The following is a 144,179-nucleotide window of genomic DNA, read 5'->3' as shown; positions in this document are numbered from 1 at the left end:
AACATATAATTATACAAGTGCACATTAAGCAGTCCACTCAATACACAGAGCAATGTTTTTGTGAGCGCTGTTAAGCAATATTTAGCCCTGGGTTCATGTTATGCTACCTATTCCTACTTTGAGGAGATATGAATCATAGTCATTCTGTTGGAGCTGACACCTGCAGCTGATGGCCAGTTATTCAGAGATTATCGTGCTGTCAGAGATAACTGTGCTGTCAGAGATAAATGATGGATGAATGTGTTGTGGGGAAGCGACCTAGTAAGCCGTTTGAAAGTCATCAATGTACAGAATGAGACCTTTGCAAGAATATAAATTGTCGCTGTCAGATCCAAAGTCAGTTTTTTTAGGTGATTTTGTAGCATTTGAACAACCTGGCTGCCCTTCGCATTGTGGAACATTTCATGATGAATGGACCAATACAAATGTTCCAAGAAAGACTCGTTATGTTGACTTACATCAAGAGTTAGGAACGTCCTTCTCTTTAAAAATGTCCCCTTTGGGAGGTACAAGATTTTTTTCCAACTGTGACAAATTGTTGATGTCATCTTTGATACTGACATCATTTTATACCCTTAACATTTTAGGTACCTCACATAATTTAGAAATTGATGTTTCCATCAAGGTTTCCCTAGTTTGTTCTGAAATAGATAAAAGCTTAACTAAATGCATGATATAATGCCTTATAGTTACATTAAAACTGGTCTGACTGTAATGAAAAGTCTTTAAAATGAAGTTTTTGGAAAAAGAACCACTTTTCTTTAGGGAACCATATTTATAAATGGGCTGTGTGAATGTGAAGAACACTTTTAAAGTTCAAAGACTGACACAGACTTTTATAAACACTTATTCCAATGTTGTCATAAAGGTTGGCATAGTACATTAAGTGATGCTGACTTTTTCTGATATTAGGTTGTGTCATGATTCTGGAGTGAAATGACATAGACCTAACTCAGTGTTTGTCACAGTGACATTATGCTGATGTGACATACATTCTTAAAAAGTAAGAATGTAAAAGATAATTTACATTGTATTATATATCGTATAATAATGGAGAATGTGTTGTATTATGGTTCTATATAGAACTATGTACACTCAAAGAAGCATTTGCATGCTTAAAGCGTTCTTTGCATGGTGAAATGGTTCTTCAGACTGATGGAGAATGTGTTGTATATAGTTCTGTATAGAAGCATTTTGAAAAAGGTTCCATATAGCACCAAAAATGTTTCTTCTATTGTTCCAAGCTTGAGATCATAACAAGAGCAGAACCCTTTTTGGTGCTCTATAGAATGCTTTTAAAAAATCTATATAGAACAAAGGACAACACATTCTCCATTAATCTAAAAAACCATTTCACCATGCAAAGAACGCTTTAAGCATGCAAATCACCGCTTTCGGAAGAAAACCTCGTATCTGTTTTTGTCGTTTTTCAGTTTTTGACATAATTCGAAAATACCTGTAGCCTTTTACATTGTGTGTAAATTTCATGATGAATGGACCAAACGAAACGACCAAAACTACTTGGAAAGAAGTCTGGTTCCATTGACTTACATTAAAAGTAAAGTAGGTTTTTTCCTTCTCCTGTAAAGTTACCATTTTGGAGATGTGAGGTTTTCTTCCGACAACAGCGAAATGCTTCTTTGAGTGTTCACGGTCTATTTAGAGCTATTGTGTGTCACGTCATCATTATGTTACTGTGATATACAATAAGCTACAAAGTCAGTTGTTATATTGTGCTATGGCATTTCACCCAAAAATGAGCCAAATGTCAGAAAAAAATAATGTCATGTGACTTAGGTGTAATATCTACTTGAGATCAAAGTTGACAAAAGCAGCCTTTATGACAGAAGGCACCTTTTGGAATATGTCTTTATAAGACGTTAATGTCGGTTCATTCCAGGTGTCATAACAAGTTTATATGGGTGTAATGTAGCTTTATGAAGCAAAGTGTTAACACTTTTTTCCTAAATCTGTACATCCAAGCAATGAACAATTTAAGAACTTTTGTATTTATAGTAGTAAGATGCTTACATTTGTATGTTAAAGCTGGAAGAGCCTAAAATAGTCCACACATTCTATAGATTCTACTCTAGAACCATTTAGGTATCTACCCTGCGCCTGTCCCCCAGGCCCCAGTGACAGCCGTGAGAGCTGGCGTGCCTCTCGTGGCTGTAATCGTCATCCTTCCCTCTCTGGCGGCTGACATCCTCCTTCCTCCATCACTCATGGCCCTTGGCGGTGTTCAGCTTTCGGGCCCCACCTTCCCGCCAGCCCTCGCAGCTGTCATCGGGGCCCAGGAGACGGGTGCAGGTTACAGTGTCTTTATTTTTATACACTGTCAGAAAAAAGTACTGTGGAGGTACAAACAATGTGAATGTACCCTTAAAGTTACAGCAATGGTTTTAAAGTTGTCATGTTGGCTCCCCAGTCTAGGGAGACTCCATGTGGCCTCTCCCTGGCTCCGCCCAGTTGCACACCTGCAAGTGATCCAAAACTCATTTACTGCCTTTCAAACACTCTGTTTGGTTCAGTTGTTTGCGAAGTCTTTGTGTTCCATTCCTGAGCCTTGTTACTTTGTTGTTTTTTCCTCTGTTTTGGCCCTCACCTTGTCTTCCTGGTTTTGTGATCATAGATCTGCTTCAAATGTTGCCTGCTCTGTGGACTGCCCCAAATAAAGCCACTTTGCATGTGCATCCGACTTGTATGCCTCCTACATTACAAAGGTCAAATTGTGTACTAGGGTTGGGGCGATGTCTACCTAACTGGCATATAATGATGTCTACTGGGAAACATTGCAATGGACGATGACATGGGGGAGGGTGTCATTCACATATGAGCCCATTTACAGACCATCCTCGCCTACTGACCCAGTCTTCCCTTACTTTTCCTCCTTCCTTCCTCTGTATCTTACCTGTATCTCTACCTTATTTTTCATGTGACCAGTGCGTTTCACAATTATGGCTGAAATATTCAGTTGAAGAACAGAATTGAAATCAAAGAATGTGCTCTTACTTTTTAAGTTCTTGTTTTGTCAAATAAAATGTCTTTGAGGCATTTCTGGGACAACAGTCATTTGCAGCTGTCAGTAGGGGTGAGTAAAGATGAAATTACGGCAAGAACAGCAATGCTACAAGCGTAAATAGTGCAGAGCTTCAGCAGACTGAGACTGTGGCTTGTTAGCATTGAAATATGTGTCTATTAAATGCACTCAGATGATAAACTGCCACTTGAACATCACTGTTTACTCCTAACAGAATTGCATAAACTTTTTACACTTCATATTCTCTTTATAACTGGATATATTCTGCTTTCACTAGCAGGCTGGACAGGTAGCAGAAAGCTAACCAGCTACCAGGCTAATGCTGCAATAATTAAAGATAAAAAGTTACTTAAAAATAAAGACATACATTGTGAAGAATGTTACATACCTGTTATGAGCTAAAAGTGTTCGTGTTTAAACTAGAGCTGACATAAAAATCCCACATGTGGCATCAAGATGCTGGCTCAACTTCATGATGTCTGTCAGCCATGGATGATGGACGATGGCATGATCTATCAGCCCAAACCCTACTGTGTACCATAAATCCATTTTTCTCCAGGGAAAGTACGTTGTTGTACCCTTTCATGACGTAATATTTTACAACAGAACAGAAACATACTAAGCCCAATATGCCTGTGTTATATTCTCAGATTATTTTTTAAAAGTGTGTATCCAGTTTGCGTCACTGTGTAGGAATCTCATTTGTATACGATCTCACAGTAGAGACTGTGTTTACTGTGGGGTGAAGAACACAGAGCTGATTTTCTTCTCCATCCATCGCTGCACAGGTTAGTCTGTCGGTCTGCTCGCCCAAGCAGACATTTGGATCAGATTAATGGATGGGCCAATACTCTTTATTCAACTTTCATTGCTTTGGACTCAGCGACCTCAGCTTGGATCGGGCCTAGACAGCAGCGAAATAGCTTGTTCAATCATCTTGATGTGATAACATTGTCAAGATACAGTGTTGTGAAGGTGAAGAGGACTTCTTTATTCTTTATTTCACCAGTTATCATGTTTCTGTTCCCCGGTGTGGGTTGGATTATGAGCTGATATGTGGATGTGGCAATAAAATGCAATGCAGGGTAGGATTGTTTTGTGTTGTGTTTATATATATATATATAAAGTTGTTTGAAACTTATGCTGACTTCCTGTAGGAGATCATTATGGCTGGAATAGCATGTGATGGAATAAGATGGTAAGCATTTATACTGCATAGTCTGTGTTTTGGAGGAGTCATTTATCTTCATATTTCCCTCCATCTCCAGATGAGTACACCGCTGATGAATTTCATGCCATTAAACAGCTAACACTGCAGAGATACATAGAAGACTGTATACTGTATGAGAGAGAGAGAGTGCATTTGGATGTATTTGCGTGTGTGTGTGTGTGTGTGTGTGTGTGTGTTAAAGTTTAATGAGTACTGTTGAATTTGTTGTCGGTGCAATGCTGCACAGCAGTATGCTCACAACTTTTTTTTTATTCATTACCTCATTCAGAATAACACAGCTTTAACTGTTTTTATAGTTTACATAAGCTAGTTTTAAAGGGGTGAATGTGCCTTTTTTTCAAAGGAAAAATAAAACATATCCAGGTATGTTTTTGCCTGACATTCTGCAAATATTTCTAGACATTTTCCAATTAACCACAGCCCCTCTGCCAATCACAGAATCTCTTTAGCTGGTGTTACACTACACAAATTTACCCTAATTTTACTTAGATTTTTTTGACCCATCTCTGGGTGTAATCTAGTAATCTAGTGTAATCTACTAGTAGTAATTTATGGCGGTCAGCAGCTCCCACCAGTACCCAAAGAAAACCGAGAGCTTGAACTCAGCAAATAAAGAAAGGAAAATGCCAAACATATAGTAGTGAAGCTTTTTAATGAACTGAGTTTAAGCCATGCTCATAATCAAATGCATGTACAGTACTGTGCAAAATTCAGAGACCACATTTGATTTTTTTAATTTCCAATCAAATGGCGATTATGTGCAAATTAGTCATTTTCAGTCTCAGGAATAGAAAGCAGACAACATGTATTTAACTCAGAATTACACAGAAGCCTCAACAACTGTATATAATTACCAGTTTTTTAAGTGTTCATTGTTCACCTTTTACTTTTATTACAGCTTCCAGTCTTTTTAGGAGACTTGCTTTCAGTGTTCCATTGAAATCTGCAGGGATATTTTTCCACACCTCCAAAGTTCAGTCTTAGAAGTTGGTTGAATTTTCTGTTTCTTAATCCAAATTGTATATCTATAAATTGTTCATTAGTGCTTAGTTCTAACTGTGTCAATTGTTGAGTCACATTAATTAACACATTAAAGAACTACTTATTACTATCATCAAAATACTGTGCTGGTTACCATTAGTACCATTAGTTAATGATTAATTGAGACATTATGTAACCATACAAGGTACTTAATCAAATCTAAAATAATGTTAGTTCCTACTTCTATTATTAGTTACTGATTAATTGCATTACTTAACTTGTAAGTACCATTAATAGATGGTAAACTTATTGTAAAGTGTTACCAGTTAACAGATGAGTATAAATAAATTAATAAATACATTAAATAGGTTGGTGCAATAGTTATGTTTTGCAGTGTAAAAACAAAGATGAAAGCTTTTAGTACTGTTTATCTGATGGGGTCAGTTTTGGTGGTCTACCAGGTCTTGCACAGTAGTCTTTTTTCAAAGTCTTCTGTTGCGACTCTAAAAATCATATATTGTAACCAAGGCTTAAGCATCACCTCCTTCCTTCAAGCAAAAGGAAAACTCAGAACAAACCTGCAGTGAGAACGGCGGTGGCAGTAAATTATTAGTAAAATATAAGACCAAGAGATTTAAAAAAAGTTGTTACCGAAGAAACACATGCTATCCTGATCATCTGGAGGGTGATGGTGGTTTTTTTCATTCCTATAGCTGTAAAAGATTTTAAAGAGGAAGACCAAACTCAAAACTATCAACATGATGAAGTTACCAGGCAGTGCTATACTGGCTCTAAGGCTTGCTAAACTTCTGGGTTACTGTATTTACCAAAAAAATATTTTTCTATGAAGTCTAACAATAAATGATGTTACAGAACAATGTTGATCCGTTAGCTTTTCTGAGATGCTGACAGTTAAAAAATATAAATCAGGTGGATTAAATGGGACCATGCATTGTTAAAAACATGTAAAGATAAATGTTACTACACATGTACACGTCCTTCTCAGCATCTAACATTGCTCTGAGTAGCTCCAGTGTTAGCTTTAGTGTTAGCTCATCCAAAGACTCACACCTCCTTATTCGACAAGAAAAGCTGCTGCTTTAATGTCCAGTGTCCCTGGTCAGAATCCATTTTTATTTTAAATGGGCCTGCATTCACATTTTGTTTGTTCTTAAACATGTGTGTCTCCAGTGAACATCTTGTAGTCTTTTTTTTTTTGAATGTGCTTCACGCCACATACATTTTTAGTTTGTCAGCGCAAGTGCTGAGGATGCTTCCAGGTAGCCTGAAGTGAGAGTTTGACAGACATAGCAACAGTAACTAAAGCAGGTGCGACCTGTCAGGATTCTCCAGTTTTACAATTATAGAAGCAAGAAATTAATTTACAGGTTTTTTTTTATTATATTCATTCTTTTTTCTGGAATTGGAAAACACCTCCAAATGTTTGCAGGACATCACGCAACCAACATGCAAGAGCTCCGCATCCTGAGAGATTACCGACATTTGCATGTGTGTTGTGTGTGCAAGCATGCTGTAACGTGTGTGTATGTATGTGCGAATACATGCTCTGCGTGTGTGAGGGTGTTCGAGTGCATGCGTGTGTGTGAGTTGACAAAGCTGGCTGGTGGTGCCGAGGCGTGACTTGTCCTCTATTTAACACCCTGCAGGATTACTGACACGAGGGATGGTGATGTGCAGATGAAAGGAAGTGGTGATAAGCAGCAGAAAGAGAGAGAGGAAAGGGAGAGGAAAGGGAGAGGGGGGAGGAGAGGAGAGGAGGATGGTGAGAGAGCGCGAGAGAGAGAGAGAGAAACACTAAGAGAAGTGGTTTTGCCACGGAATGAAATTTCAGAGCAGCGGTGAGAAAAGAGCACTCAGGAAAAAAACGAAGACTTTCTAAATGGCACGCCACTATATTGAAAACATGACATTTCAGCGGAGCTCAGCTCAATCTAGAGGGCAGGGAAGGTGGACACTGCTGGCTGTAGTCAGATGTGTGAAGATATTGTGGTTCTCACAAATACATTCATGGATTTTTTTTTGCATGTACAAGCATAGAGTAGTCTCAAAAATATTGCTCTTTGAGTGTGTGTTTGTACCATATAGTCCTTCATATTCCATATTACATATTCATTCCACGTTCTCGTACGTTACATAGGTCCTGGTTTAAAAAGCAAAAAAACTACATATTTTACATTTTTAAGGATTGTACATTTGCAACTCATTTAGAAACTATTTAAATGTTTGTTTACTTACTTTGTAGTCCAAAATTTTAAGTATTACACATTCTGTATGTTTTATTTGTTTGTGTACTCCATAGTCCAACATGTTCCATATTATGCTGTATTCTCCATACGCATGCATATATAAATATGCCTACATCAAGTTCAATTTATGGGAAAAACTTCAAAATTTAATTTTTGCATGCACAGTGATGTAGTCAATGCAGTATCTCATACATTCTTGTTCTTTGTGCATTTGTTTGTGTCACATAGTCCATCATATTCCACATTACATATTCATTCCACATTCTCATACCTTACATAATTCCTGGATTAAAAAAAAAATACATCTTTTATTTTTGTATTTTTAAAATCCAATAAAAATACATTTTAAGGATTGTACATACTGCAAATACATTTAGAGACTCTTTGAATGTTTGTTTATTTACTTTATGCTCTATATGTCCATGATATTTTTGTAAACATATTTAGGCCTACATCAACACAAGTTTTATACAAAAAAAAGAATTCTTGGGAAAATTTTACATTTTATTTTTGCATGCATATTGATGTAGTCGATGCAGTATCTCATAAATTCTTGCTCTTTGTGCGTTTGTTTGTTCACATTGTAGTTCCTCATATTCCATATTCACCTTAAATACATGCAAGTTTATTGAAAAAAAAAAACACAATTCTTATGGACTTGCATACATATTGGTGTAGTAACATAATAAATGAATGAACATAATACATTTATTTTTTTAGTATTTGTGTGTTTACCTTGTAGTCATATTCCATATCATATTCCATTGCATGCATATTAGTAGCCTCCTAAATTCTTGTTTATACCAATTTTGTAGGCTCTTTGATTATTTGTTTATCTGTTTACCGTGTAGTCCCTCATATCCCATATTCTCATTTAATATATCCAAGTTTGCATAAAATATATATTTTTTATTGCTTTAATATTTGCATACATGTTGGTTTAGTAATGCTAAATATTCATGGATATAACACATATTTAGAGGCTCTTAGAATATGTGTCTGGTTATGTTGTAGTGCATCATATTCCATATTACACAATTTCATATTTTATTTGTGCATGCATTGTGTAGTAAACTCTATTTTTATATTACCATTTCCATTTTCTCTTTCAACACATAGTGCATGGTCTCATCAGCATTTCAATAGCTTCCATCTTGCACACATCTCCATGGCCATGTGGCCTTGCCTTTATCTGGCCTCCTGGGAGCCGTCAGCGAGGAATACAGGTATGGGGGGGGGGGACAAATGAGGAGTGTGTGCAAACTGGACGCACACTTTAATGTGACCGGAATCACGGCTGACACTGTCTGATTACTCACCTTATTGTGCTGGACAGTTCAGAGCCAGCACGGTTCTTGGGGATTGCTAGAGGAAGTTTCACGTTAAACGCTGATCAGAGGTCAGTTTTGGGTTTCTTTTGTGTGAGAGTGAAGATGGAGGTTTGGATAAGTGGAGCTAACTGTAGGTCAGCGTAAATAAAAAGAAAACTCCTTCCAAGAGCATTGTCAGCAGCTCCAGAGCCGTGGCTGCCGTGTCCTCGCCTAAGCCGGTGTGTCCCAGAAAGGAGCCCTGATCTGCTCTTTGTTCTGTTCCCGGCCTCCCCATTCATTCAGTCAGAGATGCATCGCAGCGAGCAGACAAAGGGCAAGGAGGGCACGACTCTCGCTACAGACAGGGTGGGGAAAAGCAGACGCACAAAAGCTGCTTCCTCAATGAGCCTGTCCAGGAATTCTCCAGCTTCTGCGAATACAGCAATTCCTCTCCGTCTCAACACAATCTTTAAAACTTTTACTGTTTCTTTGATGTGAAGTGCCTCGTGGACCTGGCTAACTCACAAAGTCCTTTCAGCAGACTGAAGATCCTCCACAAAGGGGAGCTATTAGCACTCAGCTTTTGTGTGCACCACTGAAAGGAAGGAACCTACACCAGCAGGATCACTCTCATAACTCTGTAGCTCTAGTGAAAATAGCTTTGTGTGTTTGTGTGATTTGTGCTGTTACAGGAAAATGGTCAGACTTTGGCCTCGTCCACATGTGTCCAGATATTTTTAAAAGCATTTATTTGTTTTGTTAGAAAGTCTCTCGAGGTCACAAAATGACTCATAAGGGCTCACATGAGCATGCCAGCCCTTCAGAGCAGTACTTTATAATAACTCATAAAAATTGATGTCAAATGCCTCGAGAAGAACATTGTGAGCATTCATATTGTGCAAAATAAATCGCATTATAAAGCTGAAGCAGAGATCTTCTAAAAAAGTGTCAGTAGTATGTTAAACACAGTAGACTTTTACTTGTATGTCATCATAACTAATTTTGATGTTTCACACAGGTTCAACATCTGATTTTTGCCAGAAAATAAAAGCTTAGAAAGTAAAAGAAAGCCTCTCATGATACCATGTGGTTGTCTTCGTTGCCATGGATATGTCTCTGCAATGTCCACACAGTCCAGATCAGACGGAGGAGCGTTATTTTTCAGTTCATTTGAATTAAGAAGTTAGTTGGAAATCAGGCCACATATCTTTAGAATCACTGAGGTGCTTTTAAAATTTGCAGTTAAAATGACAACAAATTTAAAAGAACTGAATGCAGTACAGTCTGATGTGTCTGTACTATGTGAACTACGGAAAAGTAAAGCTGGGTTCAGTTGTAAACATGCTATCACCCCTAAATCACCCCCAAACCCCCGAGTACATAGAAACAAACCAATGGTCAGTGAGTCAGTGATTTACATGCACTTAATAATCTGGTAACTGAAGAAAATCAGATGTTGTCAGTAATCTGATCAAAGCATTTACATGCACTTGAGTAATCAGATAATGGGGAAACTCCAGATCTACATGAGTCAGGCAATAAAGCCAGTAAACTTACAGAAGACGATGTGACATAAACTCAAACTAATATGCCGCAACTTTTTTTTTACTTTAGTTACTTCACCCAAAAAAATGAACAAACATCATTGAGAAGCTGAAGAACATTTAAAACCTTCATTTCATCAAGCATGTAGTTGGTTCCAGCGTCGCTCCACAAGTATTTTGCTGCCACCTCAGTGCAATGCTGCTTGCTTATTTCTGGTACCGTGGTCTGTTTCACACACGCACAGACTGAGAAATCTGAAAGAAATCAGAGTAAGAGTTTACATGCAGTGAGAAATCTGATTACTGAGCTAAAATCCAGCTCTCTTTATACAATTTCTATTCAAATAACTGCAAAAATCTGATTATGATCAGATTATTGAGTGCATGTAAACACACTTACTGATATTTCAGAGTTCTGCATGCTCATAAATGAAAACAGTAACAACCATGTGCAAGTTACTAGTGAAGTTTTGTTTTCTTGTCCACAGGAAAATTCTGAAAGTTAAGTTTTCAGATATCTCCACCCTAGCATTTTCGAAAATCTATATTTCCAGTGTCCGAAAATGCCATTTTCATTAGAACAGATGGCCAAAATTCTGAGAAAAAACTGTTTTTAAAAAATATGGCTATGAATGGACCTGGCCTTTTTCTCTCTATTCATCTCATAAATTAAAGACAGCCATTAGCGTCTACTGTATTGAGGTAGCAGTCGTTTTAAGTTCAAACCTTTGCTGGCAATATCAGATTGAGGAACCAAACAGCATTATTAAATATATGTAAAACACACCATTAATACCAGAAAAATGCTTTATTTTGATATCCAATGTTAGCGTTTAAGCCCCCAGGCCTAGTTCTCAGCTTGAGATGCAGACTTGCTGAAGCGGTTCATGTAAACTGAGTGAATTGCTGTGTAGTCTGTCAGCTCACACTGGTGAAAAGCCTGCTCTCATTGTAAAGCTGAGCCATGTGCTTCACCAAGGCTTTACCCCATCTCTGCTTTTTACAGCATGCCCCCGGCGCTTGCTATCAAGCCAGAAACAAGCTTCCCAGCTCATACACACAGAGACGTAAACCTCTAGGACATCTTAATCTCCCCAGAAATACGCCCTGACACCCAGCTCTGAGGCTCTACCTGCATGGCATTAATAAATCAGCCAGCCTGCCTGCCGGTCTGTCCCTTTGCTCGAGATACGGCATCATTCTCAACACTGCCACAGACGGGGCTTTATCCTCAACGGGCTGAGGCATTGCAGGAGAGCCTGTCCTGGGGCGGCCACCACAGCTAATGTGAAAAGAATGACTGCAAGCGGCAGTAAAAGTGCCACAACATGCCTAAGACAATGCATCACGCCATCTATTTCATGGAACAGGGAGAGGAAGGTGAGAGTCTTGCCCTTTCCTGATGACGGTGAAAGTCATGGGGTCCAGGAAAGGCCATGACAGCACAAATTTTCTTTGTCCCACTATGGTGGGGTGTGCATTACAGGTTATCTGGTGTGGCATCGGCCAGCACACAGTGTCACCAGAGACGTGCGTGGAAGGGCAGATGGAGGAGGATAACGGAGGGAGGGATGTGGTATCTTGAAAGAAAAGAAGAGAGGTAGAAAGAGGAGTGAAATATCAGACGAGCAGGGAGATCCTTTCATCGGTCATCGCAGCTGGGCAGAGCAAGAAGGTGAATCCTGCTGAAATGTGGTCTAAATCAGTGGTTCCCAAACCTGGTCCTGGAGGATCCCTATACTGCGTATTTCAGTTTTTGCCCTGCTGTAATGCAACTCAGGAAAGACTTGTTAATCAGCTCTGATGAGTTCAAACAGGTGTGTTAAAGCATGGGAAACGTCAAAATATGCAGGGGGTGCTCCAGAACCAGGGTTGGATACCACTTGTCTGAATCACTGGCTCCTTCTTAAAAACAATGAGGCAGATTTACTAATGTTTTGTGCAGTGTCAATTCTGTTTTGGAGTTAAAAAGTAGCTGTTGTGGTTTACTAAATAGGAGCAGCAAGCCTATAGCGGCCATAATAAGACCAAAGGGGTGGTCACTGCTTGCATATGCATTTAAAGGAGTTTCTCAAAGTGCAAAATACTGGAAGGAGATTATGATTATGAATCATCTATTCTTATTTAGTTAGACTGATAGTAAATACTGACTATGCACTTTTAAACGCTAGTGAAAAGTTTGTGTTATTTTTGGCATTAATTATATTGTTTTGATGGGAAAAAACACTTGTAAACACCTGCCATGCCACATGATCCTTAATGCAATGAAGGAAACAATCTAAAATCAAATTGTTTTAGAAAAAACTTGTTTAAACCCCCTGAACCCTAGAATTACTTCAGTTAAAATTAAATAAATCCATATTAAATATGACATATTAGTCAGTAATCATCAATGACTTCCGTAAAATGGTGAGAAACTAAAGTGTACTTCCCTAAAAGAATGACTTTGAGTTCCCTTAAGAAACGTTGAATGTATTTTTTAATAAGATGTGCTACTATGAGGGATCTTTTAAAAGTTGAAATAACCACCATATAACATAACGTACCGATTTGATAACAATTAAAGCCAAGAGCCATTTAGGCTTCTAAGATTTAACCCCTTATCACTGCTACTCATGCTGAATAGCTTTGTGGTGCATATTTATGGTCTAGCACTGTCTGGGAGTTCCACAGTGCACCACCAACAGTGTCTACTTTCACCGAAGTTATGTGGCCAATGCCACAGTTGACTCATCTGTTGCTGGCCCTTAGGATTCCGATGTAGCTGATGAAGGGACCAAGGTCAGGCCTCTGGTCCCTCAGGGCAACATTTCCCTGCATTCCTCTCTCCCTCTGGCCAACCATTTTACAACCTTTCTCATGTCCAGTGGTCTTCATGCTGCCTAGGTCCATGCTCCAGAGCAGGTGATGCTTGCTATTTGATTATTTCACACCTCAAACTCTATAAAAGTTTTATTGAAAGATGCCTTGCTTGATCATATTACAATAATTTGACTCTTCCCTTGTTAAACACAGCTGACACATCGATGACGCATCTCCCCTAAACCTGTCAAAGATCCTCCACTCTATTGATAGGACCCCTAAAAAAGGAGCTCTCCTTTGAGTAGGGGTCAGCGGTGTCATAGGACGGTTTAAAGAAACAGTGAAAAGCAGTTATGGGCAGTAACCACTCAGTCTTCTCCTGTTCCCCCCAATAAAGTCCCCTTTCAGCACTTCTGTCTTTGGACCAAGGACCCCCCATTCACTAAGCCCCCATTGTTGCAAGCTGCTCAAGAGGAAATTATTTATTTGTCTTTGGATGTTCAGCTCAGCCCTGTTTGTTTTGAAGGAATACGTGAACATCTCTACCTCATAGATGAAGAAAGATGCACGTTTTGCCCACAGCTTTGTAGCCGTTACACCCGTAAATCATTTTGAGCAATGGTTGGAAAAGCTGTTAGTGGTTTGAACCTCCATTCTCGCTTACAATCGAAAGGAAATAAATAAAGCATCTTTCATAAGATTGAAAAAATGATCTTTCTTGTTCTCAGTGGCACAATTCCACACTGCAGTCATTAATCTGCAATATTTATGGGTCTCCATGCAAAGGTTCCACAAAAGTCTTGCTTTAATAAATGTGTAGGTAATATTAACACTTACAACACTTATTGGGGCTTAACTAAGGTCCTGTTCTTTGTACACTAAAGCCCAACTTAAACATGTCTAAATGGTTTACTCAAAATAGATTACAGTTTATTCATTATGACCTGTACAGTTAGATAACTGCAGGTCTGTTATGTGAAAATCACTGTTGCATCATTAGTTGAAATGATACACAATAAGCAATAGACACTTTGTTAAGAACGTGACATGCAAGTTATTGAGTATGAAGTAATATTCTAAATTCACATCTTGGTAATGCATAATTGGCACCATTTTGTTCCTGTAGATTATTAGCTTTTAGTGTTTTGCTATTAATTAATAACAGTTTAGGGCAGTGGTCACCATCCCTCCTCCTGGAGATCTGCTTTCCAGCAGAGTTTGGTACCAACCTTCACCTAACATGTTGCCTAATTTAGTGCTAATACATCTGATCCAGCCAATCAAGAACTTCTGAAAATGTTAATTAGCTGGAGCAGGTGTGGCAGTCCACAGGAAGGTAGATCTCCAGGACCAGGTTTGGTGACCACTGGTTTCAGTATTATTTCAAGATGTGTTCCATATTCTAAAGTACAGTTTTTTAAGTCATCAAAAGAGGCTGGAAAGCACTAAACATGTTTTTCAAACAAGAATCCATTGATTCATGCACAACAAAGTCTAAACCAAATGTTTATTGTGTATTACTATCTTCTAACCGCACTGTTTTTTGTGAATGCAGCACATCCCACTGAGTACCTGTTGCAAAGTAAGGACTTGCTTTACCCTGCAGCTGACCATTACTTTATTTATCTCTTTAAGATAATATCTGACCTGCAGCCTGTTTGGTCAGATTCTGAAAGAGAGTATGCCAGCTGGCTTATATCAAATTCTAAACCCATTCTCAAAAAAAACTGAAAAAATTTGTTGTCATTAAGAACATTAATTGTATTGCATTTATGTAGCTTTTTTATAAAATGGACAAAAAATAATGAGTCATTATTAAAATGCTTTATGTTGAGCCAAAGAGGATTCCATTCCACTGAAACTGAAATAACATTGAAAAATTACAATTTTGTCTCATCAACAGTTACATTTCTGTTCTTGTATACTGACTCTGTGGAATGGAAATGTGTGACATAACTGAATTAAGGAAATACAAGTTCTTTTTGAGTGTGCCTTTGCCAGTTAGCAAGCTTTTTAAGAGCAGCTAAACCAATTAGCCAGAAATGAACAGAATATAATTCTGAGCTGTGACAGGCTTTACACACTGACTGGAACAAAACAATATTCAGGTTAATCTGTGAAATATTGAAAAATATTTCACTGAACCTGATATGACATCTGTAATGCAAAAGGCTACTGCTTATTTTTTAGTGTTAAGAATTGTCAGCAGTAAAGCACACGATATAATATTTGGGGCTTATTTACTGTGTTTGGTGCTTCTTTGCTGTGATAATCTGTAACATTTGCCTTGTGCTTGTGACTGAATTACAACCATAATGTTGTTTGAAGTCACCCACTCCTTCTTGAGTGATATTGCTTCATCATTATTAATAATGCAACTATTAGTGATTTTCATTTATACAACGGTTAGTTCCGGCCACGCAAGCTGAGTGTTCTAACCGTGCTGTTATTTCGCCATAACGTCACAGTTTTTTTTTACAAACACTGTATCACTCCGCTAAGACGCCATTGCTAAGCAACGACTTTGACAGCTGTAGGAGACGCTCAAGCCATTTGAACATTTTTACTTCTTAGTTTGGGCACAAACAGAAAATGGATACTTTTGAGATCACCTTTGACCAACAGCCGATTTGGTCAGACTCTGAGGATGAGACTAAATTCCCAAACTGTCATCACCACTGAGCAAGCTTTTCAGTTGGCAGCTGTGACAGAAGAACAGCTAAACAACCTGGAATTAGCCAGACATAAACAAAATACCATTCGCCAAACATGTAGTCTCATATTCAGAGTCTGACCAAATCGGACTGAGCTATAAAACTGCCAATATAAAAAACAAAAAAGCTGCTCAGTGGTGATGATAGTTTGGGAATTTAATGTAAGTCATCAAAAGAGGCTGGAAAGCACTAAACAAGTTTTTCAAACAAGAATTCATTGATTCATGCACAACAAGGTCTAAACCAAATGTTTATTGTGTATTACTATCTTCTAACCTTACTGTTTTTTGTGAATGCAGCACATTCCACTGAGTACCTGTTGCAAAGTAGGGACTTGCTTTACTCTGCAGCCAACCATTACTTTATTTATCTCTTTAAGATAATATCTGACCTGCAGCCTATTTGGTCAGATTCTGAAAGAGAGTATGCCAGCTGGCTTACATCAAATTCTAAACCCGTTCTCAAAAAAACTGAAAAATTTGTTGTCATTAAGAACATTAATTGTTCTTATTAATTGCGGAGCTCGTTACTCTGACGTAGCAACGGGCTGCTTGTTAAGGAGCTATAATTTGGCAGAAGGGATTGCAAACATTAAAACATACTATATGCCACGTTCACAGCCCAATTTATCAATTTCTTACTTTATTTATTTAACTGTTGTATAAAAGCAATAGAGCACTTGAGGTCGTGTGTTATCGCGTGTGCCTGCGACCAAGTCACAGCTGTGATGTTATTTCATGATAACACACTCCATCTTGTGTTCTATTGCTTAAATAACAGCGCTCCAGTAATGTACGGATACATCATAATTAATAAAGCTTAATGCATAATGAATAAACTATAAATGAGTCTAATTTGGACTTCACTGAACAAAGACCTTCATAAAGCCCCAGTAAGTGTTTCTTCAATTAATGTGTTAGGAATGTTTCCATGGCCAAGATGTGGCTCAACTGTGGAAGAAGAGCCTGAGGAACCCTAGGCTAGCAAAGTCATGGGGTCACGGTAAAGTCCTAATCTTCTGTCACCGTCGGCAGAAATTTACAAGCCTTTTATACACATGTCCATAGAGGCTGCAGACCTGTGTGTGGTCCAGGCCATCATTATGTCTGCTTTCCACTGGCTTTGCCATTAAGGGTGGACCTGCAACATCTCATTCCCATATCCCATATTTGACTTTCTCTGGCATTTATTTCGCTTCTTTTAGTTTGTAAATCAATATCTCCATGTTAAAAAAGCTCATTGGTCTAAACCTTAATTGCAATTTATATCTGCAAAGGACTAAATATGTTAATGTGTGCAGCCAGGAAAAAGCTTTTTCGCTTCTGTCTGCGGGTCCCTTCCCATTTTTTTCAGACCGATCCCTGTCTTTGTTTTATAAATTATGTATCAGCCCTAATAGGCTGTTTGTCCTTTCTTTTTCCGCTCGCTGAAGCTGCAGACCTATTTTGCTGAGGGCTCTTTTTTGTCTGCACGCTTTTTAAACACAGCCCAAGTGTTAATTGCTCTGCACCAAAAGCTGTGCTGAGGTTATAAGAGAGAGAGGCCGAGAGATATAGAGATAGACGTGATGGCTTCTGTAGCCCACAAGTGGCCAAATGACCTTCCCCAAGTTAACCCGTCCAAGCCTGGCTCCCTCCTGCATAATGGATGACTGGAAGGGAGAGAGAGCACTGGTGAAGTGCCAATATTACCTGGGAATTCATTTTTAATGAGGTAAACAGGTCTGTGCGGGTCACAGGGTGCCTTGGAGACGGGGGCGTGTCCCCCTAGCCTTCCGCTCTCTTATTGTAGCCTCCTCAGCTCTGACACTTCACTACACCGCAGGCACTTATAATTAGATCTCTCCAGCTCTGACAGAAAGTGTCTTACTACCCGTCGAGGCCTTGTCCTTTTCTTCAAATGGACTGCCACCAATTACAGGGGGGGAAAGTACTGCCTGCTAAGACAGTGCACCCAACAACCTTTCTCTTAGTTCCCAAGGCTGATGATGCCTGTGGATGGATCTCGTTATGGTTAGTAAATGTGGAGGAAAGTGGACCTTCCACATCCACTTTTGCAATTATTGTGCTACTGTAGCTACGTCGCAAAAGTATAGTTCCGTAATAGCCTGTTGCTTTGTGATGAAGTCCTTTTTTCCTCCACCACTTTTAAAGAAGCCATTAGGAGCTATGCTTGAAATCATGGCTTGCTGTTTCAGAAATTTGCACATAGCCTCTGTGTAAAAGCACCATAAGCCTGAACGCTAGCTGGAAATAAACCTGGTGCCCACTAGCAAGCATCTGGTTCCAGGCTAGAGAAATTGGCTGACGGGGGAGGATGCGCACGTCGCTGTCATTTGGGAAATCAGAACTGCGGGATGCATTTTCCTCCGAATGTCAGCGGCGCAGGGAAAAAGCCTGACGAAGCGAGGCGCACGCCTCTCCCAGCGCAATTCCCCATGAAGCACAGAGACAGAGCGAAAGAGAGAGTGTGAGAGAAAGGTGAGAGGAGGAACAGATGGAAAGGGCTGTTATGTGTTCTTATGAACCCTGTCTACCTCCCTATGAAGAGACAGACACACATATATATCACCACTGCACAGTTCTTACAGATGGTCCGAAGTATTTGCTGTAGTGTGGTTTAATGGTGAGAATAGGCTTCTATTAGATTAGAATAGATCTACTTTGTCCACTACAGTTAAAAATTTGACATCTTCTAATATGCGTAAAAAAATGAATTGTGATTAATTGCAGTTTGAGTTTTTTTCAGTTAAAAACAGTGCATGTTGTGGGACAAAAAGGCTTCATCAGACCGTATTTATTGCCTGCAATAACTCAATAGGATTGTTTTCATGATGTAAATGCAGAGTTTACACAAACCCAAAAACGAAAATCATGTACAACCAACATCAGTGAGAGCAACGCATGTTATATATGCACATATGTTGATTGGAACACGCAGCTACTGTTGCTCTCACTGATGTAGGTGATAATCACATGATTTTCATTTTCAGGTTTTTGTGAACTTGTATCTCCATTTTTGTAATTTTTTGTTTTTTTGATATGATTTAAAAATACATTGTGTGAAAATTTCAAGATGAATAGACTGAAAAAACTTCCATTAACTTCCACTAAAAGTTAAGAATTTGAACTGTTAAGTTTCCATTTTGGAGATACATCATAGATACAAGCAATAGTTCCAACTCCTTTGTGACTTTAGGGTCTCCTTTTGGATTCTTGTGGCTTTCGGAGGGTTACTTTTGCTAGGTTGCTACTTGGTTTTCTTGCGAGCACTGTACATATTTGAAAGAGAGGGCTACAATTGTGAAACCAATCGTCCAACAGCTTGATTTCAGCCTGGAATACTACAGATAGTTTGAAGGCTGAAACTAGAAAAATACATTTACAGCATTACAAAATTAGTGACATTAATAATTTATCATTGCTAATTCAATACTGTGTCTCTACAATGCAACACTGTATCTCTACACTATTTTTACAGAATGTGAAATTGTGTTTGCTTGTGTACGTTGTGTTAAAAGTTCATGAGGAATGGAGCAATAGAAATGCTCAAAAATTACTTGAAAAAAACTGGTTCCTCTAACTTTCATAGAAAGTTAAGAATGTTTTTCCTTCTCCTGTAAAGTTACCAATTTGTAGATACATGTTTTTTTTGTGACAGCTAAAAATATATAATATATATATATATATATATATATATATATATATATATATATATATATACATACAAAAAGACTGTAATAAACATAGAATAAAAACATACACATTGATCTATTTACTTATCCCTCGATTTACTTATCCATAGATGTATTATTCTGTAGTAACCATTGGGAGGTTAGACAAGCTTTACAGAATGCCTGTAAATCACATTTAACCTGGAGATAACTTTGCATTTACAGTTCAAATGCTACAGCTCTGAGCTCAACCATGCCTACAGCACGTCTGCCACCATGCTTACAGTGTGTCACCATGCTAATCATAGGAACTGGAAGTATTTCCTCTGCCAAAAGAGACTGTATCTCACAGACACGAGCAAAGCTCTGCTCTTCTCTCCTGCCGTTTGTCACAGTGAAGGAAAAATAAGTCTGAATATACACTGCTTATATAGTTTTGTGCCCTGTGGTAGAGGAAGCGGTGTGAATTCGATCAGCAGTCTGAGTTTAATATGAAATGCAACGCTCCTCTTCCTCCCCCCACAACGAGTCCCAGATTAAACTCCCATGTCGAGCGAGCGTATCATCACTGATTCATGACTTATTGAGCCCAGTTTGATCAGGCTTGATTTCCCTCATCACAGAAAGGATTCCCAATTCTTCCCTTGGGGAAAAAAAGCCCACCACCCTCACTGGTGCCTCCCCTACATACAAACCCCCTAACTGTCTGCACAACCCCCACCCAGGGAGCAAAAGGCTCTGGGGTCAGATTTTCTCTTGATGAGAGTCGTCATCCCCAGAGCTGGTGCAGGCTCTTTGAAGAGCATCTCCAGCAGATCTGGAAGATGATATGGAGAAAATATGTTGGATTCTAATGGCACTTGTGATGATTGTAACATGCCTTACAACTAAATAAGCATATATTGGAGAACACTTGATGTGACAGGATTCAAGATTGTCTCAGAGATTGTTAACCAATCATTTGTTGGATCATGTGTGTCTGATTTGATACCTCAAAACCTCATAATCCTATCTAAAGTATCTGAGATCAGTTAGGGTGCTCATTGTACACAAATTAAGGACTCAGCTAAGGGGGTTAGAGCTGTGTGCAAAAGTTAGGGCACCCTGATCAAACTGTTTAGTTGATCTTCTAAATGAAATTATGAATATTGAAAAAAATAAAACATAAAATGTGGTCTGCGCAAAAGTTATAGCAGTTTAGTCTTTTAAATATGTTAAACTTAGCAAATAAATAGAAATTGTGCACCTGTAATGTACATAAAACATCATATTTAAATTCAGCTTATTTCACTTTTATTTTAAGGAAATTGGCAAAGCATAATTTGACTAGGGGTATTTCAACTTCTGCACACCTCTGTATATCCATGCCAAACTTCATAACTCTTTTTTGGGGGGGATTCAATTTTATTTATAGTGTTTCAAATCAGCAAATGGACCAACGACAAAATGACCAATAGAAATAGAGGAGAAAGGAAATGCATATGACTCACAAAAAGCATGCAAGTCAACATTTATAACAGTATTTTTATTCTGTTGTCAACACTGCAGTCTTTGTACAGGTGTGAATTGTTTTCACAGCAGGGGGTTCTCACCCCTCCTCTTTCACCCCTCATTGCTCATTAGCAGCTCAACACAGAGTCACAACATTTCATACACAGAGATCCAACAGCGTCCTAGTTAATCTGATAACAGAGTTACGGAAAAATGTTGAATTCTTTCCTTCTATAAAGTTGCGACAATATCATAGTATTACAAACATCAACGTTACGATAGCGATAGCGAGTGTTTTAGAAGTAAAAGCTGTTAAGTCTATCCTTTTTGTTGTGCACATTCACACAACGTTGTTTAAATCTACATTGTTTAAGTGCTCTGTACCCATTCTGTGAATACACATTGCTGCTGTAGGGATAAAACCTCCTATCTCCAATTTTTCAGTTTTTCGGTTTTTGACATAATTTCAAAATGCCTGTTTCCCTTTACATTGTATGTAAATTTCATGATGAATGGACCAATAGAAACAGCCCAAAATGACTTGAAAAAATGTTTGGTTTCATGTTTTTCCTTCTTCTGTAAATGTACCATTTTGGAGACACAAGGTTTTGTTCTGATAGCAGTGACATAATGTTTTTATATCAAAACTTCATAACTCTTTTTTCCTGAACCTTTGAAAAAGCGAGCAGTCCTTTACATTGTCTGAACATTTTATGATGACGAACCAATAGAAATAGGCCCAAATTACTTTGCTGATGCACCCATGTATACAAACCTTGTATACATGATCTAACCTGGGGTCATTGTGGGTTTTGGATCTTTCAATATCAACGTTTTGAATTAATGGTATTTATTCATCTCATTTTCTTACTGCTTGCATTCCGTATGGTTCATTTGCAAAAGCACCAGTTCCTCCTTCATGCACATGTACTTTTGAAGTACACAGCTCTTGTTTACTCTAAATGCCGGGTGCAGTGCTGGCTGATAATTGAAGCCAGCATGGTTTTGGGTTCCGTTCTACCTGCAGCGTGTGCTTGTGGGGGTGGCCTGGATGTGCGTGTGTGGGGACCGGTGGGGATGGTGGCGGGGTTGGTGAATATCCAAACCCTCTGATTAAAAGCTGGGCGCTTACAGAAGCACCATATCATGCTCACTGAGGTGGCAGTACAGAAAGAGTTGTGGGGGGTGGGGGGTGAATTAAGCTTTAAAATGGCTGCTGCTACCCCAAATAAAATGACCTTTTTGGGGGCCTTTTTTCACTCTGCCCTGTTGGAAGTGGGATTATGTGTTGATTATGCTGATCGGCGTACAAATCCCCTCAGCAGCGGTGTCATCCCCGTCATCAAACACGGAGAGCAGCCGCTTCAGCTCCTTTCTCTTTACAGCCTGGGCTTATTCTCATCTAGAGATGTGTGTAAACGTTAATGTAGCCCTCGGTTTCCTCTTCTAACTATTGGCTGCCTCACGTCTCTTTCTCTCTCTCTCTCTCTCTCTCTTTCTCCACTGTCTCTCTCTTTCTCCACTCTCTCTCTCTCTCTCTCTCTCTCTTTCTCCACTGTCTCTCTCTCTCTCTCTCGCTCTCTCTCTCTCTCTCTGTTCTCTCTTTGACTTTTTCTCTCTTTAGTGTTTTTCTCACTCTATTCCCTCACTGTCTGTCTCTCCCATTTACTCTCTCTTTTTCAGTGTGACTCTTTCTTTCTTTTCAGTGTCTGTCTGTCTCTCTCTTCTCTCTCCCCCCTCATTCACTTTCACCCCACACTCTTTCTCTACTTTTCTCTTTTTCTTGCTCTCCCTTTCTTTTATTCTCTCTGACTCACTCTCTCTTTCAACTACTCTCTCACCATCTTCCCTTCTCCCTCTCTCTCTCTCTCTCCCCCTAACTCTTTTTCTTTTATCCCTTTCTTCTACCTCTTTTCTCTCATCCCTTCATTTTCTCTCTCCCTCTCTCTCTCATTCATTTATTTTCTTTCTCACTCCTTCTCTCTCCCTCTTTCTCTCTCTCCTTTCTCCCTTTCGTCTACCCTCTACTTTTCCTCTCATTCATTTTCCCTCACTCCTTCTCTTTCTCTCTTCCCCTTTCTCTCTTTCTCTCCTTTCTCTCTTTCTTCTACTCTCTCTCTCCTTCTCTCTCCCTCTTTCTTTCTGTTTCCTTTCTCCCTTTCTTCTTTTCTCCTTCTCTCTCTCATTCATTCATTTTCTCTCACTCCTTCTCTCTTTCTCTCTCATTCCTTCATTTTCTCTCTCTCCCTCTCTGTCTTTCATTTATTCATTTTCTCTCTCTACCTCTTTCTCTCCTTCTTCTACTCTCTACTCTTCCTCTCCATTTTCTCTCACTCCTTCTCTTTCTCTCTGTTTTTTCTACTCTCTCATACTCCTCTCCCTCCCTCTTTCTCCTTTATCCCTTTCTTCTACTCTCTCTCATTCATTTTCTCTTTCTGCCACATATTCACTCTCTCACGCTCTCTCAGACACACACACAGAGACACACACTGACACTCTGACACTCTCTCTCTCTCTCTCTCTCTCTCTCTCTTTCTCGTGCAGCTCAGCCTCGAGGCATCCCATTTCAGTTCTTCAGCTTCCAGTCAGAGAGAGAGAGAAAGAGAGAGAGAGAGACAGACAGAAAAAGCGAGAGAGGGGAGGGGAGGAAAAGAGGAGGAGGAGGGGGGTATATATAAGAATGGTAGGTGGGAGTGGAGTGGGGTCTGACCGCAAAGTGTCTACTGTTTAAGAGAAAGGGACTCACCCTCCCTCTCTCTCTCTTTCACGCACTCGCTCCCTCTCTCCGGCTGCAGCACCAGCAGGCTCCGTGCCTACATGGAACACTACTGCTGAGAGGAGAGAGAGAGAGAGAAAAAAAATGACACAGCTGGCATCTCTCTGAGGGAAACAAACAAACAAACAAACAAACAAGAACTATCACACAAAGAAAAGAAGCAGACCGTCGAGAGAGAACTTGCAGAAGTTTGTGAACCCTTCACATTTTTGATCCCAGAGAAAGACAGAGAGAGAGACTCACTCAGTAAAGGTAAGCGCACAGGACTCAGCCATCTACATCTACCAATCAGAGTTAGTGTGCTGTGTTACATTCACTTCATTCTGTCTTATTTTGCTGCTGGATTGTTTTAGCAGTTCTGAGCTGCTGATTCTGTCTTTAACTCAGTTTCTTCACTGAGAGCTTGAATTGAGTTAATGTTGTTGGGCTCTTTCATTAAAGACCCTGTGTTGGATTTGGACTGCAGTGTTGTGGAAAGTAGACTTTGCTAATAGGCTGTGCTAAGTGATGGGATGATGGGAGTGACTCTCTCTCTCTCTCTCTCTCTCTCTCTCTCTCTCTCCTCTGTTTCTATCCATCTTTTTTCTTCTCTCTTCTTGCTGCTTCTAACCTTCTTTTCATTTTTCTCTTTCCTTCTCTTCTCCCTCTTTCTCTTGTCTATCTCTCTATTCCATTTTCCCTCTTTCTTTATCTCTCTACACCTCTCTGCTTCCTCTTTCTCTCCGTTTCCCTTCTTTTCTCTCTTTCACACTTTCTCTTTTTTCTCATTTCCTACTCTTTTGCTTGCTTTCTATCCCTTTTTCCCTTCTCTCTCTCTCTCTCTTTCTCTCTCTCTCCACGTTTTCTGTCCCTCTTTTTCTTCTCTTTCCTTTCTCCTTCCATCCCTCTTTCTTTCTCTTCTCCCTCTGTATCTTGTCTATCTCTCTATTGCTTTCCCTCTTTTTCTCCTTCTTTCTTTCTCTCTCTCTCAGTCTTCCTCCCATGTCTTTCCTGTTTCTCTCTCTCTCTCTTCTCTCTCTCTCATTCCTCACTTTCTTTCTCTCTCTTTCTCCTTTTCTCCCTCCCCCAACGCTCACTCTTTCTCTCTTTCTCTCTCTCCCATTCCTCACTTTCCTTCTCTCTTTCTCCGTTCACCCACCTCTCTCTCTCTCTCTCTCTCTCTCTCTCTCTCTCTCTCTCTCGCCGGCTTTCTCACAGTGAGAGACTTCTTCTAAGGCTGCTCCTGATGCTCTTCATTACGGTTTATGAGTGAAGCCGCTAGCATTTTTTTTTTGCTGGCAAGAGCAGCTCCTAAACAGGGAGAAGTGTGGCTTCAGCAGCTTTTTCCAGTGTGGTCTGTTAGCTCTGGCTTAGCGGGTTTGCATTACCTGCTGTAGCATCCACACCTGGCTCTGCAAGGGCTGATCGAGTAACGTCCAGGCTGGGTCAGGAGCAGCTGGTTTGCATTAGCACCGTTCTTTAGTCTTCCTCCAGCTCCTGTAGGCTGTCAGCTGCCAGCTTCTTTCCTCTGTCACCTCATGGGTTAGGAAACAGGACATCATCGTGGGTGATATCCGTCTGTCCGTGTGTGAGTGAGTTAGTGTGGGTATCAGATGGAGATTTTGATGAGGAGGAGGTGTCTCTAACAGAGACCCTGGGCAGAGCTCTGGGCTGTAAGCTGGATGGAGGGTCCTCATAAAGTGAAGGGTTGTCAATGAATAACATGATAAACTTTGTGCACAAAGTGTTTTCACACTGTACATACATATATATTTAATAATTTTCTTCATTTTAACTGCAGGCATATTGTTCAGTTACTGACCTTAAGAGTTATCTAGTAACCACCTATCCATGCTCCACCCATAAGTGTATTGCATAGCCACTGTTGTGAGGTTGGACAAGCTTTAAAGATTATTTAAAGAATATTATCATAAGATTGAATGGGAAAAAATCCCATGCAACGTAATGATATACTGTAGCATAACTTATATGAAATATCACACTCTTAGGATAGACCCAATGTAGTTTTTTTGGTCTTGTAATTGTTAATGTTAGTATGTCATTGCTGACCTGCCTTGTTTTGATTAGTCTCATGGGGCTAGACATAAACTCATAACCAAAACACACATCTGGGGACAACTTGTTAAACTTGTGCTGTTGGATTGTGGCGAAATCCACTCCAAACAACGGTCTGCAGCTCTAAAACCTACCCACAAATTCCTCTAGCTGGCACTGCCTTAACAACTGGAGTACAATTCATTACTCAAAAAAAGTTAGCTAGTGAAACGATAGATGATGTCTATCTACATGCTTGATTGGAGTTTTGGGGGGATTCTTTTAACCATGCTAACTTACAATCATGGGCTAACGATAGGCTTGTTGTCCATTGGACAATTCTGACGAGCACACTGTTGCCCCCTACCTTGAGCTCCACCTTCATGAAGCATTGGATTGATTTAGAAATTTCACACTCAGTTTGTTCCCACCCTAGTAAGTCTACATTCCCACCCATATTTAGCCTAATGTTATCATGGTTTTCCATAGATGTTCTTATTTAACCTAATCATGTTTGATTCAATACAAAAGCATTGTCCAGCTTGGTAGTGTAGAGATATAAACTGGAAATTCAACATTATGTAGTGATTCTATGTGAATAGAAATATCACTAAAAAATATTTTTATATTGAATGAGAATTTTTGCAAATTTTCTGTAAAGCTCACAGCAGTTGCTATGAAAGAACACATTTGTGGGTGGAGCTTGGATAAGTCTTTATTTGTAAATCTTAACCCTATACAAATCTAGGCTTGTTATTAGCAATTATCTTAAGGTTTATGAATCAGTAACTGCTATGAATTATCCATAAACTGCTATTAATTAACAGCTACTATTGATAATATGTGATGTATATAGTTATGACAATGGAAAGGAAAATTTAGACCAATTGACGAATCCTTGGACTTTGAGCAGATAATTATTTGTCAGTTTTAACGACATGTTATGTGTGCTGTACCAGTAATGACAGATTTCATCCTCTGTGTGATATATTTGCCAACTTTCTGCAACAGTTGCGGTGAAAGAAGATATTAGTGGGCGGAGCTTGGATATGTCCACACATTTTCTTTATTCATTTTACCCTCTTAAAAATCTAGGATTATAAGTTTATCCAATAACCCACTGATAAGTCCTTAGAGTTTAAGCAGTTAATCATTTGGTTTTTAATGTTCATTTTAAAGATATGTTATAAAGTGTGCTGTACCGATAATGACGAATGTAAAATCTGTTTTATATAGTTATACATCCACTTTTATTTCTCTGTTGTTACTGGCTGTTCAGTCCCCAGTGCAACTCTAATTATCAAGGGGCACATTATGGCTGCCAACCACCAAGTGGCGTTGCCCAGGCACAGAGTGTAAATGTTTTATGATCGGTGCGCAGGGTATTCACTGACAGTGCCACTCAGAATAAAGATGAGTGAGAAAGCCGCCTTTGTTTGAACAGCTGTTAGCGTTAGCCGCTCCTGGCTTGGTAATACGCTTGGAGCAGCTGTTTGGAGCGGAGTGGGCTTCACTGCTGCTGTGGAGATTCCACTCATTTCAGAGCACGTATATCTGTCAAGAAGCTCCTGCGGAGCACCTGGTACATGGAGGGGAAAGAGGAGGATACATTTCTTTTCCTTCAGTGCTTCATACCGCACTCCTCCATGTGTGTCTCTCCCTCTCTCCCTCTCTATTCCTTTCTCTGTCCTCATTATGTCTTAGACTCCCGCACACACTCACACATTACTTTCTATAGGGATTTAGTCTATCCGTGTGCATGTATATCTGTATCTATAGGGATAATATATAGTACTGTGCAAAAACAAGAGACCACCCTTCATTTATTTGTGCAGTTATGCACGTTATTCATTTTTCAGGAGTTTTTTCTGAAGAGATTCAAAATAATATTTGTATAAGGAAAAGGAAGATAACTGACAAAACAGGATTTTCCAAAACTGATCCCAAAGACAGGATTTTCCCCTGCTTTCCCCTGTAGATTTCGTGGTGAAAGCAAGGATTGGTAGCTGTAATAAAGGCAGATTGCGGACACACTAAATATTAAGAAAATAAGAATATATTTAGCTGTTGAGGGTTCTGTGTAATTTCCCGTTAAATATATATTTTCTGCTTTTTTCCTGACTCTGAAAAATGTCTGTTTTGACTGGAAATTAAATAGATGAAGGGTGGTCTCTAACTTTTACACAGTACTGAATATATATTACTGTCTATAGGATACAGTTGGCCTGTGTGTTGCTGTAGCTAAATGACTCTAATCCAACTTCAGTCTGAAGAACAATCTGAATACAATTTCCCATAAAATAATTTGCCATACTTTTTGCTGATAGACCACAATAACCTAGCTATGCTCAGATTCACACATTCACTGTTCACTATGGACCTTTTGCTATATAGTGAACTAACTGGGGATTGATCATATAATGACCACAATATTCATGGCAGCTGAACAGCTGAAACACTATGTAGTGTATTATTTCTCCAAGAGGGAGCAAAAATGAAGAAAACAGAATGATAAAAATCACTTGAATGTTAAGCAAAAATGACGTAAACAAGATCTCTAGAAAAGTAATAAATTCCAGGCCTGTCTGCATTGCTAGCACTGGCCGTTAAGTTCTAGACAGTGTGATGGCGTAGGCACTGACAGACAGGCAGCAGGTCATTAATACGCTCTATAAAAGAAGCTCCTCTTTCTCTTCCAAAAATGGCCATGGAGGCATTCCAAATGGTTCATATGAATCAGGGAACAAAGATTTCCTCAATACACTCCAATGTGTAAAAGTCCCACACAGCTCCAGACTGTTTTAATGTCTGTCTGAGGCTAAAGTAAGAAGTCTAGGAAAAGCGACCAGGCTCATAGCAGGTGTCTCCGTTGGTGGCGTCCAAGAGATGAGCACATGTGGCTGATTCTGCAGCGACGGAGGGCCAGCAGCAGCGACCTCTTGAACCGGAATGTCCACTATTACATGAGCAGGCACAAAGCTGGCCAATTGAGCAGAGCAGACAGTTTAGACTGGGAAATGGTCTAAAGAAGAACCATAAAGCATACTACTGTAGTGCGGGGTTCAAGGATTTGAATGGATGGCACCCTCCAACATGACCCAGGCCACACTTTTGGGCCTCTGCTGTAAAAGGAAAAACAGATGTCCATACATCACAGCCAACACATTCCTGCTGCCGGATGGAAGCAATAAAGTTAATTTTGGACTGTAGGTTTTGATTGAAGCATATTTCTTATCTCTACTAACAAAAAAGGGTGTTTTATGATGCCCTTGAACAACTCCCAAATTATCAGTCTATAAATGAGCCTAATTAGCATAAACATGCGAGACATGTTGTAAGTGGAGCTTAGAAAAGCTTACCAAGATCATAAAGCAGCATGTGTTTCCTGTCACTTCTTCAGTATGGATTTCAATGTTCTTCAGGAAGTCTCTATTGACCTATTAGCTTGGTACTTCTGCCACAGAATATGGTTTTCATCAGTGCATGCTATTCAGTATTCAGGATTTAGCTCCCCACTGTGGAGCTGTTCACTCATGCTGCAGATAGAAGGAGCAGAACCAGGACCAAGGACAGAGAAAACCCTACAGCGAGAAAATTTACAGCCATAACTCTAGACAGACTGTGAAACATATAGCAATATCTTCAACTAGGTACTTCCCCACTGTTTTCAGACTGGGCCTGCACATTTTCAAGGCCAATGTGTCTTCGAGGCCTGTGCATCTTCAAGGCCTCTCTCTAGCTGCTATGCCTGCTGCCGTTGTTAAGGGAAAATCTCCCAACAGCTGCTTCGAAGACACTACCACTAATTTTTACATTGTTTTCAGAGACAGAATTTATCCAAAACTGGCTCCCAAAACTTTGATTGATTGAATGGAATATGTAATGAGCCACATTTTTTAGTGCAATCTTCCTTCAGATGTATAGGTTTGAGGGCAGGCATAGCATTTTGTGTTTTTACATGTACACACCAAATAAAGTGGTATGTCAGATTTGTACAAAACAAAATGTATCATATTTGGACTTGAAACCTTGCACAAAAGTGGAGAGTGGGGCACGACCTAATACGTTTTGGTTTTTGCCTAATAATAAAGTTTTTTTTTTTATTATTATTCTTTATATTATTTTTTGTATTCAAATGAAATCGTAAACTTTGTTTCAAGCAGGGTGAGGGGCTAGGTGAGGGGCTAGTGAGGGGCTAGTTTTACCAGTAACTAATATATATATATATATATATATATATATATATATATATATATATATATATATATATATATGTGTGTGTGTGTGTGCATGTGTGTATGTGTGTGTGTGTGTGTGTGTGTGTAGAGGAAAGTCATCTCACTGCTCTGTTTGAGAGGCTTAGTTGTAACGCTAACATGTTAAAACTAACCCCACCGTGGGAGGGCTGTATTTTAGCCTGGTTAGCTCCCGCTGCCAGTTTGTAAACATGCTTCAAAAAGATGCTGTATTACAGAGCTGATTAAAACAATACAGGTGTGTATTATGTCACTTGTACTCATAACTCAGTAATTGGAAAACACCTATCATGAAAAACGGTCCAACAAGAATCCCTAGAGTGAATCTCAACAAACATTTGTCAGAATATTTGCAGATGACACAGCTAAGAGAATGAGAGAAGATGACTAAAAGCATGGTATACTTGAATTTTATCTACATAAAATAGCCATTTTACATTTTAGCCTGTGTTAGGTTGTGCCCCACTCTCCCCTACTTCCATCCCTGAGAGGTGTATTATCAGTATCTCCTGAACAGTTGCTCCACTTTGTAAGCAAACAAGAAGTAATGTGGCTGTATCTGTCTACCCTCCAGTGGGAGAGCAATCAATAGTTTGTCATTTTGGTGAGGGAAGACTCCTGGAGTTATGTGTTGAAGGGAGAATTGCTTCGTGCTGTTCAAGAGGTTTCGACCAGTTTGTATTTCGAGCTTTCACTTAGTCTCTGTACAATCAACCTTATGCCTACTGGAGAAAACATCATGCAAAATTTAGAAGACATATTTCAGGAATCCACACTGTTACACATAAATGTTCCTTAATGGTTCTTGCCTTAGACAGATTGCTCTAGAAAAAAAAACTTTAAGTGGTATTGAACCTTAATATTATGCAGAGGTTCATTAACTTTACAAAGCTCAAGCTCATACATCTCATTTAAGAATGAAATCATCCATTAAGATGTTCTTTAGGAAGCCAAGAGTGGTGCAAAGAACTTCTTTTGGCACCTTTATGTTTAAGACTGTACCTGGCTTAGAAATCTTATCTGTCTACTCAAGACCCATTTGGATGGTTTTCTTCCTGGGGTTCATTACTCTCCAAGACAACCGCCACAGGCCCTCACTGCCAGTATCCTCACAAAGAAAACCTGGAGAATGCTCATTGCACCAGGTTGTAAAAAGAAGCTAAAGGGAATGAGGGGTTGTGTGGTTATGACTGTGTGTGGAAAAAGGGGGTAAGTAGTGCTATAAAGAAAACATATGAGGCCTCTATTCTGCCTGCTCCAAAGGTTAGGCTAATAAAGGGCAGGTCATTGTTGCTAACAGTGTAAAACCAGACTTTGGCTCTTCCTCAACTGTCCCATGTGGGAAGACTGCTCATGGACCTCAAGTCAGGAAAGGTTAGCCTTAATTTCAGGGTCATGGCTAGTGCCTCCTGGATCTGTTTCACCATTAACCCTCAGAGGTTGCAGTTTTTGCCAGTGGTAATAAAAGCAAGGTGGAATTTCTTTAAATTAAAGTCATAGCTCATTGAAACAAACTGAAAAAAGGATACATTTTTGGCACTTCATCATTTCTTGATGTTGAGAAAAATAGAAAAAAAGAAGTGCAGAAGTGCAGACTTAAAGCTGTCAATACAGAATGTAAATAGAATGCCAATGCAATGCATTGTGTAACAAATGACTTAATAATATATGCATGTATGTAATTATATTTGAATAGTGTAATAAATGTAATAACTCAACTTTTCAAATGAAGGAATGTTTTTTCACACCTCTAAAGTTCAGTCTTAGCAGTTGGTTGCAATTTCTGCTTGTCACAATCCAAGTAGCCTTAAACATAGGCAATGATGTTAAAGTCTGAACTCTAGGGTGGACAGTTCATTGTTCTGAGGACATCAGTAGCTTCTTTGTTTGATTTGCTAATGTTCTTCCTCCTTACGCAAGTGGATTGTCATTTATCAAATTTCCTAAAAAATATCTCCTAAAACTTGTTTTTAATGCTGTTTTGACTGAAAGTTAAATAAATGAAGGCTGATCTTGGTACTGTACATTCAGTCACTTCCATATTTGCTGGAATGATATGACTTACAGCAGCATTTTTCTGCTGTGAGCCACATGCCTTCGGATGATATTGCAAAGTGTTGGTGGACACAACCATTAATGTCAAAATGGAATCTGTGCAAAACTCAAGGTGCCTGGAATTGACTTGGGAAAAAAATCTGGATTAACTCTTGTAGAGGAAACTAGTTATTTGACCTCAGGTGCACTTCTTTGCTATCTCAGGCCTAACAGTGACATGCCCAAAACTTTCCATTTCCCCTTAATCAGTGTGATAGCACTTACCCTTGGCAATGTCAATCCAGCCCTGCTCTATTTAGTCTGGATGCTGCTATTGTAAAGCGCAGCAAGGCAGTGAACTGCTGGACCTCTCAGAGCAGTGTGAACGCAGCTATCTCTGCCCATCCACCCCCTTATCACACTCACACACACAAACCCTCCTATCAATGCCATCTGAGCCCCCAGCATCATTAAAGCTCTATAAATGGGGTTAGGTTGACATGAAACCCAGCCTTTCCATGCCAAAAAACAGCCTCCACTGACTGACTTTCAATTATCAGTCCACATGTAATCGTATGCTTTTCCTGTGCAGAGGGAAAATACAGCCTTTGGGGCTTGCAAGTATGAAAATAGTGGAATGTTTTTACTTTGTATCTTGGGCATGTATTTCTGGCAAATTAGATTAAAAAGACTTCTTAGCTGCTGGAATGAGATTCAAGCCCTGGAACTACAAAAATGTAATTGCATTTTAAATAATTACTTTTTAATGGAAGTATAGTTTAAATGATTTAATACATCTGTTTACTTAAGTTCCGGTTACTCTTAATTTTTCCCTTGCACCTCACTGCCTTTCCAGGCACAGCCTTCAAGTCATGTACCGCTTTCTGTGGCATTTAAAGGCTCTTTGAGTGAGTGAGTGAGTGAGTGAGTGTGTGTGCATGCGCATGATTGTCATCGCCAGAGATTTTCATTTGCCTGGATCTTGGTCACTGGAGCCAGGCCAAGCTTCAAATGACTGCCTTTTGAAGTGCACACTGGCCAAGCAAAATAAAGAGCCAAGGAGGAATTGCCAGTCGCTCTGAAAAGACTTGTTTGGAGCCAGTGAACTGTTACAGCATCAAGCCATAAGCTAAGGCTTGGCATCCAATAATATCCTAGCCCTCTCCCATTTCTACCTGGACTCCTCTCTGTACTCCTGTTTCACTCTCACAGACATCATAATTGACCTATCGATTGCAAGGTCAGACAGTCTTTACAGAATGTTGGCAAACACTCCTGATTAAAGAAGAAACTGGAGTGCACAACTAAAATGTTGTCAGAATGACTAAAAAGGTTAATTGTGATTAGTCACATCAGGCTTAATGATTTCTTGGAACTAAAAAATTACATGTCTATAAATTTAGTTCATTTTTTTCAATAGCATTATGCTTGTATTTAAGCTGTGCAGGTATTACAGTACTGTTCTTGCTTCATTTGTTTTAGTTTTGAATGGAAACAAAAGGGTTACATTCGTAAAATGTTGAGCAGAAAATAGGCCAATCCAGAAATGCATTTATCCATGACATCTAGGTAGTTATAGCAAAGTGAGCTCATCTATTGGTCTGGATTTGGAGCTAAAGAGGCCCTATTTTAACTATCAGCATAATAAAGAAGTGCCAAAGGACTCCAATCATGTCCATGTCACTGACTGTGAATAAGAGTGGCAGCTTAATCAATGGGTTGTTAGAAATGGAAAACAGCAGCAACTCTATATCAGGCCTGTCTAGTGAAGGAGTCACTGTGAAACTGCTACAAAGTGAAATATATGCAAATATGTCTATCACAAGCTTCACGTAAAACATGGAGTGTCTTTTAAAAGCTTTAAATGCCTGTGTGTTTACTACCAAACTATGTTCATGTGAATTGCTGTCAGCACCAACAAACTACTAGAATCCTATAGGAAGGCTAATAGAAATTAGCCTTATCGTAGAGATGGCTCGAATTGAAGGCCTAGCTCTAATAGACAAGGTTTGCCACTGGTCATAGCTATATGAGTAGGTGAAACACACTTCATTAGAATGTATTCATTACTTTCAGTACTTTAATAACATTATTTTATTTTGTGGATGCAGAGTTCACATAAAACTGAACATGAAAATCACATGACTTCTGTAGAGTGAATGGACTTTCCTTTTATCATCAATGTCCAGTGATATTAATAGTCCAATCAATCAGTGTACATATCATACATAACATATATACAGTCAATGATTCCAAGTCCACAATTGTATTCTCTCATTCATACAGTTCATTCTTATTAGAGTGGAGGCTCTCAAGGGGAACTAGAGCTTTCCACTTTGCTGCTGCTTTTGTTAGTTTGCTGCTCATTGATTTATTCATAGGTCTTCTGCAAGCACTGTCCAGTGTAGCCTGCTGAAGGTGCTGAAGGTATCACTTTAAAAGCCATTTCAAAGCTGTATTTAACTGACAGGGCTACAATCATAGGTTGTATCAGAGTAACATACAGCATGTGAGTAGCTGGGCTTCAGCCTGGACTACTATGTATGGCTCAAATTTAAAGGGTTAATTTAGGAAATGTGTTAACAGTACTTCAAAACTTAGTGATGTTAACAATTGTTTGCATGTTATTAACATTATTTCCATTAGTGATGCCTGACGTAGTCAAAACATCTACATTTAGAGTATGTCATTAACCCTTTCCAGGCTTTTTACATACTAAGGATTATTACTTTGTAACTACAGGTACTTTAATGCAAACTGTTTGAGCTATGCTTAATTTATAGAAGTGTGTAATAAACTTTGGGCTGACCGGTGGGCACTGGCCATTAAGGGGTTGATTTCAAATAGTATGCATGAATGTGGAAGATCACATTGATCGAATAGATTTGTTGTATTTTTTGTGTTTCCAAGCTAACATGGATGCAAATCATGATTGTTTCCAACCAGCCTAGTTCATATTATCTACAACAGCATAATCCCTTTTAGTAAAATAGCACTTCAAACTGGAAACTCAACATTTTTTAGCAAATCAACATATCAACATATTTTGCCAACGTTCTGTACAGCTTCTTCAACCTCACAGCAATTGCTATGAAAAAGTGCTTTAGTAGGTGAAGCATAGATATGTCAACTCTTTCATAATGGTAAAAGAAAACCAGTGGGGGAAAAAAGATGCCAACTGGACCATGGCAGCTCTATGCTCGTCACTCAGGGAGGCGATAACTTCAAAATCCATTTATAAACCACAATTCGACCAAGCACTTGCTTGCTGTGCCATCGATCCAAACACACACAGCCAGACGGACGGCCTTATAAGCTGTCCTGGAAATCCATCTCTTTGTTTGATGATTAGAAATCTCAATCATATTGATAGCCTCAGCAACACTATCTGTGATCGTGACCTTGGAGGGTGGCAGATCAATAAAGAATGGTTTCAACAGGAGTGATATAAGTAGGCCTGTAATTTTTAAAGGGCATTTCATTATGACTTGTCTGTTTTTGACACATTTTAGAGCTGTGACCAAACAAGACACTTCAGTTTGTCCTCCAGAAATTCACGCAATCCAGCGACTGGAATGAGAAGGTTATTCCTATTCCTATTTTTCCAAGTCTTGATATTGTTGGCACTATCTGAGTGGGGATTTCTATGCATAGTCCATTCTGGAAAGCTACTCTGATATCTTTAATATAATAAAATCCATGTAACTTTGTTATCAGATTAACTAGGACACTGTTGGCTTTCTGTGTGGAGCTGCTAGTGAGCAATGAGGGTTGAAAAGAGAGAGGCGAGAACCCCCTGCTGTGAAAACAATTTTCACCTCTTCAAAAGATGGCTGCACCAAGATAAAACATTTTCTTGAGGAAAGAACTGCCACAATAAAAAAAAATAGCATAATCTTTTATAAATCTTGACTTACTTGCTCACCTACAAAGACGAAAAATCCCATTCTCAGTTATGTAAGCCAAACACATCTCCATTGAAATATATTCCACTACTGTTATTAAAGAAAAAAATATTGAAAGACCCCTAAAATTTTATGGCTATTCTGAAAAAAGCGTTAAAAATAAGAGGTTCTTTGGAGTGGTGCCATAGAACAACTACTTCTGGTTCCCTAAAGAACCTTCAAAGCTTTTTAAAGAAGCATTTTTTATGAGTGTGTAGATCCTTTTTACAGTTTAAAGAACCTCTGCAAAATGTAAAGGTCATATACTAATTCATGCTTTTCCTAGAACTGCACATTCAAGTCAAGAACCATTCAGGAACCTTTCTTGCCTTTCCTGAGATTACAGTAACTATCAGAGCATTTGTATGGCACCTCTGAAGGTGAATAGAGTCTCCAGACAATAGCAGTTCACTCAGCACTGCACGCGACCCACATTAAGTCCGTGTCCCAGAGAAGGCAGGAGCCTTTCTGTCATGGGTGACCTACAAAACTAAGCAAGCTTGAAGATTTCATACAAATGAACTGAGAGAGGGAGAGAGGGAGAGTGTGTTCCTTATAACTGAATGCTCACAATATTTGGTAACACTTTACCAAAGGCAGTGCTCATAAGGCTACACAGCATCTATATAAGTCTTTTAAGAGAACTGATACAAGCATCAGTTGTCATAACACTGGCCAAGGTGAAATGACATCAAATTGACAAAAGCAGCATTTAAGACAACTAATGTTTGGAATAAGCCTTTATTAAAGTTTAAGTAGGTTTGTCAGTTGTAAGAAAAGCTTATAAATGTGTCATGTATCCTTATGAATGTTGAACCTCGGTGAAGTGCAATATTTTATACAATAGAATAATCCTTCTCATTACAGATTGGGGTTTTTGTTGAGGGTCATTGTGTAAAGCTGTAAATGCCTCTGGTTATACATCTATGGCTCAAACTTTGGCATCAATACTGTTCAGGATATTGTTTTCTATGCTATACAGCTCTCCAAGATCACTTGGAATCAGATCACTTTTATCATTCAGTGCATGCAATATATTCTGTGCATCTGTGTACCTCCAGAATGTTTTTGAACATTTTATATAGGTACAGAAAAGATTGCATTTCAGTGTGATGTCAGTCTCAATATTTCAGTAGCCAGTAGCTCTTATCTGAGGTATGTAATCACCTGAGAGAACAAAGCCCTACCATCAATCATCAGCCTTAGAGAACAGATTCAAAAATTGCACTGCACAAAACAGGACCAAAATCTCGTCTCTGAAATATGAGCGTTGGTAAAGCAATCATTGAGGAAATACTATATATTTATGAATATATCCATTCCCGGAGGATCTAGGCTTATAATGATAGCAGTTATGGTAAAAAATACTGTGTTTTTATGAAATAGCATCTTTTTTCATAAAGTCATCCTCTATTTGAGAGCTGCATTGTGCTATCTGGACTAACAGTGGAGACATGATGTACATTTTATGAAGCCAGATAGCAGTTAGCCTGGGTATAGTGTGAGAATGGGTGCTGTGGTCAGTGAGGGTTTATGATAAAACTCCATTTCAGGGACAACCAAAGGGCCAGCTGGACCTGAAGTGCATTTACTCGTCCAAAATTGCACCAGACTTTCATTTCCCATCAGTTATGTGCTCTGAGTCTGATGTAGTTTCCATCTGCCCATTTCACAAGCTGGTAGGGCAATTCCAATCTAATTTATAATAGCTACTGGGACACTGATAATATAGTTGTGTGATGCCACTGAGAGTGGTTTTATCTTATTCACGCGTTATTGAACTTTACCAAAAAATTACTTTGCGATCTTGCTTTTAGCAAATCCCATTTAAAGTTTCCAGCTTTATTCTTTAAAGTCATAAAATGCGCCTACATGTGAAGCTGCAGACAGTAAACTGTTGGCATGTTGATTTCAGCAGCACAATTTATCACCTTGTTTATGGCAAGACCAGTTTTCTCTTGCTAATTCAACAAACTGCAAGTTAAGCAAATAATGTTTTTTTTTTATTACACATTAAGGTGGCCAGCAGAGCTCAGGTCTAATTAACTTTGATGCTTTAGCGTGGAGTTAACGACTTATTAAAGTTTGCATTTGGTCTCCGTGTGAGGTAGCCTCTCCTGCCATTCAGCTGCTGTCATCAACACTCAGGAACAACACACAGCATTGGACTCATTTAGCTCACTTGTGCTAAATATAAGTGCCAGCAGGTTCACTCCTCAAGTGAGTTTGCCCATGCATTAGACACATGGCAGCCAACTGCCTCAGTTAAGAGTAGTAGCAGAGGTTCATTAGAAAGCAGGCCATGCATTTTTGTGGGTCCATCTGAAAGTGCTAGCAACCTGGACCTGGTTCTGCCTTGATGAAGATCCAAAAAAGGAGGACATCTTTGCTTCTCAGAGTTGCAAAAAAAAAAGCATTAGTGCTTTCCAGATTTTCATTCATAACCGCCGGACTGTTTTCCATATCCTAAACTAACTCCTTTCTGGCTCAGTGAAATGACTTTTCATAGATTTTTTATGGTTCCTCGCTACTGTTTCGCTTTTGTGGTATTCATCCCTCAAGACAGGTCAGCTTTGGCCAGTGGTTTCAGGCAGTGGTGGCAAACGTTCACAAAGAGCGTCTGGGTCCTTCAAAGTGTTTTTTTCTAGTGGTGACAAGCCAGGCTTCAAAGTGAAAAAGCCAGCTATCCACCCAGAACTAAAACCCTCGTAGCGACTCAAAGCAATTTTCTGGCTATTTTGTTGATTTAATCCCTGGCTTGAGGGGTGGGGGTCGTCCCTGACACCCTTGAGGCTCCAGATCGCGAGGCTCCCATCAGCAAGATGCTTTAGCGCTCCATCACGGGGGGGGTGGTGGTGCTCATCCTTATCTGTCTAATCAGGGATGGGCGGCTGCAGTCGTGGGATCCCGCTCAGTCCGCCTCATCTGTCAGGACTGCTAATCACATGTCAAGACGGGTCTCTGTTCACCGCATTACCTCTCACAGGATATTACCTGCTGGATACTTCACTAACTGTGGATATAACAGACTGTCGGCCTTCTGCTCTCTCATAGTTACCCGAGGAGATAAATCTTCTGTTTAGGCTATCATTGCTTTTATTATTAAGGAGAAGTCTTGACAGGGAGATATTTTTGTCAAACATATCCTGTTGCCTATACTTTAGTAGCAAAGCAGCGCTATATACTATATACAGCAGTAGAATGCCTTATTAATAGGGGTTAAAATTCTCGACTTCACAACGATTCAGGTTCTTCAGGAACATCATTAAGTCCCACAATTTCATTATGATTTGCTTTGTCTTGATTATTTTGGTAAAATTTAGAACTCAATACACAAATATGAATCAAAGAGCTATACAGTCAGTAGTGAAGTATAGATAATAAAAAAGCCCAATGCTAAAAAATGAACATTAATTGATTACAATAAGTGGTTATAGTATAGTCTAACATTCCAAAACCAATTTATTTGAATCACAATCTTCAGATTTATGTCACAATGCAGAAGAGATAGTAATTCCACATAGTGTGAAGAGAGCCTATAGGTCAAGATGTGGTATGAGCGCAGGTGCAGTGCATTTATGCGACCGTTCACATTGCACCTGCAATTAACATTTAACCAAAAAGACTGCAAACTGTGCCCAGAACGTCCTACTAAAAGGCTCAGCAAAACAGTAGAGTCAGAAGCAAGCTTGACATCAAATAGAACGTGATTAGTGAGAATAGAATGGTTCCCGCTAAAACTTCACACACTCCCGCAAAGAAAACAGAATTTAGGAAACAATAACATGGGCTTTGTGCTTATATTGTGGCTGAATTTGCTCTGTTGTTATGTTGTTCTATTGGTAAATATTCTTTCAGCGCATGTTAAAGTCTTGTGCCTCCATCTAGTCACTATGACTGCTCTTATTTTTAAACAAAGCCTCCTAATAACATTTGTCTCCAAAGATATTTACAAAAATCCACAAAAAAACAGCTGTCGCTCGTTGCTCAAACGTTAATAAACTGAGCACAATATGTAATCAGCTGCACTTCTTACATCTCCATTCATACTTCACCCATGTTCTGTGTTGCTCTACCTCAAATATGCATGAGAGAGAAACAGATTCTGTGTTTTTCACTTGTGCACCAGGTTTGCAGACAGAACGCATCCAATTTGCACTGAAACTGGTGCAAAAGGCTTAGTGAATCAGGGCCATAATGTGTGAATGATGTAGGCCAGGGGAGGTCATATTTTTTATAGCTCAGAAATTACGTACGTGCTTAGAAAATGCAAGCCGTCTTATATTTGACTCAAGTGCTAGGAATGTAATTGCCAAACGATGTGTTAGTCACAACATGAGAGCACTGCAAAATGATGTGTTAGCCATTTTAGAAGGTGGTTAAAACCATGTTGAATGGATTTTATTTGGTGCTCTTTGTTTTGAAGCCTTTGAGAATTTCTGTGTGGAAAATTAGATCTCCATAGCTCTGTTGTTGGCAAGATCTTACCCCGCCATGTGGATATAGCATGAAAGTTCAAGTTCCTACAAGACTTTTGCAGAAGGACACCTCTGGTGCCCTTAACACACATATTCCTAAGGATAGCATAACTTTCAAAGCTGGCTCCATTACATTTAAAGCCATTTCCAACAGACTATTACCCTTAAAAGAAAGAACACGTCTCCTGAGCCTTGCAAAAATACATGATTATTTCTTTCGTTTCACAAGGAAAGCATTATGTTTCCAAGTGGGACTACATTGTCATCTGGAGAGCAGTCAGAGAATGCAAATTTTTGAGAGGAGCATGAACCCTGACCAGCCATGCTATGGAGGGCAGTGCAGATGTCTCCCCTATACCAGTATTAATCTGTCAACTTGGGTTATAGGCTGCCATGTCAGAGGAGGGTGTAGGCTCCCCAGATGCAGGTGTTGCCTGCTTTGTGATCATGGCAAGCTGTCACAAGAAACACTGTCAAGATATACGTACTCAACCACAAGGTCACAGATTCCTATTCCATTTTAATTGCTTGAGGCATTCCTTGGGGAAATGTAGGAGAGAGAACGCCTAAATTTGCCCTCTGAGAATCTGTCTCCCCTGCCGAGAGTTGCATGGCTGAAAAGGCATATGGTACACTTATGTTGTACGGAGCTGTTCTCTTCTTACATCCAGTTGTGTAAGTTTAATTGCTTTTTCTGTAATGTTCTGACACTGTACTGCCAAGCGGGGTCCCTGATTAGCTGTGTTTTTTCCCCAAGTTTGATCCACATAAACTGACAAGAACAAATAATGTCAAAAGTTCTCCAATTCTTGCACGCCTGTACAGTTCAGTAACAGTATATTTACCCTACCGTCATGAAATATGAAGCATGTTGTGTACACTTGTCTCTTTTCTGTATTACATTTTAGGTTTAAGGTTCAATCCCAAACTTCAGGAACATAAATTCTCCGTGCCTGCCCTTGTATTAACCAAGGATTAGTGAGAGTGTGTCATCATGGGAATGCGAGGCCTGCTCCTGGCCTGTGTGGCTTTGGCCACAGTACTGGATCTCTCTAAGGCTGGCCTGGTCAAGAAAGTAATCAGGCACAGAAGAGAATCCCTAATGCCACCCAAACCAGAGAATATATCCCTGCCTAATCCAGACCAACCAGTGGTCTTTAACCATGTCTACAACATCAATGTCCCCTCTGGATCCTTGTGCTCAGTGGACCTAGATTCACCTGGAGGATCTGAAATGAAGCCCCGATCTGCCCCATCTGAGCAGCACATGGAGCACACCGTCGATGGGGAAAATCAGATTGTTTTCACTCACCGGATCAACATCCCCAAACAGGCCTGTGGATGTGATAATCACCTGCCAGATCTGAAGGATCTCCTGAATAGGCTGGAAATGCTGGAGGCTGAGGTGTCTAGCCTGAGGGAGCAATGCACAAGTGGGGCTGGCTGCTGTGGGGCTCAGGTTACAGGTGAGTTCAAATGTGAAGTAAGCTTTGCAGTTTTGCTAGCACACCTTTTGATCCTCAAAGAGGACTCAAGGTATTATCCTTCAGTCTTTGATCTTGTCTTCACATGGTAAATCTCCTTGTCATTGGCTTTTGTTCAAAAGCTTGTACAGTAAGATTCATTTGTACAGTTTGATGTTGTGATTTTATGACCTGCTGGTTGCCCTGTGTTTTTTCAGGTGAGGTCACTACCAAGCCTTACTGCAGTGGTCGTGGCAACTACAGCACTGAGACTTGTAGCTGTGTGTGTGATCCTGGCTGGAAGGGGTCAAACTGCTCTGAGCCTGAATGCCCCAATTTCTGCCAGGACCAAGGCCGCTGTGTGGACGGCAAGTGCGTCTGTTTTGAGGGCTTTGCGGGAGAAGACTGTGGAATTGAGCTGTGCCCCGTTGACTGTGGCGAACATGGCGAGTGCATTGATGGGGCTTGCATCTGTGAAGAAGGTTTCATGGGTGAGGACTGCGCCATGACAAGCTGCCTGAACAACTGCCTAGGTAGGGGACGCTGTGTGGACAGTGAGTGTGTGTGCGATGAACCCTGGACAGGCTTTGACTGCTCAGAGCTTATCTGCCCCAATGACTGCTTCGACCGTGGCCGTTGTGTCAATGGGACCTGCTACTGCGATGAGGGTTTCAGTGGGGAGGACTGTGGTGAGATTACCTGCCCAGGCAACTGTAACAACAAAGGCATTTGTGTTAATGGTCAGTGTGTCTGCAATTTTGGCTACAGTGGAGAAGACTGCTCCAAGCTGACATGTCTCAATGACTGCAGTCAGAGAGGCCACTGCTTCAATGGCAAATGCATCTGTGATCCTGGCTTCCAAGGTGAAGACTGTAGCATCCTCTCCTGCCCTGACAATTGCAACGATAGAGGTCAATGTGTGAATGGAGAGTGCATATGTGATGCCGGGTACCAAGGCGACGACTGCTCTGAGCTTTCCTGTCCCAACGACTGCCATAACCGTGGACGCTGTGTTGACGGAAAGTGTGTTTGCAAGCAGGGCTTTGCAGGTGAAGACTGCAGTATTAAGACCTGTCCTAATGATTGCCATGACCATGGTGAATGTGTGGATGGCAAGTGTGTCTGCCATGCTGGTTTCACAGGAAAAGACTGCAGTGAGCTGACTTGTCCTAATGACTGTCATAACCGGGGTCACTGTGTGAATGGTCAGTGTGTGTGCAATAAAGGTTTCACTGGGGAGGACTGCAGTATTAAGACCTGTCCTAATGACTGCCATGGCCATGGTGAATGCGTGGATGGCAAATGTGTCTGCCACGTCGGCTTCACAGGCAAAGACTGCAGTGAGCTGACTTGTCCTAATGACTGTCACAACCGAGGTCGCTGTGTGAATGGTCAGTGTGTGTGCAACAAAGGCTTTACCGGAGAGGACTGCAGTGAAAAGACGTGCCCTAACAACTGCCTGGACCGCGGCTTCTGTGATGATGGAAATTGTGTCTGTTTTGAGGGCTACACCGGAGTGGACTGCTCAGAACTGACCTGCCCAGGAAACTGCAATGATCAAGGTCACTGTCTCAATGGCATGTGTGTCTGTGAGTTGGGTTTCACTGGAGAAGACTGCTCTGAAAGTAAGTCAGTTCTTGATGGTATTTGGTACAAATACAGTGTCACATTGTTGAATGCTATATTAAGGTAAATGGTATGATCTCACTTCTGCCTACAGTCTCCCCACCAAGGGATCTAACTGTGACTGAAGTCACCCCACAAACAGTGGATGTATCTTGGGTCAACGAGGTGCAGGTGACTGAGTATCTAATCACCTACACGCCTACTGCAGCTGGTGGTCTGGAATTAGATATGCGAGTACCTGGTGAAAAACGATCTGCAACCATAAGGGAGCTGGAGCCAGGAGTGGAGTACTTGATCAGTGTCTATGCTGTATTGAACAACAAGATGAGTGTTCCTGTCAGTGCCAGAGTGGCAACACGTGAGTCATAATCAGCCATCTTCTTTGAAAAGATTAGAAATGGTTATACAATGAGCTCCTGTGTGATGTAACTGTCTAAGCATTGCTTTCTCCGGGTGGGTAGGATGGCCCTCTCTCTTCCCCTTTCACTCAGTGAAATGCAAGTAAACTTCTTGCCTGGTAGATGAAGTAATAAAAGTGGCAGTTAACATTCTCCTCCAAGAACACTGTTGTCCAATGACGTTATGTTGGTGGCAGTTCAGAAATATGTGGTAGCTGGCTTCATGTGAGGAGGAAGCACGTTAGCCTTCACCCACTCAGCTTGGTAACATTGTGTGATGGGAGGAAAGCTAGCTAGTAGATGGGAATTGACCATGACTAAATTGGGACAATTGGGCAATTGTACTATTTTTAAACAGTGGTAACAAATACTACCTTTTGTAACATTTGACCATCTTGTTAGATCTTCCTGAGCCTGAAGGCCTGAAGTTCAAATCTGTGAGAGAGACTTCTGTAGAGGTTCAGTGGGATCCTCTGAATGTCCCCTTTGATGGCTGGAACCTCATCTTCAGAAACACAGTGAGTGCAATACATATCAATGTAAAAAAGTGGTTATGCTCTGTATCCAAAGCCAAGCATTAGCCTGAAATTTGCTGCGGTAGGAATAGCACGTAATATGAAAGGACCCTTCTGAAACTGTAGGGAAACTGTATAAGTATCCTGTGGAAAATAGTTGAGTGGTGCCAATATGCAAAAGCCGCTGTCTGAAAGTCTGGGGTCTGGGGGTTTGTTACACAAAACCTCCTAAGAAGCTTCTGGCGACAACTCTGGTGACCATGTGCAACAGGACTGTTACTGTTTTCACAATGCTTTATTTTCTTTTTCAAGGGCTTAGGCAAACTCTAAAAAATAGCCCCTGTCAGGCCATGCAAACCATGTCTCCCCATACCCCATTCTTTCAAATGCAACTTGGCAGCTTCATTCATACATCAAGTTTGAGGTTGCCCATGCCAAACAAACCCTTCACTTTGAAATGAAGCACTCACATCCAAGTGGATGCAATTGAAAGTCCTAAGTGTTTACTCTCCGGGATCTCTCTAATTTCTCTGTATTTCATGGAGTTGCTGAGTCCACACAGTCGGGAATCATTTTCCTATTTGTGGTTTCTTTTAGCTGTAAAATAACCAAACCAAGATTTTAGATCTGCAGCCACAAAGATACATTGTTCTTCTATTATTTTCGGAACAATTGAAATGCAAATTATAGAGGTCCATATGCCAAAGACAGTGAACATTATCTTTGTTTATAATTTGAAATGCAGTTTAAAACTCACAAATGCAATGATTTAAAAAAAACACATAACACAACATAACAAATGACTGATTTTATGTTGGTGGTCTGTTGTTGTGAAATGCCAGAAAGAGGAGAATGGAGAGATTTTGAATTCACTTTCCCCACCCGAGACCACCTTTGAGCAGTCTGGCCTGGGCCCTGGCCAAGAGTATGAGGTTAAACTTGAGGTGCTGAAGAACAATACTCGTGGACCGCCAGCCAGTCGGAACGTGGTTACAAGTAAGCAGCTGTCAACTATTATTAATTGATTTTCATTATTGATTGGGATGGCAGATTTGTATATTTGGGATCTGTAGACATTGTAAAATGCATTTGATCAAATTCTGGGATTTGATTTAAGGAATATGTAAGCTTGAGGCCCTTCAGTACGTCAAACTAATTGGACATGCTGCTGATACAAGTCAAGCCAAGTACTATAAAGCATTCTCACCCCAGACTCACATTTTATTCTTTCTGTCTTCTTTGTATGCTCTCTTGATATACTTTTGTCTAGATTTTCTGGATGTCCCCATAAATACTTTATACAAACTATAATTTTCTTCACTTCTTTTGTGTTTCTTGAATTCAATTTGAAAAATTGAGCTTTAAATTTGAACTATCAGGTGCTTTCAAGTGATGCAAGCTAAGAAGGTTGGATCCTATCACGGGGATCCAAGTCTAAATCACAGCAATGCCCTAACCATCTATGGCCCTGGTCTATTTGTGTGGAAAGAATAGCTTAAACCCTTAAATTCCAGGCTTATTACATCCTAAGGCTTATTATTCAGTAACTACAGGCCTACAGTGCAAACTGACTGAGTTATTACTAAGTCATAGAAGTGAGTAATGAAAATGTGGATACCCTGGTGGGTCCTGTCCATTTAAGGCATCAAGCTTTCTCTCCATGATGCTTACATAGTTAAAGTGTTTCCCTGCAGTTGATTTTATTTAGTGCTCTTCACAAAGACAACAGCTTCCTGAGCTTAGATATGGCGCAAACATATTAACAGAGTTGCTCAACTTTTACTCTGGCTGCATGTGTGCCATTTCTCTGTGTTTGTGGCTCAGTAAAGCTTTCAATAAAGAAAGAAATACTGCTTGTCACATGCTTCTCAGTAAGTGCCACACAGTTTCATGAACTGGTCGCTCGAGATAAACCAAACCATATGTGGGAAAGCTATTAGCGTTGTGACATTGTGGCATCTTTCAATCCACCCCTTTCTTTCTTGTGATTTATGGCCAGCTCGTAAAATACCAGGTGTTGCGTAGATGTGTTACCTTTTAATTTTGCTGTTACAGACCAGGGAACCATTTGTAGTGTATAATTTCAGCCTAAACTTTCAGTTGCAGGGAAACACTTCAAAGCCTAAATGTGGAAAAGAAAAAGATAATCAAGAGTTTGCAAGAACACAATTAATTAAATACAAAAACAGTGGAGCATAATTAACGATATCAGCTGCTAATACATAAAATCCAATCCCAATGAGTCTCAGGGGTTTTGGAAAAGACTTCCGGCATGCTTGTTGCTCCACTTCTGAGATATATGCCAGTCATGAGCTGCTTGGGGAGGGGGCACTAATTGCTGAAAGTGAGCTGTGCTCTCCTTGCTCAAGAAGCGCTCATCCCTCGAGACTTCTGCAGTTTTGCACACCCACAAATCTGCTTCGAGCTAAAATGCTGATTTTCTGTTTTATCTACTACTCACAGAAAGATGACCTCTCACCACAGCATCTCATGTGACCCACTGCTTTCCCCCCAGGAGCTTCCTCTAACTCCCTAGGAATACATGATCTAAGGAAATTACAAATAATCCAATTCAATGACTTCATATACACACAGAATTTTTCCCAAGAGCATCATCCCAAAGTGATTTTTTCCCCTCAGAAGCAGCTGATTTAGCATTTGCAACACAAACCTTTGATGGTTTGATTCATGGAACTATTTACCAAGTGAAATAATCCGTTTAGCTGTGCATTGCGCTTATGGATTTGCCTTTTTGCACTTGCTTGACTATCACTTCCCAACCATTTTCTTGCATTCTACTCCATGCAGTGATCGATGCTCCTAGCCAGGTGGAAGTGAGAGATGTAACGGAGAGTACTGCCCTGATTACCTGGTTCCAGCCCATAGCTCAGATTGATGGAGTGACTGTGTCCTATGCCCCGGTCACTGACTCCTCAGACACCAACACAGTGGCTCTATCAGCACTAGACACCCAGTACCACCTGGCTCGCCTTTACCCAGACACTGAGTACAGAGTGTCTCTGATGGCCCGCAGAGGGGAGATGACCAGCGTGCCAGTGTATGAATCCTTTACCACAGGTTAGAGACTCAACTCTCAACTCAAATTTATTTACATGTGAAATCAATAAACAAAATAACTAAAGAATTTAAGCAAAAAAAATGAACAATAGAAAAAATATATAAGTAATCTTGGGTACAATTACTGTATAAGTGCACTTTGTAGGTATATAATTACTGACTGTAGCCTTTTTATTGCTTCAAAATTTATCAGGCACACTATACCAGGGGTTACATTGAGATTTTGGAGGTGGGGGTGCCTAATTTTTTTGTTTGTGAGCAATGTGGGGACGAACTTATCAATTTATGTTTTATTATATGGAGGTTTCCTGAAAATGTCCTTAAAACAAACAGCCTACCTTTTTCTGCCTTAGTGGCTTAATAAAGTCAATTAATTTGTCAGTTTTGGCAACAAAATTACATCAAAATATGATCAGATTATTTTATGACAAAGATAAAAGTCAGACTAAAATCTTTAAACTAGTACAATTGTTCCAAACAATGATGCCACCCATCTATCAGCAAGGACTCTTCCTGTTCTTGGAGCAGCTGCCTCCACAGACTACAAACACAATTAGCTAGCTGGCCCAGTGCAAACATGTACCTCTGAGCCCATTTAGTCGGCACAACAGTAGGCAAAACATCACAGTAGCGCATTAGTTGGAATAGGTGTGGATGAACAAATGTTTGATTTAGCTTTCTCAGTCATGAAAGTTGTATCTGGCTATGCAAACTCAGTTCGATACTTTGGTGACAGAATGCTTTGGAATTACTTCAAATTTAACAGGATAAATAACAGCGATATATTTAGGCTAAATAAATTTATTTAGCTAATTAATACATCATGAAACAAGAGGAAAAACTCAATATGTACCAATATGATTGTGACAATCAGTAGAACAATATGAGGAGGGTGTTCCACAGGGTTGGGAGGGGGGTCGGGGAGGTGTTTAGAGGTTATATACACACAGTTTATCACATTGAATAGTTAAATGGACTTCACAAGGATTATGAAATGGTGCTGGAGCTCCATCCAAGGCCAATTTAACCCTTCCGCTTTACCCCACCCAGCAATGGAAACACCATTGAACCACAATGGACCACCGTAAGATGAGTAACCCTACTGTCCCCAATTCACCCTTACTAGTGCCACACACATTAACATGCAATTACCATGTTGGTGTCAGTGCTATGCTGAGAATGGTCCAGCACTCTAATAATATCTGGGATTGCTGTGGTCCCTTTCAATTGATGGATGGTGTAGAGGGGGTTTGAAAAACTGTGTAGCAATATATGGGCTACAGTCAGTAATTGTAAACCTATAAAATGTACCTATATGGTGGTTCTGATACAATTGCTTAGTGTAGGTACAAGCCAGGCCTAATACCTTATAAACCAGCAAGAGTGTACCTACATAGAGGTACATTAGCCTAGATTAGAGAAGGCTTTCAATTGGTCGGCAACTTTGTGGGTCCATTACTAATGAACCATTACTAATGTATGACTCAGCTAATTATTTAAGATGAGCTACCTTGTCCTGGTATGCTTGGCTCTGCATAGTTACCACATATGGCCATGAGAAGGTGTACAACTAGTCAAAGTTGATATGTTCCAGACTTGGATGCTCCCAAGAACCTGCGGGCGATCGAGCAGACCGACGAGACCATCACTCTGGAGTGGAAAAACAGTCAATCTAATGTCCCCAGTTACCGCATCAAATATGGCCCACTGTCTGGAGGAGAGCATGGAGAGCTTACTTTCCCAACTGGCCCACAGGACATCACTCAAGCCAAGATCACTGGTAAGGGTTGCATTTTGGTTGGAGATGGTCAGATCTATCATGCAGTTTCTGATAATAGAAAATGTCAGTGTTTTTAACAGGGTATCGAATTTTGATTTTTAGAAGGTGTAAGTGTTGCTTGCTAAGCATAGCCACTTTAGATTAGCTTATCGCTTTTGGTGATACTCTTACCTTCCAACTGCATTTCAACACAGAGCTATTTTACTTTTAATGGATTAGGAGCCACTAAAATGCTATTATGTAAATAACTACAAAAAGCCCGATGTATCTTTGCTGCCAAGTGCTAATTGTGGCACTTTTTCCCCATTTTAGTGTTTAATTCAATGCACTCATTTCCAATGGATCTCTTTATTTCTGTCATGGAACATTTGCTTGACCACAAAACCCTACTTTATGTGAAAATGACCAGAAGGACTTAGCAATCAACTCTTAAATTAAATAACACTGGCACTTGTTTCAATGTGAAAATCCTAGTCAAACAAGGAAAGTAGGGATGTTTTTTCCATCCCAGCAACACTGCTATTATACACAGTGCTTTGAGGCAGTCTCATTCTCTAATGCCATGTGTTACTGCAAGGAGGGATTAGCCAGGCTGGGGGGGAAAAATATATTCAAAACGCGTAATAGATTCTTTGTCTGGTCTGCTCCTTTGTCCTTGGGAGGCCCGTTCCCTACATAAGGCAGTGAGTCTATTCTAATAATCGAGTGTGTTACACGCACACACACACCTCACTACTCATCTCTTTCACACAGTTATTATCTGTAATTGCCGTCACGCTTGTGAGTTTATTGATAGTAAGAGTTTCCTCTGAATTAGGTGTAATTTCATGCTGGAAGACTCCTGTGCAGTGACCTCTGTAGGAGCCAATAGAGGCATTAAGAGGAGTAAATGCTGGGATTTGGGCTGTGGGCCCTTATCAGCTGAGGCTATGCTGATCTAAGTGTCTCTTGTAAGACAGTAAATATTGCTTTTGGCCTGCGGTGAGAGCCTTTTTGATACGGCTACTGAAGAGGACGTAATTGAAATGGTGCGTGGCTGAAATATAAAACTGACTGATGGCAATAATTAAAACAATAGACTTAAAAGGAGAAGCCACACAGACGGTCCGAAAACATTGTAAATAAACATTGTGGAATTCCGCAAGACACTTTTTAATCCTAAGTACATCTGTTTTCCCTCCTGTTGTTGTGTTTTGTATTTGAATTCTTAAACTGTAACCGATTTCATCTGGCCTTAAAGTCATAGCCACTGCGGAATCAGATGTACGTTATTTTCTTTAGCAAATCTCAGCCACAAAAACAATGTGTAAGTTAAACATGTAGGTATGTCCTGTTTGGAAACCGTTGGATCCTTTGGTGTAAGTGGTTAGAGTCAATAATTCTTTTAAATGTCCTTTTAAAGCGAGGAAAGTGTACATTTTTGCTAGAGCCAAAGCTTGAGGGCCGCAGTCGCTGGACAGTTTCATAGGTAGGACTTTCTGTGGACAGCCTTCAGAGTGCAGTTTAATTAGAAATGGTGGAAGCTATCAGAACCTGTGGGAAGTCAATCAGATCATTCATTTACAAAGTCTGTAGACATCCTTGTGGAACTCTGGCTCCACATCTTATTCTGAGACACCTAACTCTAGCTATATAGCTGTAGAGTACTGAATCTGTTGGGCTCCGTGAGATTTACTTTATACTGTAGATATCAACAACATAACTTTTAAAAAAGAACGTTCTTCAAATGTTCTTTAGTAAAGACAATGATTTTATATAGAGCCATGAGCACTCAAAGAACCTTGCACATGCTCAAGGGTTCTTCACATGGTGAAACAGTTCTTCAGATTGATGGAGAATGTATTGTATATGGTTTAATGTAGATTTATTTTGAAAATGGTTCTATATAACATCAAAAAATATTTATTTAATTGTTACCATGTCAAGATCGGAACAATAGAAGAACCCTTTTCGATGCTATATTTCTAAAAAGGTTCTATACACATTCTCCATCAATCTGAAGAACTGTTTCACCATGCAAAGAACCCCTTGAGCAAGTAAATCGTTCTTTGAATGTTCATGCCTCTATATAGAACCACTGTCTTTACTAAAGAACTTTTGAAGAACCATTTTTAGCATCCAAATAATCTGCTCTTGCTTCAATGATCTCAATGATTTCACTTTAGTGATTGGACTATCGAATCTGCAGAGTTCTTTGAGAATTACTGTAAACTGTACTTGTTTTCTGCAGGACTCAGGCCTGGAATAGAGTATGGAATGGGAGTGACCGCAATCAGGGATGAGAGGGAAAGCTTGCCCACCACAACCAATGCTGTGACCGGTAAGATACTAACATATATGATCTGTATACATTAATGTCATTACTATAATATGAAAACCTTGGAAAAAACAATTTTCTAGTAAAAAGACTTTCTAGTTCATTTTCTAAGGAAAAAAAAACTCTCTCAACATATGTTAATGTAAGAAACGTAAGAAAGGGATTTACTTTTTAAAATCTCTGTTGGTCCATTCATCGTGAAATGTTCACACCATGTAAAGGCCAACATACCTGTTGACCAGTCTTCAGTAGAAATCAATTCAGGCTTAAAAACAGAGGTTCTTGGAAAAAAACTTTAATCATACTATCCTCTTAGACCTTGATGCTCCTAAGGATCTGGAGGTGGCCGAGACTTCAGAAACCACCCTGATGTTGATCTGGAGAAGACCCGTGGCCAAGATAGACATCTACAGGCTGGTGTTCGTGTCTGCTGACGGCCACAGGGCGGAGTTGGAGGTTCCAGGCAGTGCCAGCACCTACACCCTGAGGAACCTGAGCCCAGGCATGCTGTACACCATCACCCTTACCTCTGAACGAGGAAGAAAGAAGAGTGCACCAGCCAGTCTTTCAGCATCCACAGGTCAGTCTTTCATCCCAGTGACCACTGTTCCACCGGTGCATCAGTAAGTAGTGCTCAGAGCTTCTCCTTAAGTACCGCTAGCTTCACGTTCTTGCCTTCTTAAATATAAAGGGAAATATTTGTTTCAGACTTTGGGAATTCAGTCGATTTTGTATAGATCGAGGTTTCAGCTCTTTCCTAACCTCTTGGCCAGAAAGAGCGATTTATCTGCTGTATAACTTCATTCATCCAGCCACCAGGCATTGCAGTGAACATAAGGAATCAATTTTTTAAAAGTTTTCTCCCCAATATTGTCAATATTTCTTTTGGCGTGTGAGGATAGAGTGTACAAAGCTCTGTAAATTTAATTTTAGGTTCTCTCTGCTACCCTCTTGGCCAGGGAAATCTTTTCATCCATATAGTCCTGCTGCCAAGCACAGAAGCCAAGCTGTGGAATGAATTGAATTCATTGTTAGCTCCAAACTATACATCCTCAGTCCCCTTTCAGTTCCACATTTACAACATGTGGATTTATTTTACTCCTTAAAGCAATGTGGGAAAGACAAATAAGGATGATTATGACATTTTTGGTGGTACTTAAAGTGCTGCTTGAGCATCCAAACCAAATATTTAAAGACAAAAAATGTCCCTTGTTACATAACTGGGTAGTCTTGTAAGGCAAGGGGGAAAGTAATATGACATGAGGGAGACAGTGGAAAAGAATACATTAACTCCTTAAAAACTGGTGGTGCGAAAAATATATACCATGCCACACAGAAACACAAACACGCACATACAAAGCTTATTCATGTGATAATTGTCCAAATGAGGCCACTCCCCTCTGGTTTTGTGTGATTTGACCAGGATGAACGGAGGGGCGGGGTAATAGAAAGGCCCCATGCTGAGGTGCCTGTTAAAACAGTGCCTCTGGAATCAGCAGCGCTATAATCCCACGAATTCATTTCTGCAGCCATTATCGCCTCCAGACACAGAGTACAAACATGGAGCATACATTCTCCACAGGCCCATAATGGGATGAGGGTGGGTGGGGGCAGGGAGACCACTTGGTCTGGGGCCTTTATCCTGATGGACAATCATTGGGTGCCTTGGTGAAAGGATTACAAGGATCGCAGCTCAAGTGTCTGGGGACCCATCATTTGAGGTCATTGAGGGACAGTATGCATTCAGCAGCACCCAAGATCAGTCATATGTGTGTATCAGTGCTGTCAGGACAAAACCTTGTATCTCCATTTATGTCTTTTTATTTTATTTGCATTTTACAGAATTTGAAAATTCCAGCTGCCCTTTACGTTGTGTTATAATCTCATTATGAATATGAACAACAGAAGTAAATTTAGTTTCATTAATTGCCATTTAAAGTCAAAGGTTTTTTCACTTTGTAGATACAAGCTTTTGTCCCAGTAGTGACAATATATACTCATATGTGCATGTGTGTATATATATATAATTATATATATATATATATATATATATATATATATATTATATATATGCATACTACCATTCAAAAGTTTAAAACCACTGTTTTCAATAATATTAAACAAATTTGTTGCAGATAGATATAAAATTATTCTAACATGATGCTAACATTCTATACACTCTTAGCAAAAATGTAACAAACAATAGTGGAATCTTTTTTGATTGTCCTATATAGAAGCTTTTGTTTAAGAATCCACACAAAAGCTTCTCTATTATAGAGGGCAGTCATTTACCAGGCAAAGAACCATTTTATTCCAATAGTTTACCAGTTCTCATAGTTCCATATATAATTTTGCTTCACTAAAGAACCCTTTTTTAGATTGTAGGGTACAAGTTGTAGGAAACTGCAAAAGTACCATTCCATAATGAAAAGCAGTGACCAAATCAGATCAAATGGCCATTTGCAGATTGACAGTTCTTTTATGTCAAGAAATTAGTATAAATAGATAATTAGTTATTGTGAATAAACCAGTGGTTTACATTTTGGTGTCTAGTTTATAACATTTCAGTCTACACTGTAAAGGCTATTATTAAATAGCAATTTTTAATATGACAAGTGATTCCAAACTTTTGAATGTAAAATATACATACATACATACATACATACATGTATATATATACACATACATATATTATATATATATATTATATATATATATATATATATATATATATATATATATATATATATATATATATATATATATATATAAAATTCTTACACATTGTAACTGATAGAAAAGTACAAACAAAAGTGGACATGCAAGGTTTTTGGACAAAAGTGTTGATATGTATATATATGGATATATATTGCAGCTGTTATAGCAAAACCTCATAACTATTTTATTTATATTTTTTGCTTGTTTCACACAATTCAAGAAATGCTAGAATTTGCAATAATTTAATGACAAATGCACTAATAGACAGTGTCCAATATTACAATATATTACAATATAAGAATAATAAAATTTAAGCCTTTTTTCCTTCTCCAGTAAAGTTACTGTTTATTAGATATGGGTTTCGTTATGGCAGCAATGATATATTATTAATGGAGGAAACTTACCAATAACTTCCACTTATTTCAATGATGAAGACTGATGAGAGTCAGATTTTACAATGATTAACCCTTTAAACCCCTTAACCCACCAACATCAAACACTAAAAATGAGAATAAATGCTTATGCCTTTGCATTATAGTGGGATGCATGCGTATGAATATGCTAATAGTAAATGTGCTTGCAAGCATGCATGAAGAAAAGACAGCCTTTGTGACAAAGTCCTTAAAGGAATATTCCAGTGGGTTTTCAGTTTAACCTCTATCTGCCAGATCTGTATCATGCAGTCCATTACCACAGACAATAAGTTAAATCTGTACCTAGATAAGAACAGAAAACATGTTCATTGTAAATACACCTACAACAGAAGCCAATGGGCGGCAGCTGAAGCAACTGGCTGAAGCAGCTGCCTATTGGTTTCTCTTGTAAGTGTGTTTTGGTTGAAAAACTGAGGAGTATTCATTTAAGGTGACTCTGGCTTGTCATAAAAAGGCACCATCTCATCATTCATCAATCCAAATGAAGTGAATTCCAGACCTAAGGCACACAGAATTGAATCCTGATTTAGATTAACAAAAAGACCAAGAATGTGACGATTTAATTAATTGAAAGTTTTGAATCTCACTTACAATGTCACCTTTCATAAGCAAATTTGTCAGCTGATGCCTGTGAAGGTCATTCACTCCATCCCCATTGTCTTTCATTCCATTTTGCCCACCATGCTTGCGCCCACTTGAATGTGCATTGAGAGGATAATGGAAGCCTGTGGTGCATCTCCAGGCTATCTGCACCTCTCTCCTCATGAATGCTGACGGAGCACAATGATATTCAATTACGGGTTACGCTGCACTGCATGGCCGCCGCGCACGTTTTGAAGTGTTCGGCGTACTTCTGCTCACAGCAGACTACGCAGAACCTTCAGAAATTAATGGCTCCTCTCCGAGCCATTAATACCAGAGCTGCCTCAGCAAGCTGTTACTCAGGTGCATGGACGCTGCTAATGGGCTAAGACCAAAGGATGACTCTGCAGATGAGCCTGTTTATCACTACCGACTTTACAATGTCATGCAGCACCATTTCATTGCATGGGCAGATGTTCGTTCTGCATGGAACAGATGGAACTGAACTGGAGATCAACAGACACAGATGTTTATTACTCTTTACTCACAGAGGAGACACGCTTTCCTCAGATCATTTAAAATGGTTTTCATTGGCTGCTATTACTGCTGAGGTTTCTAAGAAATGAATGGGGTTTATAGAATTGCCATATTGCAGCTGTCATGGAAAAAAACTCCAACATAACTACTTTTCAGGATAACTTTTCCACACTGATGAAGTAATACATTGAATCTACTTAATTTAAGTGTGCATGTCATTATTTCTATATTCATAACAAGTATTATATTAGCATAATTTATGATAAAAATGTCAATTCAAAGACAAAAGTTTGCAGGATTATGTTAAGTGGGGTGTTGGGGGTGTGTAGTACCCCCAGATTTCAGGACTGTTTAACTGGTACTGCTAAAAGTAAAGATAAAAGTAAATAATACCTTCAAATGTGTCCATAAAAAAGCTGTGTGTTTGTTTTAGGAGTTTGCATTTTTATGTTTTGTCTTATTTACACAATTTGCAAAAATGTGGGATGTGCCTAGTCAAATTACATGTTTTGTTGATTTTCTAAGCGAAAATAAGTTAACACATCCAATAGAACTGCACATTTTAATGCACAATTACTGTTTATTTGTGAATTTAAACACATTGTGGAAAAAAAAACATAAAATGTAATACTTGCAAACGTTATATTTTATGTGTTTTTTCCAATATATTAATCTCAGCAACACAAAACATTGTGCACTAAAATTCGCATAAAAATGTCTGTGGGTGTGTTTAAACTTTTGCATACAGCTGTATATTTTCAAAATCTGCAGTAGCAATGCAATATTCAAGTTAAGGTTGCATTTTCATTACAGTGAGCCGAATCACTTCCCTTGCCAACTGTTAGATGCTTTGGCTTTTGACTAAAACACAAGCAACTTTACATGTCCGGAGTAAAAGTGTATGTAGAGTTGTAAGCTAGTTCTAAACCTATGACTGCATATCTGCTTATATTTCAGACCCCCAACTAAAAACACCATCCGGCACCCCTGAAAGTACAGTATGTTCTCTTATTTAGCTAGAAATAATGAGCACATTTGCATCAGGTAAATTAGGTGCATTACTTTCTTCAGTGCACTGCTTTAACACCATGGTTTATTCTTTTAGCTCATAGATCTAAATTATCCTGGGGCCATAGAATAAAGGGTCAAATATGAATTGGGTGCAATGAGAATGAAAAACCTCCCCATGTCTTAGTAGGTTTCCTCTGGGTGCTCCGGTTTCCTCCCACAGTCCAAAGACATGCAGTCAAGCCAATTGGACATGCTAAATTGCCCCTAGGTGTGAATGTGTGTGTGAGTGTATATGCCTGTGTGTTTACCCTGCGATGGACTGGCGACCTGTCCAGAGTGTTTCCTGCCTTCCGCCCCATGACTGCTGGGATTGGCTCCAGCACCCCCCATGAGCCAGAAGAATAAGCGGCTTAGAAAAATGTGTGTGTGTGTGTGTGTGTGTGTGTGTGTGAGAAAATGAAAAATAAATTGAGAAATGGGATTTTGTGAATTTTCTGTTTGTTTTATATACACATTAACTTTCCTTCACTTCTGCTGAACTTGTTCTTGAATGTACCTACTGCTTTATGAATACAGCACTGCAGTACAGAGCGCTATACTTGAGCTGAAGAAAGAAGACTATCCCGAACTTCTCTGCTGCCTCCACGCATCAAGCTTTACGAGATGTGTTCATTCACATGTACCAGTGCTCCACTGCCTGTCTGCTTAATTTCTTCTGTTTATCATCCAGACGACAAAAAGCCGCTGGTTGGCAACGTCACCATCTTTGAGGTGTCCTGGGACAGCTTCAATGTTTCCTGGGAGCTGGAGAGAGGGGAGTTTGAGGGCTTTGTGATCGAGGTGGCCGACCCTGATGGCCTCTCTGAAGGCCAGAACCACACTCTGTCAGGCCAAGAGTTCAGCTTGGCCGTTACTGACCTTTCTCCCAGCACTTTCTACAGGGTCACTCTGTATGGACTGTACAAGGGAGAGCTCTTAGAGCCAGTCTTTGCTGAGGCCATCACAGGTACCACCGTTCGCTTGGTGCCGGAGCATCTCGTCTCCTTTCAGCACCTCTTCTTTGTATCTTCACCATTATTAACAGTAACACGTTCTCAAGAAGGGATTCGAATTCAGTACTAATGCCTTTTCACTCTGTGTAACACACTGGATGCTGAGTGATGACTAACATCTAACATTTATAGTGGCTTATCTACCGGCATGTACTAATAAGAGCACTCTTAACATTTTTATCTCTAATTCAAATCTATTCAAATCACTTATCAAATGTAGCCATAAACCATGATAGGCTGTGCATTAAAATGGTTTTACTACAGTTGAGGGGTTTCCTATATATATATATATATATATATATATATATATATATATATATATATATATATATATAAAATAATATACAAAGGTTTCCAATGAGTCTCTTTGTTTACAGTGGTTAAGGGGTCTTGTTAGTCATGGCATAAAGAGGTAAAACTCAGATTTTATATCCAGAACTATCAGTTTTATAAATAGGATTTTTTTCTTTTTCACAATTATAGGAATGCTTTCAGCCTAATGTGTTTGATGTACACGTAATTACCTAAAACCACAAGCAACCTTTTCACGTCAGCTTTTGTGGATCCTGCACGTTTAAAGGTTTTAGTCCACTCTCTCCTGCTCAATGGCAAGTTAGAGCATGCTCACATTGACAGCACACCTGCAGCAGAGCATAATGAAGCCTTGCGCATTCTGGTCTGCCTAATCACAGACAAAGCCTGCAGGTGCACAGGCCGACCTCCCTCTATGATCACAGCCTTATTTAAGCTCATCAGCCAAAGAAAAGTCAAGCTAATAATAGCCTTTTATTTTTAATGGGCCATAGCATACAACAAGCATTGTAAGCATGCCAGTGCACAGTGTTTTTTTCATTTGAGTATCAACATCATTATGACAAACACAAAACACTACTTTCCAAGGATAGAAGATTATTATGACACATGTTCTCAACAACATAGTTGTGATGGCTCCACAGCCCACCACATTATGCTTTTGACGCTGGTTATTAGCTCCAAGCAGAAGTTTTGGCTTTGCTTAGTTACTCAGCAAATAAAGATGCCGACTGGGCAGGAGCGGCCTGCCAGGGAAGTGATCCCAAGGAGTTTTTGTCATTACTTCTGAAAGCTCTCGTCAGTATGCAGACCCGGTTTTCTAACTCTGCAACAGCCTTCATTCTCCGGCCTCACTTTCACACATTTTCTTGGCATTTATCAAGCAGTGGCTGCAGGGGCCACAGTCGTGTCGGACTTGCGAGTGTGCATGCTAATAGGTGAAATGAATACGGCAAACAGATTAGACTGAAATTAGTCTAACGACAGAACTTAAACACAAGTTTTTAACTCATTCTTGTATACGGGCAGGAAGTTCTTTTGGAAAGCAATTGGTAGAAGTTCAAAATGGAAATATCGCTGAGGTCTTACTCAAGTACCCTATATGGTCTGAGAAATACATTCTTGAAAATAAAGGTGCCAAAAGAGATCTTTGGAGTGTCATCATGTAAGAACACTTTTGGTTCCATAAATGACCTTTCCATGGACAGTTCTAAGGAACCGTTTTCGTAAATGAGATGTGTGAGTGTGAGGAACCTTTTAGCATTGTGTAAAGATTCTATAGCAATTAAAGGAGAATCGTTTTAATCGTTGAGATGTAAACAAAGTTATTTAGCGTGGTCTGATGGGAAATGGTGCATTGTGGAGACACCTGCCCACTTCAAGTTCTGCACAAATGGTAATGACAGGAAGCAGGGATTGCAGAGTGTACATCACAAATATAGACATTTTATTTACTATCCAAATGATTTTATATGTAACGTTGATAATAGTAAAGTATTTAAATCTAATAAAAAAGTTTCCCTTTGGTGCTATTTTGTTGCATAGTGCCCTGCATGTACCTCTCCACCCTATATATACTTCTCTACCATGTGTCTCTGCCCTGAATGTATTTTATAAATACATTTTCAGACCAAAAACAGGCCCAAAAACTGCTATAAAACAATGTTTTGGGCGTTGGGCAACTTATTCATAACTATTTTGTTTGTTTAACTTTCTTTGAGGTAGCTTTCAGAGGCGATAAATGTGTTGGACATCTGGTTCCTATCACAACCAGTGTGACCAACACTGATTTCTGTAGAATCAAACCACTTTGGAGGACATTGTTTACATCTTTACAATATAATTTTGAAACATCTGCAGAATTTTCCATTGACATTTTTCATTTGAAGCACATGTCCAGACCAAGAACCATTTATCAACCCATTTTTTAGAGGATACTTTAGCTGCCCTGTGCTTAGCTCAATTATATCAACTGTACTGGCAGGCAACAACCTGGAAGGCTATTGAGCCATTGCTTGCAGTATCATGACCACCAGCAGACCTCCTTTCTGCAGGTTAGCTGGCGCCTCGTTCCTCCTCCATGAACAGACGGCTCTTTGTCCGGGCTGAGAGACTTAGCAGAGACCAGCTTGATGAAAGTGATCTGTGGTTACCACATGTTAGCACTCTTTAAATCACCCACACAAGACCTCCCTCCCCCCAACAGTCCTACTGACAGTTCTCTCAAGCTAGCGCTCCATGCTAATGAAGAGTGACAGCTCCACAGGATTTGTCCTCGCTGCGTTTCATTTCCAACCACTTCTTCTCCTCGCAACAAATAGCTTGTGATTCTCACGTCATCCCGAGCTTGAGAGGAAGAAGAGGTTCAGTCCGGTCAAGTGTTCGGAGGCCCCCTCTTTGCTGCAATGTTCAGAAGAGTTACAGCAACTGCTGAATAAGGAGGTTCAATTTAGGACAGCAATGGTTTTGCTAAGTGCTGTGTTGGCTCAGTTGGATGCAACTTTGTTTGTTTCATTCTGTCTACATTCTACATTTGATCTTCTTGGTACTCTTACCATCCACCAGAAGAATCCTCCCTTAATGATGCAAGTAAACATTGACATACTACTCCAGTGCTTTCAAGCACTTGCCTATATGCCTACTCAGTGCCTACTTAGTCCCGCTGTTTGAATCTAACCATTATGTGTTGGGTCTAATGGCCGTCTTCTTGACTCTACAGCATTTCTCGGTAATGACTAGGGGGATTTTAAAGCCACCATCATTAGATTAAGTGGTTTTAAGGGTAGGGGTGGTATAACAGTGAAATGCAGAGAAAAGTTAATGTTTCAGGTTGCTTCACTGTTAGTTGCTGTACTCTATTTGACTGGCATAAAGAGGATTAGGCAGCTAGGCTTCTCTTGCTGATGATAGTCATGCTAGTAATCCCCACCAACAATACATGATGAATTATGGATCACTTCAAAGAATATTTTGTTACACTCACTTTTTCTATGTCTATCCATGTGCAGAAGAAAGCTTACATTAAGCTGGAAAAGGTTGCTACATAGATCATATTTCATGATGCTAATGACCGTAGATGACTTGGAAAGTGAGGACAGTCAGACTTTATGTATCTGACCACATTTATGTGGTGGTAATGGCATGATGTTCTGGAAACCAAAGGAATTAGATAGTAAACCCTTCAGTTTTATTTCTTTACCAGCTTTTGTTGGCAATGTTAGACGTCTTTGTTGCTGCAAAATAGTCACTTGTTTGTTCACATCACACTGGAGGATACTTTTACATACTTATTTACCACATTTACCACTGCATTTAAGTTTTTGCTTTTCTCAAAATCCAATATCACATTCTTGAACAGTGGTCTTCTTGTTCAGGCAACACAATTCAATCTCTTGTCCATATAAAGAAGGCCTAAAACCCCCTAAGAGCCCCCATCTGAAGACAGTTAAGATTATTTTTAGCGTGACTTTATAGAATAAAAAGAATGTAAAGAAACACGCTTCAAACTCATCATTAGCTTTCTTACTAACACTCCTAAGGCTTTGGTGTTCTAACTAGAATGGGCAATCTGGATTCTATTAATCATTTCATTATTCCAAGCTTTTGCATGTTCTTCCTGTGCTCTTATCTTCACAAACGTAACAACAGTTAACTCAAAGAAGCATGCAGACTGACCAGGTGTGGTCAAATTTAAATTACTGCTTTTATAACCAGTTGAGAGTATGTTTGGAGCCCACAGAAGGAAGAACACCTGTATTCCTTTATGCATCTAGAGGCTGAACCTGAGGTGAACCATCTCTTCGTCTCCAACACCAAGCCAGATGGTTTTACGCTGGAATGGACAGCTCCAGAAGACACCTTTGAAACATTTGTCATCAAAATCACGGATTCGAATGGATTGGCTGAGTCAAAGCTGATGAGAGTGTCTGGAGACAAGAGAACAGAAGTGGTTTCTGGTCTTGTTGAAGATACAAAGTATGAAATCGAACTCTTTGGGATAATTGCGGGACGGAACTTCCAGCCCATTTTGGGCGTAGCTCGAACAGGTATTTGAATGTGTTTTGTACAAGCAACTCCTGCAAGCCGATGAAGGCAACATCTTGACCTGACCTGTACTTTACCTCCATCTCTTCACAATGTGTTTAATGCTTCTCACAAGATGTTCTTAACTGTTTAGTGGTTTAATTTAGTTTGAATACTAATCTGTTCTTATTCACCAACAGCTGTTGGGTACACTGTTTGTCTTGTATGTCTTATCTGTGTTTCTATCTCTTCTGCTTTTGGTCCTGAGTCATTCTAATGTAGAGGTTTCCATCCTAGGTCAGAGAGTCCTCAGTGCCTTGAAAAGTTTTGCATTTTCCCTGCTTTAATACATTCTCTCCAGCTCAGGAAGGGCTTGTTACTTAGCTGATTAGTTGAATTGTTGGGAGCAGTGAAAACCCTAAAATGCACAAACCAGTGGGTATGCTAGGATCAGGATTAGGAATCTAGTTCAAAGGGGTGGGAATGGATTCAACCAGCCATTTAATAGATTCACTATTTGGTATAGATATCAATTTGATGTTAATCTGAAATTTGATTTGATTGTCTAGAGTTGCACAGTATACTCTAATGCACATGTGTCAGGCTCCAGTCCTTGCAGGCCACAACACTGCAGACTTCAGCACACTGCCTCATTAAACACACCTGATTCAGTTCATCAGCTACTTAGCAAGGCCTTCATGAACTGAATTCAGAGCGTTAAATGAGGGTAAATGCTAATGTCCACAACACTTTGGCCTGGAAGGTCCCCAGTTTGACATGCCTGCTGTAATTGTTTCAACCAGTGGTCTATTAGAAATTCTACCTAAATATACAGATTAACGAACAGTACTGATACTATCCAGATATAGATATCAGGCCGCAGTCTTGTACATATACTAGTAGTATAGTAGATATGCCGTAGCATTTAGTAGATATCATTGCCAAAAATCGCAATCACAGCTTCTGTTTAGATAATAATTTGGTTTGGGATTCCACAGAGTTGCTCAGGATACTCAAATGTTCTAAAATCTCTCCTTCTCTTCCACCCCATTACCTCTCCCTTGTCGTTCACTCTCTCTCTTTCCCTCTGCTCCGTCTGATGTCTTTAACCGGCTGTCTAGTCACGGGTCTTACCCATTGGACGGAGCAAACTGCTCTGTGTTTGTCCTGAATGTGCGTCTGTCTCTGGTCGTCCGGCTCTGTCCAGGGGGCCTCTCTTTCCTCTTGAGTGTGACGCTGGCATGTCTCACCATTGTGCTCCTGTAATGGGGCAAGTTAATCTCCCCGTGTGTGTCACGCAAGATTCCGCGGCCTGGCGTTGACAAATGGCCGCGAGGCCCGTCTTCTTTGTTTGTGTGTTTCTCATCGGTGGTTTTTCACGATATTAGCCTCAATGCTCAGATTTGTGCCATAGCCAGCTGGGATATTTTAAGCAGAGTCGTGTTGTGCTTCAGTTCCACTATCTCTACATCTCTGAAATAGCTTGTCTGTGTCTTGGAATGACTGGAGACTCAGCTTCCTTGAACTGGCTTCAGATCCAGCTGTCCAGCGTATATTCTAATGCTTTGTGTTTTGTCCTGCGTCTTGTGTTGTCTCACTGTGTGTCATCTCCTGGAAGGCTTGGGAACACCAAAGGGCATCCGCTTCTCTGAGGTCACCGACACTTCTGCCACTGTTCACTGGACCGTGCCCCGTGCCCGTGTGGACAGCTACCGGGTCACCTACGTGCCTGTTCAGGGCGGTAAGTGTATAACTGTGTCATAAGCATTGTGTTTGAATACATTTATAGTACAGTAAAGTACAACAAACAAGAAAAAAAGGAAAATTACATCCAAGGAAACTGAAGAAAGGGAATGTTTTTGCTTATTTCTTCTTGCAATATGGCTCTCTATGCAGAATCGTATTTCATAATGCATAAGTGCTTCTGCAGCAGAGGGTTGGTGTAGGCTGAGCATTCTCAGGGGTGCCAGTAGTAGACCTGTAAATGCGGAGATGACAAAAACATTTTTTGTGCAGCTAATGCATTTTAACAACACACTCACTGTAATACATCATGTGCAGCATATAAGTGGTCTTATATTTCTTTTTTATATTTCTTGAATATGACAGGCCCTGGTTTGTATTTCTACTTTGATTTATGAGGTACCGTTTCTTATGTCAAGTCAAGTCACATTTATTTATATAGCACATTTCAAAGACACAGTGCTACTGAGTAAAATATACTAAAACAGGAAAACAGTGGAAGACAAAAGAGAAGAGCACTCATGGTAGGACAGAACAAACCAAGAGAGTACAGATAACAGCATGCATCTCTAAAAGGACTCTAAACGTGCCTAGGAAAATAAATATGTTTTTAAGTGTGGCTCTATTCTGGGTAAGATGTTATAAAAACAGGAGAGTCTTGGGGCAGGAATAGATAAATCCTCATGTGAGACCATGAAACAGCTAAGAGCAACTAGTTAGAAGATCGTAGGGCTCGTGGGGAGGCAGTAGTCAGAGATATAGCTCAGCAGCATGCAGAGCTTTTCTAAACAACTAATAATAAAACTTAATTCAACTCGACTCCCTTTTCTTGGCACCTGTCAGGAACTGAAAGTGGCTGATAGATACCCAAGTAGAGTGAGGCGCAAAAATCAAGAAGATAAAAAAATAAATAGGATGTGTGAGTTTTGTTGTGCTCTTTAGCTGAAATAGGCTGCCTCTCACAACTGTGTTGACTTGCTTCTCAAACTTAAGGGCAGAACAAAAAATGACTTTTTTTTTTCTACATTTGCCAATAATGGTCCAGATATTAGCTATAGTTCTGTCATAATCAGAATTAGTAAAGATAATAATTTCTATTTTGTCTTGGTTTAGTTTAGGAAAAATTGTGACATAGAGCAAACTGCAAAGTTGACCAAAGTTTACTGATTTTCTTGAATCCAAATGCATCCATGCAGCAAAGAGCAACAAGAATTTCCACTATTTTTTTCTTGTTTACTCAACTTCTGTTTATAATTAGTTCTACTGGCTGACAAAGAAACATTTAGTTGACCCAACAAAAGAATGTTTGTTGTCCTGAGACGTACAATTAGTCGAAACTCTGAGTCATACCAACTTTTCTCGTATTTCTTTTGTCATATTGCTCTAGGCCTCTTTTTGGGGCAGTAGTGTTTACCACAACACTACAGCAACCCCTCATAATGTTCAAAACTTCATAATGGATAATTATCAAAAGTCACATGGACTGTTTTTAGTATGTCAATATCTGCACTTAGCACAAGGAGAATAATTAATATGTCCTGCATTAAATGACCCAGTGGTGTTTTTTTTTTTTTAACCAACTATGCAGGGACTGATGTGGTATAGTGGGTAACACTGCTGCCAACCACATGGCAGATTAGGGTTCGGTTCTCTGCAGCACTTTCAGAAATAAAGGTACTAAACTCTCACTGGGGCAGTACCCCTCTCATCACTGGGGTGGTACCCTCAAGGGCACATCTCAGTACCTTTAGTCAGGGAACATAATTGTACCATAATCCATCGAAGTTATATTTTCTAAGTTGTACTGACTCCACACACCCCATCTCGTCTCCAGGCTTTTATTTTATTGTTCTGTTTTAAAATATTAGGTCATGAAAAGGTACAAATATGTACTTTTCACCTGGAAAAAAAACTTATTTAAGGTTCACAATTGGACCTTAAAACCGCTTTTGTACTTTTGAGGGTACATTTACATTGTTTACCTTGAGGAATGAAAAATGTACCTGCACAGAACCTTCATTTCTAACAGTGTGCACTAAAAAAAGTCCTTGAGTGAAATGCCTATCACTACTTTCCCCTACCTCTGTAACGCAATTAAAACTGTACGTGACTCTGGATAAAAAATTCGCTAAAATGTCATTTTTAATATGAAAGGAGGACAGCTGATGTGACTCAAAAGGTTTTACTAATTGTACTTCTTAGGACAACATCTCAACTAAATATTTGTTTTAGTGTAACTGATACCTTGTGAGTTAGTTTGAAGAGCAAAGTTTGGTTCTAGATTTGTTCAATTCCATCACCAGCACAACTGATTTAATAAAATGAAGTGTTGCGTAGCCAAACCAGTTACTGGATGATAACTACAGTTAATACTGGGCTGCCACAAAGCAAGGCCTGGAAATGGTTAAACAAACTTCAATCACTTCTTACTGCATTAATATTATTTGTACTTAGTGAAATCTAATATAATATTGTTTTCTGAACAAATTAAGTTTTCTTACCAAATAAATAACTTCTTAAACTTTTTAAATCTTATTTCTCAAGTGCCTAAAACCTTTGCCCAGCATTGTATAATTAAAAGGAAAAAAAAAATCAAAGCTATGACAGAATACAGAATGTTCTAGATACACACAAACTTTCTAAAAAGTGTTAAAGTTGTCCTCAGATGTTCTGATGTGGCTTCGCTTTATGTGCAAATTTTAGGCAATATATTCGCAAAAATTGTCAGGTCTTTAAACTCCTATTCAGTCACACCGTGTCCTTTTTGGCATCAGCATGACGTGCTCAGGTTTTCAGATCAGAAGGGCACGCAAGCACATCCTCAGCTATGTGGGCCTGTTGGTGGATGTCATCTATCAAAGCCTTCTGTTTCCTCCATCAGCGCCTTCTTCCTCAGTTTGCTCCAGCATGATCCCAAATCAGTTTTCTTAGAGAACGCTGCCCTCTTGTGGCAGTTGGCATAAAGTGCATGAATATAATTGCACTCAGTGGTAAAAACCTGGCTCTCTACCGCCCTCTGCAGGCAGTCCAATGACGATCACGGTTGATGGAGGTGAGTCCCACACAGTGCTGCCCAACTTGACCCCTGGAGTGACCTACCAGGTGACAGTCACAGCAGTAAAGGGACTGGAAGAGAGCGAACCAGGCGCTGATAGAGTTACAACAGGTACAGTTCATATACCTCACACATGCACCTATACACAAACTACACATAGCCTGCAATTCAGATACATTTAGACTTTCTTAAAGAAAGTAAATAAGTAAACATGACTTAAGTAACATAAGTGAAATTCAGGTGAAGCAGAGGAAAATAGCTGTATAAACTATTTCTTTGCTCAGTAACTGTGATAGTAGATATTAGGCAATGCTGAAAATTATTCACTTTAACTTTCCATATTTCCATATACAAAGGAAATATATTACCACATATTTTTCAAAATACATGGCAGTTTTTAATAGCCTCTATTTTCAAATATGTTTGACATATATATATATATATATATATATATATATATATATATATATATATATATATATATATACACACACATTAAAGTTGTCACTATTACATATATTTCAACAAATGTGCATATATTTCAATATATTGACAAATGTGCATATTTAATTATTCAAAAACATCATGGTTCAATATATTTAACACTATTTTAAAATGTTGCAAATATTGCACATATAATTTTAAAACAAGCAAATATGTGTACATATATTTTTCTTTCATATGGGCTTAGAATTCCAGTGATTTTTTTGCATTTCTGCCTGATTCATTAGAGTTACTCATTCATTGAATATCAGAGTGGCTTGGTGCATCATACGGAAACTGACTGATTCAAATATATCTACCACCAGTGAACCTACAAGTGTCTCATGAGTGTTTAAACGTAATGTTGATAATGGTGAAACCTTGGTACAAAAAATAGCTTTTCTGCTCCTTAATACACTTAATACATTTTAAACCAAAACCTTCTATGTATGTTTCCTCTCAGCGCTGGACAAACCTCGGGGTCTGAGAGCAATTAACATCACAGACACTGAGGCGCTGCTGCTCTGGCAGCCTACTGTGGCCACAGTGGACGGATATGTGATCACCTACAGTGCAGACAGTGGTAACGCTACACTACAGTTCAAACCTATCTGGACTTTCCCATGCATTCTAAAACATGAAGGCCAGACTCCAGGCCTGGCAAGGACAGACTCAGAAACCCTGGGATCTGTACCTTGTTATATCATTAGCTGCTAATGTTATCTTTTTGCTTCTGTGGTCACTCTTTTCCATTGGCTTGTGTTACATCAACTCTCTGATGTATTTTTATGTTGTATGGTTGATCTATGACTGTAAAATATCTATTGGTGTGGGTGAATGTAGTGTTTCCTTTGGTAATCAACGCTGCAGTTCATGGCCCTAAGTCTAAACTGATATTCCGTGTCTAGATTAAAAGGAGGGTTAAAATCCTCATGATGAATATGTTTTTTGCAGTGCCTCCAGTGATGGAGAGAGTGTCTGGAAACACTGTGGAGTTTGAGATGAGCTCACTCATCCCTGCCACTGAGTACACTGTCAAAGTCTATGCAGTGAGAGAAGCAGCCAAGAGCGCCGCCACTTCCACGGAGTTCACTACCGGTAACACATGCACATATACTCACACCCTTCACTCACACAAACACCTAAGTACTCATACTGTACGAAAACAGGGGACTTTAAGAATATTGAATAATAAAAGGAATTTCATGTGCTAAATGAGTAAGAATAATCTATTGAGTATGATTTATCTAAGGTACAACAAACAATAAAATGATATCAATTTGCAGGTGAATAGCTGTCTATCCATTTAGGATCCTCAGATATTAATGGTACTTGACTCATTGGTAGCTAAGATATATTGAAAATAAACTAATCATTAGCACCTACATCAGAGCAGCAACATCACTGAATGTGTTTGGGATTCCCCCGGATCATGAAAAGCAGAAAATTAAATCAACTTCTAAGACTGAACTTTGGAGGTGTGGAAAACTATCCTTGCAGATTTCTTTGAAAAACTGAAAGTCTTCTGAAAAGAACGGAAGTTGCAATAAAGGGAAAGTGTGGAGACACTAAATACTGACAAATTAGACTTTCTTTTTAGTGAATTTTGAATTTTGTAATGCCAGTGCTAAGTGTTTGCTCTCTGCTGCAGATGTGGATTCTCCTCAGGATCTGGCAGCCAGTAACATCCAGACAGAGAGTGCCATGCTAACATGGAAGGCACCGCGAGCGGAAATCACCGGCTACATCCTCACCTACGAGTCTGCTGATGGTGCAGTCCGGGTCAGTGGAATACATGAGCAGCCAAATAATCCTATTCAGCTGCTTTTCAATATTCAGGGCTGTCCTTGTACAGATAGGTTACATTTCTGTCTAGAGCAAAGAAGATGGCAGCTAAGATTAAATTGGACTAAATATCTGTTTATTTCTGCTTTTAAGACATCTAATTTAATTCTTTAGCTAATAATATCTATAATGTTGCATTTGGAAATGCCATGCTGTATCTGACCCTCATGTCCTTTCTCAGGAGGTGGTCCTCAGCCCCACATCCACATCCTACAACATGGGCCAGCTAAGCGCCTCCACGGAGTACACCGTCCGTCTGCAGGCCATCTCTGGACCCATGAGGAGTCGCATCATCTCCACCGTCTTCACCACCAGTGCGTTCACATACACATATAACATCGTGTCTACCCCTAGCTAAAAAGGGCAAGACACACCCACTTTGTTAATGATTATGTATTATATATGCCCATGCTAAATGGCTTCCAGTGGGCATTATTGTCTGTTATTCAATTATACAGCAGTCCTGCCCACAGTTACAGTGGTTGAAAAGCGTTCTAGCCATACTGTTATATCTGATAAGGGCATATCACTATACATGTATCATTCCATTGACCATTTGCTGCTAAGTAACAACAATGGGCCACTTTATTTTGAGCAGCTTCATTTGTTTTAGGTGGAAGAAATTGCCAGTATTAAGAACATACACTGTGTCCAAGAGTTTGTAGACACCTGCTCCTCCAATGTTTCTTTTGAAATCAAGGGTATTAATAGAGAGTTTGCCTATGCTTTCTGCAGTAACAGCCTCTACTTTTCTAGGGAAGGCTTTAGACTAGATGTTGGAACATTGCTGTGAGGATTTGAGTTTGAGCAAACATTGATGCTGGACGATTAGTTCTTGGTCACTCCAACTCAACCCAAAGCTACTGAGTGGAGCCCTATAACTCCAGAAAACAGCTGAGGAGTTTCATACCCCTTTAGCTGATGGTTGGCATTGGGCATGGTGACTCATGTGTGGCTGCCCCAGAGCACCCCATTCTATTGGCAGTGCTTTTCTATGGAGATTATACAAGCTGTGTATGTGAATGTGAATTATACAAGCTGTGTAACAAGTTGAATGCCTGCTTCAGCAATGAGTGCACCTTAAAGTAGCTAAATTCACTAATTATAAGGGTAAGGGTGTCTGCATACTTTTGGACACATAAGCCCAGTTTCCCAGATTAAACATAAAGATAGACTAATAAGAATTTTCAATGGCAGTTCTCCACTGACACTAAAATTTAGTCCAAGATTAGGCTTAATCCATGTCCAGGAATCTAGCACATAATGTATATTTATTGCTGCTGCATGAAAGTGATAGTGCTCTATCGCTTACTTCACACTGTGCTGTGGAAGAGTCAAAAACTGCTCCAATGAAAGATATTCATTGCAATATTATATTAAAATATGTTGAACTCTGCAGTATAAATATAATGCACATAAAAAGGCTCCATGGAAAACTGAAAGAAGAGAGTTTGATTTAGTATGTTTGATGTCACAAAAAAGAAGCATTTAAATATATCCATCTCTTGCACTCCACAGCAGTTTAGCCCCACATATTCATGCTGAAGTTATAAGAAGTGTTTCAGTTTGGTCTGCTTTTTAGGTACAATACAGGACAACCAATCAGAAAAAAAAGATCATTTAGTTTGCATACACCACCCTAAAGGCATAGCAACAAAAAAGTCTGTTTTATTCTGAGGGATAAAGAGAGGTTAGAAAATGGTCATGTAAACATGTATTATGACATTAACCCTTACAAATGTCAAGAGTGGGTCTTAGAAGGAGAAGTAAAATCCAAGAAAAAAATTTGATTAACACACAGAACATACAGCTATTCTGGAATACTAAACACACTATTAGTCATCAGTGTTTTGCTCAAGCTTGCTCTCTCTCTCTCTGTGTGATACAGTTGGAGTGCTGTACCGACACCCTAAGGACTGTTCTCAGGCTTTACTGAATGGAGACACAACCTCTGGCCTGTTTACCATCTACCTCCGTGGTGATGAGAGTCAGCCCCTGCAGGTCTACTGTGACATGACCACAGAAGGAGGCGGCTGGCTGGTGAGTAACTACCCTCCACTCATCAAAACTGAATACTCATGATTATACATTTGCATTGTAGCTTAAAGTGTGCCCATGTGATTAATGTAATGTTGGCTCTTCCTGTTCTGACTCTGCTTATTTACCATGAAAATAACTGAACCTTATACACCTATTAGTTACAGCCACACAGTCTGATTAGTTCAAAAGCATTTATCTGTGCTTCTACAGTGACCCTGCAATACATTGGGACATGTGTGCCATACTTAACAAACGTATTCAATTTTATTTATTTTTTGTTTGTTTTTGGCAAAACAAAATATGGCAGGTGAGTTTTATGATTTGTATCGTTTGAGATTGCAACCAATATATCTTTGAACGCTTCTTTGAAGATCACCAACACCATTGAAAGAACAACAGCAGCCTTAGTGCAGTCTTTCTGGGCTTTCTGCCCACCATCAGTTTGATGTTAGGCTGAAAGTTTTCAATATATTCAATCAATTTGTTAAAAAAATATATATAAATAATAAAAAAATAAACATAGTAACAAAATAATTTAAAAGTCAGAGTGCACGACATGAGCAGAAGGTCATAACACGAAAGAGTCAAAAAGGGGTCAGGCTAGAATTGTAAACAAGAAAAACGAGCAAGAAAACAAACCAGGAGGTCAAACACTGGAACAAAAGGCTCGGTAATGCACAGTGAACTGATACAATACTTAAAAAGGAGACTATGGAAACAAACAGGTTATATGGGCACATGAACAGGTGATAACAATCAATAGTCAGGTGAACTTGAGCCTGGATAGGTAGATGGCTGAGAGTCTGTGGTCATGTGATCCCCCAGAGGATTCTGGGAGTTCTACACGGTGTGAGGGGTGGTAGTCTCTGCTGAGCCGGCAGGAGGCGTGACAGAAAAGATCTGAGAAAAGCACATAATATCATTTTACTTATCACTTTATTTCACTAAGTATGTTACACATACTAGGAATTTGCCTTAGTGAGTGCACACGGATATGACATGTAACATACTAAACAGACCAGACAAGCACACAGACTGTAGTATTTAACTAAGAGACAAATCATATAAAAATACAGTAAATAGATATGGATAAGGAAGAGCCAATGTGAGAGGAGCTAAAGAGATGTGTGAATATCTGAACATACACAGGCATGAATATCTACACATATGCAGGTCTAATGAGACATAATATAATAACTATTATATGCAGAATATTAAAGAATGATATGAGCATACAGCTGTGCAAGTAAGCATTATGTCACAGATGAGTTACTGTAATACAGTAAGTACGGTTTGTTGGTTTCAGTTTAAGTTTAAAGTGCGAAGTGTCCACTGTGGTTCAGCAACCAGAGGAAAGTGGGTGCAAGTGTGAATCGCCTTCTCATGCTTCCTCTCTGATGAGCCATGACCCAAAGAAGCAGTTTAATAGAGCTGAAAATACTGTGTTAAAATGTAAAATAAGAGTCTTGATAACACCAGTGAACATGACCTCTGTGACAAATGAATTTTTTTTTAATAAAATACATATTAAATGTAGTATAACATTAATAATATAAAAAGTAAACATCAATCTGTTTTATATACAATCCTAAGTTAAACCTCTTAAAAATATTGTTTATAGCAAAAAAGAAAATCAGAGAATCATAAGGGAAAAGTATTATTTAATCTTAGGCTGTGTAAATGTACATACTGACTTTTGGAGCTGTGCCTAATATTCTAAGCATCTTTTTTAAGCCCTGCAACCTTTGTGACATGGTTTCCCACTCCAAAATGGAGAAAGACCCACACAACAAAAAGACTGGTCATGTCCACCAGATTCAAGATGTCCCCACTTATACATATTACATTTTTGCAGTGTTTAAATGATGGCTTGGGCAGTTTTTAAAAAGCTTAAAATGGACAAATTTTCAATCTTTACTTTTTCTTGACTTCATTGATTTAGATTTTTAAGTGTGAGACCCTGTTTAATAATAATTCTGGGGTACTGTAATGATCCCTCACAGTAAAATGTTACTAAACAACAACAATAACTGCTGTTCCTGGACCTAAAGAAATTACTCATATTTAAAACAACTTTCAGAACTTCTGTACTTTACGTTTTTGTTTACTTTGCAATACTGTTATGTAAAAGCAACAGCACGACGGCAAGGTTGTGCGTTATCATGACTATGTTGATGTTATTAGCGACACACTTTCTCTCTCATGTTCTGTTGCTTATCAACACACACTGGAGGTTTGTGATACTGGGGGTTAATGGTTTATTTTGCTACAGGTGTTCGTCAGAAGGCAGAGCGGCAAAGTGGACTTCTTCCGGAACTGGAAGAACTACACTGCAGGCTTTGGGGACATGAATGATGAGTTCTGGCTCGGTATGAACCGTGTGAACTTTTCTGTGACTTCATAATAAAACTGAAATGCTCTGTCACAGTGATATTAGGGTTAATCTCTCTGCTTGATGTGTTAGTCTCATTGCCTCTCGTTGTGTCCAGGTCTCTCTAACCTGCATAAGATCACCTCTCAGGGCCAGTATGAGTTGCGAGTGGATCTCAGAGATAAGGGCGAGTCGGCATACGCTCAGTATGACAAGTTCTCTGTGTCTGAGCCACGCAGTCGCTATAAGGTGCATGTGGGCGGCTACAGTGGCACTGCAGGTAAAATTCCCTCAGAAACGTGCACCTAAAAATGTTTGGCTCAGTTCTGTTTACATGATGAAATGCAGTTATAGCTGATGAAAAAGCTGGATAGCATTTTATTATTATTATTATATTATTATTATTATTAGTAGTAGTAGTAGTAGTAGTAGTAGTAGTAATAATAACAACAACAACAATAATAATAATAATAATAATAATAATAATAATAATATGTGAATACTATAATTAACTCAATATTCCATGTACTGAAATAGTGATGCATTTAATTTACTTAATTTAAATACGTGCTTCATTTCTACATGAATAAATATATTACATTAAAGGGCTAATATCATAGAAAAATCAGTTTTCTGCTTTAATGTAGTACGTAAAGTGTTAAAGTTGCAAAACATACCATTCAATCCATGCAGCACATATTTGGAAACAGCAAAAAACAGCCTGTTTTGAATTGACTGTTTTTGTGATGTCACACAAACTATCACATTTACATATATCCAGCTATTCAGCAGTTTAGCACTCATTCACACTCAAGTCATATACACTGTTTCAGTCCAAACTGCTTTTTGAATAAGGCACAAGAAGGACAACCAATCAGAACAGAGCTTAGTTCCATATGCCAGTCTTAAAGGCACAGTAACAAAACAGCCTGTTTAGTTCTAAGAAATAAAAAAAAAGATTAGAAAACAGTTATTGAAAGGGGTGAGTTCTTGCAAAATAGAACAAGCACATGCGTGCCACACACACACACACACACTTAAAATGCAGAAGTAGATTGCAGAAGTTCAACTTGAGTTCATAGCAAGGACAGCAGGTTAAGGGTCAGGTCTATGTGACTCCTTTGAGGATTAACGGTGTTGCATTAAAGCATTGTCTGTGCCCTTAGCGTTGAATATGGAGTACAACATGAACCAATAAATTTGGGAACAAGTCACATGCATTCCATGGGAACATTCCATGGAATCATTACTGGAGGGTTGAAATTTTTTACATCAAGTACTTGTTTGCTGATATAGATATGCCTGAGGTCAGCAGCAGGGACTTTCTGAACCAATCACCATTTATGCAATCTCTAATATACATCATGTGTATAAGTGTGTCTTAGGAACTTATCCTTAGACAGCAGCACAAAACCTGGTGTGGGCAACACAAACCATTGTGCTGCTTAACTGACAACTTCAAAGTACCACAAATTAAAGACATCCTTAAATTTTATTGTCGTATCCAGTGTTCAAGATCTTGTTTATCTTAGGTTGGAGATCGATTATTACTTTCCTATAAGTTATGAACAAAATAATACGTTTTTCTTACTACCTAATAATACAAAAATATCTATTTAAAAAACTAAAAATACACAGAAGGTACAATGTAAAGAATTACTGACTGTAAAAAATATCATGCCTTATTGTCATTGCTGTTCATGAACTGTAAGGAATGGCCTATTTTTGTATGCTTAATAATAATCTATTTCCATTATGATAATTATGCCTCGCTGATCCTCTTTCCTAGGTGATTCAATGACCTACCACAACGGCCGTCCTTTCTCAACGTACGACCACGATAACGACATAGCCGTCACCAACTGTGCTCTCTCGTACAAGGGAGCTTTCTGGTATAAGAACTGCCATCGGGTCAACATCATGGGACGATATGGAGACAACAGCCACAGCAAAGTACGACACTTTACATGCTGCATTAACACACTTACTAAAATCTCTGATCTCATAATGATTTGATTCATGATTCTTCAGGATAAAATACAAAGCATCTTTTTAAATTTCATCAAACCAGCTTATTTCGCAATGATTCAGGTTCATTTTTAAAAATACTTTAATACACAAATGTGACTGGAGGAACATTCCATACAGTAGTAAAATATAGATAAAAAAAATAATATACTAAGCTTTTTTTTATGTATTTATGATTTTATGATAGACTGAATATGTTGTTTTCTTAACCAAAAATAGCACATATATATCAAATATTATTTTAATTAATAATAGTCAGTTTTAGTTAAATCACCACCTTAGATGGGTGCATTTTTGCACCTTGGGCTTGCTTTACATGGTAAAACTGTGCAAATTAGTTGCAAGTTGCAGAGTACAAGTTGTGTAAAACATCATTTTCATGCAACCTGACACTCACAATCAAGCAGTTCAAAAGCATTTGTGCCACACATTCAATTATTCCAGTAGATTAGAAGCTAATATTATTTTATATACTGTATCGATGTGGTCAAATGCAGTCATTTGTGATGTGTCATTTAGACTACATTTACATCTTCATATCATGTTCATCATCAAGAGAGGAGAAAATGTAGCTACATAGATCACGATATGCAGTCTAACAAAGCAAAACAAAAGCTGGCATTAATTGTTGTCATGTAAACATTAGCTGGCTAGCAAACTAGCTAGTTAAGCTAACTGATTACCAGTAAATAAGAAACATTAGTTATTTCATGTCATCACCTGGTACATTATTATGCTCTGATTGGCTGTTTAATGAAAATTGTTTTACTGTTGTGGTAACTATTATAGCTGAGTTTCAAAGTTTCAAGTGAGTTGCAGGAGGCTTTACATTACACAACACAAGCAGAGTTTAGTTTCATGTAAGGTTTATATACAGTGGCCCCAAAAGTATTTGGACATTTGTGCCATACTTCAATATGTATTAAGTTAATCATGTTGAGAAAACAACATTTCAAACTATTGGCATTTAAACAGACTTTTCCAAGACTGTTACTTTCTTTTTGGCAAAGTATTCTTTCAAAAGATGACCGGTCTGATTCAGAGCAGTTTCTTTGCAAGTTTGTGATCCAGTGAACACAAGCTGACTGGCACCATTATAAGAAAAACAGCTGCAGGCTTTGATGTTTCCACCTCTGTGCTTTACTGTAGTGCAGTTTGGTTGGAATTCTCTTCCACACTTTCTCAACACAAAGAGTCCACCATCAGTTTGATGTTGTGCTAAAACTACTTACAGTCCCATCAATGAATACAAGTTGAATGACAGCACTGTTTGACGTTTCTCTGAAACTTGTCTAATATTCAGATGCTTCTGAAGGCCTTCGCTAAATGGATCAGGTGTGTTTGATTAGAGGTGGAACTAAGCTGTGCAGGGTGGTAGATCTCCAGGACAAGGATTGAGCACCCCTGCCTAAAGAACTTCAGTTTACCAATGGTTAAATAGTTAAAGCATTCAACTGATTTTTTGGGCCGCTGTATATTCATTACAAATCTCACAATGACAAACAGAGAATTTTTGAACCAAGCCTAAGTTTGTGCTTTGAATGACCTTTTTCTGCAGGGTGTGAACTGGTTCCACTGGAAGGGCCATGAGCACTCCATCGAGTTTGCTGAGATGAAGATCAGACCAGCCAACTTCAGGAACTTTGAGGGCAGGAGAAAGCGGTCGTAAAGCGGCTCTACACACCTCCCCAACCCCCACCCCACCAATCTGCCCTTACTGCATCAGCTCCACCCCTTCAGCTACCAAAGCTCCTACCAGAAACCTCTCTCTCTCTTTCTCTCTCTCTCTCGCTCCCATCTCCACTCCTACACTCACAGTAACCCAGTTTAAAATGTCATCCATAATCCCTCATTTCTGAGCTACAGCTCATCCACGGTGGTGTGTGGCACCAGTATGATGGGTGCCGGCCCGACAGTCAGCGGCAACAGTCAACCACACACTCTTCAGGGCCATGAAAAACATCAGAATCATACGCACCAAAGACTGCCATCCCGAGATCCATGTAAGAAATCCACACACTGGTAGCGAAATCTGGCTTGTTCATTTTCCATCGGACGATAAAATATGATATCTCTTGTTTTGGTACTTCATCTGGTACATTGTTAAAAATAGAAGCGACAAAAAGGAAGTTTGGAGCAATACCACAAGGGAACCACATTTGGTTCCCTAAAGAACCTTTCAATTCATGGTTCTTGAAAGGAATTCTGTAGCTAATCTCTCTATCTGCTGCATCTGTAGTATACAGTTGATTACCAGTGTGATAGTTTCCCTGTACTTGGAAAAGAACTGAAAACCTGTTGACATGCTGACAATAGAAGCATCTGCCCATTGACTTCTATTGAGTATGTTTTGAGTCAATAGGTTTTTTGTTCTTTTCTCAAGTCTAAACTATTGCTATTCTATATACTAGAGATGAGGCAGTTAGAGTTACTAAAAACTCTGGAATGTTCTTTTAAAGATCGATCCACTCAAAAGTTTAGTGGTTCTTCAATGGCATCGATCCAAAAATCCCTTTTGCCTCCTTTATATCTAAGACTGTAGCTCATGTTTGGTTCATGTATAAAGGGCAGAATGTCTGTTAGTGGTCTTGTTTCGTGTATTGGTGCCTCTTCGCTGTTGCAAAATGCAGCTCGCATTTCATCTGGCGGTCATCCAGTGAAGAGGCCCAGAGCATTTTTGTCTATATTAGTCTCAGTGTGATGCATCATAACTCTTCGTATCCCCCCTCTTCCCCCACTCCTGCCATTGCAAGTGATCAGTTCTGAGGAACAGTGGCATGTGTAGCACATTGTAAACATTTTTAAACATTACCATGGGTGACATCTCGGCTTGCACAGTGCACAGGACACTGTGCCGCCTCCAACTGTATGCACCTTTCCTAGTGTTTTTAGCCTAGCAAGCTGTTTTATCTTTTAATCCACAGGCCGTTGATGTCAGAAACTCAATTTAAGATGAGTAAAAGCAAGTAAAAAACAAGTGCAATGATGTTAATACTGGCAAAAAGTGAAATTTACTGTTAAAAGAATACTGAGTTCTAAAATGTAGTAGTAGGAATAGCGTTAGCCTAAAAGATTTTAGCTGTCGCTAGTAAGAATTCATAGATTTTCAATGAATCAATGGATTGAATTTTGGTGGGTGCTAGTTTAAAATTAAGTTTAGCAAGTAATAATTCAGTTTTCAGAAGTAAACAATGAAATTTTCAAGGAAATTGAAATTATAATTTTAACTTTGAATTCTTATTAGAAAATTCATTGAAAATACTACAAAAAGGTAAACTTTTAGACGGAAAAGTTACAAATTTCTCTTAATATAAAACATCTTTTCTATTCTTAAACAAAAAAACTATTTATACTGGTAAGAATTACATTTCAACATGTCATTAGAATTTCAGCATGGCAAATTTAAATTTTTACATAAAACATATTTATGTGGGTAAAAATTGTTTCTCACATTAAAATGAACTGAGAAAGGGCATACATTCTTTCTAGTGAGAGCAGAAATTTTACATGCTAAAATATAACATTGCTAAAACAATTTGAAATTCAGTATTTTACATGCCAAATTTCATTTTTATATGTTCAAAATTGAATAACTTCTTCAAATTGAACTTCTGACATCAACATAACATGAGTTAAAATCTAAAATGGCTTGCCACACCTATGGCATTCTACAGGAAGCCATTAGTGCTAAATGAACCCAAGTTACACTTCACTTTTCATGTGCAGGAGTTCATTCTGCACTGGTGATTGTAGCAGTGTAATGACATTGGAACACACAACCGAAGTGATGAGTTTTATTTTATTTTTGTCAATTGTTTCTTCTGGAAAGTAAAGGCAGGACCTATATCAGTATGTGACTGAGGTAAGCAAGTTCGTGAGTTATGAGTACATATAATGATCGAGAGTCATAAGGTGATATTGTGCGGCAGATGAAAATTTTAAGAAGGCCATTTTCATTTTTTTAAATCTGCATTGTACATTTATATAAAGGTATTGTACACAAAATGAATTAATATACAGAGTGAGTCTTTGTGCAACCTTTCCTGCTATAGACTAAACCACTGACCCTATGGAATACCTGTGTAAATTAAGTCTCTGGTATCTGAATATGTTTTGTTTGTTTGTTTGTTTTTGTTTGTTTGTTTTTTAACTGGGTGAACAACAGGTGTTTCTCTGTAACCCCTATTACAATAAAATGGATTTTGTTTACAAAAATAGTCATTATATTATTCTTTTTGTCTCTTTTTATACCAAAAATGGCCTATTTTCTTACATCAGTGCTATATAGAAATATGGAAAATAGTGTCTATATATTCATTTTTACACCATTCGTTTGTTTAAGTCAAAACATGTTATTGTCTATTGAAATGGTATGACCACCATTTGCATATTCAGTACCAAGTGATTCAATATCAGTGTTTGTCATTTAGAGTTAAGAGATAAAGAGATAGGGCTATACATTTGCATGCAATTTGAATTAACTAAAGGCTATGGCATCTCATCTTTCACTTTCCCACGCATGCCATTCCATATATATATGTATGCCTTTAAGGCTGCTATATGTAAATGAACTCCTTTCTAATTGGCTAACCTGCACTGTGCCTGAAACACTGAAACTTCAGCGTAAACGGGTGGAGCTAGACTGCTGTAGCCTGAATAGGCAGATATGTAAATGCTTTGGCTTTCAACCTCACAAAAACAGTTTTTCTTGCTTGCTCACTACATAACTGAAGATTTCTGTGGCAAAAAAGTTTTGTCTCAGATACAAATAATGTATTCTTAATAAGTATAAATTGAGTAAAATTTTAATTTTTTTTTTGTAAAGCTAATTAGATAAAAGCACAAATTGCAGGATATCAATACAGCATTAGTTTACCTGAGCTGGGAAAGTCAATGACCTGAATTGAAAGTATTTTCAGGAGAGGAAACCTCCGGCCAACCTGCTTTGTCTCGCTCTGACGTCTGCTCATAAACTGTCCTGCAGGCAGAGGGGCTGAGGCTAATGGGCACAACCCGCTGCTTTGTTTTATCTGGCAACAGAGTGCTGACACAGACGCAGTAACTGTGTGTTTATAGAAGCTTTGGGAGTGGCCTGCTGGTGGAAAGAAGGAGGAGGAGCATGAAGGATATTGAGCTGTTTTGCTTCTGACCGGGAAGGAAGTCTGACTTCAAATGCAACATGAACCTTTTCTTCACTCCATGGAAGAATCTGAGGAATTACTGGCAAAATCTCATACTTCAGCGCTCCTCTTAGGTTTGGTATGTGTTGTTAAATTCTAACAGCTTAGCAATGCTAAAGTCTCTGAGGTCTAGGCTGCTGAAGTACTTCCTGTTGGGTTCAGCTGCTGGGTTGATATCACTTTTAATTTTCCTCCTTTGGAATAGTAGCACGTCAGGGTTGCCTTCTAGGAGCTTAGCACCTCTAAAAGATGAGCTCTACAAGGTCATTTCACCATCCACATATAGATACATACTCAACCAGCCCAAACTGTGTGAAAGAAGAAATCCTTTTGTGGTGTTTATGATACCAGTGACAGGAGAAGACAGCGAATCCAGGTCAGCCATCAGGAAGACCTGGGGTCAAGACAATTTACTTCCGAATGTGGACATTACCAGGTTGTTTTTCATTGGACAGCCAAGTGAACCCAATCCAAATCTCGAGAAACATCTTCAAAAGGAGAGTAATGCCTATGGAGACATCATCCAAATGGACTTTCTGGATACTTACCGCAATCTTACCGTCAAGACTATGATGATCATGAACTGGCTGGCTACTTACTGCCCTTCCGCCCAATATGCCATGAAGGTTGACGCTGACATTTTCATCAACGTCCCTTATCTCGTGCACTACCTCCAAAGCCAGGCTTCCCAGCAGGACTATATCACAGGGTCAGTCATTAACGATGGTCGCCCTCGCAGGAATCCACACAGCAAGTGGTACCTGTCTGAGGAAGTATATCCAGAGAGCTCATTCCCACCCTATGTGTCCGGAGCTGGTTATGTGTTTTCTATTGATCTGGCTAAGAAAATATCATGGGCCTCCAGATTTGTGCGCCCCATTGACATGGAGGATGTTTATGTGGGTTTGTGCCTCCATTACTTAAATGTCCACCCAGTGTTCTCTCGGACACTTTTGCCTTACAAGAACTTGTTTGAGATCCGTCGCCTGGAGTACGACAGATGCACCTTTGCACAGAGAATCATCATCACAGGTTTTACACCGAGCCAGCTGCTGAACATCTGGCATGACTTTCAGAGTGCTGGTTTGTCATGTTGATGCTTTGGATGGGAAAAGGAGACTAGAACACTGCAAACTTCTACAATGTTGTAGTTCAGGCCAACTGACCACTGAATGTTTCACCAGATTAATAATGTGTTAATAATAATTAATAATAATAATGCCTTTGTGCCTTATTAAAAGAAGAATAAATGTCCATATTGAAATGGTTTGTTTTTAGGCATCGGGAATATGTCTACCTTAATTTTTTCTAGCTTGCTACAGTATACAGTATGCAGTATGCATATGCACTTTAGGTGCCCATAGTCAAATGGTGTGTTTAGTTGATCAACTAAGTGAAAATAGTTAATACATCCTCTACAGAGAACAGATATATATATATATATATATATATATATATATATATATATATATATATATATATATATATATACACATTGATAGATAGACATATATAGATATATATGTATAAATTGTGGCAAGTGTGAAAGTTATGGCACATTTCGTATTTTAATGCTTTATTTTTTCCCAATATCTTTAACTCAGCAAAAAAATAGAAATTGTGCACTAAATTTGTGGAAAAATGTAATACTTAAGTGTGTTCTCTGTAGAGGATTTGTTCACATATATATATATATATACATACATACATACATACATACATACATACATACATACATGTATATATATAGCATTTTCTGAACAAAAGTTATATACTCTGAAAAATGCTGGGTTAAATTAACAACTCAGTGGCTAAGTTACTGAACCTGGGTCAGATGTATGGATTAGTAAGGAAGTATTTAGTAATTTATTGGGTAGTTTTAGGTAACCTGAGATAGCTGGGTTGGCAGCGCAGACCTGAAAGGCAACATGCACTTACCATAAAATCTCAAAGTTGGCTTCCCGCTTCCATGGTTTCCCTCTCGTTTGAAGATGTTGTGGCAGAAGAACAAGCTTTAAAAAGTAAGTGACTTTATTTATTTTTTTTTTTTTTCGGGTTTTGACACTAGGGGGCTAACAAAGTATGTAGAGAACCGGACGAACTACAGTCTGTAATTGTAGAACTATGAAGTGCTATTATATGGTATGTGCAGCTGATTAAATGGACGGCGAGTGTAGAAACAAGGCGCTGTACTTAATAAAGTGGTTAGTCTGTGTGTGTGTGTGTGTGTGTGTGTGTGTGTGTGTGTGTGTGTGTGTGTGTGTGTGTGTCATTATAAAATAACTAATGCTGTGTTTGTATTCACAACAGGTTGGTACTAATATGGAGGAGTTCCTGTCTCAGACAAAAGTCACCAGTCCTGATCTATTATTTTCAGCTGTAGGAGATGATCAGTCTTTTACCAGACAATGGACAAGGTGTGGAGCAGAGCACACTTGTCGGAGCAGCTGGCATTTGTTTTAAAGCCTTTTTTGTATTTGATATAAACTATCCTCAACAGTGTTCTCCAGTTTGGGAGCACAGACTGTTGTGTGTGTGAGCTTCCAGGTCAGGAATCCCTTATGGGATTTATTTGCCACTGAACAGTGATGTCCACCCATGATTAACTTCCAGAATGAGAAGGGAATGTTAGAGGACCCTCACTGTAAAAGATATTGGGGCACTCATTTCATAAGCAATACTGAAATTGTAACTGGGAATCCAGTGCTGACAAATGTTTGTTATTCTTAATCACATTGTTAGTGTTTCCAGTTAAGTTATGAAAAACAGCAACTGTGATAATTTTCTGGTAATAATTCAGTGTAAAATGGATGATAAATAACTGTCATTTTTAATATTAATATGTAAGTATATTTATGTAATGAATTGTATATTGTCATATGGTTTTATACATGCAGTATTTCCCATGTTACACTCAATGGATTTTATGTACAAATTAATATGTTTTATTTATAAATAAATCACTATATTTTTGGTGGTTAAAAGCAATGTTTTGTTTTCAGCATTGCTTTGTTGTGTAATGTAATATTGTGTAATGTAATTAAAGTTATTCAGATTCAGCAACGGACAACAACAACCCAACATTTGAAAGTACACAGCTTTTGGGTTAATTGCTTGATCCAAAATGCTGGATCAGAATAATAACCCAGTATGTTGGTTCAGTTCTACCCAATGCTGTATTTGTCCAATATTGACCCAGCACCGGGTTGTGAAAATAATCCCATGTTGGGTCAATTTCTACCCAACCTTTTGTTTAGGGTGTAGATACATACATATATAATTTCATATAATTTATGATTAAACCAAACTTTGCACTGAATCTTGCTTACAGTACTATAGTTTTGTAAAATGAAAAGTTTTAGCTTACCAGGTGATTACAGATATCCAACAGATGAGGGCGCTGTTTCTCTTTCAAGTGCCACAGTGATAATTAAATAAGCATTACTGGAATGAAGACACATTAAACAAACTGATATTAAACGGTGTGTTGTGCACTGAACGATATGTCACTGTCTGGATACATACAATGCTTTATGCCTGAGAGAGATTACTTGTAGAGTAACCTGCAAAATGCATTTGTTCACTGACAGCCACAGTCAATGTGACATTTCACTGTACTGTAGAACAGCTGAACTCAGTCCCAAAGTCATTTTGTGTAGTCATTTTATAGAGGACCTCAATAATCAAGGCTGTAAAAAGGAAAATGAGACATATGAGGCACTTTTCACGGTGCAGTGTTAGTGAGTACAGTGTTAGAGATGGTGCGGTAACAGAAATAGCGTGGTGAATCATTAGCACTGCAGTCTCTGTCAGTCTGAACAGATGGCAAACACAGTCTGTGAGATGCAGTGAAATTAGGAGAGAGACTGTGTTTGTTATCCTCTTCTCCTGGCTGACACCACCAGTTTTACTGGTTTTTCCTCATTACAGAGGAGTTACAATCCCATAACTATCTGTCTATTTTGTGGACCTGAAAGGTTTTATTTATTTATTTATTTATTTATTTATTTATCTATTGGCTGGTTGATTTCAATAAATTCAAATTCAAATTTTTTAAATTCAAATTCAACCCACTCTTTTTTCTCTCCAGTTATGTTGACTTTATTACTGACAGTTATTATCTACGATTTAGAGGTAGATGTTTAGAACGTAATATTTACTATGTGGTGGTAGTTACTACATAGTAGCTAATATTTAGTGATAGTTATTATATAACTCTAGTGGTAGTTATTATGTAGTAGTTATTATGTAATACTTAATATGTACTCTTACGAGAAGATATTATGTAGTAGTTATTAATTTGCGGTAGTTATTTAACATGATTTTGTTGTAGTTATTAGTATTAAGTATTATTATTAGTCTTATTTAGATATTGTTGAGTAGTAATTGTTATTTAGTGGTAGTTATTATGCAGTAGTTATTAATTTGTGGTAATTGCATAGTACTTATTCTGTGGCTAGTATTGAGATATTATTAAATGGTAGCTGTTAATTATTTATTGATTAGCTATTATATAGTAGTGTTTTATTTAGCAATAAATTAGTGATAGTGTGTAGTAGTTATTATATACTGGTAGTTATTATGTAGTTATCATTTTGTGATGTTATTGTGAAGTGACGATTATTCAGTGATAGTTATTATGTAGTAGTTATTATTTAGTGATAGTTATTTTTCTTTTTAGTATGGAACCCTCTGGTGGCATCCCATATAAGTAAAAACAATGCGTGGCCACACCGTATTAATGTGTGGAAATGAGATCCTAATGTGTGGCCACAACTTGGTAAGGTGTGGGAACAAGATCATGCTGTATTAAGCTGTCATCAAGGCTTAATCATCTCATTCTCATGCCTTACTAAGTCCTGGCCATGCATTAAGATCTCGTTCCCATGCCTTACTAAGTCATGGCCATGACTTAATTATCTTGTTCCCACTCCTTACTAAGTCGTGTCCACGCATTGCTTTTATTTATATGGGATGTCACCATCAGTGCTCTGTAATTAAGTGAATTTTATTATGTAGTAGTTATTATTTAGTGATAATTGATGTGTAGTTATCATTTAGTGATAGTTATGTTATTATTTAGTGATTGTTATTATGTAGAAGTAGTGATAGTTATTATATTATCATGTAGTAGTTATTATTTAATGATAGTTATGTTACTGTTTAGTAATGGTTATTATGTAGCAGTTATTATTTATTTATTTAAATTATTTATTCACACTAACAGAAGTTACACATGTACACAACTCACAACTGCTTAGTTATTATCTAGTAATAGCGATGTTACTCTTTAATGATAGTTATGTAGTAGTTATTATTAAGTAATAGTTATGTTACTATTTAGTTACAGGTGTGATTGTTACCATGTAGTGTTTTTTTTTACCTTTTCCTCTCAGAGGTAGGACTGAACTGAATTAACTCGTGACGTAAGTGCAGTTTGGTTTCCATGACAACCGATCAAACGTGTCTTTCCATCGGCACAGTTTTGCCCTTTCTTTTCCCACCTGTTTTCCAACGAGTCCTGCTTTCTGCTCCAGCACTGGCTGGCCGCTTTGTAAGTATGAACTGCCAGCCAATAATAAAGGAGGAGATTCAATACAACAAGCCAACGCTAAGTCAGGAGGCGGGACACTGCTAGCCAATCCCAGCGCAGGAGGTGAAACGTCCTCGCCAATCAGGTCCTAGAAGGCGGTGCTTACCGTAATACGGGTGGAAAAAAATGAACGCCGCCAGGCACGTTGTCACTCTGAGCGAGAGAGTGGAAAAAGCGCTGGTGTGGGCAGCGCTGATACAGCGATGCTACAGTTCGCCTCCTCCTGCTTCAGAGAAAGAGCGTCTCTCATCTGAACAGCTTCAGCACTTCATCTGGGCCTGTTTCCTTCCTACAGAGCTGACTTATCAGTACAGTGGAGCTGCAGTTCGCTGTAAGTAGACACTCGGTTTGAATTCATTGGCGCTGCCTTTAACTGCGAGTTGTTGAGTTGAATTAAAGCCTAGTTTATTGCACATAAACATATTTGAGTCAAAATGTTTGGCCATTGTCTGTTCACCAGTGTTTTCTATGAGTACATTGTTGCAGTTATGTCTATTAAATTCTCATACTGGCCATCATTTCATATAGGGGTGGGCAATATGGCAAAAATATATCACAATACTTCAAGACATTTTCATGTTAAATGCATTTGCATTGCAATGTTTAGTTTTTCTGAGATTTAATAAGTCAAAACAGCCAGAATAAAACATGTAGTGCCACATGTAAGAATACAATACTACTACTGCTCCTAGTACTACTAATAAAAATAATCATAATAATTATAGTCATCATCATAATCAGCAGGAGCATCACAAACTGCAGGGTGCTAAATCTAATTAAACAAATTTAATTATGCTCTCTTTGCACTGAAACGTAGTTAGTGTCCTTTAAGCACTGACAATAAGCTTAAAAAAGCATATTGTGACAATTTATCACAATAACGCTATAATATTGTCATATTGCCCAGCCCTACTTTCATCTATCCATCCTTGCTGAATGCTTGTTCACATTTTCTTGTCTTTTTTAACACTGAATATGTGAATCAAGAACTCATCCTTACCAAGACTTTTCAACTGTAAAATCCCCAGAGCCCAACTAACATCTAGTGATGAATCCACTCTTACAGGGTTCACTGGAGTCCAGACAGACTTATATAAAGCTCGTAGGTGTTAAACACTGTATTTCACGCTTCTTAAGATGCAGATCAAACTCGTGATGTTAGACCTTCTCTGGGTTTCCCCTCTAGTAAACTGTCAGATCAGACCCTTGGTCGTGGCTTCACTCTGTTCATTTCATTCCACGCTTTATGAGTGCATACTTGTGAGTTGTGTACATGTTTTACTTCTGCTTAGTGTAACAGTAGTGCTTTATGTGTCTCGCTGCTCAGTGTGTGTGTGCTGATCGTTGCGTGTGTGTGTCTGCTTCCCCCTTTTGCTGTCTCAATAGGACTTCACCATCCACCCCTGCTTTGTCTGGGTGTAATGCTTTGACGGACTGTTCCATCATCCACCCTCGAGATGCATATGAATAGCTTACTGAACCAGTGGAGTAAGTAATTATACTTCAGTTCAACACAGTTGGAGGTTGATCACACTCAGATCACAGAAATTGGACCTCATATAAGATCAGACTGGACCTAAAGTGGCAGTTTGCATATGCACATTGTGTTTACATGACATTTTTGCTTGCTATATTCATGTGTAAAAGTACAGTCAGATGCCATTCTGGAATATTTCTAGTAAGAGCACAGTCAGCGTTTGTTCCGTTCTAACCTTGCTGAGAAGTGTCACCTCAGTAAGTTTTCAGCTATGATATCCTGTGTGGTTTGTCACCTGCATCGCATTTAAAGGGCCAGACCAGTCTGTTGTGATGCTGCTGCTGTTAATGATGGAAATGAGCAGGTTTTAATGCAGTTGTCATGGGTGATAGCAGCTACAAGACGAGAAAGGCTAGATGAGACACTCTTAGTGTATCTGTGTCTTAAGATTAAAGCAGCGGTTTCATAACCTACTCTGTTATGGGAGATTCTGTAATGTCTCTGTTTGTCTTTGTATATCTTTTTCAAGAATAATATTCATCTTTTGAATCCATGTTCAATATCCTACACTGAATATTCTGTAGTGAATCTATAAAAAGGAAAAAAGAAAAAAACAAAAACATCCAAAATCTGTTATAACAGTGCTGAAATGGCAGCATACATTTTTGAAATCCATGTATACTTTGCGAAATACTTAAGAATTAAGCCAATTTTTCAGTTTGCAGAAAATACATTTAAAAAAGGTCAAAGTTTACTTGTTTTAGGTCCTCAAATTAGCAGTGCCTCCTGAGAATTTGGGCCTTCTGGCACTCGTCTTATTAAAGTGGCAATACGGTCAAAAAGAAAAACGTAGCATCTGTCGTAAACGTGCCTGCTCACCTCCTACAGTGATGCCACAATAGTCTCGACAGTGAGATTTTTCCAGTGTAAAGACTAAGAAAACCCCCTACTGATGATGCATCGTGAAGGTGGGAGGAGCTTTTGAAAAAATAGAAGTGCTTTAGGGCAAACATGTGGATGGGCTGTAAAACCAATCACGTCTGTATTTATTAACCTGTACATCAGTGGATTTCTTTATTGCCACTGGGGAGGTGGTTATATGGCACATTGGTGTAATGCATGCTGGGTACTGTAGTGAGAAAACATTGCTAGATGAAAACACAAAAATATACAGAATGTTAAGTTGTGTCAAACCACTGAGACTGTGGAAAGCAATGCTGCACTACAGAATATTACATAACATGACAAATGACATGATAAATGCTAGTTGTAGGCAGGAAAGCGAGCAGAGCAGGATATAATAGTGAGTTCACATGATGTAGTTCATTAGACATGGCCGTGCTAAAGCCTATAACCACCCCAATGACCCTCTATACTTACTTAGTCTCTCTCTCTCTTGGTTACTAACTCGCTCTCCCCCTCTTTGGCATAATCAAGAGATTTGAATACGCCCTACTCTTTAGACATCCTTACAAATCTCGAGTTATTATTGTTTTGCTATAATATTTCAGTGTAATTACACAATTACATGATTAATTACATAGTTGCATTATAAATTACCATTACAGTCAATTTACATTCTCTATTTGAGTTTGCACTTCTGACTTTTTTCCATTTGTTTCAATGAGAACAAATTACAAACACATGGCAAAAATCTAAATGATGTCAAAAACAAGACTGTACACAACAACGAAATTCAAATCATAATACTCTGCTACTTAAAAACAAATATAATATTGATTAAAAGCTTAGAATCTGCACTTTAAACTGAATTTCTCCTCTTGTTTCAGTGAGAAATATTTAATAATAAGTTACTCCATGCTTTTTGTCATTGCTGGCAATAACTGTGACTTCTAAGAACTGAATCTTGCCATTGTGTTGTTTTGTGCCTGTTGTTTAATGAAGGTAAATCCCCGCCGTAAGGAATGTTGAACTCGATTGAAATGTGCATACCTCCCTACTTGTAACCTAGAGATGACGTAGTTGGACAGTTTTCACACTGTTTTAGTGTGAGACAGGAAAACACACTCTAGCTCACCCAATTCTTCCCAACATAACACCATACATGCACGTACAGAGTGGGCTCTTACTCTGCAAATAAATTGGGCTCAGAACCAACCATAGCACAGCGCAAGGCCACTTTTCTATCCAAGGACTGACCTTAGAACTGTTAATGTCTCAGTTTTCTCATGGCCACATCATTGCACCTCTCAAGGCTTTGCAAATACTTATCTATTGCATTATCAGGGGTGAGATTCGATAAGCCGCGTTTGTTCAGCATATGTGCTTTCATGTCTTTTCTTTCAGTACTAATAGTACAGATACTGAGTGTACTTCACCTTTTTCAGGTTCATATCAGAGGTTAGTTTAGCAGCATTTGAAAATGTATTGTAGTTCACAGTCCACTGTTTCCTCCACATATAATGTTAGTGTGGTTTATGTACTAAACAGAAGCATAATTCATTTTTACATGACAATTTTCCAAACTCTCTTTATCCCTTACAACTAAGCATGCTGTTTTTGTTACTGTGCGTCTAAGACTGATGTTTGTGATCAATCTCTGTTCTGATTGGCTGCTGTGTATATTGTGTCTCATTTTAAAAAGGAGTCCTGGCAGAAACACTCCTTATAACTTTAAATTGGATTTTAAATGGGAGGTGCTGAACTGCTGTAGGCTGAATAGGTGGGTGTATGAAAATGAGTTTTCGTGACATCACAAAACCAGTTCATTCAAAATGGGCCATTTTTTGCAGCTTAGTTTTCATATACGGACTGTGTGGGCTGGAGAGTGAATGGTGCACTTTGAAACTTTTAACAGTGTTTACATAGTACATCAAATTTTTATTTAACCCCTTAAAATCTCAGGCTTATTACATACTAAGGTTTATTTTTTGGTAACTAAATGCAAACTGGGTATTCTTAGGTTACAGAAGTGTATAATAAAACTTTGGGCCTGCGGGTGGGCCCTGGCCATTTAAGGGGATAAAGAAGTAAAGAAAAATAGGTTTTGAATGATATGGGACCTTTAATAAACATTACTGTGAGTTAGAAAGCTTTGCCAACTTGGCTAATTTACAGATTGGCTATATTAATCAGTTACATGTACTTATATAAAGCTTTAATAGATCTCTCAGTATTCTAAAATGATAGTACTTTTACTTATACTAAGTATATTTGTGGTGAAAGGAATCCACTTTATACTCAGTTCCACTTTAGCTCCTAATTTAGTTCCTAATCCTCTTTGTGAGTTTAAAGATGAATTCTAATTCAAATTTCAAATTCTCTGCATCCTTATGATGTAAATAACGACATTCAGGGTGGTTTGATGTGAAATGCTCCATTCTAGAGAAAACTACCAACTCAGAATTGTTCACATTGGTGGTGAAGAACTAAGAAGCATATAATGCCTAAGCTACAACACAGAAAGGAATAGCATGAAATGATCTTGAAAACATTGTTTCAACCTAGCTTTGAGATAAGATCTTAAAGGCTGAAGAAGACACATGTAGGTTCAGGTTGTTTTGGACAGTAAGTTAAATGTCTGTTTTTGCACTGTAGACCTTGTGAACCCTGGTTCCTACCACCACCACTGTAAATAAGTTTCTCTACAACAGGTGCTAAGTTTCTCTACAATGCCCCATTTCACATCAGACCACTCTGAATGGCTGTTTACATCTCAACCACTAAATTATGGGAAGACTTATCTTTTAATTTTACTCTGTTCTGTTGGCTCAGTTCCTGCACAGCTTTGCTGTTGCTCACACTTCTGAGATACTGTTTTGTTTTAGGTTAAAATAATCCTGAAAATGGAAGAATAGCACCTAACAGACCTCTGACCCTATGCTAATAGATACTGGATGTACTATGAAGTTCCTCCGCGGTTCTGTAGGAAACTTGGAATTCTTGAGCGCTTTCTGACCTGATACTTCTTTCCTCCTACTCAAGTTGTTTTTACTAGACTACTTCTGCTTCTGCTTGAGTCACCATTTCATTACAGTAAGAATACTCTTACTTCAGCAAGCATTTAGACTGCTCTACCTAGCTCTTGCCACCTTCTGCCTGACTGCAGTGTGATTCTCTGGAGTCCTGACAGCAGCAGAAAGCATTAAGCACAAAGTTGATCCATCATGAGGAAAGGCCTTTTGGCTGCTCAGGCTCTGGCTAATAGGATCTGCACCTTCTGCAGTGAGGTTGTGCGAGGAGGACAGAAATGGTCCAGTATGCTGTAAAGGGAAGGCCAAGTTAAGAGTTTTCTACTACAGAAAAGCATGCGTCTACAGATAAGAGCATATTCAGGAAGTGCGTGGTGTGTGTTGACCAAGTCGAAGGGTGCTGCCCACAGGAATTTGGGCTATTCAAACGTGCAGATATCAAAGAGCATCCGATCTGTGATAGTGAAGATTTAAGAGCTTTTAACGGAAGCGGAAATGTCTTAATAACAGAGTGTATCTGCTTGCTCTTTCAAGGACTTCCAGCCCTGATCTAGTGCAGTAAGACCAGAGGAGCAGACAGAGATTGAATAAACTATTGGGTATTTTACCACAGCATGAAAAATGTTAAACACCCATCCTTAATTTCTGTGATGTGATACAGCTCAAAAATTTAAAAGAGTAGACCACACATTGAAAAGATACAATTTAATAAGAAAGTGCTTTTTAATGTCACAACTCTACAAACATGTTAAATGAATCATAGTTAGCAGCTTCTCTTTTTGGTCTGTTACGTTTCCTCAGTGAAGGCTGCTTGACAGCTACACATCCTTTCAGATTTAGTGTCGAGTTGTCTTCTCACAGTGGAAGGATGGACAGAAACACCTGTGGATGTTTTCAGATCTGAAGCAAGAGTGGAGCTTGAGGTTTTCCTCTCTCTCAAAGACAGAAGCTTTAGGTGCTGTTTATCTGATGGAGACAGTTTTGGTGGTCTACCAGGTCTTGCACGGTTGTTAGGAGTTTCATTTATTTTCTCTGCATCTTCAAATAATTTTTTAAACCCATGTTTTGGATGCTGTAGTTTATCATGTCATTATGCCAACTGATTTTCTTATATCTAATCTCCTCAATGTAATCTCTTTAATATCTCCTAAAAATGCTTTGAAGTATTTCTTAACGGTTTCCTAATTTATGTTTTCCAGCCAAGTCTGGAATCTTTCTCGTCTGATGTTGATGCTATGATGCTTGTTTTATTGTCAAAGTGATCTGAAGATTACTCACTTATCAATGTAACCAATAGAGACAGCCCTAACGTCACTGTAATAGTGAATGAGACTTCTTGTGTTTCAGGCTATTGTAATACAAAGCAAGCTTTGTTCCGATGTGAAAGTGAAGAAGTGTGATTTCTCTCCTGCTGCTGCTTTGACTGACTTTCCCAGACAGGTGGGCTCCATTCTTAATGAACACTGAGGTTAAAACCTTAACTTTAGGGTACTGTCACTTGCACAAGCCCCTGAGTCTGCACTGTATACTCAAACACTCCAGGACACAGTGAACACACTTCAAACTGGCACATTTGATTAATGCTGCGAGAAAAAAAGTCAGGGAGAGACAGAAAAACAGAGGAAGAGGAGGGAAGAATGGATGATGACAGAGAGAGGAGTTAAAGTTGGCGCAGGGCTTGTAAGAATGCGATGTAGCCCACTGTGTTGCGTGTTGTCTGCAGAGCAGCAGTGGGAGAGAATGCGAGGGGGAGATTTCTGGGCTCTGTGCCAAAGCTCTCCCAAACAGATCAGATCTGAACCACGCCACATCAACTGATCTTTCCATCCATATTGTTGGTCTGAGGCCCAAACAGGCAGCTCTGAGAAACAAACATGGAACATTCCGCATCGTTGTTTTAGTCCTTTTAAACTGCGAGGGCCTGTTTGGGGGCCCACGCTTAAATTCCTCTCTCTCATAACTACATAGCTTACGAATTAGTTCAACGTACAGATATTTAAGTGTTGAGTATCAGCCGACACCAAACTGATATTGTTTTTCTTTAGAAACTATGTTTTACAAGTGATTTAAATGAGCGTCTAGGTAGGCGATCGTAACTTTTCACTCTGCTCCTCCACAGGAAGAAATACACAGCTAACCACATCACGTCACACAGTGTGAGTGTGTTTTATTTCACCTAGATTTGTTACAGGATTAGTCATTTCTACTGGTATCAGACCAATACTGATACCCATTGATTAGGCCTGACACGATTAAGAAACTTTAGAGTACAAGCCTAAAGTCACCAATTTGACTGATTAGTTGCTGTGGATGTTTAGTAGCTCACAAATGATGACACGTACAGCTCAAACAAACAAACAAACAAACACTACTCATTACTGCCCTGTAAGGTTGTTAACTATGATAATGACAACATGCCACATTGTTGTCATTATCAGTACATCACAATACACTTCTCTTAATCTTGTCTGTACATCTAGAACACTGAACAACTGCATGTACAGTGCTGTGAAAAAGTATTTGCCCTTCACCCAATTTCTTCTATTTTTGCAAATTTGCTGCTTTAGGGCGTATAGGCAGACAGACATAAATGCCTTGGTATTTATGACGTCACAAAAAACAAGGAATTCAAAATTAGCTGTTATTGTTGCTTAGACTGTATGGGTAGGAAGGGAATGGTATGATTTGGAACTTTATAATGTTTTAAAAACCATACTATCATACGATCACACTCTTGTTAAAAAAAAGAAAGAGAATTTCAGTTTTCCATGACATGAACCACTTAAAGGTGCAGTTAGCAATGCTGTAGAACAATGTTTGATATTTGAACTTAAAGGCAAAACAACCCCCCCCTTCAGTGATTCAGAAGCTCATTACCAGTTGCCAGAGTGAGAAGCACTGGGATAGCAAACCTGTTTTTTAGATGTTCGTGGCCATAACAGTCTTAGCAAACGCTGCATGGACAAATACCATGACAAAACATTACAGCAAAACAATGATGCAGCAAGTAATGTAACTTACGTTAAGTAGATTGTGGGTTAGCAAACTGTTGCTACAATTGCTACTATGAAGCTAACCAGTTGCTATCACAAAAATTAGCAAATGGAACAAAACAATACTGACATATCCCCAGAATGTAGCTGCTGCACTATTTAAGGTGGAATGGAAAGAATTCAAAAGGCACCAAAATGTAACTGCTGCACCATTTAAGGTGGAATGGGAAAATGTAAACAAGCTGGCAAATAGGAAGCCAACTTCAGCCTCATCAACTCTTGGAGGTCTCTCCAGTGTTGAAACGCCTCACTGATTTTACCACAGCTCTTCAATTGTGTCTCATCTGGGAACTTCTTTTTCAATCTTGGTTCTTCAGATTTTCTCCTCTTTATGTTTCTCAGCCATCTCTTCCTTATGACAATGCGTGGAGATCAGCACATAGCCCCTCCCCTTCCCCCTGTCCTGTACACATGCACAAACACCCTCTGTTGCTGACTGACTGGAATAGAGTTGTGCCATTGAGTTCAAACCACTTTGTTTGTTTCCCATTTACAGAGCCAGGGCTGTGTATGAACACCAGATTTTTTCCTGACCACACACAGAATGGACAGCTAGTGGACTGTGAGGAGATATTTGCTGAATTTGACAACTGGGTTGAAATCACTTACTGCATCTTTAAAGATGCTGGAGTTGCTGGAGCTTGTCATCTTGCTGTACTGTATCCTACATAGTACTTCTGACTAAGCTGCATACCACATTTCTCTGACTACTACCAGCACAGGATCTGACAGCACACAAATTAGGGTGTAAGGTTGTGGTTGGAGGCCAGTGGACGTGCCGGAGCAGCACACTCCATGTCCTGGCCTGATCCTAATGATATGTTTGGTCAGAGCGTTCGTTATTCCGGCACTGATGTTGTTACCTATGCTGGGAGAGAAGCTGGCGTTGATCATATGGCCTGGACTTTAATTATTGCCCTGAAAACGCTTCAGATTGCTATTTTTGTTTGGGTGAAAGTCTAGAAATGGTAATAAGCCGTGTATAGAAGTTCAAAGGAGGATGTAAGATTACAGCAGGTCAATTGGGTTCCAAAGACTGTGTCGTTATTAGATCAAGTTTTTTTTGTAAGTGATTACTTGAGCATGTCTGATCACCCGTTCCTTCCTGTTTGGTCTGTGTGCTAGTGGTGGTTTCAAACAAAACCACTGCCACATGCTGCATTTTGAGAAATTTGGCGAGAGAACAAAGCTAGCAAGGCCTTTTGAAAAGAGGATTTGGAAGCAACTCGATGAATAATGTCGACACATGTTGCTCAGTGACACTCATTTAAAGGCGTAGGTGGTAGGTGCTGTTTTGATAAGCATGAGAAATTGCCAATTAGTTATGCATTAGAAATTTATGTAAGGGCCACTTTAATAACAAGCCCATAGATATGATTTTATTTTATTTTGCATGGCCTAACAAAAATATACCATGCAACTTAGCAAGTCTTATATGCCCAAAAGTGACAGGATATTGCATCTTATTTAAAAAAAAAAAAGTTTGCATTTTATTCATTAATCTGTTCTTAGAAAAGAAACAAACAACCTGTTTCCAGTTTGTCTCTAAGATGAATGAAGTTGAGGGTATGAAGGCACAGGGGGTTGGGAGGTTGACAGAAACAGAGCTCACATGTAGCTCACATGGAGAGCAGCATGAAAAGTGCTATATAAATAAAGATTATTATTATTTCTATTATTATTATTATTATTAGTAGTAGTAGTAGTAGTAGTGTAGTAGTAGTAGTAGTATATAGGCAGAACACTGTGGTTTAATTCAGGATTTATTTAGCTGAATAAATGGTCTGACATAGAAGTAAATGCAGAAATAGTAATTCCAACTTGTGTGACGTTAATACTAATTGAATTTGTGAAGTTACAGTGCAGTCGACAAGGAGAGGAAATGGTGAATTGGTCAAGTAGCGGTGTAAATTTCAGAAGTCAATGAGGAAGCTGGCATGAGCAGTAAGAGCAGCAGCAAGATCTGCATTCTCAGGAAGAAGGTACTAAACTCTCACGGGCGCAGTTCCCCTCTTGTCACTGGGGTGGTGCCCTCAAGAGTACATCTCAGTGCCTTTAGTCAGGGAACATAACTGTACAATTGAAATTATATTTTCTAAGTTGTATTGACTCCACACACCCCGTCTCGTCTCCAGGCTTTTTATTTTATTGTTCTGTTTTAAAACATTAGCTTGTGAAAAAGTACAAACATGTACTTTTCACCTGGGAAAAACTTATTAAAAGGTACACAGTTGAACCTTAAAACCACTGTTGTACCTTTGAGGGTACGTTTACATTGTTTGTAACTGCACAGTATGTTTATTTCTAATCATGTAGAGCTGAGGATTCAGTACAGTAGAGCTGAGGGAGCTGAGGATTCAGTACAGTAGAGCTGAGGGAGCTGAGGATTCAGTACAGTAGAGCTGAGTAAGCTGGAGATGTGGAGCATCAATAGAAAACCCTTCAAGCTGCACTATATAAGATTATTTTAAAATATTGAAAAAAGCAGTATTACTGAGTCAGGAGGAGAAAGCATGTTAAAGTATGGTGTGTGCACTGCTGTGAGCTTCCCTATAAAGGCTGAAATAATAATTTCAATGTCAGAGGTGTCGGGTCGGATTTGGCAGGAATTTTTCAGATCACGTCACACCTCTTTTTGTATTAATGTCACAAACACAAGCTCAAAAAAAAGGTCCAGCTTAATGTTTAGGTTTCAAATGCAAAATCATCATTCTACTGATGAAGATCGACACGTCCTTCACCAAGTTTTGACTGAGTTCTCTTTGAATACTCTTTTACATATTCATCCAATCATCCTTTCAGGGAAGAGGTACGTAGCACAACCTATACTACAAGATGTTCTGCACATTACATGCAATTACATATTTCCACCAGGGAGGTCTCCAAATCCCTAAAATCTACATAGTGTAGCTTTTTTTGCATCAAAAGCCCCAAAGCAAGCTGTATTACAGGTTCTATGAACAGCCAATGTTATTCGAATGTTTCACACAGAGAGTAAACCTGTATCTAAAGTCCTTAAACACAGAAGAGATCCTCACCAATTAAGAAAAATGCATTGTAATGAGAAAAGGTCGGTGTCTGGCTCTGTAGATCCCGGTGCTATTGATTGGATGTAAACATACACCACATGATTTTCATCCTTGTATAGCTCTGGAGTCTGTGTGTATGTGAAAGTGTGTGCATGGAAAGTGCTGGTTCAACTGCACCAGAGCTCCTGTAGCAGGAAAAAAAGTCTCCCTGATGTCTCCCCAATGTTTTTCCAATGTCTCTGGCACCTAAGATCAAAGATGCCATTAGTTCAGCTTTAAAGGAAATCACTTTAACACATACAGCTAATGGAAAGTGCAAGCAAATAGATAACCCGGGTAAGAAGAATTATTAGGGCTGTTAGCACTGCTGGCCTTTGCAGCCCTGCACTTCATCATCATGCTCCAAACAACACAACAAGAGTCCCATCCATGAATCGTGGAGAAATTTGCATGGTTCATGGTCCATCAGCATCCGTGCGTGTGTTAGCAATTATTTCAGGCAATTAAGTTCCTTTTGAGCTAAGTTTCTCTGATTTGTTGCCTAAGCTAGCACATAGCAGTTATCTATGAGAGCATGACAGAGCCAGAACCATTCATGGACCAACTGTTTACTGTGGATGGACCAATTTCTGGATGATACAGTATCCAATAATTAACACCTTATTATGACTGAAGAAGATGCATTTTAAAATTTTATAATGTAAGCCATATATGAACTGCACTGAGCCTAAGACCTTTACTGTTTACCAAAGATATTATCAGAGAAGGAGACACTTTACTGGTTGAAAGTGAGTGTGGAGTAACTTGTAACAATATGGTGATTGTATAGTGGGAAGCTCAGTCCTTCAGTAAAAGGAGACAATCAACTTGTTGGTGAACAGTGTAACTGTTAACCCCCCTTCTGCCATTGTGTCTGCTTTTACTAGCAATTTCAAAATATGTTTTTGAAATGTTACCAGGCTATGGATTGATACAGTAGAGTAAAAAAGTCAGGAGACCACCCTTCTATTTTCTTATTTCTAGGCATCAGAAAAAAGCAGAAAACAAGGAGGTGTGCACTTAGTATTTAGTAAGTATTTTAGGTGACTTGCTTTCCTTTTTTATCTGCAGGGATATTTTTCCACACCTCCAAAGTTCAGTCTTAGAAGTTGGTTGTATTTTCTGCTTCTCACAACCAAAGTAATATCAAACACATTCAGTGATGTTCAAGTCAGGATTCTGGGGTGGTCAGTCCATTTTTCTGACTAGACCAGCTGCTTCTTTGTTTGAATTGCAAATTTTCTTCTTTTTTGTCAGTTTCCTTTTTTCAGTAAAGACTTGTTGACAGCTACACATCCTTTCATACCCATAGCATTGAGTTGAGTTCTCACAATGGAAGGATGGACAGAAACACCTGTGGATGTTTCCAGGTCTGAATCAAGAGTAGAGCTTAATTTTCTCTTAAAGTTGAAAGTATTAAGTGCTGTTTATCTGATTTATCTTATCATTTTTGAATCTCCAGTTTTGGAAACTCTTGCTTTTTCAACTATTTTCCTTTGACTTTCCTCTTTCTTAGTTCTTATAACTAATCCCCTGAGAAATATCTCCTGAAAAATGAATGACTCATGCTTATTGGCCTTTTTGATTGGAAATTAAATAAACAAAGGGTGGTCTCTGACTTTTGCACAGTACTCAAGGTCTCAAGCAGACAGGTACCTGGTCTTGTATGACTGGAAATGTTGTTGCAGAGTGAACAGACTTGCTTAAAAGGGCTTCACTCTTTACTGTTTGCCATGTAGTTGTGAAGTCCACACATTCATCCTCATGACATCATGCTTTTACGTGACTGCATCCCAAGCTGGACTTTACTGTGTAAACATTATGGACGTCAGCATTTGACCCACACAAATCTACAAATACATTTCTGCTCCTCCCTGCAATGGAGATGACTTTCAGATAGTGACCTGCAGCCTCAGGAGGGATAGGTTGGGGGGGGGGTCTGCATTCCCACTGTGCCGGAATTTACTCACCCATGTGTAATCTTGTGGTGTGGAAATTCTCATCTTCATTGAGTAAGGGCTAACCCTTAAAGAGTTATGAATTGTTACATTTGATTTCCTCAGGCAAACAGGGCATCAATTCAAGAATAATGTTTCTCAACTTAAATTGGCAAAGAACTTGGGGACTTCATCATACATGGTACATAATATCTGTAAAAGATTCAAAGAATTACAGGAAAAATCTTTGCAGTCAAGGCACAAGGCCGAAAAACAGTATTGGCTTGCTGTGATCGAGTTGTGATTTTTAAGTGGCTTTGCAGTAAAAACAGACACAATTCTGCAGTGACAAATCACTGCATGTGCTCAGAAGCACTTCTGAAAACCACTGTCTGTGAACTCAGTTCATCGCCGCATCCACAAATGCAAGTCAACCTCTACCATGCAAAGAAGAAATCATGTACAAACAGGATCCAGAAACGCCGCCGCCTTCTCTGGGCCTGAACTCATTTAAGACAAACTAAGGTGAAGTGGAAAAGTGTCCTGTGGTCCAACGAATCAAATTTGAAATTCTTTTTGGAAATCATGGACATCACATCATTTGGCCTAAAGAGTAGACAGACAATATGGCTTATCAGTCCACAGTTCAGAAGCCAGCATCTGTGATGGTATGGGGTGCATTAGTGCACATGGTATGGGTTACTTGTATGTGTGTGAAGGCACCATTAATGCTGAACGATATATACACGTTTTGGATCATATATGCTGCACCCTGATTTTGTCATCCAGACAACGTCTTTTTCAGAGAAAGCCTTGCTTATTTCAGAGTCCAGGTGCTAAACTAGCCTACCTGCAGTCCAGACTTGTCACTCGTTTGAAAACATTTGGTTTTGAAATCCTACATCAAGCAAGAAGAGAAGAACAACTCACTTTTAAACTGCAGCAACTCATCCTCTCAGTTCCCAAATGCTTAGAGTGTTGTTAAAAGAAGAGGTGAGGCCACACAGTGATAACTATGCCCCTGCCCAACTTCTTTGAAACATGCTGCTGGCATCAAAATCAAAATGGGCATATATGTTTTAAAACAATACATTTTTTCAGTTTCAACATTTGATATGTTGTCTTCTAAACCTGTTCTATAGAATTTAACTGATTTGCACATCATTGCATTGCTTTAATTTACATTTTGCACAGTGTCCCAACTTTTCTGCAACACTTTCCAACTCTGTCATGTCAATGTCAAAGAAATGAAAAAACGTGGCAGAAAACTAAAGAAAGATCTTATAAAATTGTGGTATGGATAGAACGGTTAGAATCTGCTTTCTTTGTCAGAATTCTCAGTTTGTTTCAATTTCAAGTTACAAATGAGAAATAATATCAAATTACACCCTGATTTTGTCATCATTGTCCATAAACTGCACCTTCTAAGTGTTAATATTTGGACTCTAGCTTTGCTTCTCTTCAGCCAGGATGTTAGAGGTGGGCTGACGTCTGCTAGTTTTTCTGGTAAATGTGTGTGGCAGGCCTGTGGGTAAAGTCACATCTAGACGTGATAACATGCCTTCTACAGAAAGTTCCTGTTCCATGTTGTTTCAGAAAATGTGTCACAAACACAAGCTGTTTTCACAATGTACCACAGCAGTGGTGTCATAGTGTGGCTTCCAGCTTCAACAAGAGCTTTGTGTGCAGAGCTACTAAGTGGCTCAGAAGAAGACATTAGATTTGTTAGAGTAATTCTAGAAAAAAAAGACATTACCCAAAGACACTTTCCATTGCAAAATGATCTTTCAAGTAAATCTAATTTATATCACTGCTAGCATTTACATTAATGCTAGCGATCACAGAAGAAATTCTTTATAGTGGCATAGACAACCCAGCCCAGTTAACCATGTGAATGTAAATGACAGAAGAACACAGATGGAGGGGTTAAACAAACCACTGTCCAGGCACTGCCGATCATAAATAAACAGTTATCTGTTTGGTTTTAATGTGACAAGCACTTGCTGCATGTGTGAATGCTGTATGTCTACATAGGGCAAAGTGTATTTGTTTAGCTAAAAGCACTGCTGGTCATTAGTTGGAGATGGTTTTTATACAACTCGCTCTTTAACTCATCCACAAGCTAGTTTTCGCTTAGATAGCTTGGTACTGTAGAGATGATGGTGAAGAATGAAGCAGCAGATGCTACAACAGCAAAACAAAGTTCTTTAGCTGTAAAAATAAATGGCACGTAGGCTGAACTGAACTTGAACTTGCAAAACAATTGGCCTTTTTTTCTCAGTGACAAACCCTTGATCGCCCCAAATAATCCCACAACTCAGATAAATTATCAGCCGTGTGTAGACATTGAAACAATAGCTGTGGCTTTAATTCATTTTCATTTTAATAAGCTAATACTCTGGGGGAAAATCTATTTATTATTGTTTTTGCTTTCTGTGTTGTAATGTGTGTTTTGTTTTTAGTTCTTTAGATGCAGGAAAGTGTTTTACATTGGAAGTAATGACATTTCTAACTGCATATAAGTGACAGACACTGTGACAACATGCTTTTTTTTTTTCTTTTTTATTTGAATTGTTTGGAGAATCAATGATGATACGGCTGTACACATATAACCAACAACCACAGTCAATGCTCACCCTGCTGTCTCTGCTCTCTTTTGCTGGGCAAACTTTATGCAAATGAACTGAGCATCAACCAATTGTATTGTTGAAGGAGGCGCATAATCCATTGCAACATGCCCAGAACGATATGCGCAAGATGCACATCCAAAGCAACCAACAGTTGGTGGCAGTCCCATCAGCACCCCATGCTTCCTACATCCCTGTTTAGTTTATTATTAGAATATCAGCACTTTTAGTTCATTATCATAAGTCTTAAAGTTGAGTCACTGAATCGAGTATTTGTTTCTGAATTGAATCAAAAACCAGTGAATTGTGAATCGAATCAATTCACTGTCAGCTCAGCAGGGGCAGGGGGTACAGCTGCGTATGTATGTATGTAAAAGAAAGAGGCAGACAGACACGCAGTGGTGACTGCATTGTAAGTATTTTCTGGACTGTAAGTGTTTTCTAGATTGAGGCTCGGCTGTATAGCTCTGATTGTTCACTGCTGGAAAAAAAACAAAGCGAGCATGTGTTGGTGTGATGAATGCCAGAGGATGATTCTGCCTTAAACGACAAAAAGCTGGCCAATTGTGTCAGAGTGCCAGGCCGTGCTTTTCCCCAGTGGCAGCTCACGGTCATCACACAACTGCCCTACTTTCACTGTGTGTCTCCCCAGTTGTGCAAGTGGAGTTTAGGACCAGCACTGTCAGGGCTGTACAAACCCAGCACTACATAAACTCATTGTTTGTCATGGAGAAATGACCTATCCATGCTACAAATGCACTTTTTTTTTGTAACTGTTTCTAGGTTGGACCACAGAATGTGGTTAAAATCCCATTCAAACTAGTGCAAATATTTCAAACATAATTTGAAACTGTCAAGTCAAATTTATTTATATAGCACCTTTTACAACAGGTGTTGTCACAAAGCAGCTTTACAGAGAATCCGGGCCCACGCCCCCACTGAGCAAGCCTTGGCGACAGTGGCAAGGAAAAACTCCCTCAACAGGAGGAAGAAAGGAGAGGAACCAGACTCAAAAGGGGAACCCATCCTCCTCGACACCAGATAACAGCACAGACACAAAACAGTATAAGTGGAACTGCAAACAATATGGCACATAATTTGTGGTCTTAGTACTTTTCAGGTTTTTCTTGAACCATGCACATATCTTTACAAGGGAGGCTTTAATCCGGTTATAACTTTATCAATAAGGCAGTAGGCTCTTGTTGTCACTTTCTGTGAAAGAACCACCATATTTATTCATACACATCCATTCATATTTCAAACAGTGAGTTGCTTTAGCCTAAAGATCAATTTTACAGCATCATTCATTTCAAAAGATATTCCTTTTGTATGCATGTGAGCTGCTAGGGGCGATCCCACTTCTGACACCACTGTGACATTGAGGAGGTGAAATTTATGTGTCCTGTAATCAAGATAACATTAGCATGGTGGTGAATTCTTTACATTTAGTTTTATTGTTTGCAGTAAGTTTGGAAAGCACAGACTGGAAACTCAATGTTATGTAGTTGTGAACAAAAACTGTAGTGTATCTTTTGCCAAACCTGAGATGTGTGTTATAATTTGCCAACATTCTATGATACTTTTTCAAACAACAACAATTGTATGAAAGAACATATTAGGTGACAGTATACACAGAATTAAATGAGTTTTTTCAAGAAGATTCAACCAGTATGTGTTACATCTAATTGGTGTAGAACTTTTAATTCTACATTTACAGCTTACACTAACATGTTTACAGCTCAGTGCTGAGCGGTTAACACAATGAAGATAATTCCTTGCATCATTTCGTTATTGATTAGTTAACAGCATCACTCCACTGAGAGAAGGGAAAATAAAACATTTGGCAAAAATGAAAAGTTTGTGTGAAGGTAAATGTACGCCTATAGACAAATATACATGATAAAAGTCTTCTGAAGGATGCAAGCAACTATCTTGAAAATTATAAATATAAAAATTAAACTAATTGACTAATTAAATTAGTCAATTAAATTACTTGCTTAATAAGGCAGTAATTGTAATTCATTGGTTGAGTCTAGTTGTTTGACTGAATTAATTTTATGTTGAGTCTCAAAGTCTGTATTTGTAGACGCTGATCCATTTAGTGACAATGTGTGTCATAATTAAATTAAGTTCATACAGTGGTTTATTGTTTTGAGTGCGCATTCCCAGCTCACTTACATTCTCTCTTGTCGGAAATGCAGCCTCTCACCTGTTCTGAGCTCGGCTCACTGCTATTTTAAGGCTTCATTATTTCTCTGCCTTTGTTCTGAGCAGCACTGAGGAAGTACTTGGCTCCTCATTGGGCTAATTGAGTACTCTAAAATTGAAATCAGGCTTTTGTGTGGGTTTCCTTTCATCTGCACACGCACACCAACAACATGAACAACCTGCTAGAGTGTTGGGTATAATTTAGTGTTGAAAGTTTGCATTTAACCATTTGTAACCATTGAGTTATTGTTATTTTGCTCGTATTTTCAGTTATATTTGTGTAATTACACAGTTAGTTACATAGTTAATTACATAATGGATTACATTTACATTCTGAATTAAGAGGTTTGAGGAGAGAGAGGAGATATTTTATTATAATTTGAATTTCCTGAAAAAAAGTTAGTGTGCTGTCTAGTATTGCAGAAAAAACTTGTTTGCATGAGTAGAGGGGGGTCACTAGTATGGTGACAGGCTTTAGCACTGCTGTGCCTGATGAACTCCATTCTAGTCTGTTCTCTGTGTTGAGACGAATGGGAGAAATGTAAATTTTAAACTGGGTTTATTTTTTTATTTTTTTAATGAAGACTAAATTGGCTTGATTCATTAATATTTTACAAAAACTATGCATAGAAAAACATACTATTTTGCCACATTTGTCATTTATTTATTTTTATTTGTACTGAAAGTGTGTAAACTCCATTGTCTAACTAACTATAAGTAAATATGTAATTACACATTTGCACTCAAAAAAGTATGGTAAAATGTTTGTAATGACTTCCAGGGGTTATTAAAACTTTCCAAGACTTTATTAATTTCTACCAAAACATTCAATTTTTTTGTTTGGTGTCCACATTACAGAAAGATAAACTGTTCTGTGTGTGTGTGTGTGTTATAGCTGAGATCCCCAGGATGTGTGAGGTGGACGTGTCATCAGAGCCCACCAGCCCCACTCTGTACGGAGAGTCATCGGACAAGTACTATCATGTTGACCGCTGGCAGAAGCTGCGCACGGCTGTAAGAAAGCTGGAATTCTGGGAAAACTTTAGCCATGAGCTGATTGGCAGCGGATTCTTCTCCAAAGTGTACAAGGTAAAGGCCGTACTGTGTGTGTCTTCATAGTAAAATACACAGCTTGTGCTGCTGTGAAGTAGCTTTTCAAGCCAGCCTAGAGTTTAATATGTTATTTATAATGTTATGGATCATTACATCCCTTTTAACACCGCAATAAAAGCCCAGTCCCAAATGGCGCACTAGTGGTCTTGGAGTACACAACTGCACAGGCATATGTGGACCACCAGGCTGTAGGATGTATCAGTTCTCAAAATGGGTGCTCGGCGGCGTCCTCTACGCACTGTTCCTGAGGCCTTTAGTAAGGACAGCATTGATATGATCTCAGCAACAACCGGTGGACGGTGTTGTTTACAGCTGTCTGACCAACATGGCTTAGAGGAAAATATTCAGATGTGACTAAAAGTGTATTTGTTTATTAATAAAACTTGTCATTGAGTTGCATCAGGCTTGTAATTTGAATGGAACCACTGTAGATAAGTAAATTAGCTCTTTAAAAAAGAAAAAACAAACAAGTATGACAGACACGCTGTGTGAGACACATGCAGAGCCGGCATGTGGCACGAGTCTGTCCCAAATGTTTAAACCAAGCATACTTGAAGTTTCTTGCCCTGTAGGTTTGAATGTTGTTGACATGACCAAAGTATGGACTTTGAGGAGGTCCACAGGTCTTAGGACACCATTTGGGACTGGGATTTGACTGCTAGCATAGCCACTGTTTGCTACCTGCCATCCTTCTGCAGTAGCCAACAAGCAGAATCCAACAAACAATGATAAACATATCTCTGCCCTCAAGTAGCTGCTCCAAAGCACCTGTAGATTTTCAAAAGCTCCTCCCACCTTCAAGATACATCATCTTTCCAAGTCTTTGAATCTGAAAATCTCACGCTAGAGATGCGGCAGCACAGTAGGAGGCGAGTAAGCATGTTTCCAACAGAAGTAGTAGACGTAGCGATGGCTCTGTTTTTCATTTTGCCCAACTGTCCCTTTAACATCCTCTCTCTCTGATTTCCATTTCAGAATTTTGCCTCTCAGCCAGCCCACACACACACTCATGAAACTTATTATAACCATTTGCTATCCAAAGTGTTTCCTTGTGACAACTATAACATCTATGAATATATTGAATTTGGTTTTATATTCGGCTTATAATCTAATAATAAAACAATACTCTATGCTCTAAAAGTATTAGTTTACAATTCCAGGAAAATATGAAATGTCTTGGTTTGGATCTACATCACATGGAAACTTTTTTGTTCCGGCTTGTAATTTTCTGTGGCTTTATTTTCATCAAGCATGATATCATAGCATGACTCAGCCAGTGGGTGTTTGTGGGTATGGAATTGTGTGTGTGTGTGTGTGTGTGTGTGCGCACACACACTCTGATACTACCCAACAGTGTGTGCTTTGTGTTCTCACTAATTAGGACATATTTGTCATAGCAGGGTCAGTATGAGGCGGCCCTGTGACTGTAATCTGGTTTACTGAGGGGTTCCTGCTGGTGCCCCCTGCTGCAAAGATTACATAACCCTGTAACCCCTCTCTTCTCCATCTGAGCACCATCTGAGGTTTTTTTCTTTTCGGTGAGATTAGCCACTCGTACTTCAGGATTACTGTGCATTTGTTAACCCTTAGATGCCACAGTTAGAGCAGTTGATTCCAAAGAATGACATCATTGGATATGAGTTATTTCTCTCCTCATAGCTCATTGAAACAAGCAGAGAATTTCTGTGTGCAGCATCTGAAAATTGAAACCGGTTTTGTGTTTGAAGAGGAGGAGATATTTTATTATGATTTCAATTTGATGAATTGTTATGTGGGAAGAAAAACACCTGCTTTTATATTTTTGTCATGTTCTTGCCATTGTTTATCATGTGTAGAACCTAGTCCATTAGTACAGCATGTAAGTCAAATATAAATGAAATTCATGAATTCATTATGTAACCCACTATGTAATCAGATGGCGTCGCTGTGCACGCATGTCCATTTTTTCCAGTTTAGATTTTTCTGCATCATTTGAGCTCAGCAACTGTCCTTTACAAAATTTCATAACAGATAGACCAACAGAAGTGCTCAGACATGACTTGGAATAAAACGTATTTACATTAACTTACAATAATAGTTAAATAGATAAGAATGCGTTTGCCTTTTCCTATAAAGTTACCATTGTGGAGATGTTCCTGTAAAGTTACCATTTTAAAAAGATACTGGAGATATAGTGACAATATGCAAATACATTTGAATAATTTAAGGAAATCACTGTAATAATGCCTGAATTCTAAAGGTTATCATCAATGAACTACTATAAAATAGTCAGCAGAGTAAGAAATGAGCATGTTAAGTAGCCAGGAATGAAAGTGAGCACCCCCACATTGGCTATTAGAGTTGAGAGTGGGTGTGATTGGCAGAGGGGTGAAGGGGTGAGTTGGTGAGAGAGAGAGAGAGAGAGAGAGAGAGAGAGAGAGAGAGAGAGAGAGAGAGAGAGAGAGAAGAGCGCAAAAAAGAGGAGTAAGACACTTCTTAATATGACATTTCTGTACAATTTGGAATTCATTATTTCATATGTGTGTGCTTTTTTGTGTGTCATGTCTTTCAGGTGATGCACAACAACACGCGTAAGGTGATGGTGGTGAAGATTTATAAGAATGATGTTGACCAGGACAGCATCGTGAGGGAGATCAGCCTCTTACAGAAACTTTCTCACCCCAATATAGTGAGGTACCTTCTCTCTGTGCCAATAACACCACTAACTAAAGACCTCACTGCTTATGCTCTATATTAGTTATTGAATATACAGCATTTTCAAAAGGCCAATTGATAAAACCCTTAAAAAGATATTCCAAAATCTGTTTTTGGTGGAGACTCTCAAGGGGAACTAGAGCTTTCCATATTGCTGCTGCTACTGTTAGTTTGCTGCTTGTTGATTTATTCATAGGCCCCTGTGAGCACTTTTCAGCGTAGTCTGCTGAAGGTGCTAAAGATATTACTTTAAAAGCTGCATTTGAACAAAAGGTCTATAAACACAGATTCTACTAAAGCAAGATACAGCACACGAGCAGCTGGGCTTCAGTCTGGACTACTGTTCTTGTTCTTACTAACTTGTTCTTATGGTGTTAGTGTTATTAATGCATTATAAACAAACTATTACAGCATTACTTTTGACAGTTGTTAGAAAAAACTAAAATTATGCGGTAGAACACACATAAATGGATATGTCCTTCAGACTCTGTTTCTTACTGCAAAATATTTTGACAGCATTCATTTGCCAAGAATTGCTAAAAAAAAACGCTTAACATTCTAGGCTTATTACATACTACGGCTTATTATACATTAACTACAGTGACTTCAATGCAAACTAATGGAGCTTTTCTTAGGTTATAGAAGTGTGTAATAAAACTCTGGACTTGCCGGCAAGCCCATGGCTTGATAACAGGTTAATGAATTTTATTAGTATTAGTGATAGCCATAATCAAAAGAACTTATCTTCATCCGAGCTGTCTGGGATGTTTCAACTGCATTAGGCATGGCAACAAGTTCTGTTTTCTGTTGCTGGCTAGTTAAGATCATAATTAAAACACAATTTAGAAGGACAAATGATGTCTTTCCACATAATGCTGATTTCATTGCCTTGGAGTTATTGATACATGTGAACAAACATGGGCTTGTGACGTCCACCCATGCTGGTGGAGAGTCTGAGGCAGCGTGACATGTTATTTGTCTAACCAATCTCAATGTGGTCTGTTCCATTGCGTTACGAAAGGACAAAGCGCTTATCAAAGCACCCTGTGCGTAAAAAGACACAGATATAAGCTATCACAGCTCTAGAGTTACCTGGCACCAGCCGCCCCTGCTATGCTAGTCACAAAGACTATCAGGCAGTTGCATTTTTAAAAAGTCACACTGCTTTGGAAAATGCTTACATTCTGCTGTCACTCATTCTTTATGACATAACCTCAGTAATAGGAACAGTACATTCTCAAACCAGAGGAAAGGAAACAGAAGAGAGTTTATACTTTTCAGAAAGTGAAAAACACATGGAGGATGAAGCAAGAGGACAATAGTCAAAGCAGATGTTTTAATAAAGTAAAGGAGGTTTAAAATGTGACATTCAGCTTGAAGTACATTCAGTGGGGTCCAAAAGTCTGAGACCACATTCAAAATCTGGGAGTTTTTTCATTTAAACTTGGAAATAAACTACAGAGCATTTTAGAATTTTTAAATATTTAAAACTAAAAAAGTTATGATATAGAAAGAAGAAGAAATGTTCAAGATTTTACCCTATTTTTCAGTCACTGTTTACATTAAAGCAAATTTGTGACGCTGACCGTATTGAGGCCTTTGTACAAAAAGGTCACATTTTTTTGAAGTCTTCTATCTTCCATTGAAGCTTGTGTTTGTGCTCTCAGATGGATTTGATCTGCTGATCAGAGGCTTTTGGACTTGTGTGGACTTGTGGACTTGCTAGCTCGAGTGCACATTGTCATTAAAGCAAAAGAAAGACATATCAAATACTAGGAAATTCTAAAATTCATGTTAAAATTTCAGATTTTCTACTTTCTCTCAAATGTTTATGCTGATAATTTCATTTGTAATGAAAATCTTTCTGTTGGATTAGATAGGGATGCAAAACAGAAGCACTTTCACTAGTGGTCTTTTGGACCCCACTGTATATTGCTAAAAGTATATGCAGTCTCTTTAAAAGGGGAATCACTTACACTAATACATGTATTTTTTATGTACAATAATAACTTAAAGGTTATATCAAGTATGATTTGACCCTTGACTATTAAAGCTAAGCCTCTACTTCTGGTCATTAATGTTAAAGCTTGGTCAGAAACGATACTATATTGATGCTAATTTCTACCAGCACCCCTTTACGATTCTCATAGAATGTTAGCACTAAGCTAATGGCAATTTACATGAACATATTCTGTTCTAGATTAAACATGGAAGCACGATGAGTCTATTAAATAAAAATTAAAATTATAGTTCAATTTAATTTTTATTTCACAGAAATCATTAGACCATCTCTGAAGGCCTAGAAGGCCTAGAACGGTTCCCATCTGGATTTAAATATTGGAGAAAATGTAGATTCAAATATTATACTACTAGATGTCAAAAGGTATTTTAGATATTTTACTTTATAATTCCTGGATTTTTAGAACAAGAATGATAATAATATATATAATTATTTACCAATGTTTTTGTCAAGTTACCATCCTTGAGATCTGATCTCAACTTTTCAAGTGCAAATGTTACTGTTAATTTTATTATAACTTCATTTTTAATGTTGTAGAGCTTTCGGACTCACTTGAGAATCACCTTTAATTCGTAACATGTAATGTAACATGTAATATTTCTTTAACAGCATCCTTCAAATTATTGGAAACTTGTGAAGTTGCACAGAACTAGCATAGCATTGAATCATTTTACACCTGCATCTACACTCTTAAAAAAAAGGGTTCTTTAGTAAAGACAATGGTTCTCTATAGAACCATGAACACTCACAGAACCCTTTGCATGATTGACGGGTCCTTTGCATCACGAATGGGTTCTATCTAGCACCGAAAAAGATTTGACTATTGCTACAAGCCAAAGAACCCTTTTCTGGTACTATATAGGACCTTTTTTGCTAAGAGTGTACAACAAAACTGGTTTAATATTATGGGCAATTCTAAGTTAATTGAATTGAATTCCAAGTCAATAATTCCAATTACGATGGTGATTCTATAACTAGGCTGGTCACATTTGTTCCATAATCGCTTAATCATATTTAAGATGCTTGATTGCAATATTGCAATATTTAAGCTGACTGCAGTCATTTTCCACAGTTATTAGATTTCACACTCATATTATGCTGCAACAAACAAAATGAAAAACATTTTAGCTTCTAACCTGATGCTCAAACATGTTTAGAGGGCAGCTGAGTAGTTTGTTTCTGGGTTAGCTATGTAGTTATTTCTAATGTTTTTAGAATGTATGCTAGCAGAATTATTTTTATTTTTGCTTATATTTTCACTCGTGTGAAGAACATGTCGCTTTGTTTAACTCCACACATAATTCTGCATTAACTGTAGACATTTGTGTGGTTATGCACAGTACTGATTTGTATAGTACTGATTGGACAGTACAACCAGTATTAGCTATTAAGTAAACATAGCTAGCAAGTAAGGTGGTTAATCAGTCAGTTTGGCCACTTTCAGCTTGTATTTTAATATTTTCAAACAATTAAAGATGACTGAATCATTAATCCTACTTATGTAAATGACAATTAATCAGCAGCTAAAATGTCATGATTGTAGCAGCCCTAGTTATTAAAAAATCTCATTTATATCAGTAGCCGAGTTGATGTAGGCCACACCTGACCTGCTCTCCTCTCTCATCATTGTTTCAGGTATCTGGGGATCTGTGTGAAAGAGGACAAGCTATATCCGATTCTGGAGGTGAGATTCATTTCTCTCTATTTTCTCTTTGTTGTCTTAGTGTCGACAGCTGTATTCATAGCACAAGGCTGTGTATTATTGCTATTCTACCCTCAAACAATGCACTGAAACCAGTGATATTCATTATATGTATTATATATTCAACGTCTCTCTCTTGTAGAAGCAGATTTCACCCTTAAAAGTTAATCACTTTGTAGTTAAGTCATTGTAATTAGTAATCATTTCTCTGTCTATTTGTTAATATGTCTCACTCTCTCTCTCTAGTATGTCAGCGGTGGCTGTCTGGAGGAGTTGTTGGCTAGGAAAGATGTTCCTCTTTGCTGGAGAGAGAAAGTGGACCTGGCCTCAGACATCACACGAGGAATGATCTACCTGCATTACAAAAACATCTACCACAGAGACCTCAACTCCAAGGCAAGCTCCAGCACCAGCTTCTTCCCACCAGCACCAACATGCTCTTTTGTTTAAGTCTAAGTAACAGCAGATAATCGGATAATTTTAGTTTGTCACACGTTACATGGTATTCCATAGAGCAGCCGTCAGATTGGAGAGAGCATGTCCATATCTGGCCTTTCTCAGTGCACAGCAGTAGCCATGGGACGAGACACATGAGTGTGAGAAGGTCATTAGTTGCCAGGATTCTCTAAAGTGCTCACCAAACCTGCAGTGATAGGGAGGAGAGCTGAAGCAACAAGGCCAGCCCATTCTGATGCTAATACGCTACTCCCACTCTCAGACACACTTACACAAACACGACTGTTCCCACATCTTCTAAAAATGCATAATGCATGCTGCGTGTATAGGTCACCCACCCCCTCTTTTCATGTTTACTCTGCCCTTGTTTGGGATCGGAGGCCCATTTGTCAGCCGTTTAGATATGAACAATGGGCCATGAGGATTACTGACCACACAGCTCACACAGCGCCGTGCCGTTCACCACAGATTTCCACCATCATGAAGAGGGGTGTTTCACAAATGTCTGTGCTGCTACATCAAGTTGCATCAAAAAAGGTTGAGGTTTCTCTGACTTGTCATTAACCACACAAACCCAATGCCGATACCGCGATACCAGACCAGAAACACACTTATAATAGAAGCCAGTGGGCAGATGCTGTGGTAACTGGACATTAGCTTTTATTATAGGCTGTTGCTTGCAGTAAATGAAAATAAATTAATTAGCAGTATGATCATAACATGCTAATTGGTGGTTTCCATTCACTGTTAGCCACATTAGCTTTGTTTGGTCAACCTTCTTTTAATAGACTGTCCAGTTCTTTTTTTTCCTTTGTTTGCTTTTTTCTACCAAGCCCAAAGAACCTTAACCATGCTTTACTGAACCCCACCCATTCCCTGCTCAGTACTGTAAGAAACTATTGCAGTCTTTGGCTTAAATGCTGTGTCTAATGCTAAATTTAGCGGTCGTGAGGCTTCTGGGCTGAGACTGGAGTGTTCCCCAGATACTCATATAATCAGAAGCCACTGCGTGCGGAGATGGAGAAACTGCACTTATGGTGGAGCCTTTAATGCAAACCAGATGCTGAGTTCACAGTCTGCTCCATTCATCAGCACTTTTTACCTCAAAAGTCCCACTGGCTCTTATGTAACTGGCCTCAGACATGACTGGAGTTCCCCCCCACCCCCTTACATTAACCACCTCATTACAGTGACATGTCTTTATTCCACATGAGTACATTTCAGGTCATTAAATGTCATTAGGTGTGGTGGGATACTCAAAACCAAAGGTCCCAAAATGAGTTCTCTGGAGTGACAGAAAAACTACTTTGGGTTCCCTAAAGAACCATGTAGTGTGAATGAGATAAGAACCTTTAACGTGATCATGAAGAAGCTTTTAAAAGTTTAAAAGAATTTCCACATAATGTAAATGTTCTATACCAATTCAAAGTTTTGGAAACATTCCTGCTAAGAACCATGTACGAACCATGCCAGAGATTAACTACTTTTGGTTCCTTAAAGAACCTTTCAAACAAATGATTAGTTGTGTCCATGCATTGAAAGTTTCTTTAGAGAGCCATCAATGGTTCTAGGCTCTGCTCTAAAGAACCCATTTTGCTATTTTCGCTTTTAAGCCTCATTACTGGTCTTTGAATCTGAATCAGAAGGTAAATGATGTGTCTAGACATGCTTTTCGTGGACATGGGAAACAGACTTCGATGAAGGCTATTAAGTTGCACTGTGGAGGCTCAGAGGCGCAAGGCGCAAAAACAGAAGAACGATGATCAGTGCAGACCCTTTGGAGTAACACAGTGTCAGACATTAATAATTCATGCAGACAGGAGGGTGATGACGGCAGACCACATTGAACCGGCCTTTTAAAGAGAGTCTGGGACTTCTGCTATGTCCATCAGTGCTGTGCTCTTTTCTTCAGCAAACTCAGCTCTCCTGTTTTTCGCTCATGTACAACTGCGGCTGTCATATGAGTTAGTTAACGGATGTAGGGCTGATTTATTGGACAATTGATCAGGAAATTCACATTGTTTTTTTAACAAAGTTGCATATAATAAGCATGGCTTTCACTGGCTGCATCAGCTAGGGTTTAATGGGTTTCATCAATGGGCTGTCAGTATTGATTAGATTCGTAAGCGAGTAAGCTAATGATTATTTTGCCAATTAATTGAGTAATCTGTTTTTTTTAAAAAGGCCATGCAATAAAAATGGACTTAACTGAACCATGACAAACTATAAGTTTCTGTAATGCAACACAACTGCACAGATGCTGGTGGATGTTGTTAAAAGAAGAGGCTTTACTGTTAGAAACGTGATCCAAGCTCATAGTCAAAAAACATGCACAGGTCAGATCCAAAACAATCCAAAAAGACACAAAGAAAAACATAAAAGTCAGGCAACCAAGATCAAAAGGGCAACAAAAGTCAAAAGAGTCAAAAGTCTGAAATCACAGTCCAGATACACAAAAGGCAAAAACAATATAGAACACTCAGTAGCTTAAGGAAATGAAGCAGCACCTCACGATTTGCTAAGCTAAAAGCCTGGGCTTATATACTAACTCACTAGACTCATGTGACAAGCAAAACAGGTACAACAGAATAGTGTTCAGGTAAGGAAGAGAGTGTTGATTGGTTGTTGCTGGCTGATCAGCAGTCATGTGATCTCCAAGAGAGTTCTGAGAAGTGTAGTTCTCAGATCAAGAGGACTCCGTGACAGTTTTAAAGATTACTGAATACTTTATTGGAAAAAGGTCAACAGCATCAAGGAAACCTTAAAAACACAATAAATAAATACATAAATAAATAAATAGTTTTTCATAAAAATGCACATAAATCAGTGTTCAGGTTCTGTAGGAGACCATCCATCCATCATCTAAACCGTTTATCCTTCTGGGTCGCTGGAGCCTATCCCAGCTGTCATTGGGCGGAAGGCAGGATACACCCTGGACAGGTCGCCAGTCCATCGCAGGACAGACAGACAGACATACACATTCACACCTAGGGGCAATTTAGCATGTCCAATCAGCCTGACTGCATGTTTTTGGACTGTGGGAGGAAACCCACGCAGACACGGGGAGAACATGCAAACTCCACACAGAAATGACCCTGGTCGGGAATCGAACCCAGGCCATTCGTGCTGTGAGGCGACAGTGCTACCCACTGCGCCACTGTGCCGCCCTGTAGGAGACCAACAAGAGAATTTAAAATATAAATATAAACTATCATTCAAATTGCCAAAATTTAGCAATTTTGCAATCGATTAATCTGGTTTAATCAAGTAATCGTGACAGCTCTATGTAAATCAAGATCAGGTGCTGCATGACTCAAGAACGCTGCTGAGGCTGCTTTCCAGTTTTACAGAAGTACACCTCAGATACAACAGTGAGCTCCTATGTTTTTGCACAAACTGTTCTTGATAAACAAAGCTCTTTCTAAAGCTTTGACACAATCATCATGTTTGGGTATGTATGGATGGGTTGAGATGACTGAATTGTAAAGCTGACGGTCTGGGTTACACTGCCCTCTGCTGGCAAAAAAAGTGTATTCAACTGGCAACAAGAAGAATCTTTAGAATGCTCTCCATGGCGAAAGAGTTTATTCATCTAAATTTCTCTGTCAGATTAAAAATAAATACATTTCATAAATCATTGCATGTTGTATTGTAATTTAAGTGTGCCATTTCATTTCAAATCGACATTTTTATTCAAATAGAATAGAGTCGGTATGGACATCGGGCCTCATTCACAAATATCTTCCTAAGTTTTTTCTTATGTTTGCTCTTGTGAAAGGTCCTAAGAAAAAGTCTGTGTCAGATTCAAGACGTGTTCTTAAAGCACAGATGTGTTCACACCTTTGTGCTCTTGAGTGTGTGTGTAGATTCTGTTTTTACCTAAAAACTAATCCCCTCAGGATCTTTGTGAAAACTGCATGGGATTTAAGAAATTTCTTCTTCAGAATGACTGGTGAATGAAGTCCATTTTACCTCAACATACAATGCAATTGCAATTATTGTCAACATATTTTCAATCTATAAGTCAAACAACCCCATTGGTTATTTTTTAGTGTACCTGGTTTCTTTCATCATGAACTAATTTGGGTATAAGTTCAATATAACCATTTTCCCATGTAGTCTTTTAAAAATAATGTATAATTTGGCCTTACATCCTGCACACTGAGACACAGTAGGCTATATAAAGTAATAACCAAATGCATATATTTATGTATTGTTTGTCATTTGCTCTGCTTGTTACAGAACTGTCTGATAAGGGTGACTCCCAGAGGCAGAGAGGCTTTGGTCACAGACTTTGGCTTGGCCAGGGAGGTGGTAGAACTTCCTGTGAAAGACAGGAAGCTTTCACTGGTTGGCTCCGCCTTCTGGATGGCTCCAGAGATGCTGCGCGGAGAGCCTTACGACCGAAAGGTAATGACATCAGTAAAGTACCAGTAAAATACAGCCATCACTTTAACCATGACTTTGCGTTGCACATTTGATGCTGAATATCATTGGCGACTCGCCTTGAATCGCCTCATGTTTCATTTGGCCTGTTCTAGCGTGTTCTTTAGGTGTTGTTTATGGCTGGCTGATTTGGCTCTCTGTGGTATCATTAGGTGGATGTGTTCTCCTTCGGGATCGTATTGTGTGAAATCCTGGCCAGAATCCCAGCAGACCCAGAAATCCTTCCAAGAACTCAGGTAACCAGAGCAATAAGTGCAAAGAATCCATTGTAGCAGCAGCCATTTGAAAATGCTATTTTAATCTGATGTAAAAGGTGTCAAGAACACACTTTGAGAAACAGTAAAAGTAGAGCGCATACATTTTCACGTCAGTGTCTTACAGCATGTTAATGTTCTCTCACTCTGCTCGGTTTAATGCATCTCTGTGTGTTTCAGGACTATGGTTTGGATGTATCAGCATTCAGGAACATGGTTACAGGCTGTCCACAGCGTGTATTGGACCTGGCAGCCAGTTGTTGTTTGGTATGTAGTATATCATCCACCACACCTGATTCAGCTCATTAACTAATTAACAAGCTCTTCATGCGTCGGGTCAAATGTGCAGAGCTCAGGGTCCCCAGGACTAAGATTAAAGATTATAATCCATGAACCATTTAATATTCAGAATTTAACGTCACTTTCTAACAATTTAGCTACAGGAAAGATGTGAACTGTGGTCGTCATGATCACTATAGTGATGTGTTAGGGCTTTAATGCTTCCTAACTGGCCCACCAACCTGATACCAGGCCCCTCCAAAAACAGAGACGAACAAGGTAGGGGTTAAATTGTTCATAACAAACAAACGCAAATGGTAAACCTATATGGTCCAATTGTGTACCTTAAATAAGTTTGTCCAAAGGAAAAAGTGCAGTATTTGTACCTTTTCATAACCTAAATGTTTTAAAACAGAACAATAAAATAAAAAGCCTGGAAACGAGACCGGGTGTGTGGAGCCAATACAACTTAGAAAATATGGTTCAGTTATGTTCCCTGACTAAAGGTACCAAGCTGTACCTTTGAGGCTCCCACCCCAGTGATAAAAGGGGGAACTGCCCCAGTGACAGTTTAGAACATTTCATTCTGAGAGTGTAAGCCCAATAATATGTTAATGAATGCATTTTGTTTGTTGCAGCATAATATGACTGTGAAATCTGACTGCAGTCATCTTAAATAACTGCAGTCATCTCAAATGATTGCGATTAAGCAATTATGTACAAATTATGACAAGCCTAGTTATAGAATCACCATCCAATTAATTGGAATTATTGACTTGGAATTCAGTTCAATTAACTTGAAATTATTACACATAATATTAAACCAGTTTTGTTGTTCACACAATATAATTTCAATAGATTATTATGGAACAATTATGTTCCCTGACTAAATGTACTGAGATGTACCTTTGAGGGTACCACCCCAGTGACAAGAGGGGTACTGCCCCGTGACAGCTTCACTTTTTTCTGAGAGCATAAGTGCTTCTACTAAAGTGTAGATCTGATGTGTACCTAATAAACTGGCTACTGTGTATATTGTCACATAAGTCATAAGTAAAGCTCATACATCTACTACTAGGAAATGTTGAACAGTTATGATAGCAATGAAATATGTAATTTTGGGATAGTTACTATACTAACTATAAACAGGATTACTTATCACTTTCCAGAAAGCTCACTACTTATTAATCACTTACTGTAGCATGTTACTTTGCACCCATGTAACCCACAACAGTGTATATAATATAATCTGTAATGCCTGTTTTTGTCTCTTCAGTTGGAAGCATTTCGGAGGCCGTCGTTCACAGAGTTGCTGGATGAGCTGTCGGAGATCGCTGAGACCTTGGAGCCCCCCCCGCTCACTGAACTAACCACCGGCTGAGCTTCACACCATCTCCACTGTCCCACCAGTCCCACAGAGAACAACCCACAGTTCTGTACATAGACCTGAGCACAGCGTAATAATGACATTGACTGCTCTTTCATATCGGGATCTCTCAGGATGGATGAGCTCTGACTTCAAAGAATGACTCTTCCGTTTGACTTGGATAATATGAGCTGCATAACATACAGAGCTACATCAGGAGACCAAAGGCAATCTCGTTTAAATTTGCAGAGAGAATTTTCCTTTACATTGCTAAGAATACAGTACAGCACAAAATAAGATGCAGATCTCAGATCAGTTTTTTTGCCTTTCAGATCCTAATACTGTTATGCAGATATAGATGGAGGAGTTGCTGCTAAATTGACTTATGTATTTCCAGAATCATTTCATACTTCATGAACAGCATGTTTCATGAACAATACTTTTTCCAGAGTCGCTGTTTTCAAGCCTTAAACAGTCAGATTTGTGACTCAGCAGCACCGATTGTGTCGCACAGATTTATACACATCCAACCAAAAGGATTGTGAACTCTACAGAGATGATAACGATGACGATGGTCTGATAATGATGTAAATTGCTCAGATCTACCAAGATTGAAAGCTTAGATGAATCTGATATTTTTGTATATTTTTGTACATACAGTAATGTACATAAGTATTTTGGTACTAAATCTTCCATATAGCTTTTTTGTATTTTGCTTTTTGAATGTTTCTTGCTTTTTATCACAGGTTAGTTGCAGAGTTAGCTTTCTTGTATGCTAAGAGAAGTCATACAGATGCACAAGGGTGGAAGTGGTCCTTTTGGTTTGCCTTTGAAAAAGTCACAGTGGACGAAGCTGCCTGTTTCCTGAGAGGAACAGCCTCTACATGAACTTGTGTTCACACCAGCATTTGGGGTTTCTAACACGGATAGCAAAGCTTTTCTTGACTTTTGTGTTTTTTTATTTTGTGGAACATCATCTCAACTCTTTGAAATGTATATTCATTTTTCCTCATTATGGTCAAATTACTTATTTGTCAAGTCCCTTTGATAAACAAGGAGCTTCTGATCGACAAGAAAATCAGGTCTTTACATTTTAAGTATTGCACAATAAGGCCACATTCATAAGGACATTTTGGTATTCGTCTAAAATGCATCTCTTGCCATGGATTTTAATGAAAATGATGCATTGACTGGCAACAGACATCAAAGCATAACAGTGATGAAAGACCTTAGTTGTTCATTGAAAAAAAAGGTTCAACAGCATTGGAATTTCCATTAAACATACTGTGATGTAGTCATGCACCAACCAATAGGAGACGGTCTGGGGCAGGCCCTAAGTCAGGTCACACACAGGGCAATATGAAGGAGAACCTATGGGTGCACTCAGACGGCAGAGCATATTCCACTCAAAAAAGTGTTATATCCCATAGCAGAATGTGGAAATTTTCCAATTTAAGCAGATAAGCTTAACCTGTCATTATTCAGGAGGCAACCAATCAAACAAAAGTTTGGGTAAAATTCAATCGTAGAGCACACATGAGGCTGTTCAATTTGACAGTTTTGCTCAGATTTGGATTTCAAAAATATTCAGTTTGAAGAGTACCCCTCGCCTCTGTAGCTTGGTGAGTAGAATATGATATTCTGTCACTTTGCTTGCAGCACTTGCTAATCTTAATGTTCATGTTCACGGGCTGAGTAGGAAGAATAAAACCTTCTGGACTTTTTCTCCACTTTCTTCTCCTCCAAAAAAGAATCCATTTAGTTTGAGGTATGATGTTGAACTTCTCACCCATGAAGATTCACTCTGCTCTTTCTTTGGTTTCCAAAACTTGTCACAGGGTTATTCCTTGCAGTTCAGATGTGGACTTTTTGTGAAATATGCTGTCTTAACGCATCCTAAGTGCCACTGTCAGCTAACATTCAGAGGTGTACAATCAAACTCTAAAGATTTATAGCGACAGCTCATGACAAGCCTTATCCTTCACACAAGACAAGACAAGAGCAACCGGCAGCAGTTTTCACATTTGCAACAGTTTTTGGGCACCAATTATTGATTTAACATTAATTCCTACTGAGTAATTTTTATTAAAAAAAAAGTTAGAGTTATAAAAAGCTGAGACCATTTAATGCACCAAGACTTTCAATCCAGTGCACTTTTATTAAAAATTTGCACAAACAAGGAAAAGAAGAAAAAGTATTGGATTCATTGAGTAGTAAGAGTGACAATATTCTAATTGTTACACTGGGTAACGGCCCGTTCTGCTAAAATCTCACAGAGGATTTCCCAATGTATACATTTTTCAAAAGTGTTTATCATCCCAGCCCCACTTAAACGACTTTCCTACTCACATTATTCCCAGTCACCCAATCATCTCCGCCCAGAAACACACTCACTGTACACAAAGCATTTTTTGACAAATACCAATATATCCAATATGAATGTGGCCTAACAAAACTTGTTCTTGTTCAAAGACATGTTGCCGTGTATTACTGGTGCTACCAAGAAGCTGCTCTGTTTAAAGCTTTGGACTTTCAGTTCATATTCATCCCATATTTTGTCTTTTCTCTACAAATGTACTTTGAAATTAGGTAAATAAAGCAGCCTTTAAATTGTGATGCCGTAAACAGGTTCAGGCATTCAGGAAACCGCTTGATAGGATTGAATTCTGGTGCAGAAGTTTTGTTCATTCACACAGATCCCCAGTTAATACTATTAACACTGAGTTATTAATATTATGTCTTACTGTACAAAGACTGTATGCTGAAGTACATGTGCTATCTGTATATTAGATGCCTTTACTTGAACCCCCAGTAAGTGAATGTATAAATAAGGTAAGGTTGCTACTGGGTCACAACTTTATTTCCAAGATAAAAATAAACTAAAACAAATGTGTCTCTTGTTTAATATAGGTTAATATTTTACAGCCTTCCAAGTTGAAAGTGCTCTTTGGACCAAATGTGCACACACAATCCAAAACATCATGACCACCTCCCTATTATGCTGTTGGTCCTCCGCATGCCGCCAAAACAACTCAAAACTGAAAATTGCGAGGTGATGTTACAGCACATCCCACAAATGCCCAATCAATTTGAGATCTGGAGAATTTGGAGTCCAGGGCAACATGTTGAACTCATCTTGGTCCTCAAACCGTTCCTCAAACCATACCTAAACAAAAAGTGCAGTATGGCAGGCAGAATTATCCTACTTAAAGAGGCCACTACCATCTGGGAATGCCATTGTGATGAAAGGGTGTATCTGGTCCACAACAATGTTTAGGTAGGTGGCACATGTCAAATAGATGTCTACATGAATGCTCAGACCCAGGGTTCCCAGCAGATCATTGCCAGAGCATCACACTCTGTCCACTGGCTTGTCTTCTTCCCACAGTGCATACTGGTGTCATTGCTTCCTCAGGTAAACTGCACAAATGTGTTGGCCATCCATATGATGTGAAAGAAAATGGGATTCATCAGACCAGGCGACCTTCTTCCATTGCTCCAAGAGCCAGTTCCACTACTTAAAAGCCAATTGTAGTCACTTTTGACACTTGTGGACAGGGGTTAGCATGGGCACTCTGACTGATCTGCAGCTTCGCAGCCCCATACACAGCAGGGTGCGATATACTCTGTGTTGTGACACATTCCTCCTGTAGCCGTCATTACAAATTTCTGTCGTTTTGAAGATGCTCCAACTCTCTTGGGAGGATTTGCCCTTGTCAAAGTCACATATACATATTAACTGTGCCAAGGTTTTCAGGTTTTATGAAAGCAGTAAATCACTTGAGGCCTGCTTTTCATTGTGGGAAAAATCACTGTAATGTACTGCCTCTCATGGCTCACTGCTCTACATTACCACAACACGTAGATAAAGACCTATATAAAACCCTCAAAGCACAGTTAAGCCAGAGTCCAGCGTGGTTTAAACAGTTTGTGTATTATCCCCAGTTATAGTGACCTAATATACTTCATAAAATCTGTCCAATTCCATTTGTAAGTCAGTTTATACTTGACTTATGACCTTTCTTTACAATTGGTTCAGTGTCAAATAGGTCAGTGCAAATGCTAAGCAAACCAGAATTAATATGCAACATCATATCTTTTTCACCTGGAACAAGGGAACCAAACTACAAATGCACACACACTCCTAAGAACATGCAAACTCATGAACAGCTGTTTATAAGCTCTTATTGTGTTAAACTGCAGATATGCAGAAGGTTTTCTTTCTGTCTGATCCTGAAAGGTGATGATGATTTTTAACACACGTTTCACATTAGATATACGCCTGGAACCTTCTTAGCTTTCATATCCGGTAACCTGGTAACTTTCTCCATGGCGTGAACACTTGCTCATGCTAATTACATTCTAAACCAGGCTTGTTTTTCTTTGAAGCTTGTGTTACTCGACCACTTGAGGCAAATAAGTGGAATAATCAAGTAGACTGCTGTGAGCTTAATCTCTTACTGATGCACTAGGCTATTGAATTTCATAAGAACCCTGATGCATTTATAATGCAGGCCCTGAACTATCCTCATTAAGTTTGTACAAGAAGATCAGACATTACTCATGAGGCATTCACTTCATAAGATATTATGGAAATTGGTATCACACCTGTTGGCAACATTCATACAATGTATCTACACAGTATATTACCACCATAGAAATCTTATTCAGACTTCCATCTGACCTTGGTATTGTCTGTTTTGTATACTGGCCTTAGAACAGTCTTTGTGCATCATAGAATAGCCAGGTCCTAACCTGAACCAGTAGTTACTGGTCCTAAATTAGCATTAAAAAGGGCCTACATCCTACGTTCTTCTTGTTATATTTTCTCCCTGAAGTCGACATTTCTATGGCTTTATCTATGAAAAAACAATGATAGTTCAAATGATTCACTTTAGAATGTGGCTGGTCCTACATTAGCATTAAAAGAGCCCTTCAAGTCTACTTATACATTTGGTGTGCCAAAAACAGCATAATTAATTTTTACATTAGCATTTTACAACCTCTATTTATCATGTAGAGTTAGACAGGCTGTTACCACGCCTGTAAGACTAAAGCAGTTGTATGCAAAAGTCTGAAAACCCCCAGTCAAGTTTAGCATACTGGAAAAAAATAAAATATAAAATGTAGCATAACTTTTACACAGGCCACATTTATGTTGAATGTTTCTTTCCCTATATGTTAAGTTTAGCAAAGAAATAGTAATTTTGCATTAAAATGTGCGGAAGTGTGTTCTCTGTAGGGGATACTTATTGTTACTTAGAAAATCAGTAAAGCTTGTAATTTGACCAAGACCATCTAGCCTTTTTCACACGACTGTATATGTATGTGAATGACGTGCTACCCTGTATCGTGGCTCAATCAAAAAGGAGCTGAAACACTGCTTTTAAACTTAACATGGGTGGTCGATGCTATAGTTTTTTGTGACATCACAAAAACAATGGCTTCAAAGCAGGCTGTTTTCGCAGCCTAGTTTTCATATATGGACTGGAAAGAGAACAGTATGTTTTGAAACTTTATCAATGTTTATATACAACATCAAACTAAAAACAGTGGATAAAGTTTTCCGTTTTTCCATTATATGGGCCCTTTAAAAAAGAGAACAAACCTGCTCCCAAAGTTCTCTCATGCCTGTCGTCTTGGTTCCCACCCGATATCTTGCTAGGAAAGAACACCGAAGAGTTAAGAAGATCATAAAAGACTCTGCAGGTTGATTTAGTGATTGCGCAATCGCCTCTGCTCTCACACGGTATTAAAATGCTGAATAGATGGAAATGAATAATTAAGCAGTCACATATTCTTCATCAGCTTTTTGTGCGGTGCCCTTTGTTAAGTGGCGGCAGCAAACTGTGGCCTGCTACATCAAGGGCCTGTGCCCAAGAACTAATGTTCTTTTCCCTGCTGTTTTAATTAGCAGGGCTTTGTGATAGTGGCTCAGCCAAATTGTGAAACCAGCCTTCATCGAGAAGAGCTTATGGAGTGTAAAATGTAAATGTTTGCTGCACTGTAAGCACTCAGATTACTCAAAAAGGGCAGAAAGATTATGAGCAGAGAGAAGTCAGTCTACTGGGTGACTTAAATTACTTACAACTTAATAAAATTGCTCCATCATCATGTTAAACAGATTCCAGTGAAGCATTAATGGTAGATCAAATTATTAATAATCAAGAGGGCCAAGCAGTATCTTGCTAAAGTATTTCCTTAACTTCCCCTCTAGATGGCAGTGTCTTTCCAGAGTAGAGCTGGAAACCCCTATCTTCTCCGTCTGACTGACCCTTTATGTCTGAGAGAGAGCATCTCCCACTTCCATTAATCTTAATCTATAACATTAAATTGTGCTTTAAGCAAATGTCTACTCTCAGCATATTCTACGTGCACCATGTTTAAAATGTGCTTTTGAAATTACGAAGTTTTGAATTTATTTAAGCAATTTTCAAATAATTTAGGAAGAAGCCATAACTCAGTTAAATGCCTCCCAGGCATGAGTGATTTTGTTTTGGTCTGAGAAAGAAATTGGGATGCATCTAAAAGTTCCAGCATCATTCAGTCAAGACTCTTTCCATGTAAGTAATCACTAGCGACGGCTCACTTTCCACTTTTTTAAAATAAATGACAAAATCATGACGGCACCCTTGTGGAGTTATCACTGTTTAAAAGAGGCACAGTGCACTGAATCAAAAGGCATGACTAGCCATTCGGGCCGGAGGCAACCATTGAAAAATGACCTGTTGGAAGCAGTTACATGACCTCCATGTTCCACAAGTGCATGACTTCATCGCTGCTGTTGCTAAATTGGACGACTGCTCTCAAAGATAGATCCGGTTCAAAATAATACCAAAATTTAGAGTATCAGTTATTATCTGATATTTATTTTGTATGTGTGTAAATCTCACAACTGTTGGGATAGATTGGCTGCAATTTTCTTTTATGTAATCAACATAACCATGGTGGTAAATGCAGTACTTTTTCTGAGCTGGTTAGTTTCAGTTACCTGTAACAACATAGTCTAGCTTGGTAGTGTAGCATTTGTACTGTAAACTCAATGTTATGTAGCGCTAATATACCACAACCTAAATTCACCTAATAATGCCCCCTCCCACAAAGGTTGGAGAAGCTTTACAGAACACTACCAACAATGAGAAATTAAGTTTGTCAAAATACTCAAATTTAGAGTTCATTTTTAATTTCAATTGAGTTTTATTTTACATGTACCTAAGAGCCTCACGCTGTTAAGGTATAGTTTTTTGTTGTTCAACTGCGCTAACATTAGCCTGGTGGCAAATTCAGTGCCAATTCCAATCCACTTGGTTTCAATTAGCTACAAGAGTATACACTATCCAGTCCCATACTTGCACTAAAGTGTGTCTGTGGGAATTTGTGCCCATTCAAAAGAGCATTTGTGAGGTCAGGCATTGATGTTGGATGAGAAGGCCTGGCTCACAATCAGTGTTCTAATCCATCCAAATTATCTTTAGTTCAGGGCTCTGAGAAGGCCACAGGAGCTCCAGTGGCCAGGAGCGCAGTCATGCTGGAACAGTAAAGGGCATTTCATCTAAGTTGAAAGCACTGTCTAAAATGTCTTTGTATGCTGTAGCATTGACACTACCCCTTACTGGAACTAAGGGGCCCAAACCCTGAAAAACAGCCCCAGACCATTATCCCTCCTCCACCAAACTGTACTGTTGGCGCTATGCATTCCAAAAGGTAGCATTCTCCCAGCATCTGCCAAACCCAAATTCATCCCTCAAACTGCCAGATAGTGAAGCATGATTCATCACTCTAGAGAACATGTTTCCACTGCTCCAGAGTCTTATACTGATGTTGGTTCGAGAGGCAGTTCAGAACTGCCAGTGTTTGTCTATGGAGTTTGCAAGGCAATGTGCTTGAATGGGTATGGCTGAAACACCTGAACTCAAAAATTAGAAAGGGTGTCCACATACTTAACGACCACCTAGTGCAGTTTAGCTCAGCAACGTAGCATTTATCTTGGAAGGACACTGTTAGCAAACCTAAAAGCTGACTGAAATGAACCTTTCCATGCTCCACCCGTGGGTTCTTTCTTAGCAACTGTTGCAAAATTTGGAAAATCTTTACAGAACATTGGCAAAAATCCTGTTCATCTAATTTTTTGTCGGAAACCCAAATCTAGAGTGCGTTTTTGATTTTAAACGATAGTTGTGTACGCATGTGAATGGTTAAACTGATGGGAGAGAGTGTAGATTTTAAAATCATGTAACCAAGCTATTGTTAGCATAGTGACATAGATTCAACATCATTGCCATTTCCAACCTGCCTAGCTTCGATTCGCAATAATAGCTCAGTAGCGTAGCATTTTGAATTGGAAATGAAATTTGAACTCATTGTTAAGTGGGAGACAGATCAGTGCATTTGTTGGTGGATCATATGTCATATGTTCAGGATCTGGATAGTAGAATCTCAAATAGAAAAAAAACCTCAATGTCTTAATGAAACTTGTCTGAGCTATTGTTCCCTTTACCTCTCGCTCTTAAAATCCATTGTGCCATGGTTTCACTTATTGTGCTCATATATCCTCATTAAGTTCCAGATATTGTACACAGCCAGACACATACAATAATACTGCAATAGGCCTGCACTGCAGAGCACATCAGCGGATGAGTGATACCGTTATGCTCTTTATTCAAATCCAATAAAGGCTCTGTGAAGCAGGGTCTCTGGGTGCGTACTGAGGCCTGGAGCTGCAGCAAATGTTTGCTTGAACAGCACATTGAATCGCTGCAGTGGGGGGATTAGCAGTTTGGGTAGTTGTTAGCTGAGGTTATGTAATCATTTACAGAACAAAAGGAATATAATACTGAGAAAGCTACAGCCTGAGTTATGCTCAAACTCTCTGAGCTAGTTAAATGATATGCAGATGATATACTGTTTACGCTCTTTAGGAGACAGAGAGAGTAAGACTGAATATGATTAAGAGGTCATAATAAAGTGGTTACAATTTCATGACTTGCTAACTGTCATGCCTGGCATTTGACTCCCATTGCCACCCAGTCATGGAGAGTACAAGTAGAGGTACTTTACTACTGTGTTTAATTACCCTTTCTTAGCAATTGTACTTTACATGATTACAGTTTTGAATGCTTTTTGAGTGGACATTTTTATCTTATTAGTTCATACCACTGGACATATTAAACATGAAAATACTGAATCATTTAAATGACAATATTTCTTATTTTCTCACAACCTTTGATCCAAATGTAATGACTGTCTGCTTCTAAAAAGTCAGGAGTTTTGATTAGATCACCATGCACTAGAAAAAATAATATTAACCAATAATATCATGTTTCATGTATCACCTCTTCCCTCCCCTTCCCAAGACACCCACATATTTTTAAATATTATATTGTTAAATACTTCACATCAAACCATTATGAATGACGTCTTAATGCTTTTCTTACAAAGACATTCTGAAAAATTGGTGAGTGCACTGCAATATCATGGTGTTACCAGCAAGACATTTTAGCCCACCCTCCCTACACACTGCTATACAAATCTGAGAGTGATACCATGAACACCCAGATACAGAGTCGTGGCATCCCCAATCACCAGAGCTAATCATCACTGACCTTTCATTGCAAGTTTTGGAACACTGGAGTGCAGAGTAAAGTTCAACCACCTCCCAAAGAACTGAATGTTTTTTTTAATTTTTTTTTCATTTTTGTTTTCTAAAATGTTTGCAAATTATGAACAAAGTGTTTTTTGTTTTAGGTCTATAAACAAGTAGGTCAAGCAGCCATCATAAATGGTTTGCAATTCTTTAGCTGTCCCTCTTTGGATAAGACCCCCTGACTAGTGGCCCTCGGGTTATTCCATACTCTCTAGCAGTTGTGACCGAAGCAAACTAACATTGATTAAAATCATACATCAAATGTTTTACAAGGAAGCAGTGAAAATGCTGCCAGACTCAGAAGCTCCACAATGCTGCCTCCACCTCTGCTGTACTCAGAAACGCAATAAGCCAAGCTCTGAACAAGCAAAAACACACTGTCAGACTGTAATTGAGGTCACTGAGGTGACTGAAGGCTGAAGAATACTTCTATTAATTTGTTTACTGGCTCAAAATGGTACTTCATGACAATTTCACCAATTTTCAGTTTTGTTAGATTATTTTTTTAACAAGAATACAATCCCATTTCCAAAAAAGTTGTAAATAAAAACAGAATACAATGATGTGCCATTTAAAGCCTATATTTAATTGAGAACAATTAATAATTGAACTGTGACCGATAACAAACTGGATGGTCCCTCTCCTCTTTAGCCTGTAGGACATGGCATCCATGATTTCTGAAAAGAAACTCAAATTTTGATTTGTCAGAGCACAGAATACTTTTCACTTTGCCTTGGTCCATCGTAAATGAGCTCAAGCCCAGAGAAAGCGGCAGCATTACTGGATCCTGTTTATTTATTAGTTTCATCTTTGCATGGTAGAGTTTTTAATTGCATTTGTGGAAGCAGTGACAAACTGTTTTCACAGACAGTGGTTTTCAGAAGTGTTCTTGAGCCCATGCAGTGATTTCCACTACAGAATCGTGTGTGTTTTTAATGCAGTGCTGTCTGAGGGCCCAAAGATCACAGCCAGCCAATGCTGGTTTTTGGCCTTGTCCCTTGAATGCACAGATTTCTCTGGATTGCCCCTGCCCCCAACTCTTTTGAAATGTGTTATATTTTGGGAATTGTGGCATCAAATTCACCCTGGGCATGTGTTTTTCAAAAACTAATACAACTTAAATCTCAACTAAATTTGAAATTTTGAGTTTATACTATTTTCAATTCAATACAGGGTTTAAAATGATTTGCATGCAATTACATTCTGTTTATTTACATTTTACATAGTGTGCCAACTTTTTTTGTAAATTAAAAGGCATAATTAACCTTTTTCTCCACCCTGTGTAAACAGGGTAAACCTTTAATCTTTAAACAGAGCACTCTACCAAATGAGAAAGTTTCCCATTGGTACATCTGTGTAAACATGCTTTTTCACATTCAGCGTGGTGCCACAATCATCTCTGGAGTGAGATTGTCTGGTGGAAAACCCCTTCAGATGATGCATCTTGAAGGTGGGAGAAACTTTTGAAAAATTAACTGAGTCTTCAAATCATCATCATTACAACTGACAGAATGGATTGCTCAAAACAACAGACATTAGAATGGTCAGTCAGATGTGAACTACCTTTTAGCTATTTAGCTACTAACTCTTAGCGATTTTGTTTGCGTTACACCAATGCTAACTTTTTATTTACACTCTCTCCCATCAGTTTAACCATTCACATGCATACACAATCATTTAAAACAAACGCACTCTAGATTTGGGTTTCTGACAAAAAATTAGTTGGACAGGATTTTTCAAATTTTGCAACATTTGCTAAGAAAGAACCCACGGGTGGAGCATAGAAAGGTTCATTTCAGTCAGCTTTTAGGTTTGCTAACAGTGTCCTTCCAAGATAAATGCTATGCTGCTGAGCTAAACTACACTAGGTGGTCGTTAAGTATGTGGACACCCTTTCTAATTTTTGAGTTCAGGTGTTTCAGCCATACCCATTCAAGCACATTGCCTTGCAAACTCCATAGACAAACACTGGCAGTTCTGGACTGCCTCTCAAACCAACATCAGTATAAGACTCTGGAGCAGTGGAACCGTGTTCTCTATAGTGATGAATCATGCTGGCAGTTTGAGGGATGAATCTGGGTATTTATTAGCCGATAGATTAGTGGTTGGGCTAGCAGTCAGGATTGGTTGACACTACAGGGATTCCCAGTGGTTGCATGATGTTTTTTGTATAATGCATGTCAGATATCAATATAAAATTGTGAATTCTACCAAATCAATGAGGCTGAAAGATACACTGCTTTGCTGCAGAATACTGAATAACATGACCAAACTCTAGTTTTTGGCTGGAATGCCCCTTTAAGGGTGCTAGAAGGTCAGGCAATTGTTCCCAGAAGTATCTTATAATGAGCTATTAAGAGCAACGTATCCTAAGCCTGCCCTTCTTGATGAACACACATTTTAATGCCTGTGAAAGTGGTGAGACTGAGTGGAGCGTGTTTGAATGGAAAATCTGATGACTATAATTTACAACTCTTTCTGATCTGCTTTGTCAGCTGAGGGTCATCAACAAGATGTACAGCATGTACTCGCTTAATGAAGTAAATCCAGCAGGAGTGGGTAGAACTATGGCCTTCTTTCAGCTCTGCTGCTCCTGACCTTCATTTCACGTCTTTCTCCTTCTTTCATCTCACTCCCTCTCTCCTGTCCACTGGTCGAGGTCACAGGCTCCTCCTTGGGGTTCAGCGGCTCCCCAAGGCTTGTTAAGAAACCGAGATCGATGGAGACCTTTCAAATGCCAAAGAGTTCATAGATCCAGAGCAAAGCACAGTCATAAAGTCATAACTAGGGGTGGGCAATATGGCAGAAATACAACATTACAGTACTGGGGTTTGTTAAGTTGCTACAGACTCAATGCACCAGCAAAAACAAGAGCCTCATGTTTAAATACAGTATAGTTATGATGATTCTTTGACATTTCACTGCGCATCACTATATTTGATGAAGCGGAGCCAACCATGGACTCTTTCAGTGTTCTTTAACGTGGTATAATGCATTTCAGTTTAAATTCAAGGAATTATAGTCACTGAATAAAAATAGTTAACTTCTAGCATTATGAATCTCTCACAACTCTAAGAGAGCAACCTGTGCAATGCATTTTGCTGTTGTTGGAAGAAAACCTCCATCTCCAAAATGATAACTTTACAGGAAAAGGGAAAAAACTACTTTAATTTTAATGTAGGTCAATGGAACCAGTCTCCCCCCCCGCCCCCCCAAGTGAGTTTGGCCTGTTTCTTTCGGTCCATTCCAAATTATGTCACAAACTAAAAACCGACAAAAATGGAGATAAAGGTTTTCTTCCAACAGCAGCGATTTAATAAGGAAATTTTGTCTATGCCGTATCCATGCCTGTCCTTGTATACAGGTTACACACAACTGTGCTACCTGTGACAGCTGACTGCACAACTTTGATTGCGATTGTGAGCGTAAATGCAGGAAGCGGCATAAACTCCATAAGCAATCTGTCAAATCATCTAATCATGCTAATATGAAACTGCTGGATAATGATCCCCCTGCTGAAGGAGAGAGAACGCCAGTCTCACCTAAATAGGCTAGACTTGATTTTCTTTCAAAAACAGCTCTCAAGCTTTTTTTATTCGTAATGATTTTATTTAGAGGTGGCAGTTTTTCAACTATGTCTACTGGCTAGTTTTTGGGGTTTCAAATAGCATCAGCTAAGCCTCTGCTTTAGACTCAAGTAAGAGCCCTCTTATTTGAGTAACCATATGCGTGTGGGATATAAACAGTAAGCGATTAAACTGGACTTTTTTCTCCTCTTTACCGTTTCGTCCAGTAATTTTGTGATGGCCGCTTACACTGAGACAGCACAAGAGGAAACACAGTGGACCTGCTTACAGCTGGCATTAACATGAGTTTTTGGTGAGTGGATCATGGTCAGATGTAGCTTGACCTCATGAAAATCAAGTAGTAAACACCCTCCAGGACGCATTGTGAGTGAATTATGATCCGATCACTCAAACCACATTCAGAGTCGGTCAGAAATGGATCTTGACTACATTTAACAAGTGTAAACAGAATGTATTTTCACTATCCATATAATTACATAGGCAGAAATGTGTCTGCTGAACACTGACTAGCAGGTAAGAGAAATCAACAAAGAAATGAAAGACGGACGATACACAATGTGGAAGTTACCACCAAACCAAGAGTCTTCTTGCACTACAGGCCGATGAAGTGTCCAGGCCAAGTTTGTTGACTTGTATCATAATAAGAAAAGAGTAAAACAAAAGTAAAATAGAAACGTGTTTTGACGAGTTTTTTTATGGTGGAAAAGTACAGTTGAAGGTCACCTGATAACAATAGAGATGGATTTTAGCAAAAAAGTGCAAAAAAATGTATCCAAAGGTTTGACCAATGTTTATCCAAAGTTTATCCAGATACGATCAGGCTCAGTGACACCTTAATCTTGCTCAGATAAAAGAACAAAAAAAGAACAGTTCAGTAAAAGTTGTGGTAATGAACCATCTGAGAGTTTGTGGTTGCTTAAGCAGATGCCTTCTACTCCAAAGCCACTTCGTATGAGGGATTTTTTTTTAAAACACAGCATTTTACCATATTTTTTCCCTCAATTAAGTTGTTTTTTTCTAATGTGTGGCCTGACACTGTGGTCTGAGGATGTCCTAAAATATATACCTCAACGACTTGTACAGGCATAATGTGTCTGCTGTACCCAGGATGTTTAACCAGCGCAGCCACATTTCTAGAATAATCTCATCTATGCTAGTTACCATAAATGTGACAGATGTAGGATAATAACCAAACACAGACAAAGATTAAGCTATGTTTACACGTGGGAATACTGCTGTCTTGCTGTGCTTGATGTCAATCAATAAATGAACAACATTTTTTAAAGTGGTGGTAAACAAGATTCATCAATGGGAACTGCATTGATTAGATTAACAGTCACTAGGCACAGGTCTAGCATCAATCATAATTTTAATCAAACATTACTGGAATTGTTCAGAGCAAAGGCAGAGATAGTGACTTGCCTTTTAACTATTCACTACGGCTATTTCTTTCTAAACAAAGTACTAAAGGACAGTCTAGGTTTTCCCTGTACTCACCAGTTGGTACAGATTTGCTGGGGTGTTTGAGAGCAGCACAGAAGTAAAGTAAAGAGTATTACGACTTTTTCCAAGGTGTAAAAAGGACTCATTGCATTACAGATACAAGAAATATCATTGAAACCAAATTTCCTTGTATCTAAAATTGTTACAAATGCATGTCATGTATATTTTAGAATGAAACTCTTCACTTACTAATTTGTAGCTGATTACTTTGAGCAACTATTCTAACTTTGTGGACACAATAAATAATTAAGATGTTTTATGTCAAGTTAAATGCTTAGTTTTGCAGCTATCAAATCTTTTCAGAAAAGATTTTGCTCCACTCACTCAAAGGGAAGCCTTAAGGCCAAGATTTACATAAGATGTTTTATGCAAGTGGCCAAGGTCCTTGCACGTAGTGACTATACTCATAACATGCTCAGGAAAGCGTATTGTGATGTCATATCATAATAAAAGTATCAGTCATTTCACCCACACCTAGTCATAACATCACCCAACAAAACTCATTCCGAGCAGCAAACTGAAGCACACTGTACAGGCTGTATGAAGATAATGAACGATGTACTCGCTTCAGATGGGAGAGTAAATGTAGTCTTTTGCGAATGGATGAGCGTTTCGTTCGATATGTCCCTGAACATTGATGTTTTTCTAAGCCAAGATGATGTTCTCAGCTGGATATAGGGTCCATGATGGATGGCATGGGAAAAGTAGGTCGGCCGAATGGCTTAAGGGGTAGGAGATGAAGAAAGGGTGCTGTGGCTTTGCAAGATGGTGTCAAGGTGAGGCAATATCCTCAGCACAGAAAACAAGCAGTGCTCAGCATGCAGGAAGCGCTTGCTTTATGAAAAATGTACCCCCCCTCACATATATAGAAGATATAAGTGGTTTTGAGGATGCACATGCACTGCATTTCTACCAAAAGATTCAGCCTAAGGTCTTTGGCTCAATATACTAGTTGCGTTAGAAGAAATGAGAGAAGATAGACAAAGCTGTGCTGTGATAAATCTTCACTTCAACTTCGTCATATTTGCAGTGATTTTAGTATGGGCCAGTAGCATCCACTTTATTGATATTCTGCAGTTTGGTCATAATGACCCATTAGCATCTGCAAGGGTGAAGCCAACTTATGCTTTCCAGGAACCTGGAAGGAAACACATTCAGTAATTCAGCAACAGACTCCTGGGAAATGAAGCCTAAATCATTTCATGCCTTAGAGATGACCTTCAAAAGCAGTGAAGTGTACAGAATGAGGCCAGAATGTAAGCATGGAGAATGGATACATTTGACAAGATCCATAAAGTGTGACAGGTTGAAGCCATGCAACCTGTATGGAGGCCACAATGTACAGCTGAAACCCATTTGTATTCCAGGAAGGCTCCTCCACGCTTTATGTAGGTGTAAATGGGGTTGTACATTACTATTGTTTTCTGTAATTGAAGTGCCACGACGATGCAGGATTTATGATTCTGCCAATAGTGGGCGTTTGAAGATAGATCAGAGCTGGCAGATTGCACCGGACTGGACGACAGGGCTGTTTGTTATCTGATGACCACTGGCCAAATCCTTCCAGCCTCCGCTGAATCGGAGTTTAGAGTAAAAACGTGAGCGAAAAGAGCATCAGGAAAATGCTGAAAGGGAATGTGGGACAAGGAGAGAGGATAGTAGAGATGCTAGTGAGAGATAACTTGCTAAATCTATAACAAGCTCTTACATTCAGCTGAGTGTACTGAGGGAAGTGCATTCTTGTCCCATTCCAAATTTACAATCTAGTGTAGGCCTAAAATTTTCACAAGCCTAGAGATTGTTTGTATTCCTCTCACAAACAGTACATTTCAGATATATTTTGTACACACAGTTTCTCTGTCTATCACTTTTTCTTGCCTTTTACAGTTCAATTCACTTCCCTGTTTACTAAGTGTAACAGTAAATTAATATGGTAGCCTGTTTTAGTTAGTTTAGACTGATCTGAACCGTTTACATAAATGGTTTAAAAGACTACTCCATTTATAGCCCTTTTCTCCCATGCATTCCAGCATAGTCTGACTTAACAAAATGCAAAACGCCCCATACACGATGCACCCAAGTTTACACTTGAAAATATCAACAGTCCATTTTTCTTCTAAATATATCATGATGATTATTTGTGGCAAATGTTTAACAAGGGCATTGTTAACCTGGCTGCCTTAATTCTAATGGGCCTCATTCACCAACCGTTCTTAAGGAGAAACTTCTTCATAAAACCCACTCATGCAGTTTTCACAAGATTTAGACTAATGTTTTCTTATTTAGGATTTGTTCTTAGGTAAGAACAAAATCTACACATGCACACACACACACACACACACGCACACACACACAGACAAAGGAGTGAAAAGTTATGCGGTTTGAGAACGCCATGAATCTGATGTAGACTTTCTCCAGAACAAATAAGAAGAAAATAATTTAGGAGGATACTGGTGAATGAGGCCCATTGAAGTTGACAATGTAATCAATTATCGGTCTAGTAAGTTACAACTAGGGGCACATTTAACTACATATTAAATGCAGCTAGATTACATACTGTGAGCCATCACATCTGGTGTGGCAAAAACGCAAGAGGTAGAGTGAGCCAAGCATTTACAGTAACTTAATTTCTAATCAAAACAGCCAAGTACAAGTTATGCTTTTTTCAGCATCAGGAAAAAGATAGCAGAAAACAAAGTTCAGTCTTAGAAGTTGGTTGCATTGTCTCTTGTCTCATTCACACAATCCAGGTCATCCCAAACACATTCAGTGACGTTGAGGTCTGGACTCTGGGACAGTCAGTCCATTTTTGCGAAAACACAAGCAGCTCTTTTGTTTGATTTGCAAATTTTCAAGAAGCCAATAAGGGCTTCTTGACAGCTACACATTTCAGAATCATTTTTTTTTTTTGGATTTTTACCCAATTTTCTCCCCAATTTAGTCCTTTCCAATTCCACCCGCTAGTTAGGACTCCCCCATCACACGATGCTATCAATGCTAGGAGGGTGAAGGCTAACACAGGCTTCCTCTGAGACCTGTGAAACCAACCACCACTTTTTTTTGAACTGCCACTGGACAGCCGAACGCGCTCGGAGGAAAGCACCAACCGCCAGATCTGTTACGTCAGCTAACAGACGCCTGCACTGACTAGCATCGCGTTGAGTGATGGGGGGAGAGGGAGGGCCATCCTTCCCACCCAGAGAGAGCGAGGCCAATTGTGCTCTCTTGGACTCCCGGCTACGGATGGCTGTAGCATCACCAGGGATCGAACTCGCGATCTCCTGATGACAGGGCCAACGCTTAGACGGTTGCGCCACTCGGGAGCCTCAGAATCAGTTTTGAATTGTCTTCTCACAGTGGAAGGATGGACAGAAACAGCTGTGGAGTTTTTCAGATCTGAAGCAAGAGTGAAGCTTGATTTTCTCCTCTCTCTCAAAGATGAAAGCTTTTTATCTGATGGGGACAGTTTTTGTGGTTAATTATTACTTAGGCTAGCAGTCCTCACTATACTAATACTGAATCACTGGTATTAAAGATGGTACTGATCTGATACATCTGGCCAGTATCAGCAGAAAATGTTGGATGGGATATCTGAATATCTAAAGAAAAAAAAAAAATCTTATCCAATCCTGTAACAAACCTACCCTGAAAAAGCCTCATTCACACAGTGTGATGTGACGTTAGCTGTCATTCTTCCTGTGGGGTAGTATAGTGACTGAGTGGTTTGAGCATCATAGCTTTCTTTTAGATGTGCATCTTAAGTGTAGAGCTTTAATTAGAATGGCTAATTTTGAAGTTTATTAGTTTTAGAAATATCTTTGTATTAGTAGATACTTAATATCTACTGATCTAATATCAGTATCAAAAACAAAGTAGTATCGTGCCATTTGTTATGTAAATATAGTGATCAATGCTAATCCAATCAGTGTGAAAAAGAGCAGTATGTTCTTTAAGACTGGGTCAATGTTAAAGAAAATGTAGACATTCCAAAGGAATGAGCTGAGAAAGTACGCCCCAGTTTCTGGACCGGAAAAATGTGTCAGAGCATTACGGAGGCAGGTCAGTGGAAGGACGCAGAAGTGGATCAATGCTGGATCTTCTGCTCTCAATCTCCGTCACATTACCGTCATGGTGCTCTTGTTTATGGGGTGTGGATTAGGAGACCAATGCTGAGGCTAAAAATTACCGGCGTTGCTCAGGAGGGTGCAGGACAGAGACAGTGACCGTAATCACTGCTAATACCGCAGCTCCAGCAACCATAATACCAAAAGCCTCACACAGGGAACAGGCTCTTCTGCCAGTTCCTCTCATTTGTTTTCAGAGGCTTGAGGCACAGACGAGTGGCCTGGATTGGCCTTGTTTGCATTGAGTGGAAGTTTTTTGTGCTGGAACAAAAAAGTCAGTTCTCCTTTTCATACAAATCAGGTTTACTGAAGCGATCCTATTCAAGGTTACTGTAAAGTGAAAGATGGAAAGTGTAATTAAATAGTGATGTAGCCAAGTGGTGACTCCCTGCTCCTTTTATTGGAGTCCAGTAGAAGCCCTATGAAAAAAAGATATATGCAAGAAATGTCCTCATAAAATCCACTTACTGCACAGTGATTTATTGAATGATTGATTTTTTAACTAATACTGAAACTATGGCATATACAGTTTGGTAGCAGCTAAGTATAAGGCTGAATGCAAGAGCACAGGCCTTTAAAAGGCCCATATCCTACATTCCCCAAACACCCACTTAACATTTGCTGTGGTGTTGTGTCAAAACAGTCATTACCATTTTCCAATCTCTCTTTATCCCTTAGAATTAAACAGGTGTTCAAGGAGAAAGACGTAATTTAACAAATCTTATTAGCTGATTAAACAAACTCTGTTCAATGTAATCCTTGTTGGTAAACCAGATGAAATACTCCTTATAAGTTCAGCTCTTAGGTGCTTCCATTTCATAATAATAGCACTTACAGTTGACAGGGGCAGATCTAGCAGGACAGAAATTTCACAAACTGATCTGTGGCAGAGGTGGCATCCTATGTGCTATGTTTAAAGTCACTGAGCTCATCAGTACAACCCATTCTACTGCAGTGCTTGTCTAGGGAGGTTACATGGCTGTGTGCTTAATTTTATCCCCTGTTAGCAATGGGTGTGGCTGAAACACCTGAACTCAATTAGGAGGGGTGTCTCAATACTTTTGCCTATATAGTGTATATGTAAATGTGTCCGTTTTTGTGACATCACAAAGTCGTTTAAACTTAGGCTAACTTGCAGTTTAGTGTCCACATATGGGCTGTATAGACTGAAGAGTAAAGTACATTTAGAGTGGGCTGCACCAGCAAAGATTAATCTTAGACTTGGAATATTTCACAGTTTACCTATTAATCCAGCTGCACTTAATTTAAACCTTGTTTAAAAATCCTGGTTACATTTTGACCATCATTATAATCCTGGATTATTTTAACAGATTTTAACAGTAAACCTAGATTAGATTGGATCCTATGGCACCATTTTTAAACTTAGATTTAAACTTCATTCACAGATTAAACTTCCAACATCCTAAAAAACATTTTTGGCACCTTAATTTTGAGAGTGTACACGTTTGAGGAAGGATCATGCAAAACATCAGTAGATCACAACAAAAAAAAAAATTCCGAAAGATGCCGAAAATTTGATTTACATACTGTCTGGACTCCTATAGCATTGCCGTTCTGTTATTGTCTCCTAAAATCTGTTTTCTCTCTTTTTGTTGCCAAAGTTGACTTACACTGTTGTAGAATGTTCTGCTACAAAAACACTTTTCATTACTGAACATGCAGTTTTTATTTGGTCAGGCTTCATAACAGCTCCACCATTTCACTGTGCCTTGTAAACTGCTCTTAACAAGCCCAATAAGCAGGTAATGCTATGCGCTGTTTGTGTGATTCACTTTACTAACATTGAAGCTAAAGTTAATCTCAGACATATATTACTGCTGCATTAAGGCACATTTTGTACTGAACTTTCTGATGTACAGACATTTGGGCCTCAGAGTCAAGGCAACAGAAGCAGAATCAGAATCAAAAGAGACCAACAAGAAGCTAAGCAAGGCCCAGATTGCACAAGAAGTAACAACACTATAGAGGCCTTATAGAGGCCTTATAGGCTGTGGTTTAATTGGGAGATGAGGTGCAGGTGTTGGTGAACAGTGGGTGGATGACTGTGATTGTGGATAGGTCGACACAGGGAGAGGCGTGGCCAGGAGGAGCGGACATTTCATAGTCCCACACACACACACACACACACACACAAACTTATAAATTTATATATACACATACACACACAAGGGCCAACTGCTCTTTACATAATATCAAAATTTCATGATAACAAAAATGGTCCAAATGCATTAATTCATTTATATAATGCATTTTAGAAGCTTGTAACAACAGAAGAACCCTTTTTGAAGCTATACAGACCCATTTTCATAAAGGTTCTATATAGAACCACATACAGTACATTCTCCAGCAAAATGAAGAACACTTTCACGATGCAAAGGGTTCTTTGAGTGGTCATGGGTCTATATAGAACCCCTGAAGAATCATATTTTTAAGAGAGAGTGTGTGTATATATATAAAACACTGTAAAAGGTGCATATAGATGGGAGTGTCCATCAGGCTCTTACTTACTGTAAAGAATTATCATGTAGATTTGTAATTGTTTCTCAAAAGCATTACATCTTGACTTACGAAAAACCCTATAACCAACAGTTTTTGACTAGTATTGGACATATACGTTATTAAACTCATGGTGGAATGATGGAGGTGTCCTGGATATTCTGGTTTTATTGGTATATTATCCAGGCTGAAACAACTTTTTTCCCCGCCTTCATTTTCAAGTTAAACTTTTACATTTGAATGGTTAAGAGAACATGACACAAAAACAGAGAGTAGTGCACACTATTGATTCTAAACATTAAAACTCATAACTGTAAATATAAATGTAAATGTGCAACAGGACATGGGCTTTTGTTTAGATAGCTTCATTGCATAATTTCTATTTGACAACTGCAGTTACTACAGCATAAATTTCCTTTATATTAACAGCTTCAGATCTTCAGATATTCTAATAATCCATATTTACTGCCAAAACACTGGGTGATGTAGTGTCTTCTCTGTTTTTGCAGTTTTTATTCTTTTTTCATTATTTTTCCTGTTGTCTTTTAAAACCCGATTTGTAATTTTTGAAGGCATCACTATTTGAATTAAAAATGAAATCCTTGTTTTTCTTACAGATTGTGTGTGAGCTAAACCACTGGCACTAATATATATATATATATATGAGTTATTTCAATTAAGAGTCTTTTGATAAGCCAAAAAATTTGGCTTAAAAAAGCCAGGTAATTATGTTAAAACATTACAATTGTGGTAGACTGTTGATGGTTGCTATAGTGTTTTTTGGATGTTGCTAGGCGGTTGCTGTGGTGTCCAGGTTGTTACTAAAGTATTGCTAGGTGGTTTCTATGCTATTAATACACTGCCACCTTAAATTTACTGATGCCTTAAATCCACTGGCACCTTAAATACACTTTCACCTTAAATTCACTGCTATCTTAAATTCACTTCCACCTTTAATTCACTGATGCCTTAAATGCATTGCCACCTTAAATACACTGCCACTTTAAATTTACTGATATATATTAAATCCACTGCCACCTTAAATTCACATCCACTTTAAATTTACTGATACCTTAAATTCACTGCCACCTTATATTTACTGATAATTTAAATTCACGGCCACCTTAAATTTGTTGCTCCCTTGAAAACACTGCTATCTTAAGACCACTTCTTCCTCAATTCCTCTTCAAATCTGTTGCTACCTTGAGCATGTGAGTCTGTGTGTACTGTGTATGAGTGTCTGTGTGAGATGTGGCATTCATTTTCTATGGGAAAAAAAATCATCTTTGAATGATCATTTAACAAAACTGTACGTCAGATTGCTTAGAAAAGCACAAGCACCTATTTGGATATAGGTCCTACGATCCTTCAAAGTTCCCCTCCCTTTACAGCACCCCTCAACCTAGTAAAATATTTTTTTCCTTTTAAAACAATGTTTAAGTAAGGACGAAGGTATACCCTTCACAAACTGTGCTGCTACTGCTGCAAGAGAACTTTTATTGTTTTCCCAGTAGAGCACATCCAGTAGTGAGGTGATGCACCAGAGTAATGAAAACTTTAGGATGTTTATATTGTGCAGTAAATTTTCAGATCCCTTTTGTATCTTGTTTCAGAGGGGGAGTACATAATGAAAAAAGGAGGAAGATACTTTAAACGACAAAGGCGATGATGAAGGCAGCACAGCCATGGGCAAAAGCGGGACATTAGAGGAGGTAAAAAAGAAAGGTGAGGAGAGAGGGATGACAGAGGAAGCGAGGAAATGAGAGGAACACGAGGGCCATAAATCTGAACAGCTGCAGAGAGCCACTAAAGTGGACTATACTTCCAGTTCACGTGCCGGAGGAGTGACAAGAAACAGGGCTGGAGAAATAAATGGCGCTAACGTTTTCTTCCTGCAGTATGTGTTTGTTTGTGCACCCAGTGAGAGATAAGCTGCAGTGCAGAATGTGATCTTCAACACTGATAGCAGAGTATACTGGGCCTTTCATCTAAACAAGGGTGAGAGAGAGAACAATGTGGACAGAACCACTTGTACTAGCTACTTTTAATGTGAGTAGTGAGTTCAGGGTGGGAAATAAAATAGGTTTTAATACCCCAATGATGTACTAGATCTGCTCTAAAAGATGAAGTATGCATGTTTGCATATAATTTCCACTCAGCAGCTACAGGTCACTTTCAGATGCTTTCAAATTTCAAATGTGAGTTAGTTGTCTTTGTCCCTCTGTATTTCTACACCAAGCTATTAGCATTAGCATATTTGCAATATCATCTAAGGATTTTCAAAATGTTAGAATGCAAACCAGGCCTGTATTAGCTTAACTTTAGCTTGTTAACATTAGTTAACTGCTAACTTAGGCATGATTCAATGATGTGAGGTACCATGTGGTGCCTCTGTTATCACTATGTAGCTCAAACCAAAGGTTCTACAGAAATCTAGGCACTATTTAATGAAGTTCACAGTGTCTATAATAAAAGTATAGTATATAGAGTGTAGTGTAAGTCAAAACCAGAAAAACTAATCTCAACAGTAATGCTAATTCCTGCTAGCACCCCTAAGAGATTTCTAAAACTATGTTAGTGTTAAGCTTGCACTGAGGCATGTGAACATATTTTAGCCATTCTATACACAGACAGGCTTGTAAAAGACATTCCACAAGTTTTGTTTGAAGCCTGTGACAAACAATAATATATACTGTTCCCACTCACTGTAAATCAAAACATGATGACAAAACAGTCACTTCCGAATTACGTTGGTAATTAATCTTATGCTGCTTTCATGACAACTGAGAACTCAACCCAGAATCTCCTACTTCCTGCCTAAAAGTGTTTAAGCAACTTCAGCTGTTAAAGTCAGAAAACAATGTATGCTCACAATAAGGTACCACTTGTTTAGCTGAAGTGTACGTATAAAAGCTTTTACAAGTGGATGGGCTTTGGCAGATCCATCATTGAAATAATAAAAAACAAAATCTTGCCCATAATGGATTAACCTCACCATTTTCCAAGTGTTGAGCAATGTCATCAACAAATAATGATACAAACTACTTCTGTTTAAAAACTTTATTTAAAACATGCTATTAAATATTGGGTCTCATTCACCAATTTCTTCCTGAGTTTCTTCTTAAATTTGTTCTTGAGAAAGGTCCTAAGAAAAAGTCCTTAGACTGCAGAATTGTTCACACTATTGTGCTCTTGATCACGCATAGCCACATTGGTGAACGTCAGAATCTTTGTAAAAACTGCATAAGTGGGTTTTAAAAAGAAGTATTTTTTTTTTTTAAGAATGGTTGGTAAATGAGGCCCATTGTTCTATGGGTGCCGCCATGTTGAAATGACATCACAGAACAGCAACTCAGATAAGTTAAAGCTCTTGAGAAACACAAAGGAATTACAAGTTAGAGGTATATATTATTC

General features: G+C 38.9%; 3 protein-coding genes across 5 annotated transcripts; all 3 read left to right on the top strand.

Annotated features, from left to right (window-relative positions):
* The first annotated feature begins 23,732 nt into the window (after positions 1-23,732).
* Positions 23,733-77,682, top strand: tnc (tenascin C). 2 transcript variants are annotated; one of them, XM_036598044.1, is made up of 23 exons: positions 23,733-24,081; positions 41,484-42,041; positions 42,257-43,663; positions 43,759-44,022; positions 44,465-44,580; positions 45,420-45,573; positions 47,386-47,655; positions 49,250-49,435; positions 51,666-51,755; positions 52,069-52,332; positions 57,765-58,040; positions 62,172-62,444; positions 64,040-64,162; positions 67,187-67,330; positions 68,166-68,285; positions 68,657-68,800; positions 69,354-69,484; positions 69,729-69,861; positions 71,436-71,587; positions 73,860-73,956; positions 74,077-74,238; positions 75,748-75,911; positions 77,545-77,682. In XM_036598044.1, the coding sequence occupies exons 2-23, from the start codon at positions 41,570-41,572 to the stop codon at positions 77,653-77,655; spliced, it is 5,253 nt and encodes a 1,750-aa protein (XP_036453937.1). In that variant the 5' UTR covers positions 23,733-24,081; positions 41,484-41,569; the 3' UTR covers positions 77,656-77,682. The 2 variants fall into 2 exon arrangements, with proteins under 2 accessions (XP_036453937.1, XP_036453938.1); XM_036598045.1 differs by lacking the exons at positions 57,765-58,040; positions 62,172-62,444.
* Positions 77,683-80,868: 3,186 nt separating this feature from the next.
* On the top strand, positions 80,869-82,532 carry b3galt8 (beta-1,3-galactosyltransferase 8). The gene has a single exon (XM_036598046.1). The coding sequence runs from the start codon at positions 81,277-81,279 to the stop codon at positions 82,261-82,263; it is 987 nt and encodes a 328-aa protein (XP_036453939.1). The 5' UTR covers positions 80,869-81,276; the 3' UTR covers positions 82,264-82,532.
* A 4,400-nt stretch (positions 82,533-86,932) lies between these two features.
* On the top strand, positions 86,933-120,107 carry zgc:162952 (PKc_LIMK_like_unk domain-containing protein). 2 transcript variants are annotated; one of them, XM_036599009.1, is made up of 10 exons: positions 86,933-87,090; positions 88,146-88,247; positions 105,957-106,150; positions 108,726-108,847; positions 112,524-112,572; positions 112,837-112,986; positions 117,289-117,456; positions 117,645-117,728; positions 117,927-118,013; positions 119,302-120,107. In XM_036599009.1, the coding sequence occupies exons 2-10, from the start codon at positions 88,217-88,219 to the stop codon at positions 119,404-119,406; spliced, it is 990 nt and encodes a 329-aa protein (XP_036454902.1). In that variant the 5' UTR covers positions 86,933-87,090; positions 88,146-88,216; the 3' UTR covers positions 119,407-120,107. The 2 variants fall into 2 exon arrangements, with proteins under 2 accessions (XP_036454902.1, XP_036454903.1); XM_036599010.1 differs by lacking the exon at positions 88,146-88,247.
* The last annotated feature ends 24,072 nt before the right edge of the window (positions 120,108-144,179 follow it).

This window comes from Colossoma macropomum, unplaced genomic scaffold (assembly GCF_904425465.1).
Source record: "Colossoma macropomum unplaced genomic scaffold, Colossoma_macropomum, whole genome shotgun sequence".
Taxonomy (NCBI): domain Eukaryota; kingdom Metazoa; phylum Chordata; class Actinopteri; order Characiformes; family Serrasalmidae; genus Colossoma; species Colossoma macropomum.
The sequence above is the reverse complement of the archived record's forward strand: the minus strand, read 5'-3'. Positions and strand labels throughout refer to the sequence as shown.

What these genes read in the sequence shown, in the direction of transcription:
- tnc (XM_036598044.1), top strand. Translation starts at nt 41,570, where the DNA reads ATGGGAATGCGAGGCCTGCTCCTGGCCTGTGTGGCTTTGGCCACAGTA. An exon ending in CACTCAAGCCAAGATCACTG is followed by an intron (nt 49,436 to 51,665) that starts GTAAGGGTTGCA and finishes TGTTTTCTGCAG; the next exon opens with GACTCAGGCCTGGAATAGAG. An exon ending in CTGCTGATGGTGCAGTCCGG is followed by an intron (nt 69,485 to 69,728) that starts GTCAGTGGAATA and finishes GTCCTTTCTCAG; the next exon opens with GAGGTGGTCCTCAGCCCCAC.
- b3galt8 (XM_036598046.1), top strand. Translation starts at nt 81,277, where the DNA reads ATGCTAAAGTCTCTGAGGTCTAGGCTGCTGAAGTACTTCCTGTTGGGT.
- zgc:162952 (XM_036599009.1), top strand. Translation starts at nt 88,217, where the DNA reads ATGCATATGAATAGCTTACTGAACCAGTGGA. An exon ending in TCTTCTCCAAAGTGTACAAG is followed by an intron (nt 106,151 to 108,725) that starts GTAAAGGCCGTA and finishes CATGTCTTTCAG; the next exon opens with GTGATGCACAACAACACGCG. An exon ending in TGGCAGCCAGTTGTTGTTTG is followed by an intron (nt 118,014 to 119,301) that starts GTATGTAGTATA and finishes TTGTCTCTTCAG; the next exon opens with TTGGAAGCATTTCGGAGGCC.